The following is a 144,179-nucleotide window of genomic DNA, read 5'->3' on the forward strand; positions in this document are numbered from 1 at the left end:
TTTGCACCCGTTGTATTTGAACGTAGAGCTTATCACACCCGATCATCACGTGGTGTCTCAGCACGAAGAACTTTCGCAACGGTGCATACTCAGGGAGAACACTTTTATCTTGAAATTTTAGTGAGGGATCATCTTATAATGCTACCGTCAATCAAAGCAAGATAAGATGCATAAAGGATTAACATCACATGCAATCAATATAAGTGATATGATATGGCCATCATCATCTTGTGCTTGTGATCTCCATCCCCGGTGCACCGTGCTCGTGATCTCCATCTCCGAAGCACCGTCATGATCACCATCGTCACCGGCACGACACCTTTATCTCCATCGTAGTATCGTTGTCGTCTCGCCAACTAATTGCTTTTAGGACTATCGCTACCGCTTAGTGATAAAGTAAAACTATTACATGCCGATTGCATCTCATACAATAAAGCGACAACTATATGGCTCCTGCCAGTTGCCGATAACTCGGTTACAAAACATGATCATCTCATACAAGACATTATATCACATCATGTCTTGACCATATCACATCACAACATGCCCTGCAAAAACAAGTTAGACGTCCTCTACTTTTTTATTGCATGTTTTACGTGGCTGCTACGGGCTAAGCAAGAACCATTCTTACCTACGCATCAAAACCACAATGATAGTTTGTCAAGTTGGTGTTGTTTTAACCTTCGCAAGGACCGGGCGTAGCCACACTCGGTTCAACTAAAGTGAGAGATACAGACACCCGCCAGTCACCTTTAAGCAACGAGTGCTCCGAACGGTGAAACCAGTCTCGCGTAAGCGTACGCGTAATGTCGGTCCGGGCCGCTTCATCTCACAATACCGCTGAACCAAAGTATGACATGCTGGTAAGCAGTATGACTTATATCGCCCACAACTCACTTGTGTTCTACTCGTGCATAGCATCAACGCATAAAACCTGGCTCGATGCCACTGTTGGGGAACGTAGTAATTTAAAAAAAATTCCTACGCACACGCAAGACCATGGTGATGCATAGCAACGAGAGGGGAGAGTGTTGTCCACGTACCCTCGTAGACCGACAGTGGAAGCGTTATCACAACGCGGTTGATGTAGTCGTACGTCTTCACGATCCGACCGATCAAGTACCGAATGCACGGCACCTCCGAGTTCTACAGACGTTCAGCTCGATGACGTCCCTCGAACTCCGATCGAGCTGAGTGTTGAGGGAGAGTTTCGTCAGCACGACGGCGTGGTGACGATGATGATGTTCCACCGACGCAGGGCTTCGCCTAAGCTCCGCAACGGTATTATCGAGGTGTAATATGGTGGAGGGGGGCACCGCACACGGCTAAGAGATCTCAAGGATCAATTGTTGTGTCTCTGGGGTGCCCCCCTGCCCCCGTATATAAAGGAGCAAGGGGGAGGCAGCCGGCCAAGGGGAGAGGCGCGCCAAAGGGGGGAGTCCTACTCCCACCGGGAGTAGGACTCCTCCTTTCCTTTTAGGAGTAGGAGAAGGGAAGGGGGGAGGAGAAAGAAGGAAGGGGGCGCCCCCCTCCCTAGTCCAATTCGGACTAGCCCATGGGGAGGGGTGCGGCCACCCTTTGGGGTCTTTCCCTCCTTTCCCGTATGGCCCTTTAAGGCCCAATACGAATTCCCATAACTCTCCGGTACTCCGAAAAATACCCGAATCACTCGGAACCTTTCCGAAGTCTGAATATAGTCATCCAATATATCGATCTTTACGTATCGGCCATTTCGAGACTCCTCGTCATGTCCCCGATCTCATCCGGGACTCCAAACTCCTTCGGTACATCAAAACTCAATAAAACTATCATCGTAACGTTAAGCGTGCGGACCCTTCGGGTTCGAGAACTATGTAGACATGACCGAGACACCTCTCCGGTCAATAACCAATAGCGGGACCTGGATGCCCATATTGGCTCCCACATATTCTACGAAGATCTTTATCGGTCAGACCGCATAACAACATACGTTGTTCCCTTTGTCATCGGTATGTTACTTGCCCGAGATTCGATCGTCGGTATCTCGATACCTAGTTCAATCTCGTTACCGGCAAGTCTCTTTACTCGTTCCGTAATACATCATCCCGCAACTAACTCATTAGTCACTATGCTTGCAAGGCTTATAGTGATGTGTATTACCGAGTGGGCCCAGAGATACCTCTCCGACAATCGGAGTGACAAATCCTAATCTCGAAATAGGCCAACCCAACAAGTACATTTGGAGACACCTGTAGAGCACCTTTATAATCACCCATTTACGTTGTGACGTTTGGTAGCACACAAAGTGTTCCTCCGGTAAACGGGAGTTGCATAATCTCATAGTCATAGGAACATGTATAAGTCATGAAGAAAGCAATAGCAACATACTAAACGATCGGGTGCTAAGCTAACATAATGGGTCAAGTCAATCACGTCATTCTCCTAATGAGGTGATCCCGTTAATCAAATGACAACTCATGTCTATGGCTAGGAAACATAACCATCTTTGATTAACGAGCTAGTCAAGTAGAGGCATACTAGTGACACTCTGATTGTCTATGTATTCACACATGTATTATGTTTCCGGTTAATACAATTCTAGCATGAATAATAAACATTTATCATGATATAAGGAAATATATAATACTTTATTATTGCCCCTAGGGCATATTTCCTTCAAGAAGAAGAGGTGAGGAAGAAGGAAAGAAGGGTTAGGAGACGTAGGATATTCATCCAACCGCCTGAAATGGTAGACTGACCCAAGTGAGGCGACTTGCATAACAAATATATGTTTTTACACAGCAAAAGATCCATAAAAACAACAACATAAAGAAAAACTATCACTGCTTGCGGAAAGAGATGGCCTCGTCATCATTGGCTGCCGGCGCGAACCAGCCGTCGCTGCCGACGTGTGTCTCCGCACCGTTGTTGTCCTCGGCCTCCAGCTACTCGGTCAAGCAGAGCGTGCTGGCGCTCTGCACGGACGAAAGCACAGCCCGGTTCAAGTCGAGGACGTCCGGTTCCGCCTGCAGGAGGGCCTCGATGGGAGCGGCATCCGCACGCTCCGCGTCGAGTCAAGCCTCCGCCGCTCGGTCAAGTCCAGGACGTCCGGTTCCACCTGCAAGAGGGCGTCGATCAGAGCGGCATCCGCGCGCTCTGCGTCGAGTCGAGCCTCTGCCGCCCGGTTCAAGTTCAGGACGTCCGGTTCCGCCTGCAGGAGGGCCTTGATGGCAGCGGCATCCGCACGCTCCGCCTCAAGGTGAGCCTTCGTCGCCCGGTTCACATCCACGACACCCGGTTCTGCCTGTAGGAGAGCCTCGATGGCAGCGGCATGCGCGCGCTCCGCGTCGAGTTGAGCCTCTGCCTCCCGGTCCTCCTTTAGTATCGCCATGTTGAACCGCTGGTCCGCCTGCACCATGGGGGGCTCGGACGCTGGCACGAAGTCGACGTCCATCGTCTCATACCCATCTGGGGCCTTCTGCGCCGCGACCTCCTCCATGAACATTGGATCGGCTTCCTCCGCCTCGTAGCTTGGCCCCAGAGAACTCAGGGATTGGCCCGCCGCAAAGCGAGCTTGGGAACGGAGGTCTGTGGCGCCGACCGCCGCCGCGATTTCTGCGCGGCGCTCCGGTGTCAGCATCTTGTAGTAAGTGATCTTGCGGCGCACCATGGCTTTCCGGCGAACTAGGGGACGCTTGATGCGGGCTAGGGGATTGAAAGGTGGGGGAATGGGCTGGAGATTTGGTGTGGTTTTAGGGTAGTGGCTGGTGTAGGCCGAGCAGCGAAGGTTCTGGTGTGAATAGTGGTTCCGGTGATGACCGGTCAATCGGTTTTGACTGTACATCGCTCTTGTCGCGTTCTCGTTGCAGCCCGGCACGCTGGACCCTCCACGTCGCTCACCGAATGGAACGCGCTTCGTCTTGCGTTTTCGCTCGCTTGTGGGACCGCAGTTGAGAGCAAACCAACATCCCTCCCCCTCCCCCACTCGCGTCATTTATTATACCACCACTCCCTCTGTTTTATGCGGAGTAAATAAAAACAGAGGGAGTATACTACGGATGAGGATCCCCTGACGTGGCCGAACCCATTGAGTAACTGACATGCGGGGCCTAGCAAGCATGGGGTCCGCCAGTAAGTGACCGAAAGGGAGGGTAAGGTAGGGATACCTACGTCAGAGGATCCACTTCCACTATACTACTTTGACCAAATGTTAGAGTAATAATATATGACATGCAACTTACACAAATGTTAGAGTAATAATATATGACATGCAACTTACACAAAGCATACAGGGTCTAATGCGTTTTTCGAGGCTAACTTCGACCAAATGTTAGAGTAATAATATATGACATGCAACTTACACAAAGCATACTGTCAAATTCATATGTGAAAGAAGTTTCCAATGATATAATTTTCACATTATACATCTCATGTACTATTAATCTTGTCAATAGTCAACTTGGAAACCATCTCGAGTACAAATCTAGGAGTACGTACGAATCTAACAATATTGATTGGGCGTTGTTGAATGTTGATACCTTTTTGATCAAAGTAGAGATACTTTGACTACGCATAAAACTTATATGTAAACTAGAAAGGATAGGGGGAGTATATTGTACGTTCAAAAACGAAACGAACATTGAATACCCTTTATATATGATTTGTGGATGCTATGATCACCGGTTCAAAATTTCGAATCCGCCTTAGGTATCACGTTCCCCCACTCGTTCCCTCTCGATTTCATCTCGGGGTCCGGAGATCTATTGAAAGAGGACTAGGGTGGGTACATGCGAATGATACTCGGCGGAATGTTCAAATGAGGCATGCGGGAGGATGGAATCGACTGAAGGGCGACATGATCGATGGAGAAGAGGGTTGGAGAGGAATGAGAAATAAGCAAACGCCACATGATTATACTTGAACGGCTCAAATAAACAATAAGTTGTCTCGCTTGGCCTACATAGTGAAAGGCCTAATGCGCAACGCGGAGCACTGACGCTCGAATATGGCTGGGAAAACAGGGAAACCGACATGTGGGGCACACCCGTCGGGACGACGTAGCGCAGACTAGTCCAATGGAGGAGCTGGCCCACGACCTCCTCGCCACCGACAACCGTTCATGTGGGTCGTTGGGCCCAACAACGGGGCGCAGCTCCAGCACCGCCTCTCGACATGGCGACCGCGGTGAACGGCACGCTCATATCGTCGCTAGACACTGTCGGTTTCAGTGTGCCGAGGGTGGCGTTAGTGTTGTGGCACGACCAACGGTATGTTTGGTTTGTGCCCAAGGTTGCCCCATCAAAGCATTGGGTAGCCAAAATTTTGGTTGAGGTATTGGTTGCCCATGATTTGGCCGACATTGGCAAGAAAAATGAACTAGAGTTGGCTAGAGTTCATTGGCATGCCAAAAAAATGGCAACCATCCAAACAAAGACCAATCTTTGGGTGATGACCAAAAATTTGGTTGAGGTATTGGTTGCCCATGATTTGGCCGACATTGGCAAGAAAAATGAACTAGAGTTGGCTAGAGTTCATTGGCATGCCAAAGAAATGGCAACCATCCAAACAAAGACCAATCTTTGGGTCATGACCAAAATTTTGGTTGCGGTATTGGTTGCCCATGATTTGGCCGACATTGGCAAGAAAAATGAACTAGAGTTGGCTAGAGTTCATTGGCACGCCAAACAAATGGCAACCATCCAAACAAAGACCAATCTTTGGGTCATGACCAAAATTTTGGTAAGGTGCACTTTGGCCACAATCCAAACACACTCCAACACCGGCTCGTCGAGGATGCACGGGGCGCCGTGACGTGTCCGCGGAGTGGTGTAGCGCGGCCAACTGCATCCTCTGGACCTAAGACCATGCCGGGTCGTCTTGCTTTTTCAATGACATGCGGGAATCGCATGTGAGCAAAGGGCATCTCCAATGTTGCCACGACCGCAGCTGACTACCCTGGCACACCAAAACCCTCATCCCTCGCGCCATCGCGCGGTGCGTTCCCAGCCGGCGCCAGCTGCCCGCATTCATGCCGTCCGTTCGTATGTCGTCGTTAAGAGGCTCGGTGACCGAGGAACCAACTCCGGCGACTTAATGACGCACCCGGACGCTTGGCCTCACCGGAATGCGCTACTTAAAGCCGCAACGCCCAGCTAACCTCCAACCATAGCGCACTGTCCTCCTACTTGGCACCACATCCGCCATAACCGCAAGTGCGAATGCTCTGCGGGAGAGCTTGTCTTTGGGGATGAAGCTCGAGGTCGCCGCCCTCGCTCAAGTCGCCTCTCGTGACGCGATGGCGGCGTAGCCGGACGCGGACGCGACCGCACAAGCGGCGCCCACGCTGGCGGCCGACGACGGGAGCACCATCAGCCACGCGTCCTACTTGCCGCCGTCCAACATCCGGCACCGCCGAGGTCGGGGACTCCTCCGAGGATGAGTAGGGCATGGGATGCGGCAGGGCATGGTGTGCCAACTGGCCGGTCCGTATCCCGTGTTATATTCTTCCTCGCCGGAGACCGCACCTTCACTTGACGGGTCTTGAACCCCGCCCCGTACATAAAGATCGCAGATGGAGGACGTCGGTCGCCGCCATAGAATAGGTTTAGGGTCGGGTTTCTTTTATTTTTCTGTCCTATAAAAGTTTGAAATGTAATGAAAATCTGCCGTGTTTGCATTAATCTTGGCCGGTGTATATGAACTTTCACAATAATATACATGGTGGTGGGCCCCTCCCTCCCCCCAATCTACAATCAACAGCTCACACGTTTCACATTACGTTAATTACGTAACTGGGATTACGTAGGTGTAGCATTACTCGTCCTAAAAAACCCATCTAAGCCAACCTCCCAACATATCGCGCGGGAAAAGACCCGGCCGCGCCATTTTAGTCGGGATTACCGGATTACTAGTAGTAGTATCGATGGATCGCGCGAAGCAACAAAAGGAAAAAAGACGGTACACTCACAACACTCCTATCGCGGTCGCATTGCACCCTACACACGTTCGGTCCTACACACGGCTCACGCAAATGGAACGCGCTTCGGCTTGCCTCTTCACTGACACGTGGGACTGCACTTGGAGAAATCGACCATGCGCCAAACTCCCCCCGCCCACCGCGCGAAAATCCTCCCCCCCCCCCCCACACACCCAAAAATTCCCCCCAAATCCGATTCAACCGCCCTTCGGCCAACTAGCCAATAATATTCCCCAAACCCCCTCCCCCCCGTCCCCCTCCACTCCATTCGCTCCGCCAAAGCCACCCTCCCCGCCGCGCCGATACGTCGGCGCCACGATTCGGCGATCCTCTCGCTCCCACAGTACGCTCTCGTAGACTGCCGTCCTCTAGCCGCGCTGCCATCTCTGGCTACGTTATTGTGGAGGCGCACGATGGTCAGCGCTGCCACCGCTGGCGACGTTCGTGTGGAGACGCACGACAGTCAGCTTCTCCCACGGTACACGCATTCTAGACTGAGGCCCCGTTCATGTCGGTGTAGTGCTGAATGTTAGCTGATAGACACTGCTAATCTCACTGTTTGCCGAAGTAGTTTACTGTCAATATGCTCTGCTTAAGAAGCTTCCTTGCCCTGTTCTCCACTCAATCTGCTTAGCTGAGATGGCATGCCAAGGCCGATTAGTTGCTAAAATATCCCGCCATATATTTATTGTGACGTAGATTGCCATGGTCTAGTAGCCAATTTGTTAGGTGAAATAGCTCTACACCGTTTTATACTCGATCTTTGTTGCTGCGATGGCCTTCGATAGTTCGATGGCTGGGTGCTCAGCCTCATTGACTGCTGAAACAGCCTGCCATAATTTGGCACTCAAATCTGTTTGCTGAATTAGCTTTACATATATTTCGTTACTTAGATCTGCTCGTCCAAATATCTTGCCATAGCTTTAGACACCGACCTAGGTATTTTTTTCTGGACTTCATAAAAAAGCATATATGTTTTTCCTGTAATATCTAGTAGAAGAACTAATTTGTATGTCTAACGGATGGACAGGACTTCGATAACTTCTGCTCGAAGATTCTCCGCTGCATATGTCGAGGGGGTTGAAAACTTCATGAACTTTATCAGAGCTGAGTACGGTGGTCCGAAATCAGATGTGCTCTGCCCGTGTAGCAGTTGTACGAATTCAGTTACAAGACCCCAGTCAACTGTGCAAAATCATCTACACTTGTATGGGATGTCGGTCACATATACTAGGTGGGTTCATCATGGTGAAGCTCTGAACGTCAATGTTATTGACTACGTGGAAGCAGCAGATCACCATCTTGATCTGCCTGATGCTCAGGTGGAAGAGGAGGAGGAGGTGGTGGTGGCGGAGCCAGTGAGTTTGACCAACATTGAAACAATGCTACGAAATGCTCATGCATTCCGTGATCTTTCACCTGCAGAAGAAAAACGGTGGACCCGCATGTTGGAACAATGCAACGTTGCTGTCACCCCAGGAAATAAGCTGTCAGTATTCTCAGCTATGGTCACCTTTCTTCAGGTGAAGACATCTAAGCGGATGACCAACAAATCATTCGATGCGATGTTGGCTGCTTTCCGCGAATCTTTCCCAGATGCGTCTGAGCTGCCACACACCTACAGTAAAATGAAGAATTTCCTTCGTGCAGTTGGAATTGGATATGATATGATCCATGTTTGTAAGAATAATTGTGTTCTGTTCCGGAAGGATTATGCCAACTTAAGTGAATGCCCGAAATGCAAATCATCAAGATGGAAAGATGGCGATGCTGTGAAGAGGATTCCTCATAATGTTCTGAGACATTTTCCAATTATACCAAGATTGCAGAGGTTGTTTCATGATGCTGAAACAAGAGAGGATGTACTGCGGCATTCTAGGAACCAGGAGTACAAAGATCAGAATGTAATGAGCCATCCATCTCATGGTAGTTAGTGGAAAAGCTTCAATGATAAACACAAAGAGTTTGCTCCTGACCCGAGACACATTAGACTTGGCTTAGCTTCAGATGGATTTAACCCATTTGGCCACCAGAGCGCCACATATAGCATGTGGCCAGTTCTTGTTATCCCTTACAACATGCCTCCAAATGTCTGCACCAAAGAATCAAACTACCTGATGGCCTTGCTCATCCCAGGTCCAAAAAGTCCTGGAAAGGATTTTGATTTGTTCATGCAGCCTCTTGTGGAGGAACTTCAACAGCTATGGAAGGGTGTTCTCACTCGAGACCTATATAGCAGCCCACCAGCTGATTTCTTTCTGCATGCTGTTATAATTTGGTGCATCCATGATTATCCGGCTTTGGGCACTATGTCAGGGCGAACGACACATGGTTACAATGCATGTGTTCGCTGTGACAGGAATCCACTGTCATACGCAATACTTAGCAAGATCTGTTACATTGGACACCGCCGTTTCCTTGCCAAGGACAAGCCGCATCCTAGAAAATACCGAAGACATGTGTTCAATGCAAAGCATGAAAACCGTGATGCGCCAAAGAGGCTCACCGCCGATGAGTTGCAAGTGGAATTAGAGAAGGTCAGGCATATTACACCAGAAAACCATCCTCGTAATGGTAGCGGGAAAAGGAAGCATGGCAGGGTAGAAGAGAGATTATTGTTTACCCATAGGTCCACTTTGTGGGACTTGGAGTATTGGAAAGATTTGGATCTGCGGCATAATCTTGATGTGATGCACATGGAGAAAAATATATGTGACAGCATTATCGGCACACTTCTTAATATTGAAGGCAAGACGAAAGATACCTTAAAATTTAGGATTGATTTGACACACCTGGGTATCAGAAAGGATTTGCAGGTGCAAGATGAAGGTAAACCACGGGATATGGCACCAGCTGTGTACGTCTTGGACAATGTAAAAAGAAAAGAATTCTGCGAGGTCCTGTCACGTGTGAGATTCCCACATGGATTTGCTTCCAACCCTGAAAGGAGAGTCAGTGCAGATGGAAACAAGGTACAAGGGTTGAAAACTCATGACTGCCACATCCTACTTCAAAGGGTTTTACCTGTTATCCTTAGAGGATTTGGCCGCCCTGACTTATACAGAGCAGTTGCAGAGTTGGGACAATTCTTCAGGGAACTCTGAAGTAGGAATATCAGGATAGATGCTTTGGAGCGTCTTAGAGACAAGATACCAACTATCCTATGCGACCATGAGAAGATATATCCTGCAGCCTTCTTTGATGTGATGGTGCATTTGGCTGTTCATCTACCTGATGAGGCACTGCTTAGAGGTCCAGTACAGTATGGCTAGATGTACCCTGTTGAAAGGTGGCTAGGCACTTTCAAGGGCTATGTTAGGAACAGAGCTAGACCCGAGGGTTCCATTGCAGAGGCCTACATTGCTACAGAAGCGTTGACATTCTCCTCAAAATACATTGAAACAGCTGATCAGCTTAGCAAAGAGGTGGGTGAAGACAATCCCGGGCTCAATGTTTTCGATTATTCTGTTCGAGTTACAGGGAAGAGTCAACAAGAGGACAAACCTAAATATTTGGACAAAATGGTTTGGTATGTGTTGAATAACTGTCCTGAGATACTACCTTATATCAATTAAGTGCTGTACTGCAGCTTATACATCGTAATCTACTAAACTTGCAGCACATTCTTATATATTTAGATGTTTGACGCGATCACTGTGTTGGGCAGCATCTACAAAGAGGAGTTACTGCCGCAAAATCCAAGAAACATTGACAAACTGGTTATGGCAGGATTTGCGAAATGGTTCAAGAACCATGTAAGCTTTTGAAGTGCACTTCAGCTTGTCTATTTTCTAACCATAGGTTAAGAAGATGTGGGAGGATGGGCAGGCAGTTGATGATGCCCTTTACTCACTAGCAATGGGTCCTGATAGTTGGGTAAGACATTATGAATCTTGCGTTGTTGGAGATGTGCACTACAACACCCTTGCACGAGACGAAGGCAGGAAGACACAAAACAGTGCCATCATGAGCACGGATACGTATGACAAAGAGACAACTGAAATTTATGCTAACATAACAGACATTGTTTAGTTGCAGTATATCTCAGGTTTCGAGGATCATCGGTGTGTGGTTCTGTTGTGCTGTCGTTGGTATAACCTGTTTTCCAGGATCGCAAAACCCAGAGCTGATGATTATTTCAAATCCATCAATGTCAAGGCGGCGTACCAGACAAACGAGCATTTTATTTTGGCAAATCAAGCAACATAGATATTTTACTTGGAAGACACATTTGCACGTAGCGATGACTGGAGAGTATTGCAAAGGTTTGAGCAGAGGAATTCGTTTAATGAAGTTGCACAACAAGATGATGCTTACACTGCTCCTGATGTACAAGATAACATAGATGTTCCTAATATCTTTGAGAACCATCACGTCAATGACGCCGGCGAAAAGATTGCCTGTCATGCTGTGGACATACAAGAGTTGATCAAGAAGAAGCCAACGTTCGAGGATGTTGAGGACGAAGAAGAAGATGACACCATGGGGAATGACGATTCAGACTGATACACATGGCGAAGATGTCGTCGCTGCTGCTCCGGATGATGATTACATTGCTTTTGTCGTATTTGCCTGTCAGAAGACGTTTTTTTATCTACTATGTGAAATTGTGCTTGCTATGACAACTGAAACTTGATGAACATGTTGTTTAGTATTTTGCTATGAGAACATCACTTGTTATGTATGCTGATTTGTGTTTGGTGATTGTATGACAACTAAAACATGATGACATTGTTGTTTAGTTGTACTCATATTTGGCTGTGAAACTTGAATTTGATGACATAGTTTGCTGTTGGACTGCAATTTGCTCGACGTCTTCGAATGAGAACAAAGCTGACCCGACAGGGCCTCTACTATTTATTTATTTATATGAGCAGAAGGGGATACCCCCTGATTTCCGTTAATAGAAATCATTAGATGTTCACAACACTACGCCCAGCCTGCTACACAGGTTTCATTCATTACTAGTTTCAGCAAAGTGCTCATGTCGTAGCCACTGAATACATCATGAGTGCTACATACACTACAAATAAAGAGACAATCATCCTACAGAGCACATCGATTTTGCGCATTATCTTCACAAGCTCTTTCATCCCCTCATTGCTATCAAGGCCGTTCAGCAGCTGTTGCTTGGCCAGGATCAGAGGAACTGCATCTTTAACATTCTGCTCTGCATCTTCCTCTTTTGTTGTTCCTTCAGTTACTTGTCCAACACCCCAACCTGCTGGTATTGGGATTCCTCGGCTAACCAAATAATCAGCGTAGTTGCATTCCCCCACACCAGAAACTTCCCAGAAATACAAATCACACGAATCTTCCCTTTTCTGCAGGAATCAAATTGGAAGATCATCAACCAAACTATTAAAAAAATCAGCAACTGAAAGCAGCAGAACAACACTTAAACATATTATTACCCCATGATTCGGGCATTTGTAGAAGACTCAGCCAGGGTTGCGGATTGTGGTTGAGACGCGACGGATGACTCTGCGTGATTTGCAGCAGTGGCACCACACCAACGGCAGCGGGTTGCGATGAGCTATCGGCTGCGATGCGCGTGCCGGCAGGGGTGGGATGAGACCCACAGGCGATGGTACAGGTGGCGACTTGGCGCATATCTGGTTGTTGCCTGCTGAAGAGCAGGTGGACGAGCAGCCAGCGGACATGGTTGCTGCGGCCAGAGCTTCTGATGCTAGGCAGACTAAGTAGAGAAGAGGAGAAGCGAACGTTGGATATGTCAGTTTCATTACTTGCAGAGTAGCATAGCACCATATATAGTCATAGTCTAGGTTTGGATTCGAACCAGCTACAGGAGGGACCTCCTTGTTTTGCGAAAAAAATTATTTCTCCACCTGACAGCTGGGACCCACCGGCTGTATCTTCGCACGGAAGGAAGTGCCTCCTTGTTTTGCGAAAAAAATATTCATCCCGTTGACAGCTGGAACCCGTTGGATTTGGTGACTGACTTGTGGGCCTACTAAGAAGACGTGTACACACGGCTTTGTCAACTTAATCAACAAATGATTCTAGCAGCTGGACCATTGGATGTTAATCCAACAGCCGTGCTCCTTCTTCAACCTCTGCTCTTGCTCCTGTCTCCCGTGGGCGGCACCGCGGCTGTGCTGCCGCGCACCCGAACCAGTGAAGTTTCCCACTCCTCTCCATCTGCGGCTCCACTGCCCCGTCTTCCCATCTCCGGGTCGTTCCAGTCTGGGTGCGCTCGGCACGGTGTGGTCAATGTGGTCAACAACTGAGAGTCATCGGAAGATGACTGTACGTGAGAGGTTGACAGTGGGGACGCACCACGCCCTTGGACGTATGCATGCAACGGAACGCGGCGAGGTCAACATGGTCAAGGAACGACTTCCATCGGAAGTATACTATACGTGGAGAGTCTCAGCTGGGTCCACGGCCGCTGCAAGTAAGTGCCTCCTTATTACACGGAAAATAATGATTCCTCCAACTGACAGCAGGGACCCACTGGACGGGCCACCGTATTTTGTGAAAAAAGTTTGCCCCCTGACTGCTGGGACCCACCTGACGGACCATCGTATTTCGCGAAAAAAACGTTCCCCCCGCTGTCAGCTCGGACCCACCGGAAGTGCCTCCTTATTACGCACAAAAAATGAATACTCCCCCGGCTAGCTGAGACCCACCTTGGTGGGAGGCTGACTTGTGGGCCTACTAAGTTGACGGGGACGAAGGGCGTTGTCAACTTAGTCAATATGAACGATTCTAGCTTCAGTGACCGTACGATGTCCATCCAACGACCGTAGTGCTTCTTCAACCTTTGGTCTTCTTGCTCCAGCCGCCCAAAGCAGCGACGGTCATGCCGCATGCTCCTGCCTTCCGTGGCCGGCTGTGCTGCCACGGAGGCCTCACCGCCCCCTACTATTCCCACCGCTGGCCAGGCCCTACGGCGCCGGCAGCCTCACACCGCAGCCGAGCCAGTGAACCCTCGTACTCCTCTCCGCGCGGGCTTCCACTGCCGCGTCTTCCCCGGCGCCGTGTCGTCCCCTTCCTAGGCCTCGCCGTCGTCCACCGCCGTGGTGCTCTCCGCGCGGCGTGGTCAACGTGGTCAAGGAACGACTTCCATCGGAAGAGTACTGTACGTGGAGAGGCTGACAGCTGGGTCCATGGCCACAACCCAGTTTTTTTGTGATTTGCCAAGTAAGTCGCTTTGTCAGGCCTGTTGGGCTGCAAATCTTTCAAGACGAGGAGACCTTTCATTCGGCTGGCCGAGAAAATGGCTCATCAGTAATGAGAAATGGGCTGTACATTTTTAAAACACATCAAACCGGCAATTAGTTCCAAATATCTTTTTTTTCATTTCGAGATTTTAAATTACATTAATTTTTATGCGTGGAGAATTTGTTGGATTTTATATTGATATAAATTTATTTTTAAAATCAGTTTGAATGTGAGTCAAAATTTCGGGATTAAAAACAGTTCGGACTGCACCGAAATATGCAAAATTTCGTATAATTTTTTAACCGTGGCCACAATATGGGCTGTAATGCTAACAAAAAGAATATGGGCTCCAAAAAAACCCTTAATAATTAGCAAATGGGCTGTGAATTATTAGAAATAATGGCAGATGGGCTGTATGCTGTTTTCCACAGATTTGAGGCTTTCCTAAAAAAAAGGTTGACGCACAAGCAGTGACTGTTTGGATGGCCATCCAACGGCCGTCGTGCTTCTTCAATCTCTGCTCTTCCTGCTCCAGCCGCTCAAACAAGCGCCAGCGGGACTGCCTTCTCCCTCCTCCCCGCGGCCGGCTCTGCTGCCGCGCAGGCCTCACCGCCCCACCGTACTCACATCGCTGGCCTAGCCATCCCTCTACTCACCCACACCTGCTGTTATTCTCCGGCGACGGCAAACGAACCAGTAAACCCTCGTACAGTCATACTCCCCTCCGCGTGGGAAACAACTGCTGAGTCTTCCCTGCCTCCGTGTCATTCCCTCCCTAGGCCTCGCCGTCGTCCACCGCCCTGGTGCTCTCGGCGCGGCCTGGACAACGTGGTCAACGACCGACATGCATCTGAAGTGGACTGTATGTGGAGAGGCCAACAGCTGGGTCCACGGCCGCACGCAAGGAAATGCCTCCTTATTACGCGCAAAATAATGATTCCTCCACCTGACATCAGGGACCCACCGAAAGGGCCTCCGTATTTTGCGAAAAAAAGTTACCGCCGCTGATAGCTCGGACCCACCAGCTATATCTTCGCACGCAAGGAAGTGCCTCCTTATTACGCACAAAAAAATGAATACTCCCCCTGCTAGCTGGGATCAACCATGGTGGGAGGCTGACTTGTGGGCCTACTAAGTTGACTGGGACGGGGGCCTTTGTCAACTTTAGTCAATATGAACGATTCTAGCTCCAGTGACCGTACGATGTCCATCCAACGGCCATAGTGCTTCTTCAACCTCTGGTCTTCCTGCTCCAGCCACCCAAAGCAGCGCCGGTCGTGCCGCATGCTCCTGCCTCCCATGGCCGGTTGTGCTGCCACAAAGGCCTCACCGCCCCCTACTATTCCCACCGCTGGCCAGGCCCTGCGGCGACGGCAGCCTCACACCGCAGCCGAACCAGTGAACCCTCATACTCCTCTCCGCACGGGCTTCCGCTGCCGCGTCTTCCCCGGCTCCCCGTCGTCCCCTTCCTAGGCCTCGCCGTCGTCCACCGCCCCTGTGCTCTCGGCGCGGCGTGGTCAACGTGGTCAAGGAACGACTTTCATCGGACATGGACTGTACGTGGAGAGGCTGACAGCTGGGTCCATGGCCGCAGCAAGGAAGTGCCTCCTTATTACGCGGAAAATAATTATTCCTCCACCTGACAGCTGGGACCCACTGGACGGGCCACTGTATTTTGCCAAAAAAAAACGTTTCCCCTTGACTGCTGGGACCCACCAGCTACATCTTCGCACGCAAGGAAGTGCGTCCGGGCAAAAAAAACGAGTCGCCCCCTGACTGCTGGGACCCACCAGCTACATCTTCGCAGGCAAGGAAGTGCCTGACAGTCGGGACCCACCTGGTCGAAGCGTACGCAGCGTTGTCATTCTGGTCGCGAACGTGTACGTACATATATACTGGTGGATGTAGAGGCGCGTACGTGTCGTAGTAGAGGCGCGCACTTAGCATGTACACGTACGTACAGCGGCCAAGGTGCAAGAAAGAAAATACGGCCACGTATGTGTACATACGGGCGGGGTCTCGAACGCCTACTCGCGCATACGTACGGCCAGGGCTCGTGTACATGGCTGGGTCAGAACGGAGAAACAGCGTCATCGTCGTGTTCATGGGGAGGCAACGAAATGCGTCGTGTTCATGGGGAGGCAACGGAATGCGTCGTGTTCATGGGGAGGGGTGTGGAGTACCGCAAAACAGAGGAAACGGACCTCCTACGGTCGAAACGGGGGTCCTGTTGATCGGGAGGAGTGTGGCGTACCGCAAAACGGACGAAACGGACCTCCTACGGTCGAAACGGGGGTCCTGTTGATCGGGAGGGGTGTGGCGTACCGCAAAACGGAGGAAACAGACCTCCTACGGTCGAAAGGGGGGGTCCTGTTGATCGGGAGGGGTGTGGCGTACCGCAAAACGGAGGAAACGGACCTCCTACGGCCGAAACGCGGGTCCTGTTGATCGGGCGGGGTGTGGCGTACCACAAAACGAACGAAACAGACCTCCTACGGTCGAAACGGGGGTCCTGTTCATCAGGAGGGGTGTGGCGTACCGCCAAATGGGACTCCACGGGATACTGTTCATCTCCACCGTCGACCTCCTCCAGCCTCCATGGGCTACCGTCGACCTCCTCCAGCCTCCACGGCCTCCTGTTCATCCAGCCTCCACCGCGCGCTACTCCACCGGCTACTGTTCAACCACCCCTCCACGGGCACCCCTCCACCGTCTACTGTTCATCCAGCCCTCCACACCACGGGGTCCTGTTCAACCACCCCTCCACGGGCACCCCTCCACCGTCTACTGTTCATCCAGCCCTCCACACCACGGGGTCCTGTTCAACCACCCCTCCACAGGCACCCCTCCACCGTCTACTGTTCATCCAGCCCTCCACCACACCACGGGATCCTGTTCATCCAGAGGCAACGCCATCGCTCATTGTTCATCCAACCCCCCCCCCCCCCCCCCGCAACGCTCACTGTTCATCCCAGAGGCAGCATCAATTGGCTTCAGTTAGAAGCAGTAGCGAAGGAATTGCTCGGTCGGGTTCAGTTAACAGCCATCGATCGATCGCTCGGGTTCAGTAACGCGTAGCCTACAGTGCAATCGCTCGGGTTCAGTTAGAGCCCAACGCCTCGCTCGGGTTCAGTTAGAGCCAACGCCTCGCACACGCGCGCGTACGTGTACGAGAGAAACGCGCATCGCTCGGCCCCCAACCTCCCACCGTAACCGGGAACTCCCCGAAATTTTCCTCGCCCTCGTTTCTACCATGGTTTTTTCCGTCACGGACAGCCCAAAGAATGTCATGCAGCTGCGTCTCCTGCCCGCCCAGGACGAAAAGCACATTTTCTGTCATGATTTTTTGTCATAGAAGTAGGAGCCCACCACATCTATGATGATACCGGGTTTTGTCACAATTATCGTCATAGAAGTGTCATATGTATGACAGAAAAAATTTCCATTCGGCCCAAAATGTCACGGATGTGTCTTTTTTTGTAGTGACGGTGGTGGATTTGTTTCATAGAAACTATTGATCTCTCATGATTCACTTAGATGATTTTGAGAGTCTTAAAATAGTATGGCAAATTTGCTTTAATTAATATCATGAGAAATTTGATGCTTGATAATCGTTTTAAGATATAAAGGTGGTAATATCATAGTTGTGGTAGTTGAGTAATTGTGGAATTGAAAAATACATGTGCTGGAGTTATTGATTCCCGTAGCATGCACGTATGGTGAACCGTTATGTAACGAAGTCGGAGCATGAAGTATTTGTTGATTGTCTTCCTTTGTGTGGTGGTCGGGATCGCGCGATGGTTAACTCCTACCAACCCTTCCCCTAGGAGCATGCGTAGTAGTACTTTGCTTCAAGGGCTAATAAATTTTTGCAATAAGTATATGAGTTCTTTATGACTAATGTGAGTCCATGGATTATACGCACACTTACCTTTCCGCAATTTTCTAGCCTCTTCGGTACCGCGCATTGCCCTTTCTCACCTTGAGAGTTGGTGCAAAGTTCGCCGGTGCATCCAAACCCCGTGATATGATACGCTCTATCACACATAAACCTCCTTATATCTTCCTCAAAACAGCCACCATACCTACCTATCATGGCATTTCCATAGCCATTCCGAGATATATTGCCATGCAACTTTCCACCGTTTCATTTATCATGACATACTCCATTATTGTCATATTGCTTTGCATGATCATGTAGTTGACATTGTATTTGTGGCAAAGCCACCGCTCATAATTCTTCCATACATGTCGCTCTTGATTCATTGCATATCCCGGTACACCGCTGGAGGCATTCATATAGAGTCATATTTTGTTCTAAGTATTGAGTTGTAATTCATGAGTAGTAAGTAAATAAAAGTGTGATGATCATCATTTTTAGAGCATTGTCCCAAGTGAGGAAAGGATGATGGAGACTATGATTCCCCCCCAAGTCGGGATGAGACTCCGGACTAAAAAAAGAGGCCAAAAACTAAGAGAGAAAAGGCCCAAATAAAAAAATGAGAGAAAAAGAGAGAAGGGACAATGTTATTATCCTTTTACCACACTTGTGCTTCAAAGTAGCACCGTGATCTTCATAATAGAGAGTCTCTCATTTTGTCACTTTCATATACTAGTGGGAAATTTCATTATAGAACTTGGCTTGTATATTCCAATGATGGGCTTCCTCAAATGCCCGAGGTCTTCATGAGCAAGCAAGTTGGATGCACACCCACTTAGTTTCTTTTTGAGCTTTCATACACTTACAGCTCTAGTGCATCTGTTGCATGGCAATCCCTACTCCTCGCATTAACATCAATTGATGGGCATCTCCATAGCCCGTTGATTAGCCTCGTTGATGTGAGACTTTCTCCTTTTTTGTATTCCCACATAACCCCTACCATTATACCTTATTCCACCATAGTGCTATATCCATGGCTTGCGGTCATGTATTGCATAAGAGTTGAAAAGGCTGAAGCGCGTTAAAAGTATAAACCAAATGCTTGGCCAAAATCGGGGTCGTACATGATATGAATATTTTGTGTGCGGAAGATGGAGCATAGCCAGACTATATGATTTTGTAGGGATAACTTGCTTTGGCTATGTTATTTTGATAAGAAATAATTTCTTAGTTTGTATGCTTGAAGTATTATTATTTTTATGTCAACATTAAACTTTTATCTTGAATCATAGCAAATCTGAACATTCATGCCACAATAAAGAAGAATTATATTGAAATTATGCCTAGTAGCATTGCACATCAAAAAATTTGTTTTTATCATTTACCTACTCGAGGACGAGCAGGAATTAAGCTTGGGGATGCTTGATACGTCTCCAATGTATCTATAATATTTGATTGCTCCATGCTATATTATATTATGTTTTGGACATTATTGGGATTTATTATTCACTTTTATATTATTTTTGGGACTAACCTATTAACCGGAGGCCCAGCCCAGAATTGTTGTTTTTTTGCCTATTTCAGAGTTTCGCAGAAAAAGAATATCAAACGGAGTCTAAACGGAATGAAACCTTCGGGAACTTGATTTTTGGAACGAACATGATCCAGGAGACTTGGACCCTACGTGAAGAAAATAAAAGAGGAGGCCACGAGGTAGAGGGCGCGCCTACCCCCCCCCCCCCCCCCAGGCGCGCCCTCCACCCTCGTGGGCCCCCTGTTGGTCCACCGACGTACTCCTTCCTCCTATATATACATACGTACCCCCAAACGATCAGATACGGAGCCAAAAACCTAATTCCACCGCCGCAACCTTCTGAACCCATGAGATCCCATCTTGGGGCCTATTCCGGAGCTCCGCCGGAGGGGGCATCGATCACGGAGGGCTTCTACATCAACACCATAGCCTCTCCGATGATGTGTGAGTAGTTTACGTCAGACCTTCGGGTCCATAGTTATTAGCTAGATGGCTTCTTCTCTTTTTGGATCTCAATACAATGTTCTCCCCCTCTCTCGTGGAGATCTATTCGATGTAATCTTCTTTTGCGGTGTGTTTGTTGAGACTGATGAATTGTGGGTTTATGATCAAGTTTATCTATGAACAATATTTGAATCTTCTGAATTCTTTTATGTATGATTGGTTATCTTTGCAAGTCTCTTCGAATTATCAGTTTGGTTTGGCCTACTAGATTGGTTTTTCTTGCAATGGGAGAAGTGCTTAGCTTTGGGTTCAATCTTGCGGTGTCCTTTCCCAGTGACAGTAGGGGCAGCAAGGCACGTATTGTATTGTTGCCATCGAGGATAACAAGATGGGTTTTTTTTATCATATTGTATGAATTTATCCCTCTACATCATGTCATCTTGCTTAAGGCGTTACTCTGTTCTTATGAACTTGATACTCTAGATGCATGCTGGATAGCGGTCGATGTGTGGAGTAATAGTAGTAGATGCAGGCAGGAGTCGGTCTACTTGTCTCGGACGTGATGCCTATATACATGATCATACCTAGATATTCTCATAACTATGCTCAATTCTGTCAATTGCTCAACAGTAATTTGTTCACCCACCGTAAAATACTTATGCTCTTGAGAGAAGCCACTAGTGAAACCAATGGCCCCCGGGTCTATTTTCCATCATATTAATCTTCCAACACTTAGTTATTTCCATTGCTTTTTATTTTGCTTTTATTTTACTTTGCATCTTTATCATAAAAATACCAAAAATATTATCTTATCATATCTATCAGATATCACTCTCGTAAGTGACCATGTAGGGATTGACAACCCCTTATCGCGTTGGTTGCGAGGATTTATTTGTTTTGTGTAGGTGCGAGGGACTCGCGCGTAGCCTCCTACTGGATTGATACCTTGGTTCTCAAAAACTGAGGGAAATACTTACGCTACTTTGCTGCATCACCCTTTCCTCTTCATGGGAAAACCAACGCAGTGTTCAAGAGGTAGCAGCTATCCAGCCACTTTGTTGGTCGAAAAGGAAAAAAGGGGGTAACCCAGTACACACATTTGTAAGGAACCCAACTCTTTGTTGAAAAGGGAAAGAAACTGGGGGGTCGGGTAGTTTGTGCAGGACTAGATTTGCTGCCCTCACATCGGAAAGAGTTTCAAAGAGAACAAATATGGGACCAACGCAGATATGCTGCTTGGCTACATACTCTACATCACCCATTTATACGTGTGGACGCACATGGTGCTGGCATGTTCCATGTCCCATCACATGATCGTGCAGTGTGTTTTGAGATGTTGTGCTACTTGTATTGGCACTGTTTTAAATAAATGTTGAATTGAAGCTATTGTATTTTAAGCAATGCAACTCTCAGAAGTAACTACTGAACTATTCTAAGGGAATTTCTCTGGTAATATGAATCAATGCAACCATTTTAGAAATGCTACTGTCCTATGCTTTGTTTTCCATCAAGATAAGGTAGATGCTTCTTTTTCTGGCCGCATGTTTCATCCTCCTTTATTGCAGTAATTGTTTCCTTTTTTTCCTCTGTTAAATCAGGGATATCTATTCAACTTCATGCTATAGCAAACTTAAATGTCTCACCGGCGACTTTACTTGATTTCAAAGTAACTGCACAAAACGAGATTGGATTTCCTATTTGTGTTGGCAGATTCGTACGTGATCTTGTGTGCATCATGACAGGTTGGTACTTGCCTTCATCCACATGATCGTGCAGTGTGTTTTGAGATGTTGTGCTATTTGTATTGGTACTGTTTTAAATAAATGTTGAATTGAAGCTATTGTATTGCTGTCTTTTCCCATTAAGTAGTGAACAAAAATGGGACCAACCCAGACATTATGCTTGTTGCTTTGTTACAACAAACTCTGCATCACCCCCTTTATAAGTAGGTGGAAGCACATGTTGTTGTTGCGCCCACTCTCCCATGGGACTGTTTATGCTTTTTGTTAATCTAATGCCGCTGGTAAAATTAAGCAATGCCACTCTCAGAATTAACCACTGAATCTTATTTCAAAACTGCAACACTTGTTAGGGATTGGCGGGATTACCATTTTTGTGGCCACATGTTTCATCCTCCTTTATTGGCCAATAATTGATTCCTTTTTTGCCTCTGTTAAAACAGGGATATCTATTCAACTTGTTGCTATTGCGACATTTTGCTTCGCTTAATTTTGGTGGAACTGCACAAAATGAGACCGGATTTCCATATATGTGTTGAGATCTCTTTTAGATCCACCTCAGGTGTTGTTTCAAATCTTCTTCTTGAAAGGTCAGTACCTACTTTCCTCAGAATTAACTACTGAATCTTAGTTCAAAACTGCAGCACTTGTTAGGGCTCGGCGGGAGTACCATTTCTGTTAGGGATTGGCCGGAGTACATGTTTAAGAAATGTATTGTTCAGATAATGGCTCTGTTATTATATATCAGTTACAGTGTTTTACAAATGGTACTATCCTGCTTTGTAGTTCTTTCTACATGTTTAACCAAGGTATTGTTAAGATAATCTCTCTGTTAAAATGAATTAGTCGCATTGTTTTAGGAATGATACTTTTCTGCTTTGTCGTTCTTTGTACATGTTGAAACAAGGCATTTTTAAAATAATGTCTCAGTTAATATGAATGAACCACACTGATTGAGAATTGCTACTCTCCTGCTTTATTTCCCATTAAGATAAGGTAGATCAGTAGATGTTTTTCTTCTGGGAGTACAAGTCATCAACCATTATTTCTCAGTAATTGTTTCCCTTATACCTTTTGTTGCTTACAGGGATATCAAAATTAAAGCTCGGTTTTATTCTGACTTTGATTTTAGTTGAACTGCACAAAAGGAGCTAATGCGTCTAAGGCAAACTGCTGCATTAGTGGGTCCAGTTGGTCTTACCACTTTGCAGAAAGAAGCAGTCACTGTTTGCGCTACATTACACAAGGAATGATCGAGAAGCTTTACAAAGTATTAGTAGACGCTGGTGACATGACTAGTCTGCAGAGATGGCTGCTTTACTTGTGGTTCAGAGGAACACTGGGCAAACAACTGCCCAAACAAGTACCAAGAAGCCAGGACAGGACTCCAAGTCTGTCAATGTCACTCTAAGAAACAATGATGGGGCATCTGGGTATGGTAATCTGTTTACCGTACTTTCAGTTGTCCACCGATTGGTGGGTTGACACTGGGGCCAATATTCATGTGTGTGCTGATGTGTCTTTGTTTTCTGGCAGCATACAAATACGAAATCCACATAGATGCTTAGCTTGATTTTAGTGGAACTGCACAAAATGTTCAGATGGTTCGTGTGCTCCATAATAATACTTCATCATGCACAATACATAGAATGGTTCTCTAATCATTCGTCTCACCTTGAGCCACCGGACTATCAGATGACAAACTGATGACAAACCCTGCCCGTTCCACAATCATAGGCATTACATATTTTGAATGGGAAAAGCTTGTCAAAGTTGACATTAGCTTAATATATTGGAATTGGAAAACCTTGTCAATTTTTGTTGATTGATGTGAGCCAGAAGACATGCATTTGATATTTTTGAGTGGGATGCCCTTTGCTGTGAGAAACGTCGATCGTTTCTTCCTATTCCTGTCTTCAGTTCAGAAGTAAATATTTACTCTGCTGAGATGCATAGTCACATGAATGTTGACTTATGTAAGATATTTTAAGAGTTTGTTCTGAATATTGTCTATGTAATGCCAGGCCTTGTGTTTGATTGCAAAGTTGAGCTTGGAATGTTGTGGCATGCGGCATCACGAGCTGTTTATCGTGCCTCCTGAGAATAATGCTTCGTATTGTTTTGCATGTCGATCTAATGCCAGTGATTTGCTTGTTAGGAAGATCATCCTCTTCTGTTGTTTCCGTGCTTAAGAAGTTCATCGTCTTATGTTTCATTCATAGCCTATACGACAAGTCGGGTAGGTTAGACGTGAAACCATATGATCTTCCGACCAACTCATCATCTTAGGACGTGATTGGGTCGTCGTTTTCCAACCAAAACCGCTTGTAAAACTGACGCTTGTAAATAAAAGCAGATGGTATCGGGCGAAGCGCTTGGTTGATCGATTTCGACTAGTAAAATATACACCGGTCTCTCAAATTACACCCGTAACCCGTCGGATTTACTTACACACCTCGTGCCCTCGGTTTCATTACGCGTGTATTTTACGCGTTGTTTCCGCTGACGAGTAAATTACAGTTGTATCTTAATACAGTTGTGAAATAAACCAGAGCTCCCAAGCGCGGCCTTACCGTTTCATGCCGTCTCAGTCTCTCGAAGGTGCTCATAGGTGTCCGATGATCCTGGCTTCCTGAATGAGCAGCGGGCGCTGTATCAGACCATCTGTAGGGCCCGCGAGGCCCTCTCCGTCATCCTTCGAGTTGTTGCGCTCGCCGTGGCATCGAGCATTGTTAACATGGTCAATGAACATGAGGATTCAGGAGATGACTTTATTTTGACTGGTTGATAGTAGGGACCGACTAGGGCCATAGCCGTACGTACGCAAGTGCCTCCTTATTATGTACAACTATATTTTTTTGCTTCCTCCTAGTTTCTTGACATCACAGTCCCACACCATTGTCAACCTATGTAGTCAATAAACGAGAGAATTGCACAAGGTGCGGCCGACAGCTGGTACCAAGCAGCTCAAGCAGTATTTGTGTTTTTGAGGCGTGAGCACTGCAGAGTTTTTCTTGGCGATGTTTTCGTTGTTGTTCAGAGGAGAGTAGGGTATTAACTGGGCGGGCTATGGCCTGTCTAGCCCAGGACAGATATCCAGCACAGATATTAATTTTTTTCAAGATGAAAATGGCTAGCCCAGCTATACGTTTTTTTGAGGAATACCCAGGCAAGGTCAACTTGTTATTCTCCGCCCCGCTGGGCTGCAAATCTTTCCTAGGAGGGATGCATTAGGCTTAATAGGAAAATGGGCTTTAAAAAATAATAAATGGGATGCAATTATAAAAATTGGACAGTAACTATAAAAAATGCACCAAGCACGGAATTAGTTTATAAAATATTATTTATGGATTTTGAAAATCTTAATTTTTAATTGTTGCCCGCGCAATGTTTCGTTAGATTTTTACGTAATACAAATTTATGTTTAATCTGACTAGAAATTTCGGGATAAAAATATTTCGGATCCCATCAAAATGTGGGTAATTTTATTGAATTCTGTCTTGAACGGTTGGTTGAAAGTATTAATCGTTGTCCTAGCTTGAAAATGGGCTGTACTTTTAACAAACTGTAAATGGGCTGTAGTAAATTCCATTAGAATTCAAAAATGGGCTGTACATTCTTACAAATCGCAAATGGGCTATAAGTTCTCTCCCATAGACTTGTGGGCCTACTAAGTTGACGCGTCCCCTAAAAAAGGAAGTTGACGCGTATGCAAGGCTCTGTCAACTTATTATAGTCAACACACGGTTCTAGCAGCAGTGGACGTTGGATGTCCATCCAACGGATGCCGTGCATCTTCTTCAATCTCGGATATTCTAGCTTCACCCGCCCAAAAAATTATTCCTCCCCCTGACATCGGGGGCGCACCATTTCGGAAGCTGACATGTGGGCCTACTAAGTTGACGTGTACCAAGGGCTTTGTGAACTTAGCCCATATGAACGGTTCTAGCTGCAGTGACCGTACGATGTCCATCCAACTATCGTATTGCTTCTTCAACCTATGGTCTTCTTGCTCCAGCCGCCCAAAGCAGCGCCGGTCGTGGCGCGTGCTCCTGCCTCCCGTGGTCGGCTATGATGCCGCGGAGGCCTCACCGCCCCCTACTACTCCCACCGTTGGTCAGGCCATCCCTCTACTCACCCACACCCCCTGTTATTCCGCGGCGATGGCAGCGTCACACCGCAGCCGAACCAGTGAACCCTCGTACTCCTCTCCGCGTGGGCTTCCATTGCCGCGTCTTCCCCGGCTCCGCGTCGTCCCCTTCCTAGGCCTCGCCGTCGTCCACCGCCCTGGTACTCTCGGCGCCGCATGGTCAACGTGGTCAAGGAACGACTTCCATCGGAAGAGTACTATCATGGAGAGGCTGATAGCTGGGTCCATGACCGCAGCAAGGAAGTGCCTCCTTATTACGCGCAAAATAATTATTCCTCCACCTGAAAGCGGGGACCCACCGGACAGGCCACTGTATTTCGCGAAGAAAAACGTTTCCCCTTGACTGCTGGGACCCACCAGCTACATCTTCGCACGCAAGGAAGTGCGTCCGGGCAAAAAACAAAAGAAACGATTCGCCCCCCTGACTGCTGGGATCCACCAGCTACATCTTCGCAGGCAAGGAAGTGCCTGACAGTCGGGACCCACCTGGTCGAAGCGTACGTAGCGTTGTCATTCTGGTAGCGAACGTGTATGTACATACTGGTCAATGTAGAGCCGTGCACGTGTCGTAGTAGAGGCGCGCACGTAGGATGTACACGTACGTACAGCGGCCAGGGTGCAAGAAAGTAAATACGGCCACGTACGTACATACGGGTGGGGTCTCAAACGCCTACTCGCGCGTACGTACGGCTAGGGCTCGTGTACATGGTCGGGTCGGAACGGGGAAACAACGTTGTCGTCATGTTCATCGGGAGCCAACCGGCCGGGTCGGAACGAAATGCGTCGTCGTGTTCATCGGGAGGGCTTGGACGGAACAGCCGATGAAAACGAGGCCTGGCGTACCGCGGAACGGAGGAAACGGCCTTGTGTTCGACCGGCCACATTCGAAACGGGATCCTGTTCATCGGGAGGGGTTTGGCGTACCGCAAAATGGAGGAAACGGACCTCCTACGGTCGAAACGGGGGTCTTGTTGATCGCGAGGGGTGTGGCGTACCGCAAAACAGAGGAACCGGACTTGTGTCGGACCGCTACAGTTGAAATGGGGGTCCTATTCATCGGGAGGGGTGTGGCGTACTGCAAAACGGGACTCTACGGGATACTGTTCATCTCCACAGTCGACCCCTCCAGCCTCCACGGGCTATTGTTCATCCACCGTCGACCTCCTCCAGCCTCCACCTGCGACTGTTCATCCACGGGCTCCTGTTCATCCACCCTCCACCGCGCACTACTCCACCGGCTAGTGTTCAACCAGCCCTCTCCACGGGCTCCTGTTCAACCACCCCTCCACGGGCTACTATTCATCCTGCCCTCCACCGTCTACTATTCATCCTGCCCTCCACGGGGTGGTCCTGTTCATCCCACCCTCCACGGGGTCCTGTTCATCCAGCCCCAATCGCCTCGATCGATCGGGGTCCTGTTCATCCAGAGGCAACACCACGGGGTCCAGTTCATCCACCCCCACCGGGAACTATTCACCCAACCCCCCCCCCCCCCCGCAACGCTCACTGTTCGTCGAGAGGCAGCATCTATCGGCTTCAGTTAGCAGCAGTAGCGAAAGAATCGCTCGATCGGGTTCAGTTAACAGCCATCGATCGATCGCTCGGGTTCAGTAACGCGTAGCCTGCAGTGCAATCACTCGGGTTCAGTTAGAGCCCAACGCCTCACACACACGCGCGTACGTACGAGTGGAACGCGCATCGCTCGGCCCCCGACCACCCACCGTAACCGGGGACACCCGATATATTCCGCGCCCTCGCTTCTACCACGGTTTTTTCCGTCATGGACGGCCCAAAGAATGTCATGCAGCTGCATCTCCGGCCCGCCCAGGACGAGAAGCCCATTTTCTGTAATGATTTTTTGTCATAGAAGTAGGACCCCACCACATCTATGATGACACCGGGTTTTGTCACAATTATCGTCATAGAAGTGTCATAAGTATGACAGAAAAGATTTTTGTTCGGCCCAAAATGTCACGGATGTGTCTTTTTTTGTAGTGAATGTATTCCGCTTCGGCGGTGGATAAGGATACCGAGTTTTGTTTCTTGGAGGACCATGACACAAGAGATCTACCAAGAAATTGACAAGTACCCGAAGTGGACTTTCTATCAACCTTGTCTCCGGCATAGTCCAAATCGGAGTAACCAACAAGATCGAAAGAAGACCTCTTAGGATACCAAATGCTAAAATTTGGTGTGTGGAATAAGTATCTCACTATCCTTTTCACAGCCTTAAGATGACACTCTTTAGGGGCCGCTTGATATCGTGCACACATGCACACACTTAACATAATATCAGGATGAGAGGCACATAGATATAACAATGAACCAATCATAGAGCGGTAAACTTTTTGATGAACCGGTTCACCGTCCTTAGTCAAGTCAAGATGTCCACTAGTAGGCATGGGTGTAGACATACCTTTACATTCTTGCATATTGAACTTCTTGAATAAGTCCTTGGTGTACTTTGTTTGAGAAACAAAGGTACCTTCCTTAGTTTGCTTCATTTGCAAACCAAGAAAGAATTTGAGTTCATTCATCATAGACATCTCAAACTTCTCCGACATTAGCTTTCCAAACTTCTCACTAAAATGAGGGTTAGTCGAACCAAATATTATATCATCAACATAAATTTGGCACACAAATAGTTCTCCATTAACCCTTTTAGTAAAAAGAGTAGAATCAATTTTGCCAATTTCAAAGCCTTTTTCAATAAGGAACTTGGTTAAGCATTTATACCACACTCTAGGAGCTTGTTTAAGACCATAAAGGGCTTTCTGAAGCTTCTAAACATGATTGGGTTTCTTAGGATTAACAAAGCCGGGAGGTTGCTTAACATAAACTTCCTCCTCAATTTCACCATTTAGAAAAGCACTTTTAATGTCCATTTGGTACAAGGTGATATCATGGTGATTAGCATAAGCAAGTAAGATGCGAATGGACTCAAGTCTAGCAACGAGAGCATATGTATCACCAAAGTCCATACTTTCAACTTGAGTGTAGCCTTGGGCGACTAGGCGTGCTTTGTTGCGGACGACTTGACCATCTTCATCTTGCCTGTTGCGAAACACCCATTTGGTACCAATGATGTTGTGGTTGTTGTCGGGCTTCTCGACCAATGTCCATACTTGGTTTCTCTCAAAGTTGTGTAGCTCTTCATGCATAGCGTTAATCCAATCCGGATCTTCCAATGTTTCGTCAACCTTCATAGGTTCAATGCTAGAGATGAATGAGTAATGTTCACAAAAGTTAGCCAAACGAGTTTTAGAGCGAGTGATTCTCCCGGTTTGGATATCATTGTAGATTTGTTCGACGTGATGGTCTTTGGCGATTCTTGCTCAAACTCGTGGAATCTTTGGCTTGACTCAGGGTGGAACATCCTCTTCATCTTGTTCTTCTTCTTGGTCTTCTTCATTGTTGACGTTGTCATTCTCTTGTCGTGGTGGAGAAGGAGGTTGTTGATGTTCATCTTGGTGTACTTCCTCGTTTTCTTCGTCTAGGTTTGTTCCACTTGTGGATGCTTCCGTATCAATTCTTGGTTCACCTTGTCGTGAGGTAGAAGCTTCCACTTGGACGGATGAGGTACTCTCCTTCGCCTCCGTTGGACGAATCTTGCCAATAGACAAGTCTTGGATAGCTTTTGAAGGGTCTTTGTCTCCTGCATCAATTGGCAACTGCTCTACTTGCGAGCCGTTAGATTCATCAAACTTCACATCTACCGTCTCTTCAACCTTTTGGGTGAAATTGTTGTAGACACGGTAAGTGTGAGAGTTTGGGCCATAACCAAGTAGGAAACCTTCATGAGATTTAGGAGCAAATTTAGAACGATGATGCTTATCAATAATGTAGCACTTCGAGCCAAATACTCGAAAGTATCCAACTAGGGGTTTGTTACCGGTGAGGAGCTCGTATGCCGTCATGCCGAGTAGCTTGTGAAGATACAAGCGATTTGTTGCATGACAAGCTGTCTCAACCGCTTCCGCCCAAAAGTGTTTTGGAGTCTTGTACTCATCAAGCATCGTTCTTGCCATCTCAATAAGAGTCCGGTTCATTCTCTCAACAACTCCATTTTGTTGAGGCGAGTACGTAGCCAAGAACTCGTGTGAAATCCCTTCTTCGTCAAGAAAGGTATCCACATTTGCATTCTTTAATTCTGTTCCGTTGTCGCTCCGAACCTTCTTGATCTTCACGTCAAATTGATTTTGGGCCTTCCTAGCGAAGTTTTTGAAGATCTTTTGGACCTACGATCTGTCATCAAGAAAGAACACCCACGTAAATCTTGAAAAATCATCGACTATGACTAGTCCGAATGAGTTACCACCGAGACTCTTGTAGGCATTGGGACTAAAGAGATCCATGTGAAGTAGCTCGAGTGGTCTTCTCATGGTCATGATGTTCTTCGCGCGATGACTTCCTCCAACCTGTTTTCCTGCCTGACAAGCACTACAAAGTCTATGCTTGTCAAATATGACATCTTTTATTCCAAGGATATGATCACCTTTAATAAGCTTATCAAGATTTCGCAGGCCCACATTTAGAAGATTTAGCAATTAAGCAAGTTCTAGGTTGAGCTTTTTTAGTGAAATAAACAATGTAAAGATCACCTCTACGTATACCGGTAAAGACCATTTTATGATTGTCTCTTCGTAACACTTGGCAATCTACCTCAGTAAATAGGGCATTGAAACCAAAATCAGCAAGTCTAGAAACTGAAAGTAAATTGTACCCAAGAGATTCAACGAGCATGCCATTTTGTATGGAGCTATCATGTGAGATGGCCACCTTACCTAGGCCAACCACCTTACCCTTTGAGTTATCACCAAAGGTGACATACTTTCGAGGGTCGTCGTTTTCAGCAAGCTCACGGAACATATCTTTATCTCCGGTCATATGACCAGTACATCCACTATCAAGGACCCATTCCTATCCTCCAGCCATGTAGCCATGAAGATTTGCCATAAGACCAAAGTGTCTCATTGCATCATCAAGATCATAGTCACTATCATCATCCTCATCATAGTATCCATGTTCAACCTCATCTTGTGATTGATCAACCCCTAGAGAGGGTAATTCATTAGATAAATGATCATTACTATGGTTATCTTTATGAATTCTAATAGCTTCGGAAATGATGTTGCTAATGATTCCAACATCTCCTTTGGCACGCATGAGATTGGTAAGCTCAAATAGACAATCACCAAAGCTAGGATCACTAGAATTCATCTTACTCAAGGCAATAGACTTATGAAGAATTTCATCTAAATTTTTCAAGGAATAATTTGGAAATCGTTCCTCACGAAATCTCCATACAGTATAGGCACAATCAAGAGTAGGTAAACTAGCAATCAAACTTTTGGGCAATCCTCTAATGATAAGATTGATAGTTCTAAGATTGCGAATCATGTCAAGATCCTCTTCGGGTGTAGGATGCAAGGGATCAATATGAGGTGCACAAGGACTAGTAATGTACTTGTTCAAATGATATTCATTGAAAATCTCAAGCATTTCATTTTCCACTCATAGAAGAACTTTCCATCAAGAATAGGCACTATACGTCTAAGACTCCCCAAAGTAGACACATCCATCTTCCTCCAAAGGTGTTTAAACCAAGGCAATGGAAACCTGGCTCTGATACCAATTGAAAGGATCGAGAAGAGGTGTCTAGAGGGGGGTGAATAGACTCTAATCAAGAAAAGTTGTAGTTTTTAATTCTTTATGTTGATGTGGAGTTTTAGCAAAAGTTCAAGCATTCACAATACATATCAAGCAAGCATGACAAAGAGTATATGAGCAGCGGAAAGTAAAGCATGCAAGTTGCAAGTATGTAAGGGGATGGGATTGGAGTGCGCAAACGCAATTTGGAGACACGGGGATTTTTTATCCGTGGTTCCGATAGGTGGTGCTATTGTACATCCACATTGATGGAGAATTCAACCCACGAAGGGTAACAGTTGTGTGAGTCCATGGAGGGCTCCACCCACGAAGGGTCCACGAAGAAGCAACCTTGTCTATCCCACCATGGCCATCGCCCACGAAGGACTTGCTCACTAGGGTAGATCTTCACGAAGTAGGCGATCTCCTTGCCCTTACAAACTCCTTGGTTCAACTCCACAATCTTGACGGAGGCTCCCAAGTGACACCTAGCCAATCTAGGAGACACCAGTCTCCAAGAAGTAACAAATGGTGTGTTGATGATGAACTCCTTGCTCTTGTGCTTCAAATGATAGTCTCCCCAACACACAACTCTCTCTCACAGGATTTGGATTTGGTGGAAAGAAGATTTGAGTGGAAAGCAACTTGGGGAAGGCTAGAGATCAAGATTTATGTGGCTGGAATGGAATATCTTGACCTCAACACAAGTGTAGGTGGTTCTCTCTCAGAAAATATGTGTTGGAAGTGTAGGCATGTTCTGATGGCTCTCTCCACGAGTGAAGAGTGGGTGGAGGGGTATTTATAGCCTCCACACAAAATCTAACCGTTACACACAAATCACCAAACTCGGTGGGACCGAATCATGAAACTCGGTCAGACCGATTTAGTTCAAAATGTGAACGTTAGGCATTTCGGTGGGACCGACTGGATCAACTCGGTGGGACCGATGTGCTAGGGTTAGGGTAAATCCTCATCTCGGTTTGACCGATTACTGAAACTCGGTGGGACCGATTTGGGTAATAAGCGAAACAGAGAGTTGGCCAAGCAAACTCGGTGGGGCGGATTGCATATCTCGGTGCGACCGTAATTATTGCAATAGGCAACAGAGAGTTTGCAAGCCCATCTCGGTGAGGCCGAGATCCCATCGGTGAGACCGACTTGATTTGGGTTTCTGGCAGTGGCTATGTCAATTGAACTCGGTGGCGCCGGATAGAAAGAATTGGTGGGGCCGAGTTTGACCTTTGGTTTGGGACATATGTGGATGTGAGAAAGTAGTGGAGGGTTTTGGAGCATATAACTAAGCACTTTGAGCAAGCAAGCCATTAAGCAACACCTCATCCCGTCTTAATAGTATTGGCTTTTCCTATGGACTCAATGTGATCTTGGATCACTAAAATAGAAAATGTAGAGTCCTGAGCTTTGAGCTTGAGCCAATCCTTTGTCCTTAGCATTTTGAAGGGGTTCCACATCCTCTAGTCCATGCCACTCCATTGTTGAACTTATCTGAAACATACTAGTTAGAGGAATTAGTCCAACAAGGGATATGTTGACACTAATTACCAAAATCACCCAGGGAGCACTTGTGCTTTCACTCTATCTTTTGTTTTCTGTTTTTATTAGTTAAATAAAATAAAATGCCATGTTTTGTCTGTTTTCTGAATTTTCTGTGCAATAAAAATGACCCAAAAATAAAAGTTCTCAGAATTCCCTGAAAATTTAATACGATTTTTTTCTGAATAATTATCAATTTCTGGTGCAAATAATATCAAAGGGAGGTGCACCAAGTGGGCACAACCCACATGGGCACGCCAGGACCCCCAGGCGCGCCCTGGTGGGTTGTGGTCCCCACGTGGGCCCCCTCACTTATCTCTTTAGCCCACATCATCACTTACCTCCAGAAAAAATCCCCATTGCTCTCTCTCCCGTGTTCTTGCTCTCAAACCCGCAGATTTCGATCTCTTTGCTAGAAGCTCCATTTCTGAAACTATTTCGGGGGATTGTTGCTTGGTATGTGACTCCATTGTTTGTCTAATTATTTTTTGTTTTAGTGGTTTATATTTTGAATAATTAGCTACTCTTGGTGCTACCGTCGATGAGCTTGCATGTTGAATTCTTAGTGTTCTAAGTAGTTTGAATGCTTGCTATGGCCTCTATGTATCCCTATGAGTAGTTGCTATCAATTTTATAAAGTTTTGTTGACAATTTTTTGTCACCCCAAAATTTTAATTTTCAGAAAATTGTACGCGGACATGATGAACCTATTTGGAAGGAGTTCCTCGAGGAGGCGATCCTCGGGGGCATCATCTAGTGACAGTTCTGCCCGCCGCTCTTATGTCGAACCAAGTGAAAGTTCCACACGAGATGCCGCCACCAAAACATGCTTATGGCCTTGTGATGAATATATGATGCGTGTGGGAATTAAGGAGGAATTTGAGAAATATGTTCACAATGCTGGTCTTGAACCCTACATTTCAGATAAAGCGAGGCCCGAGCTCACAACGCAGGAGTGGTGGCAGCACGGCAGACCGACACATCCGCACCAAGAGCCTCCATGAGCTACCATGCCGACTACTACCCTCCAGGCTACTGACCGATTACCAACTTAGGCCAAAAGCCTAAGCTTGGGGGAGTACGTGTTTCTCACCGACATTACATTTATCTCTACATATCATTCTATCTATCGGTGTTCACACTTTTTCATTGTCATCCATGCCTAGATTTATTTTCTTGCTTCTTGTGTGTTTGAAAAACTTTAGAAAAACCAAAAAAATTAGTTGTGGTAGTTTACTTTCTATGCATGCTTAGTAGTAGCACTAAAAAGAAAACCCAAAAAGATTTCCTTATTCTTCTTTTGCTTGTTGGGAGCTTTCCACTTTTCTCGTTTTTGCTTTTCTCTTTTCTTTGCTTGTTCAAGAAAACCAAAAGCTCCAAAAATATTTCAGTGTGTTTCTCTAAATTTCCTTTTTTATTCGAGTCTTACCAAGGAGAAGAACACGATGAAAATGTTGAGTGGCTCTCATATGAATAACTGTTGAACTAATAAAGAGCACATTTTACCTTGTCTTCTCCTCTTGAATAAAATGTTTGCAGATTCCAGCTTAGTCTACGACACTCTTGCACTATTATTATTTTCATATCGTTCGGTCGTGCAAGTGAAAGGAAATAATGACGATATTCGTTGAACTGGCCGTGGCAGAGAGAAACTGGTATGAACTCGACTTGTTCTGTTTTTGTAAATATGTTTAACCTAGTATCCATGATTCAGCCTATTATGATTAAACATGTTTGCAATGACAATTAGAGATTATAGTTTCTCATGCCATGCATAAGTAGCTGGGAGTTGATAATGATTTATCTTAGATATCAACATAGCGTTAAGATGATTGTGATGTAGTATGATGATATGGTATCCTCCTCTGAATGTTCGAGTGGCTTGACTTGGCACATGTTTATGCATGTAGTTGAATCAAAACCTACATAGCCTCTATGATATTTATGTTCATGGTGTTCATATCCTACTCATGCTAGTCTCCAATGTAACTTATGCATAATGCATGGTTATGATCGTTGTTGCTCTCTAGCTGGCCGCTTCTCTTTCTTAATTGCTAGCCTTCGTATGTATTAAGTGGGAATTCTGCTTGTACATCAAAAACCTTGAACCCAAAGTTATTCCAGATGAGTCCACCATACCTACCTATATGCGGTATACGCTACCGTCATAAGTAAATTTGCATGTGCCACCTCTAAAAACTTCTAAAAATTATGCTTTTTGTGTGCCTGGATCGTTCATGGAACGGCAGGAGGTGGTCGGTATCTTCCATGCTAAATGGGTTATTCTCAGGTCGAGTGTTTATTCACTCGCAATCGCACGAGAAAATGGGCGGTAATAGGGATTCCCAGTCCCGAACTCAAATAATTAAAAAAAACTCCCCCGGGACTGTTGCTAGTTTGGACGACACCCGTTCTTTCGGACAAGTCGTGTAATGTGACTGTTGGTGGAGGGGGGAGGGTAAACCTTTACTTTTATCGCTTGGGAACCGCCACTAGCGTGCTTAGCATGGAAGATGTTGATAACTGATGTTCGTGAAGTGAATAAGAAGGGTGCATGTCTCAAAATATCATTTATCTCTGTTTTAAAAACTGAGCTCTCGCACCTTTGCAAATCACTACTTCCCTCTGCGAAGGGACTTTCTATTTACTTTTATGTTGTGTCACCACCTTCTAAAACAAGCGCCAGAAAATGAGTAGAGCACAGTTGTCATGATTTATGCATTGTGTGTAGATAATGTTGGGTGCATCATGACTGGATCTTTTCTACCATGAATTACAATGTTAAGTCGCTGCTTGAACTTTGGAGGTGCTCTGCATTTATGTTTTGCGGTCGCAGAAAGGTCTAGCGAGATACCACTATTGTCATATTATATCATGGTTGTTTTGACAACGTATTGCCATTTGAGATATCTTATTATTGCTCGCTAGCTGATTATGTCATTGATATGAGTTAATATAGTCTTTAAGTGTTATTGTCGACATGGTTAGTTATAATGCTAGCTGAAAACCTTGGTGTTGTTTAAGCTTATTTATGCAAACAATAGCAAAAGAGTTCGTAATTTCTTTTCCTTTCTGACCTACAGTTTATCAACTGAATTGCTCGAGGAAAAGAAAAGGTTTAAGCTTGGCGGAGTTGATACGTCTCCAACGTATCTACTTTTTCTCACGCTTTTCCTCTTGTTTTGGACTCTAATTTGCTTGATTTGAATGAAACTAACCCTGGACTGACGCTGTTTTCAGCAGAACTACCATGGTGTTGTTTTTGTGCAGAAATAAAAGTTCTCGGAATGGAACGAAACTTTGCGAGGATTTTTTATATCAATAATAAGAATTTCAGGAGCCAAGACCTGCCGGAGTGGGGCACCTGGGTGGGCACAACCCACCAGGGAGCGCCCCCCCTCTCCTGGCGCGCCCAGGTGGGTTGTACCCACCTGGTGGCCCCGCTGACCACCCCCCTAATACTATAAAATCACATATTTCGAAAAAAATCAAGGAGAAAGAATTATCGCGTTCCACGAGACGGAGCCGCCGCCAAGCCCTGTTCTTCCTAGGGGGGACAGATCTGGAGTCCGTTTGGGGCTCCGGAGTGGGGTATCTTCGTTCTTCGTCATCACCAGCCCATCTCTATCGCCAATTCCATGATGCTCCCCACCGGGAGTGAGTAATTCCTTCGTAGGCTCGCTCGTCGGTGAGGAGTTGGATGAGATTCATCATGTAATTGAGTTAGTTTTGTTAGGGATTGATCCCTAGTATCCACTACGTTCTTAGATTGATGTTGCTATGAGTTTGCCATGCTTAATGCTTGTCACTTTGGGCCCGGGTGCCATGAACTCAAATCTGAACCATTTATGAATTCACCATTATATCCATGTTTTAGATCCGATCTTGCAAGTTATAGTCACCTATGATCCGGCAACCCCGGAGTGACAACAACCGGGCCCACTCCCGGTGATGACCGTAGTTTGAGGAGTTCATGTATTCACTATGTGTTAATGCTTTGTTACGGTTCTCTATTAAAAGGAGGCCTTAATATCCCTTAGTTTCCATTATGGACCCCGCTGCCACGGGAGGGTAGGACAAAAGATGTCATGCAAGTTCTTTTAATAAAGCATGTATGACTATTTATGGAATACATGCCTACATTATATCGTGAACTGGAGCTAGTGCTGTATCGCTCTAGGTTATAACTGTCACATGATGAATATCATCCAACAAGTCACCGATCCAATGCCTATGAATTTATCTTATATTGTTTCTGCTAAGTTACTACTGCTATCATCACTGTTACACTTGCTACAAAATTACTGCTATCACTGTTACTATTACCATTGCTGCTTTCACTACTATTAAAACTATCAAACTACTTTGCTACTGATCACTTGCTGCAAATAATTAATCTCCAGGTGTGGTTGAATTGACAACTCAGCTGCTAATACCTTCAAATATTCTTTGGCTCCCCTTGCACTACAAAAAAAAGACACATCCGTGACATTTTGGGCTGAACGAATTTTTTTTCCGTCATACTTATGACACTTCTATGACGATAATTGTGACAAAACCCGGTATCATCATAGATGTGGCGGGCTCCTACTTCTATGACAAAAAATCATGAAAGAAAATGGGCTTTTCGTCCTGGGCGGGCTGGAGACGCAGCTGCATGACATTCTTTGGGCCGTCCATGACGGAAAAAACCGTGGTAGAAGCGAGGGCGAGGAAAATATTAGGGTGTTCCCGGTTACGGTGGGGTGGTCGGGGCTGAGCGATGCGCGTTTCTCTCATACACGCATGCATGTGGGTGCGAGGCGTTGGGCTCTAACTGAACCCGAGCGATTGCACTACAGGCTACGCGTTACTGAACCCAAGCGATCGATCGATGGTTGTTAACTGAACCTGATCGAGCGATTCCTTCGCTACTGCTACTAACTGAAGCCGATCGATGCTGCCTCTGGATGAATAGTGAGTATTGCTGGGGGGGGTTGGATGAACAGTTCCCGGTGGGGTTGGATGAACAAGACCCCGTGGTGTTGCCTCTGGATGAACAGGACCCCGATCGATCGAGCCGGTTGGGGCTGGATGAACCGGACCCCATGGAGGGCTGGATGAACAAGACCACCCCGTGGAGGGCTGGATGAGCAGTAGACGGTGGAGGGCTGGATGAACAGTAGCCCGTGGAGGGGTGGTTGAACAGGAGCCCGTGGAGAGGGCTGGTTGAACAGTAGCCGGTGGAGTAGCGCGCGGTGGAGACTGGATGAACAGGAGCCTGTGGATGAACAGTCGCAGGTGGAGGCTGGAGGAGGTCGACGGTGGATGAACAATAGCCCGTGGAGGCTGGAGGCGGTCGACGGTGGAGATGAACAGTATCCCGTGGAGTCCCGTTTTGCGGTACGCCTCACCCCTCCCGATGAACAGGAGCCCCGTTTCGACCGTAGCGCTCCAACACAAGTCTGTTTCCTCCGTTTTGCGGTAAGGCACACCCCTCCCGATCAACAGGACCCCCGTTTCGACAATAGGACGTCCGTTTCCTCCGTTTTGCGGAACGCCAGACCCCTCCCGATGAACAGGATCCCGTTTCGAAAGTGGCCGGTTGAACACAAGGTCGTTTCCTCCGTTCTGCGGTATGCCAGGCCTCGTTTCGATCGGCTATTCCGTCCAAGCCGGCTGGCTCCCACGCTTTCCGTTGCCTCCCGATGAACACGACGCATTCCGTTGCTTCCCCATGAACACGACGATGACGCAGTTTCTCCGTTCCGACCCAGCCATGTACACGAGCCCTGGCCGTACGTATGCACGAGTAGGCGTTCGAGACCCCGCCCGTAAGTAAGTATGTGGCTGTATTTTCTTTCTTGCACCCTGGCCACTGTATGTACGTGTACATGCTACGTGCGCGCCTCTACTACGACACGTGCATGCCTCTACATCGACCAGTATGTATGTACATGTTCGCGACCAGAATGACAACGCTATGTATGCTTCGACTAGGTGGGTCCCGACTGTCAAGCACTTCCTTCCGTGCGAAGATGTAGCTAGTGGGTCCCAGCAGTCAGGGGGGCGAATCAATTTTTTTTGCCCGGACGCACTTCCTTGCGTGTGAAGATGTAGCTGGTGGGTCCCAGCAGTCAGGGGGGAAACATTTTTTTCACGAAATACGGTGGCCCGTCCGGTGGGTCCCTGCTGTCAGGTGGAGGAATCATTATTTTGCGCGTAATAAGGAGGCACTTCCTTGCGGCCGCCGTGGACCCAGTTGTCAGCCTCTCCACGTACAGTACTCTTTCGATGGAATTCATTCCTTGACCACGTTGACCACGCTGCGCCGAGAGCAACAGGGCGGTGGACGACGGCGAGGCCTAGGAAGGGGACGACGCGAAGCCGGGGAATACGCGGCAGTGGATGCCCACGCGTAGAGGAGTATGAGGGTTCACTGGTTCGCTGCGGTGTGAGGCTGCCGTCGCCGCAGAATAACAGGCGTGTGGGTGAGTAGAGGGATGGCCTGGCCAGCGGTGGGAGTAGTAGGGGGCGGTGAGGCCTCCGCGGCATCGCAACCGGCCACAGGAGGTAGGAGCACGAGGCAGGACCGACGCTGGTTTGGGCGGCTGGAGCAAGAAGACCAGAGGTTGAAGAAGCACTACGGCCGTTGGATGGACATCGTATGGTCACTGGAGCTAGAATAGTTCATATTGACTAAGTTGACAAAGCCCTCCATCCCCGTCAACTTAGTTGGCCCACAAGTCAGGCTCCTACTATTGTGGGTCCCAGCTAGCAGGGGGTATTCATTTTTTTGTGCTTAATAAGGAGGCAGTTCATTGCGTGTGAAGATATAGCTGGTGGGTCCGACGTGTCAGCGGTGGGAACGTTTTTTTCGCAAAATACAGAGGCCCTTCCGGTGGGTCCTAGCTGTCAGGTGGAGGAATCATTATTTTGCGCGTAATAAGGAGGCATTTCCTTGCGTGCAGCCGTGGACCCAGCTGTCAGCCTCTCCACGCACAGTCTACTTCCGATGGTGTCGTTCGTTGACCACTCCGCGCCGAGCGCATCCAAGGTGGTGGACCACGCCGAGGACCCGGACAGCAACGAGCCGGAGATGGGAAGACGCGAGAGTAGAGTCGCAGACGGAGAGGTGTACGAGGGTTAACTGGTTCTGGTGCGGTGTGGTTCGGCAGTCGGTGGAGAAGAACATGAGGTGTGGAGGGGTGGAGGGATGGCCTGGCCAACGGTGGAGTAGCGCTTCACAGCGAAGCATGCTAAGCAGAGCTGCTAGCAGCAGGAGGAAGAAGACCAGAGGTTGAAGACGGATGCTGGTAGTTGGATGTAAATCACCCGGCTAACGATGTCAGAATCATTTGTTGACTAAGTTGACAAAGACTTGCATTGGCTTCGACCTATTGGCCCACATTTCAGCCTCCAAAAATGTGGCACGTATTCAACCCATTTTTTCAAAATTTAGAGTCTTTTTTCTTGCGGGGTAGAATTTACAGTCAATTTGATCTATTTTTTTTGAATTACAGTCCATTAGCTGGGCTGGGTGAACAAACAATGTAGCGTCCATGCGGCCCACTTATCTTTTTCCTAAAAAATTACAGGCCATTTGCACTTTCTCGAAATACATGATTTTGCTAGGTTGATTCTAATTATAATGTTGGGGTGGGCGCAACAATGTTATCAAAAAATAAACAGGGGCTGAGCATTTTCTTATATATATATATATATATTTAAATAATAAGTGATTTATTATTACATTGGTCCTTAAATCTTACCAAGCTTTTGTACACAATTACCAGGATTTTCGTTGCCAAAAAAATCCAGGATTTTATTGTTAAGAAATTATTTTTATAAGTTAATAAGATGTGGGATATTGTTTTCTTACATATGTAAGTATCTGTTAAATATATGATGACAATAACAATAATATATAATAACATATGAAATAATTTAAATATATATAATATAGTTAGAAGGGAAACATAAGTTGGACCAGGCGTTCCTATTCTGATATAGAAAAATAGAACAGACCTCTGCGTTTTCTTCAAAAAAAATACATAAATTGGGTTGCCGATGTTTCAGGAAAAATAAAACCTCGGATTGGAGGTCCATAGGCCGGTCAATACATGACGGCCCTCAAGAAAATTCAAATAGGCCTATGGACCTCCCATCCGAGGTTGTGGGCTGCGCATGTTAAAAAGGAAAGACTAGACGGGGCAGCCCAAAACCCAGCTGATACTTGCTGCCCCAGTGATAATAAACGTTACCTGCCAACTCCCCGACTTTGTTGTGAATTTATCTCCTATAGTAACTACGTTGAATCACCTAAAAAATGTAACTATGTTGACAAACCCGTGGGCCCCAACGTCAGTATAGCATTAGGAGGAAGTATTTTTTCGATGAGGCACTTGCTTGCGTACGACCATTGACCTAGTGGGTCCCGACTGTCCACCTCTCCACGTATAGTCCTCTCCAGATTCCTCTCGTTTGTTCAGCATGTTCATAACGGCAGACAGCGGCGTCGCGGCTAGCGCACAAAGGCGCAGGAGGAGATCCGACCACCTGAGGAAGTGCCTTATTAGTAACGAAACAACTGAACTAGCCTAGTGGCCGAGTGACACTACTCGGTAGCTGTTCCGCCCGGGTTCGATTCCACTTGTGCAGAGAAAATATCTCCAAAAAATTTGCCTCTGCCTTTATTGACATGTGGGTCCCAATTGTCATCTATGCACACCACGTCCAACACTTGCCAAAACTTCATCCCTTGTTTTCTCTGTTTTTCGCACACTCGACATTGTGTGGGCATTTTGAAAATAGCATATCTTTTTGATTGTGCATCATATGAAGATGTGCTATGCATGAATGTTGATTAGCATGATGTTAACTCGCTGGTAGTTCCAGTTTCAACCATGAATAAAACTTCCAACATGATGTTAACACTGTTTGAAAAGGCCGTGTTAATATAAATGCTCTGCCTCTGAAAGTTGCAGTTTCTTATCTGAAACTGAACTTGGAGTTTCTTATCTGAAACTGAAACTTGTAGTTTCTTCTCTGAGAATCACATTGTCTGCACTTTTATACTCCTATGAAACTACATTTTTTAAGTGCTAAAAATAGATCTCCAGAATTCATAAAATACTTCATATGCTCAATACTGCAAATCTGAAATTCAAAAGACATTCATATCTGAAAGTACTCTCAAAATACACAACACAAAACACAATTCACAACCTGCAAATACTGACAACCCTAAGCTCCTCTTGACAATTCACAACCTGGCCGACTATTGGGCTTGGGGGGGGGGGTGCAGTCCCTCCTATTCCTCGGTGGAAGACAGCCGCCCCGTGAGATGATGTGAACGGCGAGGGAGAGGATGGCGGGGAAGCATCGTCGGGCCAACTGCTTTTCTCCTCTTGCAGTTGGGTTCGGTCGACGAAGACTCCACCGGCTCGCTCTGGCACGACACCCTCACAAACGGCACCCTATAGATGCTCGATCCTTCAATCTCTGGTGGATGCTCCATCTAGGATCGATACTCCCACCACTGCTCCCTCACGATCGGATTCGGTGAATCTGTTTGCTCCATGGGCCAGAGGAGCAGCTCTATGTCCTCCCGCGCGACTCCCTCCGGGAGTATCGCCGCCTTTTCGCTCTGTTGCACATATTTGGCCATGGATGTCGCCGTCGCCGCTAGTTGGTCCTTGTTGTCAAACCAAGATTGTATCTCCAACATCCTAGCTAGATTCACAGGGTCGCCGTCTGCGATCCTCACGTATCGGTTGTACTCCTCCATCGATCTACTTCTCCATAGCACCTTCACTCGCCGGCGGTGGTTTTTGAATGGAAGAGGAGAGGAGCAGCGCTGGTTTTGGATTAGAACGGGAGAGGAGCGATGTTGGTTTTGGATTGGAACAGGAGAGGAGGGGCGGTGGTTTTGAAATGGAAGAGGAGAGGAGCGGCGCTGGATTTAGATTGGAACAGCAGAGAAGCGGCGGTGGATTAAGAGGAGAAGAGCGGAAGAGCGACGCTGGTCTTGGAAGTACTTTTTTTGTTTTGCGTATTTTGGATCAAAGTTTTACCACGTACTGTATTTGACAAGCAAAATGTGAATGCATGTCACCAAAAATTGTATCGTTTGGTTCATATCTGAATGTAGTTTTGAATTATATTATTTTTGCAACATATAACATATATTTTATTTGCGAAAATCATGGTCAATTATGACCCAGAATAAAAGGGAGACTAGTTAATGTGGGGTCGCTTTCTTAATTGAAGGGTAAATTGATTTTGATTTTGATCCAGTCACAGCGCGCCGGCCCTCTCGTCCAATCCTAAATCGCCGCCGCACGCTCCTCTCCCTCTTCTCCATTGCAAAACCACCTCCTCTCCTCTCCATCATCTCCATTCAAAAACCACCGTCTCGCCTCTCCCTCTTCTCCATTGCAAAATCACCTCCTCTCGTCTCCATCATCTCCATTCCAAAACCACTGTGTCGCCTCTCCCTCTTCTCCATTGCAAAACAACCTCCTCTCCTCTCCATCATTTCCATTCCAAAACCACCGTCTCGCCTCTCCCTCTTCTCTATTGCAAGACTACCGTCTCTCCTCGCACCTTCCAAAGCTAGCACCAGACCACTCAGAAGGACATTTATGGAGAGGATGCAGCAGCAAATCAGGCAGATCGCCGGCAGCGACCAGGCAAAGTTAGCTAGGTTGAAGGAGATCCTTACTTGGTTTGACAATGAGTGGGGGATTGCGAGGACGGTGAGGGCCATGTGGCAATGTATGCGAAAAGAGAGACAGCGGCGATGAGGGCGGCGATGTACATGTACTCCTCGGCGGCAGTCACGCCGCAGTCCTTCGAGTTCATCGAGTATCTCCTCTGGGTGATGGAGCAGACAGATTCGCCCGAGGCGAAAGTCAGGCGGAGGTGGTGGGCGTACAGGTCGAAGGTCGAGCACCCAGAGGATAACGAATCGATCGAGTACGGTGTGCCATTCGTGAGGGTGTAGAGCCAGCCGGAGCCACAGAAGTATTCGTTCTCCCACCGCAAGAGGAGGCCGGATGGCGCGACATCGCTTCCCCGCCGTTCTCCACGGTTCCCTCGACGCTTGCCTCGTTTCAACAGCGGCGGTAGGGTTTAAGGTAAGCTTCGCACTAACCTAATCTTCCACCTGCTCATGCTTACAATCAGTGTGACAGGTAATGAAAATCATGCTTACAATCAGTCTCCCAGTACTACGCCAGTCACCCTTAAATAGCTGGACCTTTGGGTCAAAGTTGTGACACTGTGTACAAATAAAGAAAAATAGATTGGTGCCTCTTTCAGAAAAGAGTACTCCCTAGAAAACTGCCAATATAAGCTACTAGTATTTGGTTAGAGGAATTGCCGCCGAGAAAGATGCGTCCACAAAGAGCGCCACACATCCCACTCGTGGTGGTGGATGCCAATGCGTGCATGGAGGATGGTTGGTGTCGGTAATTTTTACTTGGCACACCTCGCACTCTGCATATATGCCGGTTCCATCCGTACATTTGTGCAGTTCCACCAAAATGCAGCTGAATAACCCTGTTTGCACAGATGATGAAAAAGTGTGATTACATTATAGTGGCACTAGTTGATGAAACACGCAAAATTAATAGAAGAAAATATTGCGATAGTATCATAGTATGCCATGCTGCGAGGGCGAGATGGGCCCTGGGACGCCTCATACGGTACGCCACGCCTCATACTGGAAATCGTCCCAAGTCGCCCCGGTACACCTTCTGCCAGTGATGAACATTAGTTTACAGCGGTAGTACAAGGAGGGTCCTTGAGACATTCAAATCTCTATTTTTGAGCAGATCAACTAAAATTAAGCACCCCAGTTTGTAGAAACGCTTAAGCATTAACAATGGGACTAGTTGATGAAACATACATTAACAAAGAGAAGCACTTTCTTTATCTACATTGGAAATGAAATGATAGAGAGGACACTCACTCTATTTTAACTATATTATTACTTCATTTAATTAGTGACACTAGGGTCGAGCAGGTGGCAAACGAGGTGTATCGTGCGTCGCAAGGATGAAGGCCAAGGGTGCTTAGACTGGGCTGCTGAAGCTGTCTCTTTCAGTCCCTATCTTCCCCCTGATGTTTCGGTGGTAGAATTTGGATTGTAATCCAAACTTGGTCGATCTGGTGCTGCGTCCCCCTACCTACCTAGCTTATATGGCGAACTTGTCTCCTGCTAGTACTCAGTCCGTTCTAGTAGTAGTTGCATAACTGCCCGTTTACACTGAGATGTTGTCGGATAATGGTTCTCTATGGTTGGGTTTCTTAACGAAATCAGAGGGAACCCCCTCTTTCGATATACAAAAAAATAGTGGCACTAGCGGTGCCAAAACATTGCCTCAAATTAATAGTGCCACTAGATTAAGGTGCAAAATAATAACATTACTGCTTTATCATGGCAGTGCCGAAACAGTAGCACAAGAGCAGGATCAACATGCAGGATCTTTGGCAAACGGTCAGACCAAAAAGGAACATACCTCGTGGTGGGAACCATATCTGCAGTCAACGCCATCATAGAAGGGATGACACCAGTCACCAACATGGATGATTCAATTCATGGGACCTTTTGGTGCAGTTCACCTAAAATGAAGCAATGTCCCATGAGCTAGCAGCTTCTTCTTCTTCTTTTTAAGAAAAGGGCTCCAGCCCCAGTTCCATTTCCATCAGAAAACGAAATCCACAGAGCTTCTTCTTCATTATTTGCAATAAAATTGAGCAACATCATGGTTGGTACTGAAGCTCCTCGAATGTTCAACTATAATTTGGATATCATTTGTGCAGTTCAACTAAGATCAAGCGTGAAATGTATATCTCTGTTTGCACAAAAAAGGTGGAAAGGAGGGTGACTAACAAGTGATGAAACATGCATCAAATGAAAAAAAGCATGTTCCTTATCTGAATGGCAATCGTACAAGGGCGGTAGCAGTTTCTAGCAGCATTGCTAGATATTAGTGTGGGCATTAGGATTTACTATGGTGCCATTGATTCATATTACTTTAGTGGTGCCATTGCTTCATTTTACCAGCAACATTACATTAATAGCTGCTACAGAGTCGGTATTTGGGCACGGAAGAGTAGGCGGACCAGGACAGTTGCATCTCTAACGAAAAGAAGCAACTTATCTTAATGGGAAATTTAGCAGGACATGAAAAAAAGTGCCATTGATTCATATTCCTAGAGGCATTACATTGAAAACAACATTGGTTTAACGTGTGCTTACTTTTAATAGTGCGACTGCTACATTTTTCCTGTGGCATTACATAAGAGCGGATCGAGGCAACAAACATCAGAAGAGGTTATCTGGGTTGGTCCCATTTTTATTCGGTATATAGCCACCTTATACTGTGTGAGGCTAGCAGACCTAGTGCTGGACTTACTCTGTTGACTTGTCCCCCAGTCCCCACTTTCTTTCCTTTTTCAACCAATAGATCGGGTTTATATTGAGTTTGTACTGCGTTCCCTTTATTTCCTTATTAGACCTAGAGACCAGTTGGATAGCCAGTCTCTGCTACTTTTCACCCCCATTATTTCCTCTTTCGACCAAGTCCTAGATTCAGGTAACAAATCTTCCCCCACCCCCTTTCATCCTTGTTTGAACCAAGCTGTACTAGCTTCGAGTGCATGAACTAGTTTTACCTCTTAACAGTAAAAAAAGTGGTTTTCGAATAGCCGATCGATCCTATCTACGAGGGGGCCTGAGAAATAGTAAAACATACAAATGCAGCGACATCAGGAGCTCGGGAAGTAAAGCAAGGCCGGTTTCGAAGGAAGTTATACCCGAGGGTCACCGGGATGTCGCTAGGTGGGCGGCGGGAGGTCGGATCCGCCCACACTACGACAGCGAGGAAAAAGGGTGGGAGGCCCTCCCTCGCCAGCGATGCTTAGGAGAGAACGACAAGGCACGCTGATCGGGACGCGCCGACAGTGGGTAAGAGCCGTCGCCGAGGACGACCGCGTGAATGTTGCACCTTCTCACCTTCCCCGGCGGAGAGGATCCGGCTGGATCTGTGACTAGCGGTGAGCAGAGAGAGAGAGTGTGGCCACCGCTGTCGTGTTTAGATCTGGAGAGGACGAGAGAGTGTGAAGAGAGCAACACTAGCAAGCAAGCGCAGAGGCTCGTGCCTATATAGTGGAGTACTAGTTTTCTTTTGTCTACCGACCGGAGCCGGCTTGACCTCGGCAATGACTGTCGACAAGTCTTCATGCACGTGCCCCGGAGGCACAGTTGTCGTCATTTTGATCTGAAGCACCGGATTATAACATATAACATGAAAAAATGCCACATGACAAGAAATCATAACCTCACTGCCCAAAGGAGACAAGATGAATCCCGACGGACAAACTAGACGAGGATCAAAGCTCAAATTCAAGATAAACTCATAGAAAAGGGGTCCTAATGAACATAGCTGGCTTGACCTAGATGGCAGCCGAGTAGTCTTCGTGCATGTGCCCCCTATGACTAGCCCTACTCAGTTGTCGCTGTTTATCCCTTGCAGTGATCCGAAGCACATGACACCTAATTTTGCGAGAGGACAAGAAACCTTTTTTTAGATTTCTCACCAGAACTACAGCCCTATACAACAAATCATGCATGATATGTAGATGATAGCCAATCCAGGCGTGTCTGCTGGAGTCTGGTCACATGCATGGACGAACTGATCTTCCGTGTCTTGCAGGGATCGTCCAGGTACCAACGAATGTACTCCTACAACACTTCTCTAGTAATACTATCGCTCGTCTCTCTCTTCTATTAACTCACCCGACTTGCGGGGCCGCGGAGTCTGCCTATGGTCGGTTCTCAATTGCGGTCCCACATGTGTGTGCAAACGCAATATGACGCGCGTTCCATTCGGAGAGCGGCGTGCCAGACCGACCGACAGTCTGGGGTGCGACGCGAATGCGACGGACGTGCTGTATACTCCGTACATGTGTACCGCCGTTTTCTTGAGGCTTTGCTCCATGGCGCAATCCATGGATACAAAATTAGTATAATGTACTATTTAAAAGTCGAGGGTGGGGCTTTTCCTGCGAGGTAGGCGGGGTAGTTCCGGCTAGTCGGTTCGACAAAGACGCGAGAAGATGAGGGAGTAGGCTGCTGCAAACGTAGGGTTGTGTGATTTGACAGCGAGTTACTGCTGGACAGGTGGGGCCCCGTGATTTGACTTGCCATTATCATTTTAATTGCGGTGCTACGACCGGCGTGAGTCTTCCGATTCCTGACCACCTCCATACAGGTACCTCTCCCAATGCTCCACCATGTAGAGGCTGGCTCTTGCATGAGAGCCCACTCCTCCACTTTTTCCTTGCCTCTTTCCTCCACATATGCAAAAATGCCATGTAAAAGCGGGCTTATAGCCCACTATTGTACTCCCTCTATTCCAAAATAGATGACCCAACTTTGTACTAACTTAAAGTTAAGTTAGTACAAAGTTGAGTCATCTATTTTGGAACGGATGGAGTACTTGCTCCTACAGGTGCTAAGCTTGCCTCATAGGCATAAAGTCTGATGTGGCAAGTTAATTAAGAAGAGAGAGACTAGTTTGGTGACCCAAGGAAGAAACTGTGCTAAGCGCGTGTACCTAGGTGAAAAGACAATTTTGAGTCATAGTTAATTAAATGAAGCAAACTTAGCAACAAAAAACTAAGCACCTATGCATTGGGGACTTGATTGCTAAGCCATTTAATGCCCTTAGCACCTCATCTAAGCACCATTTCATTGAAAGAGGTCACTCCTTGGCAAATGCAATAAATACTACAAAGAAAGAGATAGAGAGAAGTAAAAAATACTCTTATAGCCAACCTTATAGCTAACCTTGTTGTAGTACGAGTGACTAAGTGATGACTATGTATGACATGCCAACATCAGATAGCCTACGCACCATGTTAAATCTCCAAGGGCGCGACCGCGCGAGCGAGGCGACGGTCGTGGTAGGCGGCGCGACCATGATATGGGCTGCCGGCAGCCCTTGGATCTGAGATCGAATGGTCGCATGCTAAGTTGCTGAAAATTTGCAGAATAACCCTCCAGGATAGGATATTCACCCATAGGTCTAGAATCACGCCATGCAACCATTCGATCTCAGATCCAAGGGCTCTCGGAAGCCCGTATCATGGGAGAATGGAAAGCTTCGCATCACCTGTAATTTTCTCGATGCTTGACATGACATCGAATGCCATTTAATTGGGCGTCGAGTAGACATGACATCTAATTGGGCCCCCATAACATTGTGCATGAATCCATTTATCCAGCAGGCAAGCCACTACCCTGCTGTTCGCATGCCCCACTCAGCATTTTTACAATCCAAAAACCGTTGGCAGTTCGCTCCTACTCGTCCCCGGACGTCCATTAACATTACGGTAGTTCGCTCCTAGTCGTCCCGTCCTTTCACATTACGGCAGTTCCACTAATCCTAACCCTCCTCCGAAATTCATGGCGTCCCAAATCTCCATGATCGGCGGTGAGTACAAGGTTAGAATCATCACCGGCCATGAGTTCGACGTCATCTACACCCGTTCTTCCGCGACGGTGAAAGGATGCCTTGCTCGCTTCAGTCGCATGTTCGAAAACTCAAATGATGAGTGGGTCGCTGGGCTAGATGTTGAGTACACCACAATCCTGGGACAAGAGAAGGATCTAAAGGAGGAAGAGAAGAAGAAGCCCGCTGTGATCCAGGTTTGCATGCATGCCTTATGCTTGGTTTACCACATATGCCATGCCGATGTTGTGTGCGAGGAATTTAAGAACTTCCTCAAGGGCGGCCTAGTAAAATTCATTACTGTAGACTTTACGAACGACAAAAGAGTCCTGGGTCGGATAGGCCTCGTTTTAGGCAACCCCTTCGACCTCTAGAAGAATCGGCTGCTGCCCTCCCGTGGTCAGCCTTCAATGCTGACCCTGGCAGGTGCCATGGTTCATCCTTCGTACGGTAAACTAGAGAAACCTCCGTACAAGTTTCATCATCATGCATGGCAGTGGAATGTACTAGATATAGACCACATCCACTATGCTGCAATGGATGGCTACCTTTGTTTCAATATCTACAAGGGTTGGATGAAGAGTAAGAGCCAAGTGTGCGGTTCAAGCAAAGAAGTATCGGCCAAGAGGAAGAGGGACAAGGACGAAGTCGAGGACGTGGACGAGGACTCCGATTAAGGTGGCAGTGTCGTTGCTCATGGTGGTTCTAATGCAGTGTCTACCGGATTAGTTGCATAGTTTAATTTCAGGTGTGCTTAGTTTAATTTTAGGGATGTGTTGTGCTGAGCCCCCAGCAGAACTTTGTTATGTTTCTTCTCGTTATATTTCGTACATTTCATCTTTTAGTTGGTATAGTACTACCACTCGTTTCTTCACATTATATATGTACAATATATATGGCCAACATCATATAGCCAGCAGTTTAGTTGTCAAAGAATTTCAGGGTGCTTAGTTTGTCAAAGAATTCCAGGGTGCTTAGTTTTATTTGAGGGGTGTGTTGTGCTGGACACCATTAACTTACCATTGTGAGAATCGGCTTATTTTTATCATGTAACATGGTCAACGGGTTTGACGTGAAAATAACAATGTCTAATGGCATTTCTGAGCAAACATCTAACTTAATGATGGCATTTTTTAGATATCTAATTGCATTTTTGAGCAGGCATCTCACGGATTGATGGCATTTTTGAGTAGTTGTAACTTCTAATGGCGAAACTGAGTAGTGATACACAACTAGTGGCATAAATAATAAGAACCCAAGAATTAAATAGGTATGCTAATTTCTTTATTTCTTTATACCTTTGTGTGCGAAACAATATACGCTGTCTCCCCCCCCGGATTTTCTTTACAGAGGCAACATAGAACTATATGAGTGCCCTGTTAAATTTTGGAATTATTTCGGGTTCGTTTGGCCTTTTTTATACATTAATTGAGTTTCTGGTCATTTAATGTGCATAATTCAAATTTGAAATACAAGCACATGCTCCCGTGCACCAAAGTTGATTGAAAAATCACATGTGTGTCCTCGGGTGAATTTCTAGGTCCCATGCAAGAAATGGGAATGAAATTCAAACATCTGGGCATCGTGGTTCGGCCGAGAACATTGAGAAGCTTGGTTTTAAAATTCTTGTAAATCCAAAACACGCCTGAAAATCATGAAACTTGGCATGGTGTCATGTCATGGTACTACCATGCTGTGGTAAAAAAATTGCAGAATAGGAACAAGTTTTGGTATATGTTTCTTGCAAACCGGAGCTTCTCTCAAGAAGGCTCGTGGTTCTGAGAGGGAACGTGTCACCTTTGTGTGCATAATTCAAATTTTAAATACAAGCACATGCTCTAGTGCACCAAAGCTGGTTGAAAAATCACATGTGTGTCCTCGGGTAAATTTCTAGGTCCCATGCCAGAAATGGGAATGAAATTCAAACATCTGGGCGTCATGGCTCGGCTGGAAACATTGAGAAACTTGGTTTTTTAATTCCTGTAAATCGGAAACACGCATGAAAATCATGAAACTTGGCTTGGTGTCATGACATGGCATCAACATGCTGTGGTAATTTTGCTGTCCGATTTGCGAAGGCGCACACATTAACAATCAACAAAGTCATTTTGCAACAAGTGCTGTCACGTTACAATCGGAAACACAAGTATTATCGAACCCGTGGGCGTTCTATTTACCGTTTATGTGCCGCCACGCATCCCCTTTTTTTATTAGCTAGGAGGCGCCATGCAGGGTAGCTATTTCAGTACGGGAGGCGTGCGATCAGACCCCTGCGCGTGCTTATCGGGAGGAGAGCCCTTTGACCTCCATCTGCTGTCCACCTCTCTCCCAAGGTATCCATTAATGGCGCCCGAGCCTCTATTTAATGGCGTGGCAATGTCTCACTCGACTGAGATTTAAGAGAGAAAAAAGAAAATCTAAAAAGAAAATTTTGCACGGATCTTGATGTAAGATCCGACGGACCTATATAGCATCTACTGCGACTTATAGCAAGACTATGAATATATATAAGGACGATGAGAGTGGATAATAATTGCCTTATATAATTAGGAAGATAATTAAAAAACCCACATGTGGCTACGCCCGAAATACACAAGGGCAAAAGGAGAAGGACGACGCATACAACGATCTGGCTCGCTGATCTCTACTTTCTTTATGCGCTGCAGGTCGCGGAGACTAGTTCTCGCGGCGGGCGATGATCTCTTTCATCAGTTTCATGTCCTTAATATGCTGCTTGGCAGCATCCATCGATTCCTCCACCAGCCTGTTGCGCTCGATGCGGATCATGGCATTCTCGTCCATAAGTTTCTTGATGATGACGCCCGTCCTCTGCAACAAGGCAGCGGTCTCCTCCTCCTGCTTTGCCCTTCCGGTGATCTTCGCCCTCAGCAGGTCGCGCTCGCCCCGGAGCTTCGCATTGCCGTCCCCTAGTTGCCGAATGACGTCGGTAGCCTCGTCCTGCAACCTTGCCCAGCCGGAGATCTGATCCATCTGGGTATGGACCATCGCATGCATGCGCCTGTAAGAGTCCTCGCCTGCCCGCGAGAAATTTTCCCAGGCTGCCGTGACGCGGCGGGACCTCCGTGCTGCTTCGGCGGCGCGGCGGGACATCTCTGCTGCTTCCGCGGCATGGCCGGACTAGTTTGCTACATCGACGACGCGGCAGGACCTCCGTGGTGCTTCGGCGGCGGCGCGGGACCACTGTGCTGCTACTGCTGCGCAGCTGGACCTCGTGCTTCCTCTTCCATGCTCACCTCTCCCTGGTGGAAATCTCTCGACCCAGAACTCACGCTGGCCATGGCTTGATTGACTTGATTGTCTTTTGTGGATGAGGAGTTGAGGAGGAATGTGCAGTCATCTTAGCATAGTAGTATTTATAACCGAGTACTACTAATACACCCTAAGTGGGAAACCGTTTAGGTTGTGATTGGTGTGAACAGGTTTGCAATTAAATATAGCGTGGTAGTAGTAGTAATTTGCAATGTGACGAGACGCGCTCAAAATTTATTGACGGTTCTAGTTTCGAAGTGCGGCACTATTCCCGGATGGTGTAACATCGGCACGTTTTCTCGGCCTGGTGTAGCATATGCCATGGTACTAGTTCTTTTTCTACTGCTGTGTACGTGCAAAAACTGGCACTGTCGGATACATATCTTACGCTTGGCGTTCGACAGGAATAGCCTCGTGGCGAGCTATAGACTAGTCTTTTTTTTAGACGCATTACACCTATCTCTCGGGACTTCTCACACGCACCATCACTGCTCCCTAGGTTGATGCCACCCACATACACTTGTACTCTGAGAAGAGGTGCGCGCATGCACTCGTCCTCTCTCACACACGCATCTGTAGCTACGAATTGTAGTGTTCTCAACCATCTGATTAGCTCTATCATAGGTTTCACGTTGCTCCTTGGCCTTGAGATTGAGAAGTTTAAAATGCGGAGGCTAACATGGAGGCGCGAGGTTTTGGTTAATCTGCGGGCCGCACACGGCACCAACACGACACGAGCTTCGTCTGCCTGGTGCGCATGCAGTCGGGTGAGTTGTCCAAGTATAGAAACAACCAGGCCCTTGATACGTCTCCAACGTATCTATAATTTATGAAGTATTCATGCTATTATATTATCCATCTTAGATGTTTAATGGGCTTTACTAAGCACTTTTATATGATTTTTGGGACTAACCTATTGACCCAGAGCCCAGTGCCCGTTCCTGTTTTTTCCCTTGTTTCAGTGTTTTGAAGAAAAGGAATATCAAACGAAGTCGAAACGGAATGAAACCTTCTGAAGAAGTTATTTTTGGAAAGAAAGCAACCCGGAATACTTGGAGTCCACGTCAAGAAAGCAATGAGGAAGGCACGAGGAAGGGGGGCGCGCCCACCCCCTGGGCGCGCCCTCCACCCTCGTGGGCCCCTTGTCGCTCCCCTGACGTATTTCTTCCACCTATATATATCCATATACCCTAAAACCTTCGGAAGACAGAATACATCGGGAGTTCCGCCGCCGCAAGCCTCTGTAGCCACCAAAAACCAATTGGGACCCTGTTCCGGCACCCTGCCGGAGGGGGAACCCTCACCGGTGGCCATCTTCATCATCCCGGCGCTCTCCATGACGAGGAGGGAGTAGTTCACCCTCGGGGCTGAGGGTTTGTACCCGTAGCTATGTGTTTGATCTCTCTGTCTCGTGTTCTTGATTTGGCACGATCTTGATGTATCGCGAGCTTTTCTATTATAGTTGGATCTTATGTTTCTTCTCCCCCTCTACTCTCTTGTAATGGATTGAGTTTTCCCTGTGAAGTTATCTTATCGGATTGAGTGTTTAATTATTTGAGAACACTTGATGTATGTCTTGCCGTGCGTATCTATGGTGACAATGGGATATCACGTGATTCACTTGATGTGTGTTTTGGTGATCAACTTGCGGGTTCCGCCCATGAACCTATGCATAGGGGTTGGCACACGTTTTTGTCTTGACTCTCCGGTAGAAACTTTGGGGCACTCTTTGAGGTTCTATGTGTTGGTTGAATAGATGAATCTGAGATTGTGTGATGCATATCGTATAATCATCCCCACGGATACTTGAGGTGACATTGGAGTATCTAGGTGACATTAGGGTTTTGGTTGATTTGTGTCTTAAGGTGTTATTCTAGTATGAACTCTAGGGCTGTTTGTGACACTTATAGGAATAGCCCAACGGATTGATCCGAAAGAATAACTTTGAGGTGGTTTCGTACCCTACCATAATCTCTTCGTTTGTTCTCCGCTATTAGTGACTTTGGAGTGACTCTTTGTTGCATGTTGAGGGATAGTTATATGATCCAATTATGTTATTATTGTTGAGAGAACTTGCACTAGTGAAAGTATGAACCCTAGGCCTTGTTTCCTAGCATTGCAATACCGTTTGTGCTCACTTTTATCATTAGTTACCTTGCTGTTTTTATATTTTCAGATTACAAAAACCCATATCTACCATCCATATTGCATTTGTATCACCATCTCTTCGCCTAACTAGTGCACCTATACAATCTACCATTGTATTGGGTGTGTTGGGGAAACAAGAGACCCTTTGTTATTTGGTTGCAGGGTTGTTTGAGAGAGACCATCTTCATCCTACGCCTCCCACGGATTGATAAACCTTAGGTCATCCACTTGAGGGAAATTTGCTACTGTCCTACAAACCTCTACACTTGGAGGCCCAACAACGTCTACAAGAAGAAGGTTGCGTAGTAGACATCAAGCTCTTTTCTGGCGCCGTTGCTGGGGAGGTGAGTGCTTGAAGGTATATCTTTAGATCTTGCAATCGAATCTTTTAGTTTCCTGTTTTATCACTAGTTTAGTCTATAAAATAAAACTACAAAAAATGGAATTGAGTTTACCTCATACGCTTCATCTTTTTAATATCTTTCGTGAGTATGATGGGAAGGAAAATTGTGCTCAAGTACTAGAAGAAGAATTACATAGAATGCTTGGCATAAAATATGTGAATGATGAGCATGATTGCAATGTTGTTAGTATGAATTCTTTGAATATCCATGATGCTAATAATATGCAAAGCCACAAGCTTGGGGAAGCTATGTTTGATGAAGATGATATTTTTCGTCCCCCAAGCTTTGATGAGCAAATTTACGATGATGAAAGCATGCCTCCTATCTATGATGATTATATTGATGAAAGTGGGTTTGGAAGAGTGTCACCTTTAGGAAGTACTGATCCCACTATTTTGGAGGATGTTGAATCTTATAATATTTATGAAAGAGGATTTGGAGAGGTCATGACTTTATTTAGTGATGTATCCACTATTTCAGAAGAGGTCCCAGTTGATTATGAGAATAAAGTTGCTATCTATAATGATTATTGTGATGACTTGTATGCTATTAAGAATAATGATAATCATGAAACTTGTCATCATGATTTTAGTTTTCAATTGGATTATGCCTCACATGATAATTATTTTGTTGAGTTTGCTCCCACTATTATTCATGAGAAGAAATTTGCTTATGTGGAGAGTAATAAAAATTCTATGCTTGTAGATCATGAAAAGAATGGTTTATGTGATGGTTATATGGTTGAATTCATTCATGATGCTACTGAAAATTATTATGAGGGAGGAATATATGCTTGTAGGGATTGCAATAATATCAAGTTTCCTCTCTATGTGCTTAAAGGTTTGAAGTTATGCTTGCTTTGCCTTCCTATGCTAGTTGATTGTTGTTCCCATAAGTTGTTTGCTCACAAAATCCCTATGCATAGGAAGTGGGTTAGACTTAAATGTGCTAATCATATTCTTCATGATGCTCTCTTTACGTTTCAATTCTTATCTTTTATGTGAGTATCATTGAAATCATCATGCCTAGCTAGGGGTGTTAAATGATAGCGCTTGTTGGGAGGCAACCCAATTTTATTTTAGTTTCTTACTTTTTGGTTCTGTTTAGGAATAAATAATCCATCTAGCTTCTGTTTAGATGTGGTTTTGTGTTTTAATTAGTGTTTGTGCCAAGTAAGACCTATAGGATCTTTTTGGATGATAGTTATTTGATCTTGCTGAAAATTCCAGAAACTTTCTGTTCATGAAAACAATTGTTAAAAATCACCAGAACGTGATAAAATACTGATTCCAATTGCAGAAGATCAATAACCAAATTATCTAGGTCTTCCTATTTTGGTAGAATTTTTGGAGTTCCAGAAGTTTGCGTTAGTTACAGATTACTACAGACTGTTTTTGACAGATTCTGTTTTTCGTGTGTTGTTTGCTTATTTTAATGAATCTGTGGATAATAAAATAGTTTATAAACCATAGAGAAGTTGTAATACAGTAGATTTAACACCAATACAAATAAAGAATGAGTTCATTACAGTACCTTTAAGTGGTGTTTTGTTTTCTTTCGCTAACGGAGCTTACGAGTTTTCTGTTGAGTTTTGTGTTGTGAAGTTTTCAAGTTTTGGGTAAAGATTCGATGGACAATGGAATAAGGAGTGGCAAGAGCCTAAGCTTGGGGATGCCCAAGGCACCCCAATATAATATTCAAAGACAACCAAGAGCCTAAGCTTGGGGATGCCCCGGATGGCATCCCCTCTTTCATCCTCGTTCATCGGTAACTTCACTTGGAGCTATATTTTTATTCACCACATGATATGTGTTTTGCTTGGAGCGTCATTTTATTTTCTTTAGCTTTGCTTTCTGTTTGAATAAAATCTAGAGATCTGAAATTCTTAAATGATAGAGAATCTTCACATAGCTACATAATTATTTTACTACTCATTGATCTTCACTTATATCTTTTTGGAGTAGTTTGTCATTTACTCGTGTGCTTCACTTATATCCTATGAGTAAATAGTTAAATGATTTGAATGTCATAAATCTGAAGTTATATATGTTTCATATGCCTTTCCCATGGGGAGTAATGCCTTCACATATAAGAAGTAGAGGTGGTAATTTTTTTGAAGGTTAGCAAACATTGTGTTGGTCACTTGAACAATTCATGAAAGAATATTGAAGGAAGTGAGATTTCACATATAAATATACTATCTTGGACATCTTCTATGATTGTGAGCCCCATTAATTATTTTTCAAACTTGAGCGAATTAGTTGAAGTTGGACAAGGAAGACAACATAATGAGTTATGCTTGGGTATATTTGTATAGAAGTTATATTGTTATGGATCCTCCAACATGCGGTGCTTGCTATTTAGAATCCTTTGCTAGCCAAAATATCTGTACTAAGCGGGAATACTGCTTGTGCATCCAAATTCCTTGAACCAAGTTTCTTCCATGAGTGTCCACCATATCTACCTATATGCGGTATTTACCTGCCATTCCAAGTAAATTTGCATGTGCCAAACTCTAAACCTTCAAATAATAATATGTTTTGTATGCCCGAATCGCTCATGTAGCGACTAGGGGCTAGCAGTATATTCCATGCTAGGTGGGTTATTCTCACGATGAGTGGACTCCGCTCATCATTCACAAGAAAATGGCTGGTAACTGGGATGCCCAGTCCCATGATCAAAAGATCGAAATCAAATCAAAAATAATTGCAAATAAAACTCCCCCAGGTTTGATGTTAGTTGGAGGCACCCGTTGTTTCGGGCAAGCCATGGATTGAAGATTGTTGGTGGAGGGGAGTAAAAATCTTTACCTTTCTGTTTGGGAACCGCCTATAATGTATGTAGTATGGAAGATATTGGGAACTCTTGGTCGTTATGTTGACAATTAAAGCATACCTCTCAAAATTATTTTCATCTCTGTTTTTGCTTCGAGCTCTGGCACCTCTGCAAATCCCTGCTTCCCTCTGCGAAGGGCCTATCCTTTACTTTTATGCAAGAGTCAGTAGTAATCCTTCTCGTTCCAACCTACTCTTTAGTTGGCAATCATCATGTGATGGAAAGATCTAGGCATATATGGCCATTCAAATATATTTGATCATGAATTATTACTGTTGACATTACCCTTGAGGTAAAAGGTTGGGAGGCGAAACATTAAGCCCCTATCTTTCTCTGTGTTCGATGAATACTATTTGTTCTAAAAATATGCTTTGAGTGGTAGCAATCATGGAAGACTAAATGATAGTTGAGTATGTGAAGTTTGCTGAATCAAAGCTCTGACATAGACTCTTCCTGAAAATAAGATGAATTGTAATTGTTTCATGACTAATAACACGGTTTGTTAGTTTTCAAGAAAGTTTGTGTTCTATACTTTAACATGTGAATAGTTTGTTACTTGATCATGCAAAGTTTTATGATATGAGCTACTGTTATGACATATAATGATGCTAGAAAAGGTGATTGAAATTATCATTGATCAAACCTATGCACCTGCTAGCATTCACACTTCATAAATTCTTTCTTTTATCATTTACCTACTCGAGGACGAGCAGGAATTAAGCTTGGGGATGCTGATACGTCTCCAACGTATCTATAATTTATGAAGTATTCATGCTATTATATTATCCATCTTAGATGTTTAATGGGCTTTAATAAGCACTTTTATATGATTTTTGGGACTAACCTATTGACCCAGAGCCCAGTGCCAGTTCCTGTTTTTCCCCTTGTTTCAGTGTTTCAAAGAAAGGAATATCAAACGGAGTCGAAACAGAATGAAACCTTCTGGAGAAGTTATTTTTGGAAAGAAAGCAACCCGGAAGACTTGGAGTCCACGTCAAGAAAGCAACGAGGAAGGCACGAGGCAGGGGCGCGCCCACCCCCTCGGGCGCGCCCTCCACCCTCGCGGGCCCCTCCTGGCTCCCCTGACGTATCTCTTCCGCCTATATATATCCATATACTCTAAAACCTTCGGAAGACAGAATAGATCAGGAGTTCCGCCACCACAAGCCTCTGTAGCCACCAAAAACCAATCGGGACCCTGTTCCGGCACCCTGCCGGAGGGGGGAACCCTCACCGGTGGCCATCTTCATCATCCCGGCGCTCTCCATGACGAGGAGGGAGTAGTTCATCCTCAGGGCTGAGGGTATGTACCCGTAGCTATGTGTTTGATCTTTCTCTCTCCCTCTCTCGTGTTCTTGATTTGGCACGATCTTTATGTATCGCGAGCTTTGCTATTATATTTGGATCTTATGTTTCTTCTCCCCCTCTACTATCTTGTAATGGATTGAGTTTTCCCTTTGAAGTTATCTTATCGGATTGAGTCTTTAATGATTTGAGAACACTTGATGTATGTCTTGCCGTGCGTATCTGTGGTGACAATGGGATATCACGTGATTCACTTGATGAATGTTTTGGTGATGAACTTGCGGGTTCCGCCCATGAACCTATGCATTGGGGTTGGCACACGTTTTCGTCTTGACTCTCCGGTAGAAACTTTGGGGCACTTTTTGAGGTTCTATGTGTTGGTTGAATAGATGAATCTGAGATTGTGTGATGCATATCGTATAATCATACCCACGGATACTTGAGGTGACATTGGAGTATCTTGGTGACATTAGGGTTTTGGTTGATTTGTGTCTTAAGGTGTTATTCTAGAACGAACTCTAGGGCTGTTTGTGACACTTATAGGAATAGCCCAACGGATTGATTGGAAATAATAACTTTGAGGTGGTTTCATACCCTACCATAATCTCTTCGTTTGTTCTCCGCTATTAGTGACTTTGGAGTGACTCTTTGTTGCATGTTGAGGGATAGTTATATGATCCAATTATGTTATTATTGTTGAGAGAACTTGCACTAGTGAAAGTATGAACCCTAGGCCTTGTTTCCTAGCATTGCAATACCATTTGTGCTCACTTTTATCATTAGTTACCTTGCTGTTTTTATATTTTCAGATTACAAAAACCCATATCTACCATCCATATTGCATTTGTATCACCATCTCTTCGCCGAACTAGTGGACCTATACAATCTACCATTGTATTGGGTGTGTTGGGGACACAAGAGACTCTTTGTTATTTGGTTGCAGGGTTGTTTGAGAGAGACCATCTTCATCCTACGCCTCCCACGGATTGATAAACCTTAGGTCATCCACTTGAGGGAAATTTGCTACTGTCCTACAAACCTCTACACTTGGAGGCCCAACAACGTCTACAAGAAGAAGGTTGCGCAGTAGACATCAGCCCTCGTTGGTATCCGCGCCTCGACTTTGGCTGGTCATAGTGGAGAGTAACATAGACTAGTAACTAGTCTATGTTACTAGTACCTTCATAGTGGGTAGTGTCATACATTATATGCATAATTTGGCGATGAGTGCTCTCTATATGTACCACCTTTTTTCTTTAATTTCATCTTGTTAGTTTTGCTCCATGGCGCAATCCATCGATACTACTACTGTACAAATGTATACATTTTTTCAAAGGCTAGAGGGCGGGGCAGTCTAGCTTGGTCCTTTTCACGAGAGGCGAGGGCCTTTATGATTTGACGGCTCATTACTGCTGGAAGGCGGGGCCTTGTGATTTGACTGCTCGTATAAATGTGCCGACGACCTGAGGAGGAGCAAAGAACCGTGCGGTATACTCAAGTTTTTCACTGGAGTAGTACTACGACGGAGGAGCACGAAACACGGCAGAGAACGTGACACGTGCGGCGAAAATGATCTAATTTGCTAGTCATCTCATTGTTAGCATTGTTATATTCATGTCTCGCAGAGAACGTGACACGTGCGGCGAAACACCCGAAGCAAAAGAAGAAACACAGGAGCAAAAGAAGAAGGAAGATTATCACCCCAAATGATCTAATTCGCCGCGGAGTCCTAACTGCTTCTTCATCGCCTCCACGACCTCCATCTCCTTGCGCGTCTCCACCGCCATCTTCTTCATTGTGTCCATGACGCGGGATTTCTCGACGCGAGCCTTCATCATCTGTTCCACGGCCGCATTACGTACCTTGATAGCAGCAGGGTGCTCGATGCGGAGCTTCGCCAACTCCTCCTTCTTTTCCATGATGAGGGCCTGCAGCATCTTCATCGAGGAACTACTACTCTCATGCAGCTTCTTCCAGCCGGCGTTCTTCTCCTTCAGCAGGTCGAGCTCGTGGTAGAGCTTCGCCCTGTCCTCCTGAAGTTGCAGGATTTCGCCGGTCGCCATCTTCTCCAAGGCAATGCTCTTCTTCAGCAGCATCAACAAGCCGGCGGTCAACCCCCTTGGTTATTGAGCTCAGCGGGCATGGCATCGAGGCTCTCCTTCAGCGGCTCCACCAAGCCGTGGATGAACTCCTTCTGCTTATTGAGGTGCTTATTAAGCTGATCGGGTATGCCGTCGAGGGATAACGACTCCAGCGCCGCCAACTTGACATGTTCTCCTCCGCGGCTAGGGCGCTCCTGGGAGCCATCGCCAACCCGTGAGAGATCTTTCGAGGTCTCTGCGTGGCGGCGAGCCCTCTCTTTTTTTTCTGCAGCCTTGGTTGCCACTCCCCTGTTACGAGTTGTTCTCGACCTAGAGTTCTGCGCACCGGACATGACAAGGACAGACGAAGAAGAAGCACTTATGAGGAGGAAAGGTAGAGTAATTTTCGGTTAGGTAGTTCCCCTTTTTATAACCTAAGTACTAGCACTAGTACTAATACCTGCATAGTGGGAACACGTTCAGGTTTGGTACGTAGTAGTAGGTGTGAGCAGGCTTGCACTTAATTGTAGCACTAGTACTTTCGAATGTGATGGGAACAAGGTAAAGATAAATTGATGGGTTTTGGTTTTGAGGCCCGAAACGGCTCCCAATGAGTTTAATGGAACATAAATTTCAAGTAGACTACACTGCTCAGATGCCTAAATTTTATGAGGGTGCTTGGATCCAAGGGACTTATTTTAGTCTGACTAAAAATAGTCTCTTTAAGAGGCTAAAGTTCCAAGCACCCCTGACTAAAGAGGGGTTAAAACTAGTCTTGAGACTAATTTTTTTAGTCAGGGGTACCCCTACTAAAAATGTGGATTAGTCCTCTCTCTCCTCATTTAACTCCTCTCCTTTAACACAGACGAGTTCTGGATTGGAGGGTTTGGAGGATAATAAATGCTCATTAACTTGATTTTAGTCTTTTTAGTATTTGGATCCAAGCATGGATGAGGCTAGCAAGTTTTAGTCCCACTACTTTTAGTCATGGGACTAAAACGTATCCAAGCACCCTCTATGTTACTGTCAAAAATTGGCACAAAATACGAAGGAGACCAGTGGAAGTACTACTAGCAACCCATGATTTAACTACTCGCATGCCCGCAGTGGAGTAGTAATGTCTTTCTTCCGCCCTCACGTCCACTCAATTTGCATGCGCTGTATTAATTGACCATCAATGAAGTGAAGGACTTTACACGCGTCAAATTATCACATGGGGGGATCTTGGTACAAAATTGCGTCCGCCCGTGTACACACGTGTGCGTGCAAGGGAATGAGTGCGTGCGTGGCATGCGTCCACATCTTCGCTTCATGCATGTACCGCCAGTGTGGCTCAGGGAGGAAGAGTACATTCTTCTGGAACCACCAGCACATCACTTTGATCAATCCACACAAGGATGTCGTGACAACGCCTCCACATGTGCCACGTGGCTTCATGAACTGTAAGAGAGACGGTCTGTAGCATGCCATTGTGTTTTGCACATACTCGAAGTACTAGTAAGGTACACGTGCATTGCACGCGTCAGATTTTGCAACCAAATTATGAATAAATACCACACTATAGCATGTAAGCTCCGAGTCATGCCTGATGTAGACCTTCATTTAATTCTTATAGTTCATCTCATTCAAAATCAATTAATTTTTATAAAAAACCTAGGGCCTCTTTGATTCGTAGGATTTCCAAAACGCGGGAATAGGAAGAACATGGGATTAGAGTAGAATATCATCTTAAATCCTACAGGATTGTACGAGTGTTTGATTGTGCATAGAAAAAATGCAGAATTCTTTCAAAGAGGTTTGAGTGGATGGGATGTTTTCTATGAAATCTAGTGCAAATGAATCATATGGAAAAATTCCTATGGTTTACAATCCTACGAATCAAACAACCAAGATAGGAAAAATTCATAAGGATTAGAATCCTCCAAAATTCCTTTGAGAATCCTTTGAATCGAAGAAGCCCTTATTCTATTTTATGATTCATGGAATTGTGCATTGTAAAGCATAAAGTAAAAACAAATAATGGCAATTCAACTAGAAAAAAAGTTTGGGCAGTTATGATACGGAAGATTCTAGAACAAAGGAGAACCACTGTTGTTTTGAGATTTGTGTATTATGCTTAAATTCAACCATGGAGTGTGCTAGATTGTATATGTCGCAAAATCCAGTGGGGGCTAGAAGATGGTGCGAGGGGCCGAGTGGAGGGAGACTATGAAGGAGTGCACAACTGCGAAATCGATATTTAGAGAGAGGGGGCGAGAAATTGCGCTGTTGCGCGCAGTGGCGGAGCCATGAAAAATGTCCCATGAGCTAGGGGGCAAGCATTGCTAATCCTTTACGAGGAGGGCCAATTCATCAACTTAAACCATTTTTACCAGCAATTGTCTAATGATCACATTCATATTAGCCTCGATATATAGTGATGTTAGGGGGGGCGGGGCCCTTGCTGCCCCTGTCTTCGCCATTGTGCGCGCGCCTGAGAGATGAAGCGGAAGGCATGGATGATGAGAGGGGGGCGTTGGATATATAATTAATGTGGGTGTATTAGCTATATATGTAATCCTATATGGAGAGGTATAGATTGATCGATGTGGATGTGGGAAAGAGGGTGAGACCTCACTAGATATATAGATTTATCGGTTTATGTGGAAAACTATGGAAGACCTAGCTACACACACACACACACACACACATAGAGGAACATTGATCGTTGCGCACGCACGTGAGAGATAAAGAATGCCCGATATGATGGAGAGGGGGATGTGTGTGTGCGTGCCTTCATGGGATACCGACCTGAAGAAAAAGATTGCATGTGTGCGATGGATAATGCCGACTGGTAGTGTGTGTGCATGCATGCACGAGAGAAAGTTAGTGGTACAATTATAAAGAGAAGACCAATGTGTGGGTGTAAAAGACTAGGTGAGGTCATAATCAATGTAAAGTTGAATTCAAATATTTGAATAAGAGATCATGATGTTTGAAACCCATGCATGCATGAATATAACGGAGATCTGCACGGTGTGGTTTGCAAACGAGCATGTTGTAATGTATACAGATTGAACAAGGTCAGACTGGTTTGAATTTGAGATGCCGATGGCAGACATCGTTTGGCCACATTGCATCCGTGCATGGACACACTATTCTAATTGGAGATGATGGGTGGCTTTCGCAGCACATATCTATATCTATACCCCTATATATATGACAAATGTTTCCAACAAGCAATGGTAGTTACCACCACTTGCGTTTTGTATGTTCTATGTAGTATCTGTCGAAACCGACAGTATGTATGTGTAGTATGTAGTATATAACAATGATTAGGTAGTATATATACTAAGTTTTAGGTAGTATGTACCATTTTTTGAGTATGCTCTTTTTACGTACAAATATGTACGCATTTCACAAATATAACAAAAACTATGGGCTCATACGCAATTTTTTCATGTAACTTGCTTTGAAATAGCTTAGATATAGTATATGAACATATTTAAAATAATAAAATAGTATATATAGTACCATATGGTAGTATATGAGACATGTGGGGTAACTACCACCGGGTGGTAGGATGGATTTTCCCTATATATATATTATATTTTATATTTTTTATATAGTGTGCGGATAACTTTAACATTGAAAGATGGTCGTTGGATGAGGCCAATCCGATGGTGCAGAGCTGGCAAATTTGAGCACTACTGGCCGTTGGATGTCATCTAGATTCCACCAGATTTTGCCACATGTACAATCTAGAAGACTCTATGGTTGAACATAGGCATAATGCACAAACCTCAAAACACAAGCACTTCTTCTTTGTTCTAGAATCTTCCGTATCAGAATTGCCCAAATGTTTTTCTACAAGATTTATTTTTTACTTTATGCCTTACAACGCACAATTCCATGTATCTTAAAATAGATTAACTTTCTTATAAAAACTAGATGATTTTGAATGAAATGAACTATAAGAATTAAACGAACATCTACATCATGCATATATGACTCAAAGCTTACCTGCTATAATGTGGTATTTATTCATAATTTGGTTGCCAAATCTCATGCCTGCAATGCACGTGTACCTTACTAGTCTAAATGGTGTATGTGTGTGTGTTGTGCGTGTTAAACACATTGTACGTAGTACATCATACTAGTCTAAATTGTCTTTTTTTGGGTACACGTTAAGCCCATTCTCCCGAAATTTCAAGCCACGCCTTTTTATGCCGAAATTTCAAGCTAGTGTCTCTGTCTATCATGCTGCAAAACTCCCGCCTCTTCAACCCGCGCCTTTTTACCCCGAAATATTTAAGATAAATCTTTCTCTCGTTGTGCTCCGACAACTCCCTCCATCTCAACCCGCGCCTTGCTATTCCAAAATTACAACGCGCGCGAAAACTCCACCTCCTGTGAAATCCCGACACGCGAAATGCCAGTGATACCCCTGAACCGAAAGAACCGCCTCAAATCGGTGGGGGTACTTTCATAACTTACCCCACATTTCGGACAAGCGCGTCCCTAAGCCATGGTTCCCCACTCCCATCCCATCCGCCCACCCATTCGTACACCGAGGCCGGGAAAACCCGCGAAGCCCCACACCCTCCTCCGTCCGCCACCCAGCCGGAGCCTCTTCCCCGACGACGTCGTGCACAACAACACCTCGACGTCCCTCATCCATCGTACCGGATGAGGATCCGTCGTCGATCTAGTCGTCCCGCCGGTTTAGCCACCCCGTCCTCCACCTCCAAGGAGCTGCCCCGACGTTCCCCTCATCTTTTGCGCCACCTCCATTCCCGCACCACCGTCTTCACCTGCACCACCGGAAGAGCATCATCATCACCGTTTCCTCGGATGAAGCTGCGGCCTAATCGGCGCCACCAAAGAGGTTGTACACTAATCGCCACATTTTCTTCTTGATTCGATCTCACGGTGCTGCCGGCACTCGGTCCCGAGCCGACACGGCGCGGCTCCATCCACGGCGTCGCCGCCGGCCACTTCCTCCACGGCGTCGCTCCCTCGGCGGCGACATCCACATCAGTAGGAGCTGCTGCTGCTTTAGCTCTCGCTCGCGCTGCTGCTGTGCTCTTGCTCTCGGTCCCCTGCCTGGTCTGCTCTTGATCTTGCTCTTGCTCACGCTACTGCTCTCGCTCTTACTCTTGCTTGCGATGCTGCTCCGATTTAGCTACACTTCGGTCGACTGAATCGACTTTTGGGTTAGTCGATTTTTAGGGGGTTGGGGGGCTTGCCTGAGTTAAGGAAGAACCAGTCGCAGCGGGGAGGGGGGCTCGCCGGAGAGGTACCCCACTATCTATCTTAGGGTTCAGGGTGGGGGCGGTGGTGGGGCGGTGGCGTGGGGATCGCCGGAGAAAAAGCTCGGCACGGGGGGGGGGGGGGGGCTAGAGGGATGGCTGGGGCGGTGGCGGACCGGGGTTGGGGAGTCTTTTTGGGGCGGGCGGGGCGGCGCACCGCCGGCCGTGGGCGGCTGTTTGGCCGGTGGTGGCTGGCGGCTCAGGGGGGTGGAGGTTGAAGATGAACTGCAGGCCCTTGATTTCATATCCAACGGCTGCAAAATCGACTGACCAGAGATGAAAAAGTCAGTCGACTGACATGTAGCCTCACCTCTAGTGCGTTTAGTTTCGACAGTAAAATTCAGTTTCAACATCAAAATTCAGTTTCGACAATCAAGTTTAGTTTCGATAGTTAAATTCAGTTTCGACAGTTAAGTTCAGAGATGAGCGGCTGATGTATTTTACATCTAGCACTTTGTGGTTATGTATTTTACATCATCTATTGGAGATGCTATTGGAATTCCACTCAAGTTAACGCTGTCTCTCTTGTCCTGCTTCAGCCTCGGCGTCGTACAACTCACCGGAGCTGCTCCAACGACGAAACCCTCCATCACAGCGGAGCAGTACCTCGGGCTTCATCTCCTGACGCCTAACATCTTCTTCCCCTCCTCCGACAGCCAAGTCAGCTGGAGCATCCTCACCGGCCAACCCAATCACGCTGAGATCGACATGGCTTCGCCAAAGAGGTTGTACACTTGTTGCATATTTTTTTTACTCTACATGTTATATATATTTTCCACTCAGGACACGGAGTAACGGGAAATACAATTATTTTATCCTACTATATGACAAGCAGTGAGGTACCAGGCAACTTAGCTATCCGTGATGGACTCTCTTGAACGCCATCATTATTTACTCTGCGCGTTTGAGCTGTGCATTTGTCGATGGCCCTTGGAGTTGAGCTAGTAGGAGAGTGGCCTGGGTCCAAAGTAATAGAAGTAGCCCAAAAACATTTTTTTAGTGTAGGCTTTTCCTTGCTCAAGCCTGCCTACTAGAACTGCCAGTGCTTGAAAGGAAAAGTGAATGAAAAACATAGGAATTGGAAAGTTTCATATGGTACTACTTTTCATGAATTTGGTGCAAAGGAATGGAGCAAAGGAAAACTGTAGGATTTGTTCCTTTAGTGTCAACCGTAGGAATTTTAATTTCCACTTGTCCTCATTTTCAAATTCCTATTCATGAAGCAAAAGACTAAGAGATAGTAGCATAATAGCATTATAATCGTACATTTTCTTGTGGTTTGACTTAATCTCACCATGCTTCTTTGCATCCTGTGATCTTCCAATTCTTGTGAACCAAACACCCAGATTGGCAAAAATCCTCTGTTTTTAAATTCTCTGTTTTGCACGTGCATTCCTATCCTATTCCTGAATATTTCCTATCCCTGCATTGTTAGAATCCTCAAATCCAAACAAGCCCTTACACAATTACTTTTGTTACAGATATGTGTCAAAGAAAACCTTGTGTGGTTTGTCCTGCTCCTGCGGTGCTATGTTCCACCCCAGCTCAGCTGCTCCAACGACGGAAGGGTTCACCACAGCAGGGATCCGCTCTCCAGACTGTCTTTCGCCGCCTCAGATCTTCTTCCCCGCCGTCGGCAGCCACGACGACTACATTACCATCATCAACTGAGCAGATGACCTTGAGGACTACACGGGTCCGCAAGAGAGGTCGCACTCTTCCGTGTTTGCTTACGTTATGCATCTCATAATATGATGACATGCTACTTTATCGTCGTGTTCACCTATTAGACTCCGAGTCAGGTCCGAACTTATGCTGAAACTTGAGTTTGTAAATGGTTGTGGGGTACATATTGGGGCAGCAATAAGTACTATCTGTCTACTATCTGGTTAATCTCGGGTGTCTACTATGAGTTTCATGTTGGGTGCAAACAAACATTAAAGGAGCCATTATCTGTATTTTTTAACTAAAGCAATTATCTGCCTGCTATCATTGGTTTTGGGTCTATCCACAGTTTGCTACGATCACTCTGGATTTGTGCATGCACCTCCTTACATAATATCACTATGTTTTATTCCTATGCATGTCAGTTATTTTACACAATGGAACTGAACATGTAGAGCAAAAGAGACCAGCCTTGCGTGGTAATAAAATTTCATGCAGACGTCGCTCCATGGTGGGCGCAAAGGCAGCCCCCCTCCACCCATTTCAGATCGTAATCAAGAGGAAGATAACTGTTCTGAGGGGGCTTCAGAAGCAGAAGACCACTCCTATTTACCCCATGAGGTCTTCGCTCTAACTTTGCATTCTGATGTTGGTAATATCATGCATATGGTGCCTTGCATTGCTTACTGTATACATCAAAGATGTCATCTGCTTAGTTTAGACATGCTTTGTGTCAATGCCATCTATTTACTTTCTTTATCGTATATGTGAATCATGCAATGCCATCTTGTTTGGCCAGGCATCATATATGTGAATTTTGCAATGCCACCCTGGTTAGCCAGTCATCTTATATGTGAATTATATCATGACATCATTTTTTTATTAAGTGTTAAATTTGTCAACCATTTTAGTACATTCAATTACTCTTCCTGTGCATCAGCCATTCGGCACGGTCATGGAAAAATCTGGAGTGGAAACAAGGTCTTCAGAGCACACAATGCTATCTGACGAAGCGCATGTCTTGCTGGTTATAGATAGCTCCTCAGAGGAGGATTCAGAGACAGATGACCAGTCCTTTTTCCCCCCGAGGTGCATGCTCTAACTTGGCAGGGTTATGTTGCTCACATCGTGCGTATGGTATCTTGCATTGCCATGTCATTTGCTTAGTTTAGACATGCTTTATGTGAATGCCACCTGTTTAGTGTCTAATTACCATATATGTGAATTATGCAATGCCATCTTGTTGCAAGACATTATATATGTGAATTATGCAATGCTCTCTTGTTTTAAGGCATTATATATGTGAATTATGCAATGCCATGCTGTTTAGCCAAGCATCATATATGTGAATTATATCATGCCGTCCTTTTTTTTGTATTTCTCATTGCTTTTGTCGACAATGTTTGTATATTCAACTGCTCTTCCTATGCATCAACCATTTGAATTGGTGATGGAGAAATCTGGAGTGAAAACAAGGTCTTCAGAGCAGACAATGCTACCTGCTGAAGCAGATATCTTGCTGGTTACAGATAGCTCTTCAGAGGAGGATTCAGAGGCAGATGAATAGTCCTATTATCCCCCTGAGGTGTATGCTCATACTTGGCAGGGTTATATTACTCATATCATGCATATGTTGTATTGCAATGCTTAGTTTTTACATCATATACACGATATTGAATGCCATCTCCTTAGTTGACACATCATATATGCGATTGCCCTCTGCTCACTTCCTTAGTATATAAATCATATATTTGAATTATATCATGCCATGATGTTTACATAGACAGCATGTATCTGAATTATGGCATGCCAACCCATTTTCTAAAGACATAATATAGCTATATCATCTCATCCTGTTCACATAGTCATCATATTTTGAATTATGTCATTCTATCAGTGAATTATATCATGCCATCTTGTTTCCATCGACGGCATGTTTGTGATTTATGGCATGCCAACCACTTTAATAGACACATCGTATAGTTATATCATGTCATCCTGTTTACATAGTCATTATATTTTGAAGTATGTCATTCTATCCTGTTTAGTTAGCCATCATACATGTGAAATTGTGTCATGCTATCCTGTTTGATTAGCCATCATATATGTGAAATTATGTCCTACTATTCTGTTTGGTTAGACAACATAAATGTGAATTATTTCATGCCCTGTTTTCTTCCCTACTATCCATTGCACCTGTCTATCTTACAATGTATGTACATTCAATTACTTTTCTTGTTTATCAGCCATTTCAATTGGAGGGGGTGATGGCAGTATCTGTGGGAGTAAAAACACGGTCTTAAGAAAAGATCGTGCGACCTGTCGATGGAGATAGAACCACGGTTGTACTTGCCCAAGAACCAGCCCCACCACACATAACCCAGACTCACGCAGATTGTACCCCTACCCAGTTGGACAGAGAACCAGCTACACCCCTTCTAACCCCAACCCCAGCAGATAGTAACCCAGTTCCCGCTGACACAACACCGTCTCCACCACAGAGCACCCAAACACGAGCAATTAGTAAGGCAACTCCGAACCCCAAGTCAACGCTTAAACCAGAAGAAGAATTGTTCTCATGTCAGGTTCCTTAGCTATGGTTCATACTACTTTGCTCTTGCATCACTGTATTTACTCATACCAACTAATTTCAAATTTGAAGGATGCAATTGAAACTCCAATGGCGCAACAGGTATGTTTTAAACCTGTTTCTTTAACGTGTTTGTTGTTGTAACTTGCTCTATGTTGATTTCAGTTTCAATTGAATAAACATTTATGTTCTCATGCCATGCACATTACAAGTGTTGTTATCGCTGTGTAGTTTCCCACACTTATATTCTGTCTATGCTGCTTTGTCTTAAATGGATATGATTTGAACTGTATCTATCTTGATTTGGCAACATAAACTAGAATGATATAGACCATACAGTGACCATACTACATAGATATATGTTTGTTTCATGCTGTTATCTTGTGCACCTTACTACTAAACTGGTTTACCAAAATGAGTTTCATATACTACATTGTAAACATGTGATGTGTTTGTTTGTTTCTCTTTTAGAACGCGGATAAAATATTGGAGAAGACTACCCCGTTATGCAATGGTAAAGGAAGTAATGCAGATAAGGTTCAAGATAGTGAGACATACCTGTTGGTCTCCAAGAAAGCTGATAAAAACTATATTGAAGACACTGAGGCAACCCCAAAGTCCTGTCTTGATGTAGTGTTCGAGTTACTGGCTACTACTGCTGGCACCAGCTCTTCAAACTCGCTGCCTGAATCAGTTCGGCTTCTTGAGTCTCAACTTCAAGTTGAAAGACATCAATCAGATGTTATGCGACAGGAAGCCGAAGGACTGAGGAAGTCCCTGCAGAATTCAGATGCATACTTTCTGGTGCATCAGCAAATGCTGGAGGATTTAAGCGCCAAACAAGAGAAAGTTAATAAGCTTGCTAAGCATCTTGCCAGCATTATGGGTACCCAGGATATTGTTTCTTGAGCTCTTTTGAAGTGGTTTCAGTTCTGGACTTGTTTTGTTGCAACGTTTATATGCTGCTTTGTTCCCTATATTTGCACTGGTGGCGAACTTTGATGCCCAGTGGATGTAATATGTGTAATAGCCGTGATAGCCTAGCGTAAGTTTCTTGCTTATTTATTTCCTTATTGTCTTGTTTATTTGTTTTCTTGTAGTCAGTGCAGTTCTTTTTCCGCGGTTTGGTAGTGGCCGCAATAACCTATTTTTTAAAACTAGGCCACAATAACCATGGGCTACATATTTACTGTAGTTAACATGGGCCTCCTACGGGCCGTAGAAATAATGCGCCTTCTAAGGGCCATAGAAACAATGGGCCTTCTGTGGCGTAGAAACAATGGGCCTTATGCGGGCCGTAGACACAATGGGCCTTCTACGGGCCGTATCATCAATAGGCCTTCTACGGGCCGTATGATCGGTTGGCCAAACATGGGCCAATAACTGACCACATTATGGTCGTAAATGGGCTAGAGTTGAAATCATCCGTTCATGGGCCGACCATAACGGGCCGTCGTTAATCGGCCGTATTTGATGACGCTATGAAAACGGCCCAACATATTAACGGGCCACAAACGGGCCGACTGTAACCCCGGGCTGAATTTGGCCCACAAGCAGAAAATGACAGTAACGTGCCATAAGTAAACGAATCCTGGTAATGCGCCAAAGAATAAATGGGCTCTGAGAAGGCCGAAAGATAACATGGGCTGTAAACGGCCCAACGGAATAATGGGCCGTTAATGAGTATAAAGTGATACATTGTTCATTACGGGCCAGTTTCACCACGTGCCGTTAGTGGGTATAAAGTGATACACTGTTCATTATGGGCCAGTTTTACCACGGGCCATTAATGGGCCGAGAGTTACTAAGGGCCTCATATGGGCCAAAAGACGTCATGCGCCATACATGGGCCGGAAGTTAAAACGGGCTGGAATTATATTGGACGGCCCAGATGACGATACTGGGCCTAATTCAGAAAGGCCGTAAACGGGCCCTGGGTTAGCGGGCTCTAAATGGGCTATATGCAAACAAGCCGGTAACAGGCTTGCCGTGGGCCGGCCCGCCACCTTTTGACCAAGTCAAACGGGCCGGCCTTTTCACAGGAATGGGCCTCTGTTGGGCCGTGCCACGTGTCGACGTATCATAGGCGCTTTGGGTCCAATGAGTGGATGACATCTGTCCCAACAGTGAGCCGACACGTGTTTCCTCCAGCCAATGATGATTTTACACGTGGAAAATTCCCATTGGTCGGGGCTGTTAACGGGTTATCGGATCCAAAACCGGACCCGATAGCTTAACGGCGTTCCGTTACGGTGGATGCCACGTGTCGGTCACCCTTGACGAAAGCACTTCTGTGACGCGCGATTTATCGTCATGGAAGTGGACACTTCCGTGATGATAATTTTGGTAATGTCATGGAACACTTTGTGGCACCTCGGCTCAGAGCGACCGGTTTACCCTGCATTGCCAGCCCAGAGATCATGTCTTCTGGCAACACACAACATATTGGTACAGAAAACAACCGCTTTATTGATGCTAGCGGAACAGAATTCATATTACAACAGTGGTCGAGGCCAAGCGGCACACTCGGTGCGGCGGAACAATATGTATATTATTTACTGAACATAAAGGGGCCTCGACTCGAACAACTACGTGGCAGCGGAATAACGTCGTAGCGGAAGCTCCATATCATAGGGACACTGATGTGGACACGATCTAGACTCGAACGGCGCTCCTTTCCAACGAGACTTTCCTGAAATCTGGCATGACACGCCAGGTCAGTACATTGAATGTACTTGCAAGCTCACAACAAGCATAATCATAATGACAAACAATATCATGATATTTAACCAATTATTAATAATGCAACATTATATGTCAACATGCTATGATCAAGCCCGAACGTCCCTCAGGACAGCTTACCAACTGTGATCATCTCTAGACCACAAACACACCACCATAGTGGTCTTTCTCAAGACCAACTCGTGATCCTTACGGCGATCACAACCACGACCATCATTTGGTCCCAAATACCTCGATGGCCTTTCTGCCATCCATTGACAATGCAAAGTTCATAGCTTAGTGTGCAATTTTTATTAAACGTTGACTCATGGTGGGACCTAGTACGAGGTGTCCGTGACCGTGGACTCGGCTATCGATAGATTATACACTCTGCAAAGGTAGCACACTGTACCCACACCACGGAACCCATGGCCTCGCATTCCCATTCAGGTGGACCAACGGCATTCCGACAAAACCCCTCCATTGCCACAGCACTCTCCCGGCCACTCCGACCCAAATCCCCAACGGGCTGGTCCTAGGTGGCCCCGTGTCTACCAAAGACACCCCAACCACCGTCGTGGTCAAAACACTCCAACTCGGGGACTCGGTACCATAATCTCATCAACGAGCACACAAGATTATGTGTGCTTACCGGGCCAGGGCAAACACGACATAATCTTCCCTAGATGGAGGCACCGACGAGAGGCCGTGTCAATGGACCGAACCAAGGCCTTCCCACAAGGCAAATGTGGTTGCACTGGAAAGAAACTTGATTTAGTGGCACCATGACCCAGTCAACGGTATATTCAAGTTGAGTTATATTCAGGATTAAGTTTTAACTAAAAATGACCGGTGTCATAGCATGCCATGAAATGCAAAACAACACATGCATCACATATTGATAAAAATGACCGACGTCATCCATATGCACACCAAGCATAAACGTCAACAACTCATATTACTCTACTTGCTCAAAATGACTCACAACTTAACCAAAATATTTTGCAACAAGTTTTATTAATTTCCTACGCAAGAAAGTAACTCCGATAAATTTTTCATATGCTTGACACAAAGATATCATTATCAACAACTCTTAATTTCTTTATCACTAAGTTGGGTTCAAACATTCTGTAAGACAAGTAATATGATTAAACAAGTATTTAACAGAATATTTTCTAAAAAAAATTATCAATTTAAGAATGCAAACACAAAGCTTTAAATAATTACTAACATGCATAACAAAATTATTTCTAACATCACCTCAAATAAATTTTAACTTGCTTTACCCACTTAAACTAGTTTCAGCTATTCTGTAAATCAAGCATAACAACTGACCAATACTTAACAGAATACAAATAATTCAATAAGTATTTAAATGCATGGGCTAATCATTTCATTTAAGTGAGAAAATCACAAATATTGAAATGGCATCATAAAAATGTTGCTGTGGCTTGCCTCTGTCCAGATGAGGTTCACAAGCCTCCTGGTGATCCTCAAGACAAGCCTCACCTTCTGAAAATAATTTTAAACACAAAAATAAAATATCAAGAACACTTCTAAAATTCACCAGACATTCTAAACAGCTAAGAAAAATCTCATCTTTGGTGAGCTGTTAGATTTCCTTTCAAAGAACACAATGCAAAAAGAATCATCTCATTTGGACTTATGGTTAAAAAGTTAAAATTGTGTGACGTCGAAGGCGTAAAGCCCAGGGGCGCCACCACTCGTACCGCTTCGCGCGTGTACTGAGTGGCTGACTAGCGGGCCCTGCTAGTCAGGTGGGGGAAGAGGGAGAGAGAAACAGAGAGGGCCGCGGCTTCGCCGGAGCTCTCGCTGGCGATGAGGGCTCCTTGGCCCAAACGAGAGGGAGGGATTGAGAGAGGGGACGATGGCGCACCTGCCCGTACCCGTAGCATGGCTAGGGGTGGTCGGACAGCGTCGGAAACTAGCTCGCAAGCGGAGGCAGAACATGGAGGTCGCCGGAGTTGAGGAAGACGGCGAGCAGACGTCACTCCAGAGGATCCAAGTGGGCGAGATGGCCTCACCGGAGAGAGGCAGAGTCCTTGGAGGGGTCGCCCAGGCCTGGGAGGGGCTGGAGCTACCGCGGTGACCAGTGGGGATCGCCGACGAGCTCATGCTCGGGGACGGCGGCCCGAGGCCTGCCCGGCCGGGCTACGGCTTCCTACTCGATCGTGGGGTGTGTGTGAGTGCTGGATGGTGCTCGAGGAGGCTGGGGGTGGCTCTATTTATAGGCGAGCGGCGAGGGTGCTTCGGGCTCCGCCGGTGGACACCTGTCCACGGCGCCCGGCAACGAGCGGCGTCAGTGAGAGGGGGAGAAGGCGACGGAGGTCACGCGGCCACTGTGGGCGAGCGGAGATGAGCACAGGATCAAGGGGATGGCGATGAGCACAGTGCGCTCCGCACTGTTGGGCTGGCCGGACCTTGCCCGTGCTCGCTGCGGCGAGCTCCAGCGTCGGCGAGTGCCAGGGAGCAGTTAAGGACGTCGAGACGATGATGGTGACAGGGTTTGGCATGGTTGGGCAGGCGGGGGAAGCGAGCACACTCGAATAGAGCGCTCGACATCACCCAGAGCGCGTCGCCACGCATGCCTGGCATCATGGACACGCGTGGTCACTGCGCGAACTCTCTCCTCAGGCCAGCCTTCGTCCAAAAATCATGTCTGGCTTGTTGTTCGTGGTAGTTTTGAAGTTTACCACGGTTTGGTTTGGATCCAGGTGCAGTAGAGAAGATTTTACAAGCCAGGTAAGTTTCTGGTCAGTAACTTTGTGATGTTACTGTGGTCAAATGGCTGGGAGTTTGGGGCTGTGCTTTGGAGGCTAGCTATAAGTTACTAAGGTAAAGATGCACAAGAAAGTTCAGGTCAAATGGAGCAAGTAAAATGGTAGTTGCTGTAGAAACCACCATTTCTGTCCAGAACAGAAAAGATTTTCTGTAGCAAAAATATTCCAAAAAGTGATGAAATATTTTTGCTCAGGGAGGTGCCCTAGGGTCCCTAGAATATTTGTGAATTATCTTAGAATTTTCTGAGCCATAAAAATTAGGGTTGCCTTGAAGCAAACAGATCTGGCTTAGGGTTTTTGAGAGAAAATGAATATTTTTCATTTAAGAAAAATATTCCAAAGGTTATTTTGTGGTGGATCAAAAGTGAAGTGATGGTTTGGGAGAGAAGTGAACACTTGGGTGAAAGCTAAGGATGCCCAAGTGTTTAAGTCCAAATGAAAAGATTCAGAAACTCCAAGTTTCAACAACTTTCAAATGAAATTTCAAGCAAATAAGAAAGGGCAAAAACCAGGCTGTCACACACTTCTACGACAGCATGGGTATGACTATCTCGATTTTGTCATTAAATTGTCATGGATGTACATGCATGACAGAAAACGTGACCTACTGTGCCAAACACGTATCATCACGGAAGTGTATTTTTTTGTAGTGTTGTGTCAAATCTATAAATTTGGGTTGAATACTCTACCCTCGAAAACTGTTGCGATCCCCTGTACTTGTGGGTTATCCCTTCTCACCTCCATTTCCACCTTGACGGCGTCAGTCCTGCCTTTGGGCTCCCCTAGCGGGCCGTTCGCCCACAGCTTGGAGTGCGGCAGTGAGTACGACCCCGCTCTGATGCAGACGACCGACACGGCGATAGGCGCGCCGATGTCGAGCACGCCGCCGACCAAGAAAAATGTGTGGCTGTCCTCCTCCACGAACAGCAAGAGCCGTGGCTCCGACAGTGGCACTTGCAGCTGGAGCACCTTGCCGTACTGGATCCTGTGCACGGGCATGGGATGCACGATGCTGATGTGGTGGGAGAGCGCCGGCAGCGGGCCTTCGTAGTCGCAGACGGGCACGGGGCATTTGCAGGGCGCGAGCAGACACACGCTCTGGTGATCGGCGAGCTTGTGGTAAGTGACGTACAGCCCACATCCTTCGTGCGGGCAGTCCACCCTCACCGAGGAGAGGACGGCGTCCCCTGCCATGTCCCGCACGTCAAAGCCACCGCCGCGCTCGCACTTCTTGCACTGCCGCTGGTTCCCGGGGCGCTCGACGCGGTAGTCCGCGCAGGCTAGGTGCCCTCCCTTGCACTGCATAAATAAATCAAACATCACATCAATCAAGAAACCTACACCTTGCTCGATCAGCCGAACGGACGAGGTGTATTCGAACCTCATACACTGGAGGCTTCAAGGGGCGGAGGCACAAGGGGCAGTGGAGCAAGGTGAGGTCCATCGAGACCATAGAGAGCTCCATATTCGGGTCATGTTCCGTCTGCATGATCTCGCCCTCCTTGTGCACAACCATCTCTCGCTTTAGGGCCGGGGAATTACAAAGCTTTACCGTCACATATTCATAGTACTTCAAGGTGCATTAAATCAACACATGCAAGTATCAAAAGGAGAGTCATGGCATGCATGCGTTCGTTGTAATTAATACATCGGTAAACGCAAATTATTGAAATATATCAAGTGCAGTGCTTTGATGTGTCGCGTCAACTCGTACAAGACCGAGAAGTTTGATTACTACAACGCCCTCTCCCTTGCGGACTGAGCTCCGTTGCCTTAACGGCACCTACCTTTGGCTGCATGACAGGTGGGCCACCCACCTGTTGGGCCCACCTGTCATACACGCAAAGGCAGGAGCAGTAAGTCAATGAAGCTGCGTCCCTCCCTCGCCCATGGGCGTGGTGGCTGGCAGGACTAGGAGAAGATTTCGCTACACATTCTCCCTCCCCCACGCGGTGGACATGCAGCAGTTCATTCAGTGTCAGATGGCCAGAAGCATACTGTAATACTCCTCCACTGCAGTAGTACTCCATCATTGTTCGACTTCCCGAAGAGGCGAAGAGCCAAGCGCAGCCCGGACGCTCGTGTGGCAGTTTCATGTGTAGAGTAGTCTAGGATAGCGTGTACCATGCCTGTAAGCTTAAAATCGTTGGGGTTGGCTCCATGCTATGAGGCCGTCTCAAAGCTTTTTTATTAAAATAATCTTCTGGCCCTACCTGTCATCCTGGTGATTCTAGTTTGCACGCTCATATGGTTAAGACAGGAATATATATTTTAATATGTGGTGGGGTAAATGTTAGAGATGGCAGCAAATACATTGTACACTGCGGGTCTTTCAGCCAAGTTTAGAGGCAACCATGTGGGGCCAGTGCTATGATGTGTCGCGTCAACTCATACTACGAGAAGAAGCTTGATTTTTCTACTACATGCCTTCTCCCTCGCCCATGGGCGCGGTGGCTCGCAGACGAGGACATGCTTTTGCATATAGTACTACAACAAGCTATCCCTCCCGCTCGTAGTGGACGGACATGCAGCAGTGGATTCGATACTATAGAAGCAGTAGTAGTAACATCATTGTTCATCTTCTCAAAGAGGCGAAGAGCCAAGCGCAAACCGAACGTGGCAGTTGCGAACCTTGGAGCACGCATATAGCCAGGCTCTTGCATGAGACAAAATTGCTAAGTGAGCCCACTATTGTAGTACTCGCTAGTATAGCCCTATAAACCAGAAAGGAGTATTCGCCTTTCTAGAGAATTCAACAAGTGACTAGACTACACCGAGACGGAGTACATATGGAGCAAAATGAGTGAATCTACACCATAAATAAATACATAGTTTCTCATTTTCCTCTCCGCCTTGGTCGCGGTGCACAATAGTGAGTATACTAGTACTAACACTACAAAAAAAGACACTTCCGTGATGATACGTGTTTGTCACAGTAGGTTACGTTTTCTGTCATGCATGTACATCCATGACGATTTTATGCCAGAATCAAGATAGTCATACCTGTGCTGTCGTGGAAGTGTTCGATGACATTACCAAAATTATCATCACGGAAGTGTCCACTTCCATGACGATAAATCGCGCGTCATAGAAGTGCTTTCATCAAGGGTGACCGACACGTGGCATCCCCCGTAACGGGACGCCGTTAAGCTATCGAGTCCAGTTTTGGATCCGATAACCCGCTAACAGCCACGACCAATGCCGATTTTCCACATGTAGAATTCTCATTGGCTGACGGAACCACGTGTCGGCTCCGCGTTGGCACAGGTGTCACTCATCCAATGGGTGAGATGCGCCTATGATACGTTGACACGTGGACCGGCCCAAAGTGGCCCATCAAGATTAAATGGGCTGGCCCAACTAAAGGCCCACTAGATTTAGCGGGCCATAATGGGCCGGCCCAACTAAAGTCCCACAAGATTTAGCAGGCCATAATGGGCCGGCCCAGCTGAAGGTCCACAAGATTTTGCAGACCATAATGGGCCGGCCTAACTAAAGGCCCCACATTCTCAGTTAAGGCCTGTACGGCTAGTGTCAAATCAGCCCATCAACGGCCCATCCTAAACTTGTCATCATCGCGGCCCATGGTCACTTCTCGCCCGTTAACAGTCCGCTAAGAATTTGGGCCGAATTACGGCCTGGTGTGTTTCCGGCCTGTTAAAGGTCCTACTTCATTTGGGCCCATTTATAGGCCATTGAAACTTTCAGCCCATAAACGACCGTGAAGGATATGGGTCATATTCGGCCATGTCTGACATTCGGCCTGTTATAGGCCCACTACAGATTTGGGCCACTTTCATCCTATTGTGACTTTCGGCCTGTCAACGTCGGACGAAATCCATGGGCGATATGTGGCCCAACGCCACATCGGGCCTACTAACGGCCCATATAAAAATGACACTAATCAAGCCCGACCGAACTTCCGGCCTGTTAGAGGGTCGTGTAGTAGGTCGTCGCATTTAAGGCCCGTCTGAATTTCGGCCTGTGGATGATCCGCATTGTAAATGGGCCACCATTTTGGCCTGCTACGACCAGTGGGTTATTCGCACAATCAGGGCCCAATCTTACTTTCGGCCTATTAAAGGCCCATGTTTTTTATGGGCTCGAAATATTTGCACATGTAAACAACCTATTATTACTAAGGGCCCAAATTATATTTAGGCCTATTAAAGGCCCACTATGGGCACGGGCCTACCACAAAAATATGGAAGCTTATGCTGATTTAGGCCCAGATAGTTTTAGTGGGCTACATGCAAATTTTGGCCCAGAATCGTTTTTAGCCCAATTGGAATGGGCCCGACGAATGTTGGCATGTTGGGCTCCTACGAAGCTTTGGGCCGAATACATTACTAAGATAAACCTACACTATACAAAAATAGCGTCGTAATTACTGCAGCCTTTGGCAGCATCATAAATGTTATATCACAACAAAATAAATTCCAACCATACAATGAAAGGCCTGCTGGCATAAAGTTTACAGTCCTTGCAGATAAAAGCACCATCAGATGTATAAAAGCACAGATCATTTGACCTGAGTGATTATGTTTCAGGATGTAGAATCTGATGGAGCAGCACGATCTTCACCTTTTTTCCTCCATTGCTCTTGAACAATGAAGCAAATGTCTGATAGTGTGGTTTGAAAACCATTCATATCTTCACGACATTTGTCAACCACTATTTTAGTTTCCGACACAACGTCCATTAGGGATTGGACTTGTGTCTGGAGCACAGATATATCACTATGTCTAGCCGGAAGATTTTGTTCAGTAGGCGATTTGGACGAGGTTACCTTGACAACCAACCCAAAATTACGCAGGAAGGTGTTTTCGCACTGTTAGTGGAGAGATACTGACGCACTGCAGCAAGAGGTGACATTGTGCCTGTGGTAGCCTCATCACCTTCAGGTGGTTGTGGCTGTTCAATCATTTGTTCCATAGCTTGCTGAATGTTTGAACTTGTAGATTAGTGTACCAGATAAGTTACTAATGAGACAAAAACAAACAAATTAGGTTTCATGTTTATATATAACTTATTTTGGTGAACTACTGTAATACATTAGCATGTATCATAGTGCCAACTACATAATAAAATCACTTTCGGAACATATGTCCATGTAGCATGCCTACTATATTGTCTATTTCCTCACATTTGTTGACATCTAAGGATAAAGAGACATGGTTTAAAGTAGGATGAATGTAGTATGACATCATTCATATCATGGGGAAACAGATATAAAACAAACATGCTATTCTATCATTGTGTGTGCATGTGAACATCACAACTAGATTACAGATCAAGACCAAAAGAATATCCTTCATCTGTTTTAAACCATGTAAGGTGAAATGATATGTTAAGACAATTGTGTATAAAAGTGAACAGAGTAACCGACATTGGCTGCAAACCAAGCAGTTAAATGAACACATTACAGTACCAATCAGTTCGAAGGCAGGAGGAGTAAGGACTTACAACAGCAGCCTGAACTGGTGTGCTCATGCCCTTCATCTTGCTGGTGTGGCAATCCTTGAAGATTTGCACTGCATTCGGTTCAGGTTCTTTTTGGTCTGCACGGGTGAGGGTGTCCTGGATTAAGGGGTCCTCGGGTGTCCGACCTATGTGATGTGGGCCGGACTGATGGGTCGTGAAGATACAAGACAGAAGACTCTCTCCCATGTCCGGATAGGACTCTCCTTTGCGTGGATGGCAAGCTTGGCATTCGGATATGGAGATTCCTTTCTCTGTAACCGACTTTGTACAACCCTAGTCCCCTCCGATGTCTATATAAACCGGAGGGGTTAGTCCGTAGGGCAAATCATAATCATACAGGCTAGACATCTAGGGTTTAGCCATTACGATCTCGTGGTAGATCAACTCTTGTAATCCTCATATTCATCAAGATCAATCAAGCCGGAAGTAGGGTATTACCTCCATCAAGAGGGCTCGAACCTGGGTAAACATCGTGTCCCCTGTCTCCTGTTACCATCGACCTTAGACGCATAGTTCAGGACCCCCTACCCGAGATCCGCCGGTTTTGACACCGACATTGGTGCTTTCATTGAGAGTTCCGCTGTGTCGTCGCCAAGAGGTTCGATGGCTCCATCAATCATCTACAACAATGCTGCCGTGGGGGAAGCTTCTCTCCCCGGCCAGATCTTTGTGGTCGGCGGCTTCGCACTGCGGGCCAACTCGCTTGGCCATCTAGAGCAGATCGACATCTACGCCCCAGGTCACCAGATTAGTTTTGGAAACCTAGACTATGTCGCTGATATCCGAGGAGACTTGATCTTCCAAGGGTTCATGACTCGAACCTCCGCTCTGGCTCTAGATCAGGAGCGCGCCACCCTGTCCGAAGATGGGATTTCTGATCCTGCCAGACTATCTACGGCCACTAAACCCCGTACGGGAGAGCTGGAGGAAGCAGTGTCGCTGGCAACCGACAGGAAGCCGGACTCTTCTTCGAATGCTGCCCCCGACCCTTTGGAGACATCATCTTGTGAGTTTGGCCAAGGAGTTTCCTTCCCGCCGTACTCCACAGATCTTCTGCTCCCTGGCCAAACCTCGCCTTTAAGCGAGGCTCTGGACTTGATGCGATCCCTCGTCATTACAAAGGAGCAATGTCCGAACTACGCCCAGCCCTGACTAGGGGCTGAGAGCAGGGAATTTTACGTCCCACCCACCACCCACTTCATAGCCACTGTCGAGGAATTAACTGACATGCTCGATTACGGCTCCGAAGACATCGACGGTATGGACGACGTTGCCGGAGAAGAGCAGGTCCAAAACCCGCCGTTTACCGGACGTTGGACGACCACATCCTCGTATGACGTGTACATGGTGGACACACCCAAAGAGAATAACGACGATGGCAAGGAAAACCCAGTCGAGGATAAACCTCCTGAGATACAGCCACAACGCCGACGACAGGGGCGCCGCGCTAAGTCATGCCATGGAAAAGACAGCAATATCGGCACAGGAGAAAACAATACTCTAGACGATGCCGAAGACAATGAAGACCCCGTTGAGCCAACCTCCGAGTAGGACGACCGGGAAGATGGGCGTGCTAGCCTTGATGAACAGGTCGTAAACGAAGACTCAGAGGATAGTAATTATCTTCTGCTCTCTGAGGACGAGGTGAGCCTCGGCGACGAAGACTTTATCGTGCCTCAGGAACCTCTCGAGCAGGAGCGCTTCAAGCGCCGGCTAATTGACACTGCAAGGTGCCTGAAAAAGAAGCAGCAGCAACTCCAGGCTGATCAAGATCTGCTCAACGATAGATGGACTAATGTCCTGGTAGCCGAGGAATACGGCCTCGAACACCCAACTAAAAGTTACCCGAAGCGCAAATTGCTACCTCAATTCGATGACGAGGCACTTGAGCCCGTACCATCAGCACGTAATGCGGCTAACCAACCACCTCATGGCTAACACAAAACGGCAACTCAAGCCGAACACCAGCCCGTACTACCCCGCCATAAGGGCAGGGATCCAACAGCTCGGAGATATACATATGACCTGCGGCAGGACCTGGACAATAGAGCAGGTCAGACCAGATCAATCTACGGATCGCGGGGGTGTGCCCCGACGCGCGAAGATGGCTATCTAGCCGGACGTGACAAACATAATCACGCCCGGGCCGAAAACCGCAAACGGACTCTATCCGAGCTACGTCGCGACTTGGCCCGATAAGAGGCGCCACACACCCCCTTTGCTTCACTGATGAAGTAATGGAGCACGAATTCCCAGAAGGGTTTAAACAAGTGAACATCGAATCATATGATGGGACAACAGACCCCGCGGTATGGATTGAAGATTTTCTTCTCCATATTCATATGGCCCGCAGTGTCGATCTTCATGCCATCAAATACCTCCTGCTAAAACTCAAGGGACCAGCTCGGCACTGGTTGAACAATCTCCCCGAAAACTCCATTGGTAGCTGGGAGGACATGGAAGACGCCTTCCGCGATAACTTTCAAGGTACATATGTTCGACCTCCGGATGCCGACGACTTATGTCACATAGTTCAACATCCCGGAGAGTCAGCCAGGAAGCTCTGGATTAGGTTCTTAATTCAAAAGAACCAAATTGTTGATTGTCCGGACGCCGAAGCCCTGGCGGGCTTTAAGCATAGCATCCGAGATGAGTGGCTCGCCCGCCACCTTGGCCAGGAAAAACCGAAATCCATGGCAGCCCTCACCGCGCAAATGACCCACTTTTGTGCGGGAGAAGATAGCTGGCTGGCTCGTCGAAGCAATAGCACCAGGATCCGGGCACTTCGGAAGCCTGAGATGGCAACACCAAGCCACGACGCAATAAACACAAGCGTCGGAACAATATTGAAGGAACGCAAGACATGGCGGTCAACACCGGATTCAGCGGTTCCAAATCCGGTCAACGGAAGAAGCCATTCAAGGAAAACAGAGACGGACCATCCAGTCTAGAAAAAATACTGGACCGGCCCTGCCAGATCCATGGCACCCCCGACAAACCAGCCAATCATACCAACAGAAGCTGTTGGGTCTTTAAACAGGCCCGCAAGCTCAACGCCGAACACAAGGGGAAGGGGCTGCCCAGTGACAGAGATGACAAGGAGACTCGCCAACCGAACACCGGGGGACAGAAGCAATTTCCCCCCGAAGTAAAAATAGTAAACATGATATATGTGACACATATCCCTTAAAGGGAGCGCAAGCGCGCACTGCGGGACGTCTATGCCATAGATCCGGTCGCCCCAAAATTTATCCCATGGGCGGCCTACCAGATCACTTCTGATCGCAAAGACCACCCAACCAGTATCCGTCACGGAGGTTCGGCAGCTCTGGTCCTCGACCCAATTATCGACGGGTTCCATCCTACAAGAGTCCTCCTGGACGGTGGCAGTAGCCTTAATCTACTCTACCAAGACACTCTCCGCAAGATGGGCATTGATCCTTCGCGAATCAAGCCCACCACAACTACCTTCAAGGGAGTAATACCTGGCGTAGAGGCCCACTGCAAGGCTCAATTACATTGGCAGTTGTCTTCGGCTCGCCGAAAAACTTTGCAAGCGAAGACTTGATCTTCGATATTGTCCCATTCCGCAGTGGCTATCATGCACTGCTCGGACAGACCACTTTTGCTCGTTTTAATGCGGTCCCACACTACGCCTATCTAAAGGTTAAGATGCCCGGTCCATGAGGCGTCATCACGATAGACGGGACTACGGAACTCTCCCTTTGTACAGAGGAGCATACTGCGGCTATTGCAGCCAAAGTACAAAGCGGCCCCATTAAGCCGTTTATCTCATTGGCCATTAAGCCGCCGGCCCCTACTAAATAGGACCGGTCAATTTTAGAGCTAGATTAGCAGTTCGGCCTCCGTCGTTCACCTCATATACTCGCGAAGTATGTATCGCGCATACATCATTATGCACTTAAAATAACTTGGTCATTGGCGGAGGCACAATACGGACAAGCTTACAATACGGTTCTCATTCCTCTAGGCTTCTTCTTTTTTCTAACTATTTTTTATCTTTTACTATAGGTGAATCAAAACCTATTCATCCTACAGACTTACAAGGACTCTTTCTGAGTTCAGCTTCGTATAAATAACCAACGACTATTCCTGTCAAGGAAGCTTTTAGCTGAGGCAAAGGCAGCGCAGACGTGCGACAGCAGGTCCAAATATCTTTTTGTAGACCGCACACTTTATTTGAAACGGTAAAGTGCCTTTTCCCCAAGCCTTCGACCCCTGGCATGTCAAATAGCCTGGGTAGGGGTGGTGTAATCTGTATAATTGCGTTTGACGTATACATCAGATTCCAGTGAACATAAATCCGTATTCAGTATTTGCTTTTTCCAAAACTGAATTTTGCTTCTCCGGTTGTTTCACACGCGCACCTCAGCTCAAATCGCCAGGGGCTCGATACGGCAACATATGTGTTGCCGAAAAGTCCGAACAACTTCATAGCATAATTCGGCGTCGCTAGTTTGGCCTTATATGCATCAGCTTCGAATCATGTCTTTGGTCAATAGTTGGGTTGCCCGGCTCCTGTGCTTACTACCTTACATTCCGTCCTATCGGCTAGGGTAGTAAAGGGAGAACTACTGCGATTGTGTTTCCGGTTCACCTGGTCAAGCACCTCAGTAGAGAAAGCCGAAAACTGTCTGTCATGATGTGGCCAGAGCTGGTCAACCACTCGTTAACTTATCATAATCATTTGCGATTTCTTCCGTATTACACGAAGGACCGTTCTTCCGGTCACCTATGTAGCATAGCCGTATTCGGATAACCGCGTACATAGAAGGGGCTATATCGTAGACCCACCGTCAAAATCCTATGGCTAAGTGAAGGTGTTAGAGCCCTATAGTCCAATTGCCTAGTTCTCCGCACTGACACCTCCTTAACGGACCAAGACGTTGGGTCAAGCGTGGTCAGTTGCTATTCCGAACACCCCCGCATTATATGCGAGGGGGCTGAAGCCGACGACTGGCAAACTTTCAGATTATAAAAAAACGGCCACACAGGAGGAAATGCCTTTCGGGCAACATGCATAAATATAACACAGCCTTAATATATCATAATATTGTTATCACACTTCTGATACATTTACTCAAACATAATATCTTTCGAGCATTGACCCTCTATCAAGCGGGCGCCCTCTAGGACAACCTCAAAATATTGCTCCAACGCGCGATGGTCCTTGCCCTCAGGTGGACTGTTTGCTGCAATATCGGTGGCCTTCATTTTTGCCCAGTACGTCTTGACGCGGGCAAAGGCCATCCGTGCACCTTCAATGCACGCCGACCGCTTAACAGCGTGGATACGCGGCACTGCGTCAACAAGCCGTTGCACCAAACCGAAATAACTGTTCGGAATTGGCTCAGTTGGCCACAGCCGGACCACGACTTCCTCCATGGCAGCTCCGAACACCTTGTGGAGCTTGGCCCACTAGGCCATTTGTTCGTTCAGCAACGGCGGATGCTTCGGCCCGTCGAAAAGTGACCAGAAAAGCTTCACCACTGCACGTCTATCTTGCGCTTGGTAAAACTGCGCCGCATCAGCGACACTCTTTGGCAGGTCCAAGAACGAGTCTGGAGAATTCCACAATTCATTCAGCGGGGCATACATCGGATCGCCGAATTTAGTCTATAAAAGAAAGGGCTTACCAGCCGCTATCTCCCCAGCTTGCCGAATCTCTTCCCGAGCCGCTCTCGACTCGGATCGTGCCTCTCGCGCCTCTTGTAAGGCCTTGCCGAGATCGGCCGTCTTGGCTTTGTTATCCTTTTCGAGTGATTTGCATTGGGCAGTGGCATCCTTTAGCTCTCGCGCCATGGTAGATATTCTCTCCTCGCACTGGCGCCGAGTGGCCTGTTCGGCCTTTAAATCAGCAGCTGCCTTTTTGACAGCCGCATTGCTCACTCTGGCTTGCTCCTTGGCCCGGGCAAGTTCAGCCCGGAGGGTCTCAACCGCAGTTGCACCATCTACAATTATGCATGTCCCGGTTAAAAATTCTTAGCTTCATGCTTATATTATTATACATGCATAAGCTGACTGCCCAAAACATACCTTGTGCCTCGTCGAGCCGCCTGTTAATAAGAGTAATGTCCTCATCTGCTGACTCAAGTTTTTGCTTTAAATCTGCAACTTCCGCAACGGGGGCGGTCGTCATTGACGTAACAGCCTGTTTTTTAATTTGTTCATGTTATTTCCTGAGCATATCTTTGGATCCTCTGATCGCCTCCCTATGGAAGCCGACCAGAGTCTCAGGGGCTACTATCTATACACAGGCACATTTTGCATGTAAAGAGTAGTCAAGATATTACATTGCATACCTCAAAGCCTCTTAGTAGGCCCGTGAAGGCTTCATTCAATCCGCTTCTTGCGGACAGAATCCTCTCAACTACCATACCCATTAAGGTATGATGTTCCTCTGAGATGGACGCATTCTGCAACATGCTCATTAATGTATCCGGCGCCTCTGGACTCCTGGAAGTGGCTGCAGGAGTACGAACTCCCTTCGAAGGGATATGTTTACTCGACCCTAGAGTCGCTTTCGGCTGTAAATCGGATAGTCCGGGGCCTTTATTGTCGGTCGTCGTAGGGGCTGCACTCCCCGGTCTCTTGACGACCGAAGTCTCACCTTCGGGCGCTGCCTTTATTGCCCCCCCACGCCACTTGGTGATTGGGGGAGACCCTCCGGGATGACACCTCGAAGTCGTCTGCCCTAAGGGGCGAGGAAGCATGTGGAGGCGTCTCGCTTTCCATCATCTCTGGAAGCAGGTCACCCGAGGAGGATGACTATTGAGGAAGACTGCGGGCCGGGCTGCAAACATATATTTAAGATGTTACCCTTGTAACCTGAAAAGAACGGGATATGTCTAAAACACCCTTGTTCACTTACGATTCGGCTAAGGGCTTGTCGTTACGGAGGAACTGTGCAGCATCGTCTTCCGAACTGGCTGACAGGGACACCTTTTCTCTCTTGGGATCCTCCACCTCCAGATCTTCAGAGGCAGTCCTTTTCTTCCCATGGGGAGAAGTGATATCAGCTTCTTCTTCCCCTTCGTCTTCATAAGAGGGAGTTCCAGTCTCCCCGGACATAGCGTCCTGTGTACCTTTCGAGTGGAGGCCACCTTTGGCCTTTCTGCTCTCCTCCTGGGCCTCCTTCACCGGCACTTGATACGGTGCCGGGGCCGGCGTCCTTGTCAACACAGGATCAGCTGAGTCATCGGGGAGTGGAGCCGAACACCTAATTCGTTCCGCCTTCTTTATCCAGCCATGATCGGAGACAGGTTTCTCAGTATATTGTTACGGGATACTTAACTAAGCTGTGTTCAGGAGTCGAGTGCTTACCGAGGTATCCCGATGGTTGCAGTCGAGGCCGATGTCCTCGGTTGTATCCGGCCACTGTTTTCGGGTCCCGAAGAATAAATTCCACATCCCTCTGTGCGTTGTGCCGAAGAAGTGCTGAAGGGTCCGTGGTCCTTTCGGATTGAACTCCCATAGGCGGAGAGGCCGTCGCTGGCACGGTAGGACCCGGCGGACTAGCATTACCTGGATCACTTTGATGAGGCCAGTGTCCTTTTCAAGGAGGCTCCGGGTACGGCTTTGTAGTGTCTGCACTCCATCAATTGGTCCCCAGTACAGCCCCTTGTTAATCCACGATGCGAGTCGTAATGGAGGGCCAGATCAGAACGCAGGTGTAGCTGCCCACTTGGTACCACGGGGTTCAGTGATGTAAAACCACTCCCGCTGCCATAGGTTGGAAGTTTCTGTGGAGGAGCCCTTTGGCCAAGGAGTATTGGCGAGCATGCTCACCATAGCACCGCCACACTCCACTTGCTCCCCGTCGACTACCTTTGGTTTCACATTAAAGGTCTTGAGCCATAAGCCGAAGTGTGGGGGAATGCGGGGAAAGGCCTCACACATGACGATGAACGCCGAGATGTGAAGAAAGGAGTCCGGAGCTAGATCGTGAAAATATAGCCCATAATAAAACATGAGGCCACGAACGAAGGGGTGGAGAGCGAACCCTAGCCCCCGAAGGAAGTGGGAGATGAATATGACCCTCTCACCAGATCTGGGTGTAGGAATAACCTGCCCCTTAGCAGGAAGCCTGTGGAGGATTTCCGCGGTCAGGTACCTTGCCGCTCGGAGCTTCGTGATATCCTCCTCTGTGACAGAGGAGGCCACCCACCGGCCCTGGAGGCTGGGTCCGGACATGACTGGGAGGCTTGGATCAATTAAGTTGAAACCTGGGTGCTGGAGCTCAGGGTTAGGAAAGTTGAGGAAGAAAAAGAAGGGTCTGTGCCCCTTTATAAAGGCAATAAATATCGAACGCCTCCTCATAAGCCTTGAAACTTGCCTATTCCCAAGGAATCATGCCAACGGAGCGGTTGGATTACCCACGCCCGTATTAATGAGAATCCCGCAATAAGGGAACACGATCTCTGCTTTGACAAGATGTGCCAATAAAACCGCATCTCAAAATATGGAGCGAGAGGCTAAAAAATGGTTCGAAATAATGACCGCGCAGGGACGTGATGTCATGCTACAAAAAAGTTGTCAGCAGATTGGATTTGTGAAATATTATTCTCTCTGCGGTTGTGTGTGATACTTGTTTTTGTAGAGCTAGACACGTTTTCTGTGTTCGATGGTCGCTTTGGAGTATTCGGAGGAGGAACCCGCCTTGCAATGCCGAAGACAATCTGCGCGCCGGACACATTGTCATTGAAGCCAGGTTCAGGGGCTACTGAGGGAGTCCTTGATTAAGGGGTCCTCGGGCGTCCAGCCTATGTGATGTGGGCCGGACTGATGGGTCGTGAAGATACAAGATAGACTAGTCTCTCCCGTGTTCGGATAGGACTCTCCTTTGCGTGGATGGCAAGCTTGGCATTCGGATATGAATATTCCTTTCTCTATAAACCGACTCTGTACAAACCTAGCCCCCTCCGATGTCTATATAAACCGGAGGGTTTAGTCCATAGAAAAATCACAACTATACAGGCTAGACATCTAGGGTTTAGCTATTACAATCTCGAGGTAGATCAACTCTTGTAACCCCTATACTCATCAAAGTCAATCAAGCAGGAAGTAGGGTATTACGTCCACCAAGAGGGCCCGAACCTGGGTAAACATCGTGTCCCCTGTCTCCTGTTACCATCGACCTTAGATGCATAGTTGAGGACCCCCTACCCGAGATCCGCCGGTTTTGACACCGACAACGGGTTTTCCTCTATATTTGGAACAAGTCAATATAGATACGATAATATGGCACAGAAAAAGGAAGGAAGTAACAGCTATTTACAAGAGCCTCGCAGTGTGCAATATAGCTACGAGATCCAATTGTCTGTGGGAATTTCACTTTAGAACGGTTGGTCTTGTTCTACAAACAAATAGCCTAGAAAAAGATACACTTGTAAGGCACATACATAAATACAAGTTCAATATGTGGTCTGATCAAATACATATACCCTACCTGATACTTTGGATCAGACCAGTGTTTAACAAGGGTTGTCCAGTCTTCATCTGTAATATATTCCACAAGAGATGTTTGGGCGATTTCATTGTTAGCCTTGCTTTCAAAGTGAGATTTTCTAAGGTGGTACCGATGCTTGTTTAGTTGCATCATCTTTCTGATCCAACTTGTAGGATCACGGGTTCCGGCAAAACCCTCAAGGTTCGAACACTGGGGTGCGCACGAAGATCTCCCCCTACCGATCCACGTCCTAGCTTCGCAAAGATCTCAAGGGCTAACTGTACGAACTCACAACACAAGGGACACAAGATTTATACTGGTTCGGGCCACTGTTGTGGTGTAATACCCTACTCCAGTGTGGTGGTGGTGGATTGCCTCTCGGGCTATGGATGAACAGTACAAGGGGAAGAACAACCTCCTGAGGCGAGGTGTTCTTGTGCTGGGTGTGTGGCTAAGGATTGGCTAAAGATCAGATGAGATGCCTCCGAATGAGTTATCCCCTACGGTGGTGGCTAGTTCTACTTATATAGGCCCTGGTCCTCTCCCCAAATATTGAGCGGGAAGGGAGCCAACAATGGCCAATTTGAAAGGGGACAACTAGTACAGCTTATCCTGACAAAAGCGGTCTTCGCCTGCAAAAGGCTCTGGTGGTGACGCCGCCCTAGGCTCCATGGTGACCTCCGTCTTGCCGTCCTGCTGGTCTTAGTCTCATTGCACTGATATGGAAACATTTGCTTGGCGGCATGGTACTCCGCGCCTGCGCTTGCCTCCTTAGCACCGAAGAGGAAACAAGGACACTGCACGCTGGTGCCCGCCTGATCTCGATCATCATGGCTCATGTCATTGGAACCTCGCCAGGTTTGCCTTGCCTTGAACTCTCCGCCCCTTGCAGGACAACCTGGTGAGGCCGCTCCCGAGGAGGTCTTGTGTCACCCGCCTCGCGAGGCTTGGCCCCTCGCGAGGGTCTTGAGTGCTTGTTGGTGAAGATGGGCAGTACGTGCCCGCTTGCAGAGCCACACTGTGGGCTGCACGCAGGCAAGTCTGGGGACCCCCGTTCCCAGAACGCCGACACAACTCTAACCTCATCTGTTGAAAAAAGAATGTGAGTCTTATTAGGAGGAAGCTAGAAAGTATGGCACAGAGCAAGACAATATTACAAATTGCGATGAATAACATTACTTACGGATAAATGGTCAAGGAAGGTGTTAAACTGGGTATTGTCGTTCTCATTCCTGTACTGGATCCACGTTGGGAGGATACATGCATGACACCTAACGGCAATGGCTGCCTCTGATACCAACTTGGCTGACTCTATAGCATCACGTGGCCTTTTTAAACCTGCCTCAAAATGGATCTCCATTCTTCCTCCTTTAGATTTTGTTAATCTGTCAAGCATTATCCCTGATGTCTGTTTCCGCTTGCGCCTTGGTGCTAGTTCAACAACGAATACGGAAAGTGTTAGTGCACATCAAACTATGAGAGTACATATAAAAGATCATGCTACTGCAATTTGACTCGGTCAGGTACCATCTTGGTGTTGATGCTCATGAGGTTCATTTGATCTTGCCAAGTCCTGTTGTGTCAGCAGTGCTTCGGAAGTAGTGTTAGGTGTGAATGCAGCTTGGGAACTGGCCAATTCCGGAGCAAACGAATGAGTAACTCATTGAGATGCTGGTACAGTTGAAGCGGATGCTGCAGCTGGTGGAGCAGGTGATACTATGTTTGTAGATTTAGCCGGTGGACTTGGACCTACTACTGCACTATAAGTACCAGCAGAATCTCGAGGGCAGATCCTTTTCCATTTCACCCGACGAGTAACACCATTCCCTACTATATTCTTTTCTTTTCTCTTTTTTGACTTTGCCATGTCAAGCATACCCACAACACAAAAGAATAAAATCGCTCTTCGGAACTCATTGATGCATGATACAGACAAGGAATACTTTGATGTAAGACAATCGTATGAGGAGGGAATATGTAAGAAAAATAGGACGGCGTGACATATTCATAGCTACGATGTGTAAACTAAGCAGAAGGATTTTCAAGAAAATAGAAGTAATGCAAGCTAGACACCATATGAAAGATGCAACCAATATCACTTTTCCTAGTTAAAAGTGTCTTGTCATAAGTGGCATTTCGAAAAATTAGAAGCAGTACAACGTAGAAATCAATGCAAGATGCAACCACTATCAAACTGCCATGTTGAAAGCGTCCAATCATGAGTGACTGATGCGGGATACACAACAGCAGTACTTTGACGTAAGAACATGGTTTGATTGATAGATGTAGTGTATTCTAGACACAGAAAGGCATGTCATATGGACATGTATAACGTATAAACTCAGCAGGTGCTATTTAATCAAAATAAAAGAAGTACAGGCTAGACAACATATGCAACCTGAAACCAATTATCACACTGTCAACTTAGAGCAAGCACCTGCGATGGTGGAGTACGGGAGATGAACTCATCATATAGACTAGGGACTTCAACTTCATTAGCAGTAGCAGTGGCAAATCTAGAGAGTCTCTGTTTGCGTCGGTCCGGAGGACCGCCAACATCCCCTAACTTACTCTTTTCCTTCCTATTTTCTGATATTGCCTTATGAAGTCAAAACCAAAAGAAAATGAATAAAATTAGCTTTGCATAACTGGTTGATGCATGATACAGACGAAAACTACTTTGATGTAAGGCAAACGTAGGATAGGAGGATGGAATATATACAAAAAGAAGACAACATTGCATATTCAGACGTACGATAGGAGGATGGAATATGTATGAAAAACAGTAGGCAGAAGGCATTTCAACAAAAATAGAAGAAATGAAAGCTAGGCACCATATGAACATGCAACCAATATCACTCTATCAGGTAAAAACTGTCTTGTCGTAAGTGCCATTTCAAGAAATTAGAACCAGTACAAGCTAGAAGACAATGCAAGATGCAACCTACATCACACTCCCAAGTTAAATGTGTCTTATGGGTAAGTGATCGTTGCAGGTATAATTTGTAAGCCTCGCAGATGCAATTCAACAAAATCAGAAGCAATACAAACTAGACATCATATGGAACACGCAACCACATATAACAGTTCCAAGTTAGAGCAAGCACCTGTGATGGTGGAGTAGGGGACATGTGCTCATCATCTACACGTATGTTCTAGAAACAGGGACATGTGTCATATTCACAGGCATTATGTGTAAAGTAAGCAGATGCAATTCAAAAAAGTTAGAAGCAATACAAGCTAGACATCATACGCAACATGCAACCACAAATAATAGTGCCAAGTTAGAGCAAGCACCTGTGATGGTGGAGTAGGGGAGATGTGCTCATCATCTACACAGCTACGTTGACTGTCCAGCCTTGTGTTGTCTTGCGAATCTTGTTAGTAGGATGGCGGAGTAGAATCTATAGAGACCCTCTGTTTGAGTTGCTCCGAAGGACCACCATCATCCACTGCTGGACTAATTTTCTTCGGTTGTATTGATTTTGCATTGTGATGTCCAACCAATAAGAAAAAGGAATAAAATTCGCTCTTCAGAACTCATTCATGCATGATACTAACGAACACTACTCGGATTAAAGGCAAACACATGATACAAGGATGGAATATGTACGAAAAACAGGACGACGTGACATATTCACACCTATGATGTGGTAACTAAGCAGAAGGCATTTCAACAAATTAGAAGCACTGCAAGCTAGACACCATATGAAAGGTGCAACCAATGTCACTCTGCCAAGTTCAAACTGTCTGGCGTTTCAACAAATTAGAAGCAGTACATGCTAGAAATCATATGCAAGACACAACCAATACCATAGTGGCGACTTAAAGGTGCCTTATCATAAATGACTGATGCGGGATATGCAAGAACAGTAGTCTGATGTAAGAACATGGTGTGATCAGATATCGTATGTTCTAGAAACAGGAACACGTGTCATATTCACAGGCATTATGTGTAAAGTAAGAAGATGCAATTCAACAAAGTTAGAAGCAATACAAGCTAGACATCATATGCATCATGCAACCACATATAATAGTGCCAAGTTAGAGAAAGCACCTATGATAGTGGAGTAGGGGAGATGTGCTCATCATCTACACAACTACATTGACTGTCTAGCCTTGCGTTGTCTTGCGAATCTTGTTGGGAGGATGGCGGACTAGAATCTATAGAGACCCTCCGTTTCAGTTGCTCGGAAAGACCACCATCATCCAATGCCTTACCAATTTCCTTCCGCTTTATTGATTTTGCATTGTGAGGTCAAACCAACAAGAAAAAGGAATAAAATTCGCTCTTCAGAACTCATTCATGCATGATACTAACGAACACTACTCTGATGAAAGGCAAAGTCATGATACGAGGATGGAATATGTAAGAAAAACTGGACGGCTTGACATATTCACACCTATGATGTGGTAACTAAGCAGAAGGCACTTCAACAAATTAGAAGCACCGCAAGCTAGACACCATATGGAAGGTGCAACCAATATCACTCTGGCAAGTTAAAACTGTCTCGTCATAGGTGGCGTTCATCAAACTAGAAGCACTACATGCTAGAAATCATATTCAAGACGCAAACCAATATCACACTGCCAACTTAAAGGTGTCCCATCATATGTGAATGACGCAGGATACACAAGAAGAGTACTTTCATGTAAGAACATGGTGTGATAGACAGATATAGTATGTACCAAAAACAGGAAAGCGTGTCATATTCACACGTATCATGTGTAAGCTAAGAAGATGCAGTTTACACTAATTAGGAGCAATACAAGCTAGACACCATATGCAACATGCAACCAGATATCACACTGCCAAGTTAGAGCAAGCACCTTGGATGGTGGAGTAGGGGAGCAGAGGCTTGGAACTTGTAATGCACTAGCAGTACAAGGAGTTTCCGTACAGATGCTCCGTTTACGTTGCTGCAGAGGACCACCATCATTGCCTTCCTTACTCTTTTCCTTCCTCTTTTTTGATTTTTCCTTGTCAAGTCAAACCCACAAGAAAAAGAATAAAATTTGCTCTTCAGAACTCATTGATGCATGATACTGACGAGCACTACTTTCATGTAAGACAGCCGTATGATGGGAGGATGGAATATGTACGAAAAACAGGACGGCATGACATATTGACATGTATGATGTATAAAGTGTAAACTAAGCACAAAGTGTTTGAACTAGTTAGAAGCAATGCAAGCTAGAAACCATATGAAAGATGAAACCAATATCACTCTGCCAAATTAAAAGGGTGGCCTAACAAATGTATTTGACCAAATTAGAAGCAATACATTGCAACAGGCTAGAAATGATATGCAATATGCAACGACTAAAGGTGTCTCATCGTAAGTGATTGATGCAGGATACAGAAGAGAGGTAGTTTCATGTAAGAACATGGTTAACACATAGATGTAGTGTGCACCAAAAATAGGAAGGCATGTCATATTCACAGGTATAATGTGTAAACTAAGCAGATGCAATTTACCCTGATTAGAAGCATTACAAGCTAGACACCGTATGCAACATGCAACCATGTATCACACTGCGAAGTTAGAGCAAGCACCTGCGATGATGGTGTAGGGGAAGTGCGGTCTTCAAGTACAGAGCTAAGTTCAATATCTTCATTTAGGCTTGCTATTTCTTGAGAATCATGTGGAGAGGATGAAATTGCACTCTTTATAAGAGTAGCACGTCTCATACTAACCCACGGGCGTGACTGTCTCATCATAAGCGATAGATGCAGGATACACAAGAACAGTAGTTTGATGTAAGAACATGGTGTGATAGGCAGATGTAGTATGTACCAAAAACAGGAAGGCGTGTCATATTCACATGTATAATGTGTAAGCTAAGGAGATGCAATTTAACAAATTAGGAGCAATACAAGCTACACACCATATGCAACATGCAACCAGATATCACACTGCCATGTCAGAGCAAGCACCTGGGTTGTGGAGTAGGGGAGATGAGATTTGGAACTTGCACTGCAATAGGAGTAGCAGGAGAATCTGCAGAGATCATCTGTTTCGGTTGCTCCAGAGGACCACCATCATTCCATGCCTTCGTCCTTTTAGATTTTGCCTTGTCAAGTAAACACACAAGAAAAAGGAATGAAATTTGCACTTCCAAATTCGTTGATGCATGATACTGACGACCACAACTTTTATGTATGGCAACCACATTGTAGGAGGATGGAATATGTACGAAAAACGCTAAGTAGAAGGCATTTCAACAAATTGGAAGCAATGCAATCTAGACACCATATGAAAGATCCAACCAAAATCACTCTACCAAGTTAGACGTGTCTCATTATAAGTGGCACTTCAACAAATTAGAGGCAATACATGTTTGAAATGATATGCAGGATGCAACCAATATTACACTGTCAACTTGAAGGTGTCTCGTCAGAAGTGATTGATGAGGGATACACAAGAAAAGTAGTTTGATTAAGAACATGGTTAATAGAAAGACGTAATATGTACCAAAAACAGGAACGCGTGTCATATTCACAGGTATAATGTGTTAACTAAGCAGATGCAATTTACCCTAATTAGAAGCATTACAACGTAGACACCATATGCAACATGCAACCACATATCACACTGCCAAGTAAGAGCAAGCACCTGCGATGGCGGTGTGGGGGAATTGCGGTCATCAACTAGAGAGCTACGTTGACTATCTTCATTTAGCCTTGCTATTTCTTGAGAATCATTTGGGGAGGATGACACTGCACTCGTTAAACGAGTAGCGCATCTCACAGTAACCCAGTCGGGTGACTGTCTCGTCATAAGTGATTGATGAGGGATACAAAAGAGCATTAGTTTGATGTACGCACATGGTTAATAGACATATGTAGTATGTATCAAAAACAGGAAGGCATGTCATTATCAAAGGTATAATGTGTAAAGTAAGGTGATGCAATTTAACCAAATTGGACGCAATACAAGCTAGACACCATATGCAACATGCAACCACATTTGACAGCGAGAAGTTAAAGCAAGCACTTGGGATGGTTGTGTGTGGCAATTGAGATCATCAACTGCAGAGCTACATTTACTGTCTCCATCTGCTGGCACTGCACCCTTTAGAGCGCTGAGACGCTTAGTGCTTATCTTCGAATTACACAGGAGCGACTTCTGTTTTTTCTTTTCTGTATTCATCAACACTGCGTCAGAGTCTGAAATACCCATGCATAAAAAAAATAGTGTTAGTATGGGTGAAGTGTGTGCACAAGTAGTACATGTAAAGGTAGCAGATAGCAGGTCGGTGAGGAATAAATGATGGGAGACATATGATAGCTCTACAACATGCATGGCACATGAAATTACTAGATTCTAGGATTTTGAAATATGAGCACAGGGATGGCTAAGAAATGCAGATGTTCCTCCAGCACACCACAAGGAGTGGTCCAATGAAAATAAGAGTCAACTAAAACAAATAGGTCGGTCCATTTTTTATGCACCGTCTGATGTACAAAGAACGGGCAGATCACCTTCATCTACCTCCAACCAGTCAGTGTTATGATATTCCTCAAAACTCCAGCGACCACCGGCCTAGTCCCCTGCCTCCGCCCTCCCCTCGACCTCACCGCACCACCGTGCTTGGCACCGCCCCGGCCATCCCTTCAAGCCCCGCCGACCTCCAGATCGGGTGCAAGCAGCTCCTGCGCCCCACACCCCTATGATAGACACCGATGCGCCGTTTCAACGGCGAACAGGCGGACTAGGTGCTCCGCGCGCCTAAGCGGGTGCTGCTTCTTTTAATTGCGATTCGACTGACCTTGAATTGAAATCCAGGCGGGCTACTGACCTCTAGCAAAGGTGAAATAGTAAATGGGAGAAAACCTTGTGCATTTAGTATCACGAAGAAGATGCAGTACGAAGCGCTCAACTAGTTTCTTCCATGGGATGAATACGGTGTGAGCAGAGACGTAAGATTTGCACAAATAAGGGAAGAGGAGTACCTCTTTCTGCTGGCAGTGTTGTGTCCTCCTTCTGTTTTTCCAATGATCTTCTTGTGGTTCGTTGCAAACGAGAAGTTGTGGAGGACGGTGGAGCCTTGGACGAACCCATGGCCAAGTTGTTGAGTGTGGTGCGGTGCCCGTCTGTCGGCGGCGGGGAACCAGATCTGAGGCGGCAAACGACGGCGTAGCGGGAACAGCTCCGGTGCGGTGGACGGTTGCGACAGTGGAGCGACAGCGGTGAGGCGCAGGACAGCGTGGTCGAAGTGGTTCTGGCATGGCGCACGTCGGCGTGGGCGTCGTGGAGGCAGCTCTGCCTCTGCTTCAGCTGCTAAGTCCTTGAGGGCGTTGTGGTTGCGTTGGACGACGACGTCGGGGTACCGGCTGCGGCGTGATGGAGGAGGGCAGCGGTGGATTTGGCGCGATGGGGTGGAGGACGGAGGAGGCTGGGGTTTCACGGCTGGTGGAGAGGGCGTTTTGGCGCCCACGTAGTATGAATGGGGAAACGGAGGGAGGGGGAACTAAGGGTGAACAATTATTTAGTTTGGGACGCGCTTGTTGGAAATTTGGGGAAGTTACAAACTTTGCCCCCATCTAAAATTTCGGACATATTGCGGGATGGGGGTAGGACAGTAATCTCAGGTATCCCAAATGGTGGGCGGGATAGATTTCGGCCGAGCACATGGGTGTTTAGGCGCCCACGGCGTATGAATGCTTCTCGGAGGTTGTTGATACTGGCATCTTGGTGAAGTTACAAACTTACCCCGGTTTAGACCTTTGGACATCGGGCCGATAGACTACACGTGCCAGAGTCAGGACTATCATTTCCTACCACAAAACATTAGTCCCGCGCGGTTTCGGATAACCAGAGGCTTATTTGGCGCTTCGTTCAATATTTGGGAGCAGAAGCATTAAAGTTTTTGCTTCTCTTGAATTGAACTTTCAGGATTAGTCAAACTTCACAAATCTTTACTCTTGAAAATCCTAAAACTATGATTATTTTCGAATGGAGGGGGTACATCTGAATATACTTTGTACACGAGTTTATATTAAAAAATATGCAACTTACCTCAGTTCATGCATGGTTCCAAATATAATGTCCTTGGTTGCGAAAAAATAGTTAGACATGCGTATGAATATATAGCATGTTCAAATGCACAACAAAGATTGATGCCCCCTTTTAGATCTGATTTACGAATGCCATTATCTGATTTACGAATCTTCGAAACCCCCTTTATGTTGAATTCTACATGTATTCTATTTCGTAGCTAGCAATTTGGAATGTATCCATGTAAGTGACAAATGTATAAAGTGCTTCACACTAACAACATGGAGTGCACTAATTAATGTTTATATATGAATTGCAAAAGCAATGCATTTCCTGTATTTCAAACCGCTCTCACTCTATGGATCGATAATATGAAATAAACACATGCAAATGTTAGAATTCAATAGAGTATGGGTGTCTGATAGACCAATTTTCGTTCATACGCAAATTGCAAAATTCATGATCTCATCCAGAAATAATAGTGCCATTTATATTTTAATTTAATGCGTAGAACCGCCTTTTACACGTAGATGAACTATGCCTCGGCTCGTTCTCACAGACGTGCTATATCTCTCTCTATCTAACACATAAGTGCACACACTTTATATACATCGGCATTTCTCTTTCACACATGCTCACAATCTCTCCCGGGGTGTCGGAGTGTCTCACGCACATACTCTCTCTGTATCTCTCTCTCTCTCTTTCTGACTACTATGTACCACTCTTTTCACTAATCTCAGTTGGAAAACACTATTTCTCTCACATGCATATATACACACGCACAGTCTCTACTAGCCCTCTATACGCACATATATGTGCCTACGTGTCTCCCGCACGCACATTATCTTTAGGCCTCTCTCGCACACATTGCCCCCCCACCGACACACCTCTCTCTTAGTAGTTGGCATATATGATTCCATCAGATCATTCGGTAGGATATCCCTGACTGTTAGGCTGGATGGTAACATGAGGCAAGGTTTTACCCAAGTTCGGACCCTTGCAGTTGAGGAAAAAACCTACTCCTGGTACTGTATATTAGTGATAGGGGTGTGTACAAAGTACACGTGAATACCAGGCATTGTGTGTGTGTATACTATCGACGAACTAGCCCCCAGGCTTCTATAACATACTCGGGGCCTAGGGTTACAAATCATATATAGTCGGCTTATCACCAGTGGAGATAGAGTCCTCAACGACTCTGGTAGCTTCGTGTTGTACGCCGAGTCCTCCACATGGGTCTTCGTATAATGCGTCTCGGTCCAACCTATGTGGCACGGGATGGTACCGACCCATGAGTCCTCATGTTGACCCACCACAACTAGAAATGATGTGCCCACCCCAACTAGAAATGATGTGCCCACCACACCACGCACGCAATCGGCCACTAAGAAAATAAGCATATACAATAGTACAATGTTATACATGAAAGTTAATTGCATGGTGCATCCAAAAATATTTGTTCTGCATTGTGAATGTTTATATTTTCTCCTAAAATATTAGTCACGGGAAAAATAGAAACGAAGGGCATATCTCTTCTTGTCTCCACCGGACACCCCCTCTTTCTACACCACTTTCACTTATGCACACAAACTATCTCTCGGCCCTCTAAAAGTATGCATGCCCATGACACATTCACGCGTGACGGTCACTGTATTTCAGGCGAAAGCACTATACGGTCGGTGGACTTCAGAATATGCTCATTACGGTCACCGTATATATTCTCGTGGTGATCATACGGCATCTAGCTCACGATACGTCTCCGTAGTTTGTTGATGACACTAACGGGCATTGTATTTGATGTGTGCTCCGTATTTTCTTGACGACACTTACGGTCATTGTATTTGAAGTGAAAGCACGATATGGTCACTGGACTTCAGAATAAGCTCATCACGTTTAGCACATACATTTTGTGGTGCTAACCAACCTGTGGTTGGAGGGTTAGGAGGACAATGGTTTCTCGAGCCCACCAGGGTTAAAGTCCTGGTGCTCGCATTTATCCTGGGTTAATTTCAGTATTTTTTCAGCGATGTGCGTTTAGTGGGAGGAGACGTTCCACTCGACTACGAGGCACCTATGGTGACTTCGTAAAATCTCAAGATCATAAGCTGGCTCACTCTCTCGAAGGTGCTCATAGGGGTAGGGTCTGCGTGTGTGCGCTTATAGCGGTGAGTGCTTGCGCGTATATATGAGCGCTTGCGTCTGTACCGTGTTAAAAAAATACATGTCGTCATTATACGGTCACAGGCTCACCCGTACAACTCCGTATTTTGTTGATGACACAATCAATTGACCAGTCAAACGTTCCATGTGGCGCAACTAGTGTTGCACCATCGGGGCGCGTAACCGTGGGGCCCACCTGTTAGCGCGTATATGAAAGAAAGAAATGGTAGTTTGAGTATGTACTGTGTTAATAAAATACATTTTAGGGTGATCATACGGTCACTGTCTCACCATACAGCTCCGTAATTTGTTGATGACACGATCAATTGACCAGTCAAACGGTCCACATTCAGCAGCGCACATTACCATAGGGCCCACCCGTTAGCGCGTATATGAAGGACATAAATGGTAATAAATTAGTGGTTGGTGGGGATTCGAAGTCGTGAGACCTCTGGTTGGCAGTCGCCGGCGGTGGGGGGCGCGGTGATTGGGCGGTGGCGTGGGGATCGCCGGAGAAAAAGCTTGGCGCAGGGGGCCTAGAGGGATGGCCGGGGCGGCGGCGGACCGGTGGTGGGGAGTGGTTTCGGGGCGGGCGGGGCGGCGTGGCCACGGGCGGCGGCGGCCGGCGGTTCGGCTGGCGGTGGCTCGCGGCTCAGGGGGTGGAGGTTGAAGATAAACTATAGGCCCTTAATTTCGTATCCAACAGCTGGAAAATCTACTGACGAGAGATAAAAAAGTCAGTCGACTGACGTGTAGCCTCACCCCGCACGTACACATGCACGCACGCAACACTCGCATGAACACGCGCACGCATGTAGGCATGCAACACTGACACGTACACATAACGAACACACGCACGCATGCAGGCATGCAACACTGACACGTCCACATGCACTCACGAATACACGCACGTATGCACACATGCATGCAACACTGAAACGTACACATGCACACGTGCAACACTCGCATGCCTGCAGGCACACGGCACACGACGCAAGACACACGCTCAACCTATACGTGCATGCACCCTTTGTTAAGGACATGGACTGTTACGGGTATTCGTCAATCTTATCTTTTTTTTGCAAGGTTTAATCAATCTTGTCTATGCTAAGCAGAACATTGATGTTTGTAGCGGTGTTTATGAATCACAACGTACCGAACGGGCTATCAACGTATATATGAAAATTTTAAAATTCTCGGACATTATATAGTAGGCTTATCTATATGAAATAGATGAGGCTTATCTAGATGAAATAGATGACATCACACTCAATGAACAATCATCGGTTTATGAAATGCCCGCTTGTGACCGCCCTGTCCCACCAAAATTTCCTCTGTGGAGCGCTGCCTGCGTTGGGTCACTGACATGCAGGCCATGTACCCAAAGAGCCCACATGTTAGTGGAAGAATGGCGCAGTGTCGAACGTCAGAGTCGAGGGCGCCACTTGATGCACGCCCGGCTGAACACGCCTCCTTGCCGCATTCAAATGCCTCCATGAAACCCGTGTGGAAGCCGAGAAACCCACTCTGGACACACGTTCGTTCATGACCGGGCCGGCATTAAACGCAACGCCGGCCGAGCTCCTCCCGTCCGCCGTCTATTTAATCTCCTATTTAAACGAGGCCAAACGCCGCTCCCCTATCTCCCCTTCACCATTTTGTCCACTCTTACAATGGCTTACGAAGAGTAGTTATCCCGCATCTAAGCCGGCTGGGTGGCCCGCTGAGCCCGCCGGATACGAGCTATGCAGCTCGCTGATCCACCTCCCTCCCCTCGCCCGACGGAGCCGGTTGCCGTCCCAAGCCGGCACGCGGTTCAGCAACTCACCACTCCAGGCCAGCTCAACGAGGATCAGCGCACGGGCGTCGTCGCTGCCGTCCACGCTGCCGCCTCATACCGTGTCTGCGACCGCGTCTCCCGTTTCTGTGGCCGAGACTCCCATGCCGGCGACCGCGCCATGCAAGCTGAGACAGAAGCCGGGTGCGCGGAGAGTGACGAGTCGGTGGCCAGCGCCTCCCCGTCCGCCGCCATCATTGAGGACAAGTAGAACATGGGAGGCCGCCGCTGCTTGGGTCCCATGAAGGCCACCGCAGTGGCAACGCCGGCGTACACAGCAGGTGTCTTGCTGGATCCTTTTGTGGCGAGGACCTTCGTCGACCCCGCATGAGCTCCATGAAAGCGGAGAAGCCCCCTTCCGCCATCATCTTGGGCATCAACCAACCATATCAGTTGGGCAGCGGGGAAGCGAGCCGTCCTTCGCGCTGAAGCATATACCTCCGGGGCTCCCGGCAGTCCGGTGATCGTGCTGCCGGACATGAGGAACACAAATGGATCGGTCGGCGCCCATTAATGACATGTATTATATACCTGTGCTATCCAGAACTAGCACCGCTTAGCTGATTTGAATGTAATGAAATCCGTCATGTTTGTATGAAAATCTGGTATTTTATATGAATTCTGTCATTGTTTATGAGAAATATCACCGTGTTTGCATGAATTTCGTCCGGTTGGTTGAGTTGCTGTCAAAATGTGTGCGGCTACGGTTGGATGGCGTAATATGCGGGTCGCCGGTCGGTCTGTGGCCGGCTTGGACGGTGTGGTGGGACAAAAAAAAGCACATCTCGTGCGAGATCGTCTCCAACGTGCGCGCTGGAGGATGCATGAGCACCCGAGCCATTCCTCATTCATCGGTGGCAAAGGCACCGGTGGACAAAAGGGTCACCAATATTTTGGCTACCCCGGGAAAAATCCAAACAGCCCCTCCCAGCAGATTCAAATCCCTCGTTCGCCATGAAATTTTGCCATGTGTTGTCTTCATGGACTAGCAAGATGCCCGTGCATTGCAGGGAACATCAAGATGCATTTTTTTTACAAAACACCTGTTGTGATTGACCCATGTAGGAGTAATCCCATGTGTAAGAACTAATGATACTCGAGAATTTTATCGGAAAAATGGTATCTCAAGAATTTCATCAAAAAAATGATATCTCGAGAAAGATGAGAGATAAGGTGAGGAGGAGTGGAGCGTGGTGGTGACTGGTGGTCGGGCTGGGCGGAGGCATGGGGATCGACAGCGCATTATGTCTAGGTTTGTATCTCTCTCACACACACCCATGTAGGTGGGGGACGTGCATGAAGAGAAGAGGTGCACACACGGCGCACGTACTCCCGTCTCTTTCCCAACCACACCCGCGCGAGTACACGGTGGAGCTCATTTCTGTACGAAAAGGCAGCCCACGTGGTAATTTGACACATGTACTGGTTGTCCACATGATGGAGGATCGTCTACCATGGGTGGACAAACAAATTGCGACTTGACGCGTTATGTTAAAAAAGAGGCAAACCATGTGGGGCCTACCTTAGAGGCAAGGTTCTATACACTCGAGATGCTCTGTACGTATTACTTTTGATGTGTCCCATCAACTCACAGAACGAGGAGAAGCTTCCTTACTACACCGTCTCCCCCACCCACAGGCGCGGTGGCTCGCAGGACGAGGTGAAGCTTACTTACTAATACTCATTGTATATTGGTTTATTGGTCCCCATTGTATATTGTGTCAAATTTTGACTATAGATTGAACTAATAAAACGTTCGTGCATGTTACCAAAAATTATATCATTGAAAACTATGTTGAAATACGGATCCAACGATATAATTTTTGTTGACATGCATTAACATTTTGTTAGCTAAATATCTGGTCAAAATTTGGCACGAACTACAAAGGTGACCTATAAACCAGGACGGAGGTAGTAGCACTACGCCTTACACCCGCTCCATCACCCACGCGCATGGTGGCTCACAGGACGAGGAGAAAATTTTACTACTCCCTTCGTTTACTCCTCGTCCCTACCTTGGTTAGAGAGGTTATCATATTGTTTGGAATATATGTCTTTTAGTAGTACTCCCTCCTTTCAAGTTTATGGCTCAATTTCCTTGGAGTAGTATATAGGAGTAGTACTACTACAACAATTTCCTTGGAGTCCGTGGTGCAGCAAGCTACCCTAGGCTATGTTACTACTCCCTCCTTTCCAATTTATGGCTCAATTTCAAAATCTCTCCAACCAAGGTAGACGGTGAGTGGTGGAATTAATTTCATAGTTTGCACAAGTAATGTACGCTCGTTTTTCTCAAGAAGTTATGTTTACCGAGGCATTAATTAGAATGAATGCATGCATGACCACTAAATTTCCATGAACTTCTACATGCATTGGTGAGTTTTCTCTTGACAATGCTTGCATCAGGTGATTTAACGCACCTCGAAATCCAACATGTGATGGTACTACTACTACTAGTAGAATTGAGACTTATAAAACGGAAAAAAGAATTTTTTTAGACGAGCCCTATAAACCGGAAAGGAGGGAGTAGTAAGTAGTATACTACCTCCATAATGGGTACGCACTCTGTAAAATCAGATTTTCCCAAAACTAAGTCACTCAACCTTTATTTGCTCGTTTTCCTTCCTCCCTCGTTGCCTCGAACAGACTATGCCAAACTCCCCTGCCTGCCGCGCGGGAAAAGACCCGCCCTCACCTTTTTTTTAGTCCGGGTTTGTATCGATGGATCGCGCGAAGCAGCAAAAACCAAGCTGTGTCATGTACTCCTCCGTCGACGCTCGCTTTCATGAATTATGTACTTCCTCTCGCCGACATGTGGGACATATAGCCACCAGGTCGATGTGTCATGCACCAAATAACAGTGCAGAACAGCAGGGGGACGCACCCCAGTTGTACCGCCCCAGTAGTAGTAATGAGCAATCAGACGTCAAATCACAATGCCGCACCTTCCCAGACGGACGAAGCAACCATTATTTCACACTTCGCTTCGCCATCATCTCCTTCAAGAAAACCACGTAGTATTGCTTCTGCCATTGTTCTGCCTCAAGAGGGACACGCGCATCGCCTTGGTACATCATGACACGTGGGACCACATGACAGGCCATGCTCCCCCGCCCATCGCTCGGTAAAATCACCTCATTTTTACTACTTCCTCCGTATCGGTTTACAAGGCATGCACGTCGTTCTAGGTTGAGAATTTAATTGGCTATATATGTGATGAACAATATATGTTTAGAAACTACATCCGCTTAAGAATCGAATGATATACTTTTTGTGACATAGTAACTCATATTTAGTTAGTCAAATGGATGAACGAGAACTACGTGCGCGCCCTATAAACTGAGATGGAGAGGATAGTACAGTACGTATCTTTTTAGATCAATATAGTCGGGATCCACCGAGGAGCAAAACCAAGTGGTAGGCTGCTCCTGTCGTGTTGGCGTAGCAACTCAAGTAGGGTCAGTCCGCACACGAAATGGTGACACACTTAATAGGACCCCTTTGGTCGACATGTGGCTCATCCACCATCTTGTTCCACGTGTGATGCACCAAATTACAGTTCGGAGCAGCGGTTGGACTTGGAGGCACCCCGGTCGTAGCGCCGCAGTAGTAGTAAATGAGCGATGAGGGGTCAAATCACAAAGCCCCACCTTTCCCGCATTAAGCTAGACGGACGAAGCAACCATCATTCACTCTAGGGCGCAAGAGCATAAAGAAAAGAGAAAACCAATGATGCATGCGGCAGCTACCTAGGACACCCTAGGGTAGGGGCCTCCACTACAAATCCATTTTTTTGAAAGCGGCTCCACTACAAATCCGCTTCTCCCTCATCCTCTTGAAGAAAACCGATGAAGCGTGCGGCGGTAGGGTTTGTAGGAGTACTATGGCGTGCGGGGCCACGTCGTAGTAAACGGGAGAGGGGTTGACTTCGAGTCGACGCCTTAATATGTGTGGGCCGCTTGGTTTTACGGGAACGAGGAAGCATTTTGGGTTCGTGGACCAGTGGAGATATACGTACAAAAAATTGTGGATGTAGGTTCGACCGAAAGGCAATGATGCATGGGCCCTGCATTTTGATATACTCGCGGTTGCGTGAAATTTGCTACTCTGCTCAAAACTAGTAAGGTACACATGCATTGAACGCATGAGATTTGGAAAAAAATTATGAATAAATACACACTATAGCATGTAAAGCTTTGAGTCATATATGCATGATGTAGATGTTCGTTTAGTTCTTATAGTTAATCTCATTCAAAATCAATTAGTTTTGTAAAAAGTTTAAGATTCATGGGATTGTGCGTTGTAAAGCATAAAGTAAAAAACAAATAATGGCAATTCATTTAGAAAAAAAAAAGTTTGGGCAATTATGATACGGAAGATTCTAGAACAACGGAGAAGTGCTTGTGTTTTTGGAAAGCATGCACAGCCCACATCTCTTATTGGTTGATATGTCATGAAACAAGAAACAAGGAGGGAGTTATTGTACCGTGCCAAAGTGTTTTGGGATTATTGGGTTTTTGGAAGATGACTTACACACCTAGACGGAGGGAGTACAAAGACAAAAAATGAATTGCAGTTAAAAGAATGGCATTTCTAACAAAAATGTGAATGTGAACTACATATATGTGCACGTGACCAGCACATACATTGTCAATGCAAAATTTAATGCAAGAAATAACTTATGAGTAACATGCACGAATTGATGATGTGGTGCTTGCATGCATAGAGTAGAAAAAACAATGTGATTTATGACTTGCATGCATAACGTGTTCTTGTGCCATAGTTGCATGTCTAGGAAAAAATCTACTAGTGGGTTGCACTAGCTATTTATGAATAGAAGATGTATACATGGAAGTTGTAGGGAAATAGATGACATGTATCTCAATTCCCATGAGTAGGGATTGGAAAAGAGATGTCATTTGGTTCACATCATAGGAACTTCTCTATTGAATCTAGAGATGACATGTATCTCCATTCCTATGAGGGATTAGAAAAGAGATGTCATTTGGTTCACATCATAGGAACTTTTATATTGAATATACGCTAATGTTTATTTTCCTTTGAAATTATGGGAGTATAGGAATCCATTCAGATGAACCAAGTGGCTCTAAAGCTATAAAAATGATATCATGTTTATTTCCTTTGAAATGTGGAGTATATGAATCTATTCCTATGAACCAATTGGCTCTGAAGGAAAAAATCCTATAAAAATCATATCATATAGAGTTCCTATGATATTCCTCCACACCAAAGGATGGTTGAAATTGCTGCAGGTGATACGATGGTCTTTCTTTGTAGACTCCTCCCCCATCTTTATAGTTACCGCTCGAAGATGAATGAAATGATATATACTTGGTATTCTATATGTGCATTTTGGTACACGAAAACTTGGTAAAAGTTTGCGAGGTTCAAATTTTCAATAAAGCTATATGGACTGCATTTTGGAATGGAGGGAGGAGCATACGGCAGTTGCTAACACTCACATGGAAGATTTGTGTGTAGGAGGAGTGGCTGCTCTGTTAAATGACATGGCAAAACTGACAGTGTCGGATGCCGATCTAACGGTTCTTATGGCGTTCGTCAGGAAATGGCTTGTGGCGAACGTTTGTCGGATAATGATTTACGGACACATGCATTGCATTGGTACGTGCCCCCTCTCTCTCACGCACACATGCACCCTCACGAGTCACGACTCTCCCGATTCCTCTCGCACCCAACGTTTATCTACAGGTAGACGTCACACACATTTATGCTCTTCACACCCTACCCTCAGAACTTCTAAAAAACAAAAGACGTCGCACACCTTTTATTTTAGCTCACATGTCACACACTTATACTATTACTCTTGTGGCGAACGTTGTTTGGGCATAGTATATTGTACTCTCACGAAACGAAGCGGTGCACGCACGCACTAGTTCTCTCACACCCACTGGCGGGTACACGTAGGAGCGCATTTTTTTGAAGCTGGTACAACAAAATCACTCCACTATATATATAAGCAGGAGCCTTAGCGCTTGCTTTACTAGGGTTCCTCTCTTTCACTCTCTCATGCTCTCCAGATCTAAGCAAGACGTAGGTGGCCACACTCTCTCTGCTCACGGCTGGTCACAAATCCGGCCCGACCACCTCGACCGGTGCAGGGGTGTAGTTGCATCGTTCACGCTGTCGGCGGCGGCGAGGGAGGAGACCAACGGCTGCCCACGCGTCCCGATCGGCGGCCGCGCCGGCTCGGGTGGGGGGGCCTCTGACCCCTTCTTCCTCCCTGCGGTATTCTGGCCAAGATGCGGCCTCCCGACGCTGTCTTTGCCACATGCCGACGACCCTCAGGTATATATTCCTTCGAAACCTGCCTTGCTCTACTGCCACAGCTCCCCACGAGGCTGCGTGTGGATCTTTTTCTACTTCCATCCGCTGTTCCAAAGCCACCTAGACTTTTACTATTATTAGAGCTAAAGCTAGTTCATACAGTCGAATCTAAGAGTTGATTCAAACAGGGAAGAAAGTGGGAAAGTTGTAGCATGAATCTAGGACTTGGTTCTAAGAGGAAACGGGGGAAAGTAGTAGATACTGGCTACCCAACCGGTCTATTGGTTGAAAAGGCAAAGAAAGCATGGTGGGTGGCGAAGGGTGGGGGGAAGTGGACATGTCTGTTGGTTGAAAAAGGAAAGAAAGTGAGGGGTGTTGGGGGACAACGCAAATGAGAATGAGCAGGTCTAGATTTCCTGTGCTCACATAGGAAAATGTCGTCGAGGAGATAAAAGATGGGGCAAATGCAGACATGCTGCCTGAGTGTTTGCCGCTCTCGGCAACCACATCTGCCTCACCACTTTATGCCCCTGCTGTTCCTATGCCCATATCGCTACCATTAATGTAAAATCACATGAAGCATTAAGCAATGCCACCTAATGTCACTATAAGTAATGGTCTAGTGCCGTCGATAAATTGAAGCAATGCCACCACCATTTTATGAAGTGCTTCCGTCTTGCTTTATTTCCCATGAATTGTGTTTTTGCAATTACACTTAAATCTCACACTGCTAACATTGCTTCATCCCAGTGGAACTGCACAAATTTGATTGCACATTTACTGAACATGTGCTACTCTCATGACAGTAATACTAATGCTATTGTTCTGCATGTTAATCTAGTGGCAGTGTTGATGTGAGTGATGCTACTTACTTAAGGGCACTTTCATACTGTCAATCTAGTGCCAATTATAACACAATAGATGCTAATGTTACTCAACGCCACTGCAAATATCTGTCACTGTTTAAATAACAGTATTTCGTATTTGTGCAAACAGGGATGTCTGTCTCCATATCGTTTCTATCTGCGCAATCACAAGTACACACCTCAGTTTTAGTACAACTGCACAAAATGAGATGCCTATTCCTAGCTGTCGTCCTCTAACCACCAGTCTTCCAGCTATTACTACATTGGTAGTAACTAGGCAGAATGACCAACGTAATCTAAAAGAAGCTGATTCGTACGTTTTACTTCCTGATTGCGGTACAGGGACGAGCGAAAACAACTGCATCCTAGTACGGAATGCACTTTCTACGAGGTGATCCATGGACCAAGGACTAGCTGGCACGGCTGCATGGAGGTTTTTGGGACAGGTGCGCCGACAAGAGGCATTGTGGTCTGCTTATTTCTGCAAATAGCAATGCTTAAATTTAGTGGAATGCACAAGAATTTCAGCTGGTCAGTACACTACATGGTTCAGTTCGGCATTCTAGCTGAGCACACAATTATAATTGGCTATTCTGGAATGAGAGAACCTAACCCTGGATGGTGGCAACAAGAAAAAACCAGAGTGAACTCCAAGAAATTTAAGCCTGCCGGGAAGCCCTTTGCTCAGAGAAGCCTTGCTTCATTTTTCCGGATTTGTAAACCTTCTCACAAATTTGTCTTTTGTTGTGAACTAGTATATGTTTTTTATGTTCTATGAATCATTGAGATGTATAAAATTGCTTAACTTATGCTTTTCATGTTTTTTATGAAGCCGAGTTTAATGTGAGTGTTCCACATGAACACTAGACTAGCGTGTGAACATTTGGAATTTACATTGTGGGCTCAGTTAACTGCATGAACCACTGTAACAAGATACGTAATTGCTTATATGTCAGACAACAGATTAATGATTGTTAGTTGGTTGATAGCCTAGTGTTGAAGCGAGCTGAGCCAATGTGCCGTGTTTTGCACAACTGCTTACAAGTGGGGTAGCACCAATAGTCTTTACAAGTACTTATGTATACGTAGGCGCACATTTCTCGAACGAGTACTCTATTTCATCAAACACACACTGCTCGTATGATAAACCGTGACAACTTATTTCTTACCATGCCATATTCATGAAAAAACTAGTGAGGACTCATCTGTTTCGGCAACAATTACGATGGTTCTCACATGATTCACGGGCACACAAAAGTAGCAGCAGTTCCCATAGACGGATTCAGACCGAGTACTAGCCCAGAGGGCTCGATAATAGGCAAGGTTTGGATAAGTAGACACAATCCAAACTAGTATTAAACACTAGCTGGGGCAACTATTTCATGCCTCGATCTAATTTGGGTTGGACACAAGATGGACCTTGCCATGAACATCATCGAGGACATCCGGCAGCAGCTCAATCCTATGAACCTTCATGAAGATAACCTTGTGGCCTTGCCACTCATAAACTTTTTTGTGGAGGCATGCCACATCATCTTCCCGCGTAAGCTTGACAAGAATAGTATGCCTCACAAGCGAAGGAGTAGCTTTGAACTTCTTGTGCTTCAGTACACCCTGGACAACACGCCTGACAACAGTGAGGCTGGAATACAACTCGACATCGGTATAAGTGCAAATAGCTTCCAGGATCCAACAACCTAAGAACTCTGTTTTCCCAGTGCGTATATTCAGGTCATCCGCCTCATAGCGAGTGACATGTACAACCACACAGTCCTTATCTGCATCAAGGCTCTAATTGAAATAGAAACAAATTCTGAATTACTTTCCAGTATAAGAAACACAAGTTATTTAAACCACTATGTATAGCATGGCATCGAAGCTAATAAAATTTTGCATTATTCATCACCACATACTTAGATGAAAAACCACAATCGAGATCGGCAAAGAAGAAAATCACCTTGGGCAGCTCAGAGGGGGGGGGACACATCCTCGAAGGGGGAAAACTGCTCCTGCAGTGCCACGGGGGCTGTAACCTCACACGGGGCGTTGACCATCTCAGTAGTGGCCGTGAGCGTATCTGGGGTCGGCTCGGTGGCTGCCTCCATCTTCTTGGAGCTCTCTGTCTCGTAGGGATCAGCCTCCCGCGTCTGCTCCAATGTCGGCAGATCTTTGCCTAGTTCTCCTTGGTCCATCATGAAACTGACGAATACTAGGAGACCACTGAAAGGAAAACACAATCGCAATGACAATGAAACAAAAAAGAGAGTGAGGATCGGTTACTGCTTTGCATAAGTTCTTTTTTTCTCTGAACGAAAATATACCAATATCACGGATCCGCTTACCTTCCCTTCGTTGGGAGAGAAGAACAGTGGTAGATGCGAGTGGTGGCTTTCTTGAAGATGGTGAGGGAGAAGGGGATTCAGCGAAGAGTGAAATGATGGTTGCTTCGTCCATCAAACTTAGACTGCGGGGAGGTGGGGTTTTGTGATACGACGGCTCGTTACTGCCGTGCTACGACCGGGGTGACTCTCCGCCTGCATACTACCTTCTAATTTGGTGGATGGCATCTGGGCCCGCGCGCGGCATGGCCCACATATCGGTGAACAAAAGTAAAACGACATTCACTAGAGGGAGACGTTTCGATGACCTAGGAGGAGCCAGAAGCGGTAGTGTATCCACTTTACTAGTAGTAATTGTTTTTCTGGTAGCTGTAGAGTGTCTCCACTGTACTAGTACTAATTGTTTCTCTGGGCCCAAGACAAAACAGCCCATCCACCCTAGTAAATAATAAAATCAATTCAAAAGCCCATATATTTACTTAATGAGAGGCGCTACCCAGACCCAGCAAACCGCCCCCCAAAAAAACCTAGGTGCTCTTCTTCCTCCTCACTCCCCCACACCTCACGTCAGCTCAATCCACTCGTACCCCCAAATTCCTCACCTCACTCCTACAGAAAACCCCAGCTCCCCTTCTTCCTCACTACTATAGAAAAACCCTAGCTTCCCTTCTTCTTCACTCGCACTACAACTAGGCTCGCCATTCGTTACTCTGCTCAAATTTGTGAGCGCGACGCGACGCCCTCGAGGAAAATGGAGTCGGTTGACCCCAGCACCAAGAAGAAGAGGCTCCCGCCAGCGGCGACGCCTGTTGTAGATCCCGCACCCAGTAGCGCGGGGAGAAGCGGCGACCCTGCCCCCACCGGATCCCAGGAACCCATAGAATCTCGGGTGGACCGCATCAGCGATCTCCCGGACGCCGTCCTTGGGAGATCATCTCACTTCTCCCCACCAAGGATTGCTTCCGCACCCAAGTCCTCTCAATTCGATGGCGGCCCCTATTGCGTGCCGTGCCCCTTAATCTCCACTGTCGTCAGCTATGTCTCTTCAGTGATTTTGAAATCCCCAGAGCCATCATCTCCTCCCACCAGGGCTCCGTTCAAAGCCTCTGCATCCCGTCATGGTACCTGAGCAAGCATACCATGCCCTACACGGTGGACGCCTGGCTGAAATCCCCTGAATTCACATAACTACAGGTGCTTGAGTTCTACCATTCCCATGGATATCACCTACTAGATACCGAACGCCATCTACCTGTGCCCTCAGCACCGATGTCCATCTCGCGGTTTTCCTCCTCTCTCCACACCGCCACCTTCGCGCTGTGCTACCAACCAGACAATCTGGTACTAAACCTTCGACTCCCATTTCTCAAGAAACTTTCACTTGTGCGGGTTCGTATATCGCAGGCCTCATTGCACAGCATCATCCACTCCAGTTGCCCTGCCCTGGAGTGCTTGGTGCTTGTTTCCACAGTTAGAATCGGTTGTCTCCAAATAAAGTCGCCTAACCTTGTAAGAATTGGAATTTCTTTTGACGGAAGGCAGCTCATCATCCAAGATGCCCCTTCACTTCAAAGGTTGGTCCTTGATTCTAGTTATTCACCATCGCAAATAATCGTCCTCTTTGCGCCTAAACTGGAGACCTTGGGTGTAATACATGATCTATGTGCTCATTTCAAGATCTTGTTTGGCTCCACAGTTCTTCAGGTACTTTATATTATCATCTACACTTGTAACCATAAGCTGCATTTTAAATTTCTGCGCGTAAGTTATATAGCATCTCGGAGTACACATTTTGTACTAATATTAAATTCTATGCTCAATGAAGAGTTTCTCCATGGATAGCCTATCAATGGTGCTGGATTCTGTCAAGATCTTATATATCCAAATGAATCGTTTTGATCTGAACAAGATTATTGGCTTGCTGCAATGCTTTCCATGTTTGGAAAAGTTGTATATAAAGGTGATAATTTCACGCACATTGGAAGCCCGCATATAGTGTACTAGAATTAATCGTTCAGTTGTTGCTCTTTCCACACTCTTTTTTTAGACCATAACTGTTTTCAATCTTCATGTCTATTGAGGCAACAGGACGGGGTAAGAAAGTTATAACCAATCGGTGGATTCGTAAGCACCGAGATTTTCTCACTTCTCATGACATTCGATTGAAGACAATAACGCTAGAACGATATGTAGCCAACCATGCAAACACTAGATTTGTAACATTCTTCCTGCTGAATGCGAGGTTACAATTGTCCATCAGGCTTAAGTTTATCAGCAGAATGGTTTTGACTGATGGGTATATCGAAGAGCAAAAAAAGGAGTTTCAGGTGGCCAAAAGAGCTTCTGAACGTGTCGGGCTTCTATTTACAACATATCGTGGTCGTAATCCAGTAAATTTTACAACCTAGGATGTTCATTCTATGGACCTGACCGATCCATTTGATTGTGACTGCTGAAAACAATGCTGGAGTTAGATGTTGTTGCCCTTTTCAACCTGGGTTTTGTCTAAACCTGATGAACAATTAACCCTTGTGCTTTTGTATAGTTTGTAAGCAAGAGTTAGATGTTCTTGACCTTTTCAACTCGGCTGTGACTGTCATATTTTCTTTGAAACAAGGCAAATGGCTTGCCATTCGTTTAATTTAGAGTGAAATATTGTAAGAAATCCCAACCAAGGGAAATAACATCACTCTCGCCGTCTGCTTGAGCTCACTATGCATTACAGAAGCCAAGTGATTAGCCCCCACCAGCACCCACAAACTTATTTCGAACTAGCACACCAAATGGGCTGTAAATTTTCATAGGAAAGGCTGCATGACCGTGACAGATTTGGATTCTGACATTCGGGACCCACGAGGAAATAGCCTATCCAAGGTGGTGTCGAATTACTAGCTAGTCAACATACGATTCTGCCCACCAGCCGTTGGATTGACATCCAACATCTGTCGTGTATCTGCTATCTCTGGTCTTCTTCCTCCAGCCGCCCAAACCAAACCACCCCGTCGGCTCCGCCTGCTCCCGCCTCCCATGGCTGGCTGCGCCTCCGCCGCCTTACCGTACCCTCCAACGTTGGCCAGTCCCTCCCTCTATTCCCCCACATGTCCTGTTATTCTCCGGCGACGTCAGCCCCAACACGCACCCGCACCCGAACCAGTCAACCCTCGTACTCCCCTCCGCCTGCGACTGGACCGGCGCATCTTCCATGGCTCCTGTTCATTCCGTCCGAGGCCTCGCCGTCGCCCTCGGCCTTGGTTCGCTCGCCGTGCATGATGTGCCGCCCTCTTGCGTTGTCAACGCTGTCAACAACCGAGAGGAATAAGGATATGACTGTACGTGGAGAGGATGACAGTAGGGACCCACTAGCATCATGGCAGTACGCAAGCAAGTGCTTCATTATTATAAGCCCAAAAAATGGTTCCTCCTAATGGTTGGACATCTGGGGCTCACGCCATTGTCAACGTAGTCAATAAAAGAGAGAATTACACAACGAGCGGCTGAGACCAGGGACCCAGCAGGTCGCGCAGTTGTTATTTACTTTTTTTAGGACCAAGCAGTTGTTATTTCTACTAGTTTTAGCGACGGATCAGGGTAACAACGGGGCTGTGCGGGGGCTGTGGCCCGTCTAGCCAGGGTTTTATTTATGTTTACCACATCATGAGCCCACTTGTGTTTTTTTCTTGCTGAAAATGGCTAGCCCGGTTCTATATTTTTAAAGAAATACCCAAACGATGCCTACTTGCTTTATCAGCCCTGCTAGGCTGCAAATCTTTCAAGACGAGGAGAGTTTCATTCGGTTTGCCCAGAAATGGGCTGTACATTTTAAAACACATCAATCCGGGAATTAGTTTCAATTTTTTTAATTACAAGATTTTAAATTCCATTGATTTTTATGCGTGGACAATTATTTGGATTTTATATTTATATAAATTATTCTTCAAAATAGTTTGCATGTGACTCGATATTTCGGGATTAAAAACAGTTGACCACACCGAAATATGCAAAATTTCGTATAATCTTTAACCGTGGCCACAATATGGGGTGTAATGCTAACAAAAAGAAGATGCGCTCCAAAAAAATTATTAAGAATTGGCAAATGGGCTGTAAATTATTAGAAATAATGGCAGATGGGTTGTATATTGTTTTCCACAGATTTGAGGCTGACTTGTGCGCCTAGTACAGGTTGACGCATATGCTTTCCTAACAAATAAGGTTGACGCACACGCAACGCCGTGTCGACTTAGTCAACACACGAGAGCAGTGACTATTGGATGTCCATCCAACGGCCGTCGTGCTTCTTCAATCTCTGCTCTTCCTGCTCCAGCCGCTCAAACAAGCGCCGGCGGGACTGCCTGCTCCCTCCTCCCGCGGCTGTCTATGCTGTCGCGCAGGCCTCACCGCCCCATCGTTCCCCATCGCTGGCCTAGCCATCCCTCTACTCACCCACACCTGCTGTTATTCTCCGGCTACGGCAGACGAACCAGTAAACCTTCGCACTCCGCTGCGCGTGGGAAACAACTGCCGAGTTTTCCCTGGCTCCGTGTCGTTCCCTTCCTAGGCGTCGCCGTCGTCCACCGCCCTGGTGCTCTCGGCGCGGCGTGGTCAATGTGGTCAACGAACGACATGCATCGGAAGTGGACTGTATGTGGAGAGGCTGACAACTGGGTCCACGGCCGCACGCAAGGAAATGCCTCCTTATTGCGCGCAAAAGAATGATTCCTCCACCTGACTGTTGGGACCCACCGGAAGGGCCTCTGTATTTCACGAAAAAAATGTTCCCCCGCTGACAGGTCGGACCCACCAGCTATATCTTCGCACGCAAGGAAGTGCCTCGTTATTACGCACAAAAAATGAATACCCCCTGCAAGCTGGGAACCACCATAGTGGGAGGCTGACTTGTGGGCCTAGAAAGATGATGGGGAGGGAGGGCTTTGTCAACTTAGTCAATATGAACGATTCTAGCTCCTGTGACCGTACGATGTCCATCCAACGGCCGTAGTGCTTCTTCAACCTCTGGTCTTCTTGCTCCAGCCACCCAAACAAGCGTCGGCCGTGCCGCCTGCTCCTGCCTCCCGTGTCTGGCTGTGCTGCCACCGCTGGCCATGCCATCCCTCTATACTCACCCACACCTCCTGTTATTCTCTGGCGACGGCAGCCTCACACCGCACCCGAAGCAGTCAACCCACGTACTCCCCTCCGGGTGGGCATCCACTGCCGCGTCTTCCCCGGCTCCGCATCGTCCCCTTCCTAGGCCTCGCCGTCGTCCACCGCCCTGGTGCTCTCGGCGCGGCGTGGTCAATGTGGTCAACGAACGACTCCCGTTGGAAGAGTGCTGTACGTGGAGAGGCTGACAGCTGGGTCGACGGCCGCAGCGAGGAAGTGCCTCTTTATTACGCGCAAAATAATTATTCCTCCACCCGACGGTAGGGACCCACCGGACGGGCCACCATATTTTGCGAAAAAACGTTTCCCCTGACTGCTGGGACCCACCAGCTACATATTCGCACGCAAGGAAGTGTGTCCATATTACGGGCAAAAAAAATGATTCGCCCCCTGACTACTAGGACCCACTAGCTACATGTTCGCACACAAGGAAGTGCCTGGCAGTCGGGACCCACCTGGTCGAAGCGTACGTAGTTTTTCCATTCTGGTCGCGAACGTGTACGTACATATTGGTCGATGTAGAGGTGCGCACGTGTCGTAGTAGAGGCGCGCACGTAGCATGTACACGTACGTACAGCGGCCAGGGTACAAGAAAGAAAATACGGCCACGTACGTACATACGAGTGGGGTCTCGAACGCCTACTCGTGCATACGTACGGCCAGGGCTCGTGTAAAAGGCTGGGTCGGAATGGAGAAGCTGCGCTGTCGTCGTGTTCACGGGGAGCCAACGGAATGCATCGTGTTCATCGGGAGGCAACGGAACGCATGCTGTTCATCGGGAGCCAACCGGCTTGGATGGAACAGCCGATGGAAAGAAGGCATGCCGTACCGCAGAACAGAGGAAACGGCCTTGTGTTCGACCGGCCACTGTCGAAACGGGATCCTATTCATCGGGAGGGGTCTATTGTACCACAAAACGGAGGAAACGGGCCTCCTACGGTGGAAACGGGGTCCTGTTGATCGGGAGGGGTGTGGCGTACCGCAAAACGGAGGAAACGGACTTGTGTTGGAGCGCTACTGTCGAAACGGGGGTCCTGTTCATCGGGAGGGGTGTGGCATACCGCAAAACGGGACTCCACGGGAGATTTTTCATCTCCATCGTCGACTGCCTCCACGGGCTACTTTTCATCCACCGTCGACATCCTCCAGCCTCCACCTGCGACTGTTCATCCACGGGCTCCTGTTCATCCAGCCTCCACCGGCTACTGCCCAGCCAGCCTTCTCCACGGGGTCCTGTTCGACCACCCCTCCATGGGCTACTGTTCATCCAGCCTTCCACCGGCTACTGTTGAACCAGCCCTCCACGGGATCCTGTTCATCCAGCCCTCCACGGGGTCCTGTTCATCCACTGACTCGATCGATCGGGGTACTGTTCATCCAGCGGCAACAGCCTCTACTACCACCGTGTCCTGTTCATCCAACCCCCACTGGGAACTGTTCATCCAACCCGCCCCCCCCCCAACAATGCTCATTGTTCATCCAGAGGCAGCATAGATTGGCTTCGGTTAATAGTAGTAGCAAAGGAATCACTTGAGTTCAGTTAACAGGAAGGGATCGATCGATCGCTCAGGTTCAGTAATGCGTAGCCTGCAGTGCAATCGCTCGGGTTCAGTTAGAGCCCAACGCCTCACTCGGGTTCAGTTAGAGCCCAACGCCTCGCGCACACACACGCGTACATACAAGAGAAACGCGCATCGCTCGGCCCCCGACCACCCACAGTAACCGAGAACTCCCCGATATTTTCCTCGCCCTCACTTCTACCACGGTTTTTCCCGTCATGGATGACCTTAAGAATATCATGCAGCTGCGTCTCCAGCCCGCCCAGGACGAAAAGCCCATTTTCTGTCATGATTTTTTGTCATAGAAGTAGGACCCCACCACATCTATGATGATATCGGGTTTTCTCACAATTATCGTCATAGAAGTGTCATAAGTATGACAGAAAAAATTCGTTCGGCCCAAAATGTCACGGATGTGTCTATTTTTTGTAGTGTGGCTAGTCTCTTTTTGACACGCATTTATGTTTTTTTAACATAGTACAGACGCAAGCGCTCATATACACGCGCATACACTCACCCCTATGAACGCACACACGCACACCCTACCCCTATGAGCACCTCCGAAAGACCGAGCTGGCATACTCCCTCCTTTCCGGTTTATAGGGCTTATCTCAAAATTTTAGTTTTCCCATTTTATTAGTCTCAATTTGGTTGTTTCCCATCACATGTTCAGATTTCAAGGTGCAATAAATCATTGCATGCAAGTATTAAGAGAAAGTTGACCAATGCATGTACTTTATGCATGCATGCATTGCAATTAATGCATTGGTAAACACAATTTTTGAGGAAAACAAGCGCATTAATTGAGTGGTTTTGCAAACTACAAAAATTGTTCCACCACTCACCATCTACCTTGGTTGGTGAGATTTTTGAATTGAGCCCTATAAACCGGGAAGGAGGTAGTACTATCATCTTGAGATTTACGAAGTCACCATAGGCACCTCGTCGTCGACAGGAACGTCTCCTGACACGCGATAGACGGGAGCGGGAGTCGCCTCCATAGGTGCTTGAATGCCAAGGAGGGAGAGGGTAGTGGTTCCCGAGACGTTGAATGGTCAATGATGCATCCTCAATTACATGCAGTGGGAATTAATTGGCGAAGCAAAATAGAGCCAGCACGATGTGAATGCAATAGAGTTTGGACTCTCATATAAAGGCACCCCACCACTCCAATCCGACTACTCCTAGTCTCAGCGCAACACTGCTCACTCCAATCCAAGGCCAAGTGACCAGAAGCCACAAGCACCAATGGAGGCGATGGACGCGAGCGGCAGTCGGCTGTGCCAAATCATCCAAGGCGCCGGCATGCGGCCCCGCACCACGCAGCGTTTCCAGATGGTGCTGGCGACCGCCGGTGTCATAGCGCTCGCTGACGCCGGCTTTGCCTCTTGCATGGATGACATGATGGTCAACTCCATCCGCAAGTTCAGCGCCGTCAAGAAGCGCGCGGACGACCTTGCCGTACTGCTCCAGCCCGCGCGCTCAGGCTCCTCATTGCCTGCCACCCTCATCGGCCTCCATGGTGACGAACTCTTTCAAGCCCTGGTGGCCCTGCAGGTGCCGGAGGTCGCGACAAAGAATGTGCACCTCGAGGCTGCGCTCGCCGCGCAGCACCTCACCATGCAAGAAACCGTTGACCTGCACATCCACGTCTACGAGGAAATTGTCTACATAGGCCACTACAAGGCCAACGAGGAAAGAAAGACGTTGGCCTTCTTCCAGCGGCTGGAATCTTTGGACGCAATTGTTCAAAAGCACGTCCACCTGCCCACGAAAGCCGCTGCTACTTAGCCGTCGTTCGGTGGGCCGGCGCCCTGAGTCAAGGAGGTGGACGTCGTCGATGGATGCATCTCTTCTTCTTGCCTCCTGTAACCAGCACTGCATTGCCTCGTGGCCTTAATGTTTTATTAGTATAGTACTCCCTCCGTTCCCAAATATAAGTCTTTTTAGAGATTCCAGCAAGTGACTACATACGGAGCAAAATGAGTGAATCTACACTCTAAAATATGTCTACATACATCCGTATGTTGTATTCCATTTGAAATGTCTAAAAAGGCTTACATTTAGGAATGGAGTGTCAGGGGTTTCGTACGACATATGCCAAAGGATGGCTTATCATGGTGGGGGAGAGTAGTACATCGCCGGTGCCTGGAAACGGGATAAGGCGCAAACACGTACGCCGACGCATCTTACGCAGGTTCGGGGCTCTTCTAGTAGATAACACCCCTAGTCCTGCTCTGCGGGGTCTCCGCATGATCACTATCTCAAGAAGTAGCTACAGGCTTGCCCCTTGAGCTGTTTCGCTAAAGGAGGAAGAAGGGCAAGGCTAGCTCTACTCCTCTCCCTATGGTGTATGGATTATCTAAGAGGCTGAACCCTTTGCGTGGGTGCCCTGGGGGGTTATATAGGCATGCCCCCCAGGGGTGCAACGGTCATCTGGCCGGGTGTAGGACCCGGCTGTCAGTGTCTTTGGTGGCCGACTTCTCCGCCGGCCGATGGGGCCCGCTGCCTGGTGGGTCCTGCCGGCTGTCTTGTACTTGGCTGACAGGCCGCGCCCGCTGCTGGCGGGTCTAGCCGGCTGCTTAGTACTGTAGTTGTGCTGCTGATGATGCGTGCTTTGTCGGCGAGGGCGTTGCCACAGTCCCGCCGCCTGGTGTGCGTTCACTGTAGTCACTCCCCGTCTCTTCTGGTTAATGGTGCACAAACTTCAAGGAAGGGGGAGGGCCGCCTGCTAGGAGCCGGCCTCCCCCTGAGCCGACTGGTCAGGGCTCGTCGCCTTCTAGCTTCTCATGGACAGGTAGGGTCCGCCGCCTGCGGGCCGTACCGACAGCCTGTCGTGGGAGCATGGCTCTCTCTGCCATGGGTGATGTCACGAGTAGCATGGCAATGGTGTCGCGCCGGGCACGGGATGTCCGCCTGGTACGCTGCACTGTGGCCATGTTCCGCCCTGGATCCGGGGGTGGCAGGCTGCACTATAGCCACGCCCCGTCTCGTCATGTTTATATGGGTGCAAACTTTGAGGGCACGATGGGCCGTCTGCTAGGAGCTGACCTCCCTGGAGGCCGCCTGCTAGGAGTCGGCCCACTTCCTGGTCGCCTGGACTCCGCCGCCTTCTGGCAGCCAGCCGTTTGGACCAGCCGGGCCCGAGAAGGCGGTCCTTTGTCTTTGATGCTTGAGGGGCGTAGCCGGCCCCGATGTCTTGAAATACCAAGGGGGGCTGATGAGGCTACCCGTGGTCATTTACTGCGACAGTTGTCCCCGAAGCTGGTGGGGCGCCACGGCTGAAAAGGCGAGAAGCCTCAGCAGCTTCCTACTCTGAGTGGTCTGGCGGTCTTGCTTCATCCGTCTTCAGGAGTGCCGACTGCTAGGAGCCGGCCGTGACCAGGCAGGCCGCCTGGTGATTTCGATACGTTGCGGTGGGGGCCAGGTGGCACGCCAGGCCGACGTCAGACTTGCCGCCCGTTGCCCGCCTGCCACGCGGCGCCAGCAGGCCAGGCCGGCCTGCCAGCCTACGCGCGTGATGGGACGTCGCCGCAGGCTGGGGCCCGCCACTATAGGGCCTCGGCACGCGCGCGGATCCGCTGCGGCCGAGGCGAGCGGTTGGGCTTCCGCTGCCATTAATACACGCCGTAACTGGCGCAGTAATCGTGCGATCGTGGGGGGAGTGGAAGCAGTAAATCCCACGACCCCCACGCTCTCGCCCCCTCGGCTTCGCCGCCTGGGGCTATAAGTAGGGGGAGGGGGCGATAGACGCACGCACACCATCCTCTCCCTTTTCCTTCACCGTTCTTCTTCTTCTCTTCTCCGCTGCCGCATCGCATCTTCCTCTTGCTGAAGTGCTGCCGCAGCTCTCCATCGCCGGGCTTCTCCTCGCCGAGGCCTCCTTCCTCCGCCGTGGTTTCATCTGCTCGCCTCCGCGCCGCGCCTTCGACGAGCTCCTTCGTTCATGGCGCGCTTACGGGCCGGCGACTGGGATGGGTCCTATGTCCATGCGGACCATCTCTCCTTCCTCCACCAGACGCGGCGCCTGCCCCGCGAGGCGCATGTGAAGGTGCGCCTTCCCCCCGCGGCAGAAGTCTTTCCGGCGCCGGAAGAGGATGAATTTGTTGTCTTCCGGTCGCATTTCCTTCGCGACTTCGGCCTTCCGGCGAGCGGCTTTCTGTGTTCTTTCCTCAACTTCTACCGAGTCCAGCCGCACCACCTTACACCCAACACGGTGGTGCTGCTGGCCTCCTTCATCACCCTCTGCGAGGGCTATCTCGGCACTCTCCCCAATCTCGAACTCTGGGGAGAGTGCTTCTACATCAAGCTCGGCACCACCACCAAGGGCACGGCGGCTCAGTGCGGAGCCTGCGTGGCAGTGCGGCGTCCGGGTGCCGAGAACAGCTTCCCGGCCATCTCCCTGCTGCAGTCGGCCAAGTTGTGGCTAAAGTCCTATTTCTACATCAAGAACCTCCACCCGACGCTAGACTACATCAACTTGCCGGCTTATGTGGCCGGCCAGCCCGTTGAGCCGCGCGCCAACTGGCAGTATAAGCCGACCACTCTGTCGGCCGCCTCAAAGGCTCGGATTTACTGGCCGCGTACATGGCGCGCCGAGTGCTCCCCCTCCAATCCCGAATGCACATCATCTGAAGTATGAGCGGGCACCGGGACCCGCGCCGGATGTGCTTGAAGGAGCTACTGTACATGGAGGTGGTCCGGCTGGTCAACTACTTCTCCAACTGCAAGCTTTTGGAGAAGGACTGGCAGTTCGACAAGCGGCCGTACGACCGCGCACACCCGCCTCCTGCGGTGAGTCTTGTTGTTCTTTTATTTTCTTTGCTTGTTCGAGTTCTTCTTCTTCGCCTGATCAGTCGGCAATGGCGCAGGTCTTCACAACCCAGTCGGCCACCGACACCCTGGAGCCGGGTCATGAATACATGCTGGACCGGTCGAGGAGCAACGTAGATGACCCCGACTTGGGGGCGGCCACCATGGAGGAAGACGACACCACGGGCAGCGGTGGTGGAGCAAGGGGCTCCGGAGGAGGAGGCGGCCTCTAGGACTGGCCAGGCGACGATGAGGAGGAGAACGATCCGCGCCGCACGCACGGCGCCGACAAGGCAGGCGCGAGCTCTTCAGCCGCGCCGTCTGCACCAGGCGGCGCACCAAAGCGTCGGGCCGGCTCGTTGCTATTCGGCAGCTGGCCGAAGAAGCCCAAGAACACGGCCGCCGTGACCAGGCGGCAGGAGGCCGCAGCGAAGGCGGCCCAGTTCCAGAAGGCCTCGAAGCAGCCCACGATGGTGTCCGCGTAAGTGCTTGGTTTCTCTTGCGTTTTCTTTTCGTGTTTCTTGCAAACTCTTTCTGAGTTTCCTCTTATCTTGCTTGAACAGGGCCCCGCTCTCTCTTGAGCGGTCCGCCTCTGCTTCCGTGATCGAGGTGGCGGAGGGCTCCGCCAACACCCGCTGCATTGATCCGCTCACCAACCTCCAGCAAGCGACAGAGAGGAATGCATGGGAGGCGCGAGAGGAGCGGGAGGAGGTAGAACGGGAGAAGGCGGAGGCGGCCAAGGCGGCGCAGTCGGACACGGATCCAGCGGCCAAAGCCCAAGCCGATGCCGCGGCCAAGTCCCAGGCGGACGCTGCAGCCAAGGCCTAGGTGGACGCGGCCGCCAAGGTGCAAGCGGAAGAGGCCGCACGTGGCCGGACTCCGCAACTCATCATTCCGCTGCGCGTAGTGCCGCCAGCGCCAGAGAACCCGGCCCCAACTGGAGGAGCCGGCAACGATCAGCCGGTCGTGGAGAGGAGAACGGGCGACGCCGTCGTCTTGGGGACGGAGGTGCCCCCGCAAGCGCCGGTTGTCGAGGCCCAAGGCAGTCGGCCTGACGTGCCACTGGCGCCGCCGATCAGTGGCGAGCTAGTTACTCTGGTGCACCAGCGTGCGGCGAAGGCGGCTTCAGCGCCACGGCCGTAGGAGATCGGGGCCGCAAGCTCGTCGGCCCCTGACGCGGAGGCCACCAGTGCTGCCCCACCATAATGGATACCTGGGGGCAGGACGGGCGTCCTGAACACAGCCGCGCACGACGTTCAGGCCTAGCATCAGGCCCAAGGCGCCGCCCTTCCGTAGTACACGAAGGCGTTATTGGCGACGCGAGCGGCCGTCCGGGTACGCTTCTTTTCTTTATTTTTATTCTTGCAATCTTCTGTGGGGGCGCGACAACGCACCCACTAGGTGTAGCCCCCGAGTTCCGGGCCGGCTACTGAGCAGGCGGCTCGGAACTTAAAGGTAAGTTCCGTGTGCTGACCCTTTCTTTCCTTCTGTTGTCTTAATTGCAGGATTACCACAACATCCGCGCAGCCGCCTTCAACTCCCAGGTCCAGGAGCTGGCCAAGCGGACCGCTGACCTGTCCGACAGCCAGAGTAGGCCTCCATCTTTTCTCGCTTGCGGGGGCACGTCAGCGCACCCGCTGGGTGTAGACCCTGAGATTCAGGTAGACTGCTGAGCAGTCGGGCAGGATCTCCCGGCATCCACTTTTCTTCTTTGTTGATCGTTGAATGTCTTTTCTTTCTTGTCTTTGCAGGGGCCAACGCCGCATTGAAGCAGCCTGGGTGAAGCCCAAACCGTGCTGCATAGGAGGAGGAGTGCAGCAAGGTGGCCCAGGAGTGTGACTGCCTGGTCAAGGAGCTGGCGGACCGGCACAAGACGGAGCTCGAGAAGGCGAAGGACGGCGAGGCCACCCTCCAGGCCGAGTTCAAAACTGAACGCTTGGGCTGGGCCGAGAGGGATAAAATTTTGTCCGACGGCTACGGCAAGATCGAGGACATGCTCGATGGTGAGTTATCTTGTCCTTTCTTTCATCTGTCGACTATTATGTGAGCCGGCTTTCGGCTTCATACTTCTTTTTCCTTCTTGCGCAGAGTACTTCCCTGGTCACGGCGTTGCCGCCAGCCAAGCCATCGAGGCTCGCTGCAACGAGAAAAGACAGGCTGGTGCAGAAATCGCGCCCAACACCACTCGGTCCATCGGCGAGCAGCTTCTCGCCCTTCAAGCTCGTCTCCAACCGGCTCATCGGATGCTCCGCCGCCTGCAGCGCGTCGGGGCCCAGGTGGTTGATACGCCTCCGTCGTATCTATAATTTTTGATTGTTCCATGCCAATATTCTGTAACTTTTACATACTTTTGGCAACTTTTTATACTATTTTTGGGACTAACATATTGATTCAGTGCCCAGTGCCAGTTCCTTTTTGTTGAATGTTTTTTATTCCGCAGAAAATCCATATCAAACGGTGTCCAAATAGGATAAAAACTGATAGAGATTTTTTTGGAATATATGTGATTTTTGGGAAGAAGAATCAACGCGAGACGATGCCCGAGGGGGCCACGAGGCAGGGGCACGCCCCTGACCCTCGTGGCCACCCCGTAAGGCGGTTGGTGCCCTTCTTTCACCGCAAGAAAGCCAATATCTGGATAAAAATCGTGTCCAAATTTCAGCCCAATCGGAGTTACGGATCTCCGGAAATATAAGAAACGATGAAAGGCCAGAATTGGGAACGCAGAAACAGAGAGAGACAGAGAGACATATCCAATCTCGGAGGGGCTCTCGCCCCTCCCATGCCATGGAAGCCAAGGACCAGAGGGGAAAACCCTCTCCCATCTAGGGAGAAGGTCAAGGAAGAAGAAGAAGAAGAAGGGGGCCCTCTCCCCCTCTCTTCCGGTGGCGCCGGAACGCTGCCGGGGCCATCATCATCACGGCAGACTACACTAATACCTCTGTCATCTTCGCCAACATCTTCATCACCTTCCCCCATCTATCTACAGCGGTCCACTCTCCCGCAACCCGCTGTACCCTCTACTTGAACATGGTGCTTTATGCTTCATATTATCATCCAATGATGTGTTGCCATCCTATGATGTCTGAGTAGATTTTTGTTGTCCTATCGGTAATTGGTGAATTTCTATGATTGGTTTAATTTTCTTGTGGTTATGTTGCTGTCCTTTGGTGCCCATCATATGATCGCGCGCGTGGATCACACCATAGGGTTAGTTGTATGTTGATAGGACTATGTATTGGAGGGCAAGAGTGATAGAAGCTTCAACCTAGCATAGAAATTGATGCATACGGGATTAAAGGGGGACCAATATATCTTAATGCTATGGTTGGGTTTTACCTTAATGAACGTTATTAGTTGCGGATGCTTGCTAATAGTTCCAATCATAAGTGCATAGAATTCCAAGATAGGGATGACATGCTAGCAGTGGCCTCTCCCACATAAAACTTGCTATCGGTCTAGTAATGTAGTTGATTGCTTAGGGACAATTTTGCAACTCCTACCACCACTTTTCCACACTCGCTATACTAACTTTATTGTGTCTTTCCCTAAACAGCCCCTAGTTTTTATTTACGCGCTCTTTATTATCTTGCGAACCTATCCAACAACACCTACAAAGTACTTCTAGTTTCATACTTGTTCTAGGTAAAGCGAATGTTAAGTGTGCGTAGAGTTGTATCGGTGGTCGATAGAACTTGAGGAAATATTTGTTCTACCTTTAGCTCCTCGTTGGGTTCGACACTCTTACTTATCGAAAGAGGCTACAATTGATCCCCTATACTTGTGGGTTATCAAGACCTTTTTCTGGCGCCGTTGCTGGGGAGTTATAGCGTGGGGTGAATATTGTCGTGTGTGCTTGTTTGCTTTATCAGTAATTAGTTTTTATTTTGTGCTCTTGTTTTCTATCTTTAGTTATGGGTAGGAAATGCAAAATACCAAAAAAAATTAGTTGTACCTACTACACCATTGATTGAAGAACCACTCAAAATATATCACACTCCTGAAGCTTTTTACTTGGATCATCTTCGATCCCTATGTGCCCGTGCTGAAACCCCAACTTGCTTAGTTGAGGGCCAATCTTTAGATTAGCATGCTTGTTATGTGCGATGCCGCTTATCTCAAAAAGGGAAACTTTTACTGGATCAAATTCATCGTTTGCAATGCTATGCTTGGTATGCATGTGAAATATATGATGTTACTTGTTGTTCTGAAAACCCTAAGAAACACCTTCCCTACCAATGTGAGTTTAGTGATAATGGAATCGTATCTTCGTATGCTAAGGGTGTTTTTAATTACTATGATGTTCAACAAATTGAAGAATTTGTTGCTTTTAAGGGTGCTTATGAAATTGTTTCTTTGATTGAAATGTATGATGCTACTCTTTACAAATCTGAAAATTTTGCCATACTTAAATATTGTTATGATAGTTATGCTTCTAATGCCTATGTTGAACCATATATTAAGGACTCCTCCGATGTCCAAGAAGAGACTAATATTTTGCAGGAGTCTATGGAAGAAGGAATTGATGAAACTATGGGCTCATTGGATGAAAAAGATGATCAGGAGAGCGAAGAACAAAAGGAGGAAGAGTGGATTAGCTACCCGTGCCCACCTTCTAATGAGAGTAACTCTCCAACTCATACATTATTTAATTTCCCTTCGAATTTACAGAAGGATGATTGCTATGATGATTGTTATGACCCCGTTAATTCTTTTAAAATATCCCTTTTTGATGATGCTTGCTATGCTTGTGGCCAATATGCCAATATGAATTATGCTGAGGGAGATGAACTTGATATAGTTCCTTATGTTAAACATGAAATTGTTGCTATTGCACCCACACATGATAGTCCTATTATCTTTTTGAATTCTCCCGACTACACTATATCGGAGAAGTTTGCCCTTATTAAGGATTATATTGATGGGTTGCGTTTTACTACTACACATGATGATTTTGATAGATATAATATGCATGTTCTTGTTGCTCCTACTTGCAATTATTATGAGAGAGGAACTACATCTCCGCCTCTCCATGTTTCCAATATGATAAAATTGCAAGAAACTGTTTATACTATGCATTGGCCTTTACTATGTGTGCTTGAATTGTTCTTTTATGACATGCCGATGCATAGGAAGAGAGTTAGACTTCGTTGTTGCATGATATATGTTACTTTGTGCTCACTACTAAATCACAAATCATTGTCAATTAAAATTGGCTTTGATATACCTTGGGATCCGGGTGGATCCATTACTTGAGCACTTTATGCCTAGCTTAATGGCTTTAATGAAAGTGCTGCCAGGGAGACAACCCGTAAGTTTTAGAGAGTCATTATTTCTGTTGTGTGCTTTTATAAAGTTTAAAAATAAAAATAATGTGTCAAGATTTGCCTTTAGGATGTTTACATTGCTTGTTGGTTTGTGCGGTGCAAAACAGAAACTTCCGCTGTAGTGCGCAATTTTACATTTTTTACTGGAACGTCAACTGGATATGAAACTTCTTGCACTGTCTTTATATACAAATTGTTTATTTTTCCTATTTGTTTCAGAATTTCTGGAGTACTAGAGGTATGGTGAATGTTCAGATTACTACAGACTGTCCTGTTTAAGACAGATTCTGTTTTTGATGGATAGTTTGTTTGTTTTGATGAAACTATCGATTTCTATCAGTGGATTAAGCCATGGAAAAGTTATATTACAGTAGCTACAGTGCAAAAACAAAATATGAATTGGTTTGCAACAATACTTAGAGTAGTGATTTGCTTTATTATACTAACGGATCTTACCAAGCTTTCTGTTGAGTTTTGTGTGGATGAAGTGATCAAAGATCGAGGAGATCTCGATATGAGGAGAAGGAGGAGAGGCAAGAGATCAAGCTTGGGGATGCCCAAGGCACCCCAAGTAAATATTCAAGGAGACTCAAGCGTCTAAGCTTGGGGATGCCCCGGAAGGCATCCCATCTTTCTTCAACAAGTATTGGTATGTTTTCGGTTTCGCTTTGTTCATGTGATATGCGCAAATCTTGGAGCATCTTTTGCATTTAGTTTTCACTTTTCTTTTATGAACCATGCTGGTATGAGATAGTCCATGGTTGATTTATAGAATGCTCTTTGCAGTTCACTTATATCTTTTGAGTATGGCTTTATAGAATGCTTCATGTGCTTCACTTATATCATTTGAAGTTTGGATTACCTGTTTCTCTTCACATAGAAAACCGCCATTTGTAGAATGCTCTTTTGCTTCACTTATATTTGTTAGAGCATGGGCATATCTTTTGTAGAAATAATTAAACTCTCTTGCTTCACTTATATCTATTTAGAGAGATGACAGGAATTGGTCATTCACATGGTTAGTCATAAAGTCCTACATAAAACTTGTAGATCACTGAATATGATATGTTTGATTCCTTGCAATAGTTTTGCGATATAAAGATGGTGATATTAGAGTCATGCTAGTGGGTAGTTTTGAATTGTACAAATACTTGTGTTGAAGTTTGTGATTCCCGTAGCATGCACGTATGGTGAACTGTTATGTAACGAAGTTGGAGCATGAGGTATTTATTGATTGTCTTCCTTATGAGTGGCGGTCGGGGACGAGCGATGGTCTTTTCCTACCAATCTATCCCCCTAGGAGCATGCGCGTAGTACTTTGTTTCGATGACTAATAGATTTTTGCAATAAGTATGAGAGTTCTTTATGACTAATGTTGAGTCCATGGATTATACGCACTCTCACCCTTCCATCATTGCTAGCCTCTTCGGTACCGTGCATTGCCCTTTCTCACCTCGAGAGTTGGTGCAAATTTCGCCGGTGCATCAAAACCCCGTGATACGATACGCTCTATCACACATAAGCCTCCTTATATCTTCCTCAAAACAGCCACCATACATAACTATCATGGCATTTCCATAGCCATTCCGAGATATATTTCTATGCAACTTCCATCATCATCATATACTTGACTTGAGCATTCATTATCATATTGCTTTGCATGATTGTAAGATAGCTCACATGGTGTTTTCATGGCTTGTCCATTTTTTGATGTCATTGCTATGCTAGATCATTGCACATCCCGGTACACCGCCGGAGGCATTCATATAGAGTCATATCTTTGTTCTAGTATCAAGTTGTAATATTGAGTTGTAAGTAAATAAAAGTGTGATGATCACCATTATTAGAACATTGTCCCATGTGAGGTTATCAAAATAAAAGTAGCCAAAGAAGCCCGAAAAAAGAGAGAGGCCAAAGAAGCCTAAAAAAGGAGAGAGAAAAATAAAAAAATGAGAGAAAAGAGAGAAGGGACAATGTTACTATCCTTTTACCACACTTGTGCTTAAGAGTAGCACCATGTTCTTCATATAGAGAGTGTCTTGAGTTATCACTTTCATATACTAGTGGGAATTTTCATTATAGAACTTGGCTTGTATATTCCAACAATGGGCTTCCTCAAATTCCCTAGGTCTTCATGAGCAAGCAAGTTGGATGCACACCCACTTAGTTTCAGTTTGAGCTTTCATACACTTATAGCTCTATTGCATCCGTTGCATGGCAGTCCCTACTCCTCGCATTGACATTAATTGATGGGCATCTCCATAGCCCATTGATTAGCCGCGTCGATGTGAGACTTTCTTCCTTGTTTGTCTTCTCCACACAACCTCCACCATCATATTCTATTCCACCAATAGTGCTATATCCATGGCTCACGCTCATGTATTGTGTGAAAGTTGAAAAGTTTTGAGAACACCAAAAGTATGAAACAATTGCTTGGCTTGTCATCGGGGTTGTGCATGATTTGAATATTTTGTGTGGTGAAGATGGAGCATAGCCAGACTATATTATTTTGTAGGGATAACTTTCTTTGGCCATGTTATTTTGAAAAGACATAATTACTTTATTAGTATGCTTGAAGTATTATTGTCTTAATATCAAATGATAGACTATTGCTTTGAATCACTCGTGTCTTAATATTCATGCCATGATAAGATTATGTGATCAAGATTATGCTAGGTAGCATTCCACATGAAAAATTATCATTTTTATCATTTACCTACTCGAGGACGAGCAGGAATTAAGCTTGGGGATATTGATACATCTCCGTCGTATCTATAATTTTTGATTGTTCCATGCCAATATACTATAACTTTTACATACTTTTGGAAACTTTTTATACTATTTTTGGGACTAACATATTGATCCAGTGCCCAGTGCCAGTTCCTGTTTGTTGCATGTTTTTTGTTTCACAGAAAATCCATATCAAACAGAGTCCAAACAGGATAAAAACTGACGGAGATTTTTTTTGGAATATATGTGATTTTTGGGAAGAAGAATCAACGCGAGACGATGCCCGAGGGGGCCACGAGGCAGGGGCGCGCCCCTGACCCTAGTGGCCACCCTGTAAGGCGGTTGGTGCCCTTCTTTTGCCGCAAGAAAGCTAATATCCGGATAAAAGTCGTGTCCAAATTTCAGCCCAATCGGAGTTACGGATCTCCGGGAATATAAGAAACGGTGAAAGGCCAGAATCGGGAACGCAGAAACAGAGAGAGAGACAGAGAGCCAGATCCAATCTCGGAGGGGCTCTCGCCCCTCCCATGCCATGGAAGCCATGTACCAGAGGGGAAAGCCTTCTCCCATCTAGGGAGAAGGTCAAGGAAGAAGAAGAAGAAGGGGGGCCCTCTCCCTCTCTCTTCCGGTGGCGCCGGAACGCCGCCGGGGCCATCATCATCACCGCAGTCTACACCAACACCTCCGTCATCTTCACCAACATCTTCATCACCTTCCCCCATCTATCTACAGCGGTCCACTCTCCTGCAACCCACTGTACCCTCTACTTGAACATGGTGCTTTATGCTTCATATTATTATCGAATGATGTGTTGCCATCCTATGATGTCTGAGTAGATTTTTGTTGTCCTATCGGTAATTGGTGAATTTCTATGATTGGTTTAATTTGCTTGTGGTTATGTTGATGTCCTTTGGTGCCCATCATATGAGCGTGGGCGTGGATCGCACCATAGGGTTATTTTTATGTTGATAGGACTATGTATTGGAGGGCAAGAGTGACAGAAGCTTCAACCTAGCATAGAAATTGATGCATACGGGTTTGAAGGGGGACCAATATATCTTAATGCATGGTTGGGTTTTACCTTAATGAACGTTAGTATTTGCGGAGGCTTGCTAATAGTTCCAATCATAAGTGCATAGAATTCCAAGTCAGGGATGACATGCTAGCAGTGGCCTCTCCCATATAAAACTTGCTATCGGTCTAGTAAAGTAGTCAAGTTCTCAGGGACAATTTCGCAACTCCTACCACCACTTTTCCACACTCTCTATACTAACTTTATTGTGTCTGTACCTAAACAGCCCCTAGTTTTTATTTACACGCTCTTTATTATCTTGCAAACCTATCCAACACCACCTAGAAAGTACTTCTAGTTTCATACTTGTTCTAGGTAAAGCGAACATTAAGCGTGCGTAGAGTTGTATCGATGGTCGATAGAACTTGAGGGAATATTTGTTCTACCTTTAGCTCCTCGTTGGGTTCGACACTCTTACTTATCGAAAGAGGCTACAATTGATCACCTATACTTGTGGGTTATTAGTGGTTTCCGCCCTCTGGCCAGGCGTTCAAGCTCCGCGCACCCCCAGTCGGACCGCCGACTGGTTAGAGGTGGTTGTTAGCCGCTTCGAGGTGTGGAAGGGTTCCGCAGCCCGTGCAGGCGCATGGCGGGCCTTGGAGTTCGTCAAGGCGTGGTATCCTGGGCTAAACCTGGCCCAGTTGGCCATGTTCCGGCAGGAAGCCAGCGAATAGTTGGTGGCGGTGGGGCCTGCGCTCTCTCAACGCTCGGCAGCAATCGCTGAGTACACCAACACCGGCGACTTCATCCCCGAGCTAGACGAACGGGGCGCCGAGGTGCCGGCCGACTAGTTCGGGCTGAACCCAGAGGAAGGCGAGAACTCGGCGGAGGAAATCGCTTTCAGCGATGAATGCGAAGACGAGGAGGGCGAAGATGGTGAAGACGACGCGCCGGAAGACGGAGCGGGCGGCCAGCCCCGGCCCGATCGGGCCTCAAGCAACGAGCCGCGTGTGAGTGCGCCGACTGCTACAGAAGCTGACCAGGTCGAGACCCGCCAGACGGCCACTCCACCAGCCGGCACCGCCTACTCCACCAATCTGTCGGACCTGCCTGCTGCTCCTCTGGCCTAGGCGGCCAGTTTTATCTTATCTTTTTTCCTGCTTTGGTAGTCTCTCGAACAAACTTGTTAAATTTGCGTAGTTCCACCAGCTGGGGGTGTATTCAAACTTTGTTGAATGCTGGCCGAGGGCCTTTGCTATATAAATTAATTCTCACACGAGTTGTGCTTTGCCGAGTTTCGACTTGTCTTGCTTTCTGTTCTTTTGGCTTTTTCTTTCTTTGCCGCCCTCCCTTGGCTACCGCCTTGCCAGCCAGACAGCCGCTCAGCGGTCTGTGGCCTGGTCAAGTACTTAGCCATTTGGGAAGACAAGTACTTTGGTCATTTAGAACGTAGCAAGTTAAGTAAGAAGCCGGCCGGCCGACTGCTCAGCAGCCGGTTGGTTAGGTAAGGAGCCGGCTTGGCCTATGTGAGTGCTTTCATCCTTAGCCATTTTTCGTGTGGGCACCATTTCCTGCCTTTAACTCTTGGCAGTCGGACAGTCGCTCTGCGAGCTGCAGCTTATGGCAAGAGAGGGCTTAGATGCCGGCACACAACTTGTCCGACTGCAGGTAGCACCGACATAGTACAAGGCGGCAAGCCCCCGGGCCGACTGGTCGAACTCGGTGCCAGGCGGAAGAATGAAATAACACATTCATAGGCATAAAACTTATCATATAGATAAAAAAGGGTAGTCCCCGAGTGCTGCTCGAGGGACCCGATGTCGTTGCGCTTGATACAAAAGGTAGCGTGTTACATACTTCATCAATTGTAAAATTTTCGAAGGAGATTTGCGTTCCATGGGCGTTCTATTTCCTTGCCGGAGTCGTCCCTCTTGCATGCCCCGGGCTTCTGTGCATCGATCAGATAGTAGGAGTCGTTGCCCAAGGCTTTGCTGATGATGAAGGGGCCTTCCCAAGGGGCCCAGAGCTTGTGTTGGCCGGCTGTTCGCTGGATCAGCCGGAGCACAAGGTCACCCTCTTGGAAGGTTTTTGGCTTGACCTTCCCACTGTGGTAGCGGTGCAGACTCTGCTGGTAGATGGTGGACCGGCTGAGTGCCAACAGCCGGCCCTCTTCGAGCAGATCGACACTGTCTTCTCGTGCTTCCTTTGCCTCCGCCTCCGTGTACATGGTGACGCGAGGTGAGTCGAACCCGATGTCAGTTGGGATGACAACCTCGGCCCCGTACACGATGAAGAAAGGAGTGAAGCCGGTTGACTTGTTCGGAGTGGTGCGTAGGCTCCAGAGGACGGCTGGCAGCTCGTCGATCCAGCAGCCAGCCGAGCGCTCCAGTGGCTCGACCAGTCGGGGCTTGAGGCCGGACAAGATGAGGCCATTTGCTCGCTCGACTTGGCCGTTTGAGTGTGGATGAGCAACGGACGCTAAGTCCAGTAGGATGCCCTGCTTCGCGTAGAAACGGGCCAAGGCGCCTTTGGCAAAGTTTGTGCCATTGTCGGTGATGATGTTGTGTGGTACACCGTACCATACGGTGATGTCTGCGATGAAGGTCACAGCAGTCGGATCGTTTAGCTTCTTGATTGGCTTCGCTCCAATCCACTTGGTGAATTTGTCCACGGCGACAAGCAGATGGGTCATGCCGCCGCGTGCTGTCTTGAATGGGCCCACCATGTCCAGCCCCCAGACGGCAAAAGGCCAGGCAAGGGGGATGGTCTTGAGTGCAGAAGCCGGCAAATGTTGCTTGGAACTGAATTTCTGGCACCCCTTGCATTTCTTGACCAGATCGTTGGCGTCTTCTAGAACAGTCGGCCAGAAGAAACCGTGGCGGATGGCTTTGGCGACAAGGGATATGGAGGCCGCGTGGTGGCCGCACTCGCCTTGGTGGATGTCTCTGAGGATTGCTTTGCCCTTCTCTGGCTCTACGCAGCGCTGGAACACACCAATGACGCTGCGCCTGATGAGTTCTCTGTTTACTATCATGTATGCCCCTACCCGGCGTTGCACCTGCCGGGCCGAGATCTCATCGGCTGGTAGCTCTCCGCTCACCACGAAGTTGAGGATGGGCTGCGCCCATGATGGTGCTTGGACTTCATCCACTGTCATTATGGCCATTGCAACTAGGGCGGTTGGGTTGGGAGGTGGCGGGGTGGAGTCGGCCGCCACTTGCTGCGTTGTTGAAGTCCCTGGGCCGACTGCTACAACCCCCGGGCCGGGTTCTGAAGTCCCCGGGCCGGGTGCGACTGCTGTAGTTCCTGAGCCACCTATCGAAGTCCCCGGGCCGACTGCTGCAGCCCCCGGGCCGGGTTCTGAAGTCCCCGGGCCGGGTGCGACTACTGCAGTCCCCAAGCCGCCTGCCGAAGTCCCCGGGCCGACTGCAGCAGCCCCCATGTCGGATCTGACTGCTCTAGGGGCGACCGGCACAAAGATAGACTCTGATTTTGGTGAAGGCTTGATGGACGGCTTGAGGAGGCGCTGAAGGGAGATGCCGGCTGGTATTGCTTGGCGGGTGGAGCCGATTGTTGGGGAACGTAGCAGAAATTCAAAATTTTCTATGCATCACCAAGATCAATCTATGGAGTAATCTAGCAACGAGGGGAAGGGGAGTGCATCTACATACCCTTGTAGATCGCGATGCGGAAGCGTTGCAAGAACGCGGATGATGGAGTCGTACTCGTAGCGATTCAGATCGCGGTTGATTCCGATCTAAGCGCCGAACCACGGCGCCTCCGCGATCAACACACGTGCAGCCCGGTGACGTCTCCCACGCCTTGATCCAGCAAGGAGAGAGGGCGAGGTTGGGGAAGACTCCATCCAGCAGCAGCACGATGGCGTGGTGGTGATGGAGGAGCGTGGCAATGCCGCAGGGCTTCGCGAAGCACCGTGGGAGAGGAGGAGGGGGGAGAGGGGTAGGGCTGCGCCGAAAGAGAGACGTTCTCATGTCTTGGGCAGCCCCAAACCTCAACTATATATAGGGGGGAGGGGGCTGCGCCCCCTCTAGGGTTCCCACCCCAAGGGGTGGCGGCCAGCCCTAGATCCCATCTAAGGGGGGCGGCCAAGGGGAGGAGAGGGGGGGCGCCACTAGGGTGGGCCTTAAGGCCCATCTGGACCTAGGGTTTGCCCCCTCCCACTCTCCCATGCGCCTTGGGCCTTGGTGGGGGGGCGCACCAGCCCACCTGGGGCTGGTCCCCTCCCACACTTGGCCCACGCAGCCTTTTGGGGCTGGTGGCCCCACTTGGTGGAACCCCGGGACCCTCCCGGTGGTCCCGGTACATTACCGATATCACCCAAAACTTTTCCGGTGACCAAAACAGGACTTCCCATATATAAATCTTTACCTCCGGACCATTCCGGAACTCCTCGTGACGTCCGGGATCTCATCCAGGACCCTGAACAACATTCGGTAACCACGTACATCTATTCCCTATAACCCTAGCGTCATCGAACCTTAAGCGTGTAGACCCTACGGGTTCGGGAACCATGTAGACATGACCGAGACGTTCTCCGGTCAATAACCAACAGCGGGATCTGGATACCCATGTTGGCTCCCACATGTTCCACGATGATCTCATCGGATGAATCACGATGTCGAGGATTCAATCAATCCCGTATGCAATTCCCTTTGTCCATCGGTATGTTACTTGCCCGAGATTCGATCGTCGGTATCCCGATACCTTGTTCAATCTCGTTACCGGCAAGTCTCGTTACTCGTTTCGTAACTCACATCATCCCGTGATCAACTCCTTGGTCACATTGTGCACATTATGATGATGTCCTACCGAGTGGGCCCAGAGATACCTCTCCGTTTACACGGAGTGACAAATCCCAGTCTTGATTCGTGCCAACCCAACAGACACTTTCGGAGATACCTGTAGTGCACCTTTATAGCCACCCAGTTACGTTGTGACGTTTGGTACACCCAAAGAATTCCTACGGTATCCGGGAGTTGCACAATCTCATGGTCTAAGGAACTGATACTTGACATTAGAAAAGCTCTGAGCAAACGAACTACACGATCTTGTGCTAGGCTTAGGATTGGGTCTTGTCCATCACATCATTCTCCTAATGATGTGATCCCGTTATCAACGACATCCAATGTCCATGGTCAGGAAACCGTAACCATCTATTGATCAATGAGCTAGTCAACTAGAGGCTTACTAGGGACATGGTGTTGTCTATGTATCCACACATGTATCCGAGTTTCCTAGCAATACAATTCTAGCATGGATAATAAACGATTATCGTGAACAAGGAAATATAATAATAACCAATTTATTATTGCCTCTAGGGCATATTTCCAACACCGATCCGTGCTAGGGCATCAGTTTGCTCGTTGTTGTTCCGCGGCAAGTGAAGGAACTCACACCCGTCAAAGTATCCGCTGATCTGCTGAACGAGGAAGCGGTAGCTCGCCATATTTGCATCCTTGGCGTCCAGTCGCCAGACGACTGTTGGACCACCAAGTCGGAGTCGCCGTAGCACAGGATCCGGCGAATGCCGATCTCTTTGGCCAGCCGGAGCTTGTGTACTAGCGCCGCATACTCGGCTACGTTGTTGGAGGCGGCAAAATGAATTTGCAATGTGTATCTGAGCTTGTCGCCTTTGGGAGAGGTGAGGACGATGCATCTTCGAGCCATCAAAGTGCATCCGCCAATGAGTGGAGTCCGGAGCTGGCGGCACGTACTGGGTCTCGGCCCAGTCAAAGAGGAAGTCGGCCAGTGCTTGGGACTTGATGGTGGCGCACGGGTGGTAGAAGATGGTGTAGGGGGCCAACGCGATGGCCCATTTGGCCACTCAACCTGATGCGTCTCTGCTGCCTATGATCTCGGCAAGCAGGGCGGTGCAGACAACCGTGATGGGGTGCTCTTCAAAGTATGGCTTGAGCTTCTTGGCGGCAAAGTGCACGCCGTAACACATCTTCTAGTAATGGGGGTAGTTCTGCTTGGAGGCCGACAGCACCTCGCTCAAGTAATACACAGGCCTCCGGACCGGTAGTGCTTTGCTGTCTTCTTGGCGTTCCACCACCATGACTGTGCTGACCACTCGGCTGGCGGCGGCGATCTAGAGAAGCATGGGCTCCTTAGCAGCCAGAGCGGCCAGAACAGGCGGCGTGGTCAACATCTTCTTGAGCTGGAGAAAAGCCTCGTCCGCCTTGTCGTTCCACTCAAAGTGAGTGGTTTTCTTCATGAGCTGGTACAGGGGAAGAGCCTTCTCGCCCAGCCGACTGATGAAGCAGCTGATGGATGCCAAGCAGCCGGTAAACTTCTGGACGTCTCGCAGTCGGGTGGGTCTCTCCATCCTCTCTATGGCTTTGATCTTCACAGGGTTGCGCTCAATGCCGCGCTCTAGGACCAGGAAGCCAAGGAGATGGCCGGCTGGTACTCCAAATACACACTTCTCGGGGTTGAGCTTGATTTGAAAACGGTGCAGATTATCAAAAGTTTCCTTGAGAACTTCCAAGATGGTACTGCGTTTCTCCGTCTTCACCACAATATCGTCTACATAGACGTGGGCATTTCTGCCGAGTTGCTTGAGGAGGCACTTCTGCATGCAACGCTGAAGCATGGCACCGGCATTTCTCAAGCCGAATGTCATGGTCAGGTAGCAGAAGTCTCTAAATGGTGTGATGAAGGCGGTCTTCAGGCGGTCGGCCGGGTTCAACTTGATCTGGTGGTACCCTGAGTAGACATCCAAAAAACTGAGCAGCTCGCATCCGGCTGTGGAGTCTATCACTTGGTCAATCCGAGGCAAGGCAAACGGATCCTTGGGGCAAGCTTTGTTGAGGCTAGTATAGTCAATACACATGCGCCATTTGTTGTTCTTCTTCAGTACGAGGACTGGGTTGGCAAGCCACTCCGAAAAGAACATTCCATAATGAAACCGGCTGGCAGAAGCCGGGATATCTCTTCACCAACAATTCTTCTCTTCCTCCTCTGACAGGCGGCGGAGGGGTTGCTTGACTGGTTTTGCATCTGCTCTGACATGTAGCTTGTGCTTGGCGAAATCCACCGGGACACCCGGCATGTCTTTGGGAGACCATGCGAAGATGTCTCGATTTTCACGGAGGAAATCGACGAGCTCGCTTTCCTATTTGCTATCAACGTTGGTACCTACGATAGCGTGCCTCTCCGGGTGCTCAGGGTCCAAGGGGATCTTCTTTGTTTCTTTGGCCGGCTGGAAGGAGCCCTGGGTCTCTGACTCCTTGGGATCTGGTGACAAGTCCGGCTGCTTGCTGGCCATGGCCACCACCCGGTCCAGGAGCTTCTTCTCGGCAGCAATCACCAGGGACTCAGCCAGCCGGCTGCTAGCAGCAGCACAGGCGGCCGACTTTCTTGTAGTCTCCAGCTATCGTGATAATGCCCTTGGTTCCCGGCATCTTCATCTTGAGGTAGGCATAGTGTGGTACTGACATGAACTTGGCCAGAGCAGGTCGGCCAAGCAGCGCATGGTAGGGGCTCTCCAGGTCAACCACCTCAAACCAAATTGCTTCGCGGTGGAAGTGATCTTTGTCTCCGAAGAGGACATCTATCTTGATCTTGCCAATTGGTGAGTAGGAAAGGCCAGGCAAAATGCCATGGAAGACAGTCCGACTGGGTTGGAGCTGCTTCTCTTTGATGCACAATTTCTCCATGGTGTCGCGGTAAAGGATGTTGATGCTGCTACCGCCGTCTATCAAAACTCGGGAGAAACGAGCAGCTCGCCTCTCTGTTGCAAAGGTGGCATCCAACACCAAGGCATAGGAACCCCGAGAAGGCATCACCTCCGGGTGGTCAGCTCGGCTCCAACTGATGAGCTTCTCGGACCAGTGCATGAACTCCGGGGCTTCTGAAGCGATAGCATTTATCTCCCGGTGCTGCTGACGTCTGCTATGCTTGGCGTCGGCCACGCTGGTGAAGATGACGTAGACTCCGTGTTCTTCAGGGAATTCGTCTTGGATAGCGTCGACTGTTGGACGGGCTGCCGGCTGCTGAGGAGGTGGAGCCGGCTGGCCAGCAGGCGGAGGAGGCGGCAGTCCTTTGCCCTTGGAGATTCGGGTGAGCCAGTGGCACTTCCGGGTGGTGTGGTTGGACGGCTTTGCGCTGCTGTGGAACTTGCAGGGAGCATCAAGGGTTTGCTCATAGGAGAAGGCGGGTATCCAAGCAGGCTTGCCGCCCTTTTGATGCTTGGGGCCGAGTTGTCCCTCCGGCTGCTGATCCTCAACTGTCGCCACCTGCCGGCTAGAGGAAGCCGGCTGCGGGGCCTTGCGCTTGTTGTCGTTCTGTTGCTGGCGCCGACTGTTGTCATCAGCCGGCGTACGAGGAGACGGAGGGAGCACCTTCTCGGACACGTCCACGTGGAGCTCCGATTTCATGGAGGAGTCGGCAGTGGCGTACTTGTCTGCTATGATCAGCAGCTCGACGAGTGTGGCTGGCTCGTCGCAGAGGAGTCGGTGCTTGAGCAAGGTGCCCTCTCTGCACCCGGCGGTGAAGTACTCTATGGCTTGCACCTCGTGCACCCCTTCGCAGGAGTTGCGCAGTTGGGTCCACCGCGTCAAGTAGTCGCGAGTAGACTCGGTGGGACCTTGGACGCACAGAGAAAGCTGGCGAGGCTTGGGCGGCCGCTTGTAGGTGCTGGTGAAGTTGCGGATAAATACTTTGGTGAAGTCCAGCCAACTGTTGACGTTGTAGGGCTTGAGGCTGTTCAGCCATGTCCGGGCCGTGCCCTGAAGCATGAGGGGGGCGTACTTCACGGCAACGCGCTTGTTGTCGTTGGCTTTGTTGACCACGGTGGAGTAATCCACCAGCCAATCCTCCAGCTTCACGGAGCCGCTATACTTGGGCGTGTCTCGAGGGAGCGAGAACCCTTTGGGGAAGGGCTCGTCGCGAATGCGGGGGCCAAAACAAGGCAGACCGATTGCATCTTCTTCTTCTACCCCCAGGGATCGAGCTCGGCGGTCGATCTGGTGGCAGGCGTCGTTTTCTCCGACTCCTTCTCGGCGGCCTAGCCGGTCTCCGAGAGTCGGGTGCTCAACAGGTGGCAGGGAGACGCGCCTCTCCCTGCGCGGGGGGAGGCTGACGGTCGTCCCGTCGTTCCACTGCTCATGGGCGGCCATCTTGGTCGCGCTCGATGGTGATACGTGTCCGGCAGCGGCTGACAGCCGGCTCCCGATCTCTTTGGTCGCGGGCGCCACCTGTCAGCGTCCAGGAGGTCGCGCCTTGGTCTCGGCGGGGGGGGGGGGGGGGGGCGGGGGGATTCTCGGCATGCGCACCGGGCACGGCCACGCGGCGGCCGGTTTCTTGCTGCGTGGCAGCCGTGTCGATGAGCTGCTAAACACGCTCTGTCATGCAGCGACGCTCGTCACCCTCCAGGTGGTCCAGCT

Source organism: Aegilops tauschii, chromosome 3 (assembly GCF_002575655.3).
Source record: "Aegilops tauschii subsp. strangulata cultivar AL8/78 chromosome 3, Aet v6.0, whole genome shotgun sequence".
NCBI classification, from domain to species: domain Eukaryota; kingdom Viridiplantae; phylum Streptophyta; class Magnoliopsida; order Poales; family Poaceae; genus Aegilops; species Aegilops tauschii.